Raw genomic sequence first — 141796 nt, forward strand, 5'->3', positions numbered from 1 at the left:
GGCCTCCTGTAGAAACATCGTCATGTTCCAGGTCATCACAGCAATTGTGATTGTTGCCTCACTATCTTTCATTGAACATGTAAAGTGCTGTTTTAAACTTCACTTCATAAGAAACACATGGAATAAAATCAAACTGTTTTTCTAAAGACACGTTTGGCCAACTGGTGTTCACTGAGGTGGAATCTGTACGTCACACAGGCCAAGTTCTTTCATTCAGTTTTGTACTTTATGCACAAATTATTCTTGCCCCAGTGGCTACATTGTATGACGAGGACAAACACTTTTTATGTCATGATTTTTGGCACTGATGATGGAAGCAGGGACTTTCAAATAGAGCGTTGTAATCCAGGTCGTAATGATGCGACATAAAATCACATTTAAAGCATTTTTTACACAACCAACACCCAAGAACACATTTACTACACCATGAAAAATTTGCATAAGTTGTTTTATTCATAGTTATTGTCCTTTTTATATTTCTTTTTTTTAATTGTTTTGTATTTTGTTGAGGTGGACATCCCGTAATGTAAGCCTGAAGCCCTTAGCTGAGTTGTTTGCACATCACGCTCTGAACTGAAAAAGAAAGGGTAAGAGGAGGAGCGGAGTGGGGTGTTTCCTCCTTCTCTCTCTCTCTCTCTCTCTCTCTCTCTCTCTCTCTCGCTCTCTCCTTATCTCACTTACAGCATCCCAACTCAACCTTTATTTTCATTGTTTGAACAAAGAGTGTACCTTACAGTATATTTACACATCATACTGACTGGCTGTTTGACAATTTCAACGTAGATAATGCAAGGAAGATTGAACTTTCAATGTTTGCTTCTTTGTTTTCATATTTTTTTTATTCTACAGTCTTGTTCTCCTTTGATCCACTTTTTCCTCTCATGCTAACTTTGTAGTGAGATTTTTCTCGTCGTCATTGTAATCATCATCACCATCATCATCATCAAAATCCTCATCTTTTTCACAACATTATAATCATCATTATTATATTGATAGAACTCTTTTCAATAGATTCCTCTCTGACAACTGTACACTCGTACACAGTGTTTGACTTTATATATATTTTTGGGAATATATTATTTAAACCTAAGAAAAGAGGAACATAATCCCAAAGAAAATATATATTAGTATCCCAAAGTAACAAAATCATGCATGTTTTAACGTATTTGTCCATAAAAACAAACAAAAAAAAAATAACATGAAGGATGGGATCTGGTGTTATTTACAAATTGATCTTGGCACTGTTTTTTGTCGTCTCTTGGTGGAAACTGGAATGATCATAAAGAATACTTTCATATTTAAGGAGCACAACACTCTCCGGGTATTAGAAGTCAGTGACCTGCTATAAAATGCAGGTTTGAGAGACGTATTCTTTTTTTAAAGCACAAAAAGATAAAGTAAAGAAGGGAAAAAGAACAATATTAGAGTCGACTTGGGGGAGGGGCAAAAACAGAAATAGTGTGTAGAAAATGTATTTCACATCAGCTTTACACTGTGGCAGTTTCCTCTTTTTAGGCAGAAACCCTGTGACATCATGTCTTCTTACTTTTTTTTCCTCCTCAGAAATACAGGCTCTCTCCTTGTTTTAACAGGCGCGCTCACTTGGTTACCATTGTTAAGGTGAAAATCCGAAAAGAGAACATTGATTCTGTCAAAATTCTTCTTGTAAAGCAGCATTAATTGACTCTGGCAAATCAAATAAAGTAGACAAACATAACAGAAAACCACCAGTACAGGCCTATGCCCTCAGGTTTGGCAGGCAGGTAGGGGTAGCTGTCTACTATTCCAGTGTTGCCTTGTCACACAAGTGCTTGACTGTTGATCCAAAGACCTAGTATGTGAGCAAACATAAAGATGTGTGTGTAGGTGTGTGTGTGTAGGTGTGTGTTTGTGTGTTTGGGTGTCTCTGCATACTCAAATTCAGTGCAAACACATTGGGCAAAAATCCCATGTTGACCATGGCCCATCTGCTCTGTTGTTTCTATTGAAACAATGTAATCTACAGTATTGTCCATCCCCGGCCGTCGCACTACCTCACTCGCTCTGCAGTTCTCTGTTGCACCTCTTCAAAGTGATAAACCACCAGGCAGACTGACATGCCTTTTTGTTTATACAGCCTGATGGCTGGGACTGCTGCTGCCTTACCCACCCTTGCCCACTTTCCCCATACCACCCCCCACCCAGCCTCAGGTCCTAGCACAGCCCAATGTACTTGAGATTGTTCTGGATGATCACGTCCGTGACAGCGTCGAACACAAACTGGATGTTGCTGGTGTCGGTGGCACAGGTGAAGTGCGAATAGATTTCCTTGGTCTCCTTGTTGCGGTTGAGGTCCTCAAACTGCCGCTGGACATACACAGCTGCCTCCTCATAGGTGTTCTGCCCTTTGTAGTCAGGGAAGCACACTGTCAGAGGAATGCGTTTGATCTTCTCCGCCAACAGGTCCTTCTTGTTGAGGAAGAGAATAAGCGATGTGTTGGTGAACCAGTTGTTGTTGCAGATGGAGTCAAACAGACGCAAGCTCTCGGCCATACGGCTCTGTGTGGATGTGGAAAGAGAGGAAAATTCAAATTCAAAGTCAGACCATGCAGAAAAATGTACACTTTATTTTGAAGCAACAGCCCATATTGGCCCAATCAGACCTCATTCACTGGAGAGGATTGTGTGACTAGGCAAAAAAAGAGAAATAATTACTATTTGAGGGTGGTGCAAGATTTATGAATGAAAATGAAGGCAACATAAGAGAAATCTAAAGTCTTAAGTCATCCAGCACAAGTCTCATACAGTATATCCAGTTCACTGACCAAAGGTACGCTGTCTTTGTTATGGCAACAGACTTCAGCCTCAGAAAGATGAGGGCCCTGAGTTTGAACTCTATTAAAACACTGACTACTTCTTTTATCACCTCTCTCTTTCTACAAGTCCAAACTGTGAAAGGACCAGTTCAAATAGATGTGTGTCGGTCTTAATTTACCCCATTACAAAATCACCTGCTTTTGTGAGTGGGACTATATGTACATTTGAATGGATAACGTCAAAACAGGGGCAACGACTGGTTTCCACTTAGCCCCACACGCTTAAAACTACTCATCCAAGACTCACCACTGAGACCTGTCCACACACCATAAGTTATTTGGTTTTGTGATCTTTCATTTTCTTTCCAGCCTTCTGCTTTCCAATAAATTACAATAGAGGTCATTGTTAACATTTGTTGCCAATTGGTCCACATTATGTGTCCCATATTTTTGTCCCATATTCGGTTGGAGAAAGAGGTGAAAACTAGCAGGGCATTCAAAGGATATACTTAAAAATATTTCCAAACCTAGCGGAAACATGTCAAAAGACGTTTTATTATCAAAGCTGTGCATTTGATTGTCTATTTCTAAATTGTCAATACATCACAGACGTACTGTACATTTGTAAAACGCTAAGAAAGTTGTTGTAAATCAAATCTTTAATGCTTGGACTTTAATAACATATCACAAATATGAGAACTTTAAAAAACAATTGTTACTGGGCCTAGTGGTTTTGTTATGCGCCCTGTGTACAGAGGCTGTAGTCCCCATCTCAGTGGGTTGGAATCCTACCTCACCCATTCTGACATGTCACCTCCCGCTCTCTCCTCCTTACATTTGTGCTATAATTTAGACATCCGTGTTTCAATTTAGTCAATAGAACTGCTAGTTCCTGAGTTATTTTCATACACGGTCCAAAATGTCATTAGTCCTTCTGTCCTTACTCCACACCCACATAAGGCTCTCTTTCACCAAGTTTCAGAAAAACAAGGACAGTAATAAATCTGATAAACCCCACCAGAGCCCACCCACCTACCCTGTGGAGCAAATCACAGATTCATTCCACAACTTTGTAATGGTAATCATTAATGTCTACTCTACGCAGCACATACATAGGGCAAGGTAAGACACATTTATATACATTCATATGATACAAAAACAGGTAGTTATACTGGATCACGAGGAACATCATTGTCAGACCATTTACATCTCCAACCTCCATATGCTTTTTAATGTCATGTAACTCTTGATTAATTTAATTTGTAGAATGTTAAAGCATTTTGCTTTTTGTAGAGGAAAATTTGAGCCTGTGCAACTGAGTGTGTTTGTGTGTGTGTGTGTGTGTGTGTGTGTGTGTGTGTGTGTGTGTGTGTGTGTGTGTGTGTGTTCAGGAATGTCGTACAGTTTGTGCCCATGTGACGTTGAATGTATAAGGATAAAGACATGAAAAAAAGTGGATCTGTTTATGGCAGCTGGCGGCATGTGGCCACTGGCCAGCAGCTTGTGACTGGAAGGCTGGTAGAACGAAGGCTGCTGTTTAAAAGGTTACAGAAACATCATGATGCTCTGAGCAAATCACAAGATCTGCTCAGCATGAAGAAAGGTATTGAGGGGAATAGCCAAGGATTAGACTTTTGTAGAGCCGCTTTGAAGTAAACCCTGATAATTTAGTAAGGGCACTATTCTAGGAAAATGACAAGTCCACCTTGAATTAAACAAGCATGTTACCCTGAGGTAGTCCCATTTTTTTTTATAGCATGAAATTGACATGCGGTCAAAGACATTAAGATTTTTGTCCAGAAGAGCAGCCTCCATACAACTTAATACAAACCATTGACAAATGTAAATGTTTTAACTTAAAAAAAAAGGGCTTTAAAACTTCGGGTAGGCAAATCTGATATATTTTATACAAAGAGAAGTATGCTAGTTTTTGAAAGCATCCACCCTAAAAAAAATGTAAAAACTTTATGAGTTATAGAGTACATTCAGCCAGCACATGCATAGCCAGCTAGCTTTAGCTTTAGACTCTGCTCATTTGTAACACAGGCAAACCAATTGTTTATTTTGGTCTACTAACTAAAAATACATTTGAGTCACAAGCACAGCAAAATAGCAACTGGGTACTGGAAAATAAATCGTACACACCTATTGTCATACTAATAAATGAGCTAATTGTTTATTCAACTAACAATACCCATTATTGGAACTAAAACAGAGCTTCTGCTTATTACAAATGACATAAGAGGGTGTTGGGGTTGCTTTTCCTTTTTACAAATATCTTCCAATGTGCTTCCATTCTCACATATTTTGTTTAGTCCTCTCTTTATAAGTATGTGTCCTCTGGGACTAAGACTGGCCCCTGAACACTGAACAGTAAACAGAGTCATGTCATGCTGTTTGACCTCCATCCTCCTCTTTCCAGGGTGTCACAATAAGAGCCCAGCTGTTTCGAGAGAGTGACAGAAGACAGCCAGCTGAGCTCAGGGAGTCTTCACCTGGCCACTACAGTGCTCGTACGGTAGGAGTTTCTTAATGGGGATCGGGTGGGGGGTGGTGGAGGAGAGCACCATTCAGAGCAGTAAACACCCACTGATTCACATATACCTACCCTGTAACACTGCTTTACATCTGGCTGCCTCCTGTTGGAGTAGTCCAAAGGCAATGGCCTTAATTAATCTTGATTATTAATCAAGAAGTTCAACCCAGTCATACCTTTGTTTCCCATAAAAAAAAAAAAAAGAGTGCAGAACTTTTTTAATGTCACTGCCTGACAAGAAGGGCTCCTAATGACTTATCTACCCAGATCATTTTCTCTGTCATCATGTTTTGTCTTCTCTACCTGAAAAGGGCCATTTTTAGCCAGCTCCTTTTCTGTTTCCTCTTTCACTTTAATTACTAGTGTCTCTGTTTCTGCGGGGTATGGATTTAACAACAAACAAACACATTCAAATTATACATAATTATATTATTTTGCTCCAGTCTCTGCAAAACAAGCTAACCGTATTTAAACAAGTGCCAATTTTGATTTATATTGATCATATTTTTCTAATGGAATTGAGAATGATATAGAAAAATTCATTTACAGTTCCTGCATCTAATCAGCCCATACTACAATGATGACCCGGATGATGTAACAAGGAAAGCTGTGTGCAGCACTAACCATAGAGTGGAGGTCACAATAGATTATTGTAATAACATTTGAGACAAATTAAATCTGGAAAGCTTACAATAAATAACCATTTGCCATTATAGTTGAGTAATGGAATAGCTACATAGAATGAGATCCAAACGTACATGAGCAGCTGGGTAAAGACAATATTGACATCATTTTTTCACTGTGTATTTCAACTATCTTATTCCATTTCCTGGGGAGCTCTTTTTCAAAACACAATTATATCATATGAAGCGGTTCAATTACATGATAGTAAAGCCTTTGATAACCCATTAGGTGGTTAAAATGCTGCAGCTGAGTGACGGAGAATACTCCTGAATACATTTGAGACTCAGTGCTGACACCTGCCACTTTGTTTCTGAAGATTCAAAGCTGTGGTTTTACATTCAGATAATTGTGTAGGTCCTCTTTGCTGGGGCTTAACATGAAAAGTGAACATTACAAACTTTGACATCAAAACATGGATAACAGGTTATTCATTTCCAGATTTCTTTCATGTGACAGGCAATAGTCTCTAGAAACAGAGCTAGCTCTGCCATCAGGCTCTGCCTAAATGTTAAGCTTAAACAAGTACTATATCACATCTTGGCTTTCTTTCTCCCCTCACATACACACTGGATCCACTGCTCAGACTCAGCCATTACATATAAACCTGTAGTAATGCATATTCGTAATGATGCACCCACACACACTCGTGCAGGCACACAATGCATGCATGCATGTATACACCTCATCTATTCTCTCTCTCCAGCGCTGTTGTTTGTTGTACAACTCCCCCCCCCCCCCCCCCCTTTCCCTTCCCCCCTCCCCTTCTCATCCTCTCTTCCCTAGTCACAGCTCACTGTCAACAGCACAGGATTAGGAGCGTTTGACCGGCCTGTTGCTAAGCAACAGTAACCATGGGAACCGATTCATTATGAAGACAGGGATGGGACAGGGAAAAATGCATCAGGGAATGGGTTGATGGGTAAATGTTGTACTGTAATTATTCTGGCATATTTTTGATCCTGTATGAGCGTTGAGAGAGTTGAAACTGAGCTGTGGTTATCTGCTCTGATAAAGTTTTTTTCTGTTGGTTGTTTAGATTACTAAGCTAATCACTGCCATCATAAAAAACAACTCTTCTTTTCTTCTAATGAGGACCTACAAAGCAACAGAAACTGTAAAGGTTTTCATTATGTATACAACCACTTAAACAGACCATCTTAAGATTCTTAAAAGCATTTGTATGACTGCCTGAATTTTTCAACTTTCCATTCTCATAATAACTCCTATTGTGTTGTTTTATAAAACATGAAACACATTCATGGAACTGCTATTCAAACATCCAGTGAGCATAATGCTCTTTTTGTTCAAAAAATGTCTGTGTTTGTGATGTAAACGATAAAAAAAAGACCAATCACAGTAACACTTGAACTAAAACTGATGAGTCATGACACATTTTCAGCCTCACCCTATTTGCAAAATACTTCACACAGGGCCTGATTCATTAAGAATGGGTTGCAGACGCTAATAGCTCCATAAATTGTGCATCATTTGCTTACGTTGTTACAAACATGTTACAAAATTTCAACTTTTGAGGTGGATATCGGAAAGACTATATGACAATATGCTAGCTTTGCTAACAGGCTGCTTACAAGCTAACAGGATATTTCCTTACATTGATTTGCCGACGTTGATTATCATCTGGTTTTTTTCAGAGAAAATTAAGAGCTTAAACATTAGCAGATCAGTCAAACAAAACAAGAAAAAAACTGTTGACTCAGCAGGACAACAAATAATGTTTTTTTATGATAGGAAATACAATCATGCAAAGTCTGATTAACATGGTTGGATTTAAATTAAAAAAAAAAAAAGTTTTATCCTGGAATACTGTCTGCAATATTACCGATTATGGGGATATATAATTATTGTGTGAGAGATTTAGACTTAGTTTCCACACTTTACTCATTTACACAATCAATAGGTGCAAGTGATGTGTGAAGAATGTGTGAAACAGCGACCATGTCTCTGTGCACTCTGGGCTAATGGGCTTCTTATATCTCTGTAACATTTATTTAAACTATAAACCACACTGATGATAAATCGATACTGAAATGTATTAATAAAAACTGTTGGCGTTATGGTTTTTGTGTTAGTCTACTTTGGCTCTCTACATCAGTGATTATATTATGTATATATATTTTCCAATACAAGCATATTGAAAGTAACTTATGGAACGTTTGCATGTTAAGGTTCCAGTCTCTCTCCACTTCAAATTTTTAGAAGAGCGACAAGAAGAGCTCCACCACAGGAGTCAGGTTTGCTCTTTGCGCGCAACAGTGGAGGACAATTTTGGAGAAAGAGGTTAATGCAATAGTGAAAAACTGTTAAAGCTGCTTTATACATTGTAGGTTCTGTATTTTATCCGTATGTGTTATGTATAGTTTTTTCTATCACAGGGATAATATTTTGTTTGTTTATTTGCTGTTGCTATATCTCCGTTAGATTGTGGTTAGATTATTTTCTTCAGCAGCTTGTCAGTGAGGTTTTTCTCGCTTGTCAGGGTCATCTTAATGACCCAGTTATTCACCATCAAATTGCACTGACCTTCATTCTATGGAGTGCCTAACCTTAATCGTAACCTATTCTTAACCCAACCTAGCAGAAACCAAATCTGACTTCCCTTCTGTTCATATTTTCCATTAGCTGTAATGTGATGTTAATATGTAACAAGAGACACATAGATTACAGATGTGTCTATGGTTACATATTTTCTCTTTCTCATATTACACATGTATTGAACATAAAGAAGCTAGACTGCGGGTTAGGTAACAGCTGTTCAGCAGCATTGTGTCAGCTGACTGTGGTTATGAAAACAGACGGCTCCAAGATGCAGGAATTCACTGTAAAGATTTCCTTCTGTAGATGTTGGAGGAGATACTGCAACATACCAACATCAATCCTCTAACTATGAGGTTATATGTACAGTGAATGTTACAATAAGAACTTCTGCCCATCAGTCATTTAGATTTATGAGGGTGTGGCCTGCTGTATGGCCAGCTTTCACTATGTGCTCTGGGTGCTAGTACAGCTTGTCTTTAACATCATCATGTATCATCATTTATATTTTCAGCGTAAGGTTGTTTCTTTTCTGACAGTGACAGTTTTTTTTCTAATAAATTATGATGCTGAAGAAGAGTGGTGTGCAGGATTTTCACCTTTTAAGAATTTTAACTCCCACATTAGTGACTTAAATGGAGCTCTTCTAACAATTCAAAGTGGAGAGAGACTGGTACCTAAACAAAAAACCTAAAGTTCATTAGCTGAAGGCTATGTTACTGTGCAACTTTAGTTGTCAGTGGCTGATATTAAGCAAGATGCACAAGGCTATGCACAAGTTATCATAACGAAGAGTAACTCTTAGAATGGGTGCTGAGCACAACATTTCAGCAGGAGCAGCAACATAAAAAGCAGTGACTATCTAAAATACATCTGAATGTAAAATGTACAAGATGTTCTGTACAGGTAGGTCCATTCAGTTGATGTCTGATGAGGCTGTGTGAAATTTCAGGTTATACTGAGCTTAGAGTTTCTCTTGTATCAGATGAGGCAGCACGTCACATTCTGGCTACAGAAAATCTTGTTCAGTAATAATGTCTACATGGCTTGATGCTTTAATACACATCCAAAGTGTATGGAAATGGATTTTTCCACCACAAACCATCCAGTCGAATGTTAGATTTAGCAGAAATGTTATTCCTTGCAGCAGGCTTCTCAGAAGCATGGCAGCTCTATTTTCAAGATGTGTAGCTTTCTTTTTTCTCTCTTAATAATAAAAGTTGTTTTTTTTCTAGCACCTGCAAACTCCCATTGCTACACGGTGCCTTCACAATCTGCTAATTCTCACAGGTACAGCCTCACACTTCATTCTGTGAACTCAATTAACACCAAACTGCTTTCTTCTCCTTACACTTTATTTTTAACCTATAGAACTAATTGATTTCATGTTCTAACTTGGCACAGTGAACACCCTGTTTTTATCCGGGAAACCCATGAATTCTCAGGCCAACTCAGTAACAGGAATGACAAAGTTTCCTTTGTGCACAAGATATTTCTTGTTAAGACCTATATACAGAGGAGGAAGCCATCATGGATACTTTAAACCCAGTAGGAAAGAATGTGGTGATTCCAGTAAAAGAAACAGGAAAAAGCTGACCCTTCCTAGTAAGTCTAGACTCAACGTAGAAAATTATCTATTGTTGACCTTACTTTATCAAAAAGGCAGTTAAACAAGCAATAACTACTCATCCATTCCAAAACACTCAGATAACAGGATGGGGATGCTATTGAGAGCAAATCGTTGAAATTCCACAACCATGAAGACGATATGACAAACCCCGGCCACTCTCTTGATTCAGACAGATTTAAAATAGCTACACTACCACATTAAGGCAGACTGAATGCATTTCATGCCATTTTTACAAAATCAGTCCATTATGCCTGCAGCCAAAAAACTTAGGATAACGATCATAACATTGGGATACGGCTTTCAAAAAATATTTATATCAACCTGACAAAAATGAATGAACTGTAGTCTTTCAAGTATGTAGTATTATTATTAAGGAGGATGAATGGGTCCGTACATTGATCCTCAATGCCTTGTGGAGATTTTAAAACTGAAATAGAAATAGTTACAGCACAGTTGTTATTTTATAGACAGGGATGTACAGAGAGGTAATGGCAAAACAGCAGAAAAGGCCTGTGTTCTGTTCACTTAACTGAGCTGTTCAAACTTTTCTATGCAACTATGATGTGTTTGATCTTGATAGTCACTGCATTTTACCTTAATTCACCACATGAAAAACAACTGACCCAGTGAATCAAAAAAGTTAATATGTCTTAATTTATTAATGCACCCCAGCAGTAAATCATCATTCTGTACCCATATGGATCCCAATCTACAAAACAAAATAAATGGTGGGAAATAATGGTTGCTCCTTTCTTCATGCGTAGTGTAAAATCTCAACACTAACTTCACTGACATCTCCCCCGTGCCTCCTCAGATTGCTTCTGTAATTTCAATGGTTGTATGCGAGCATGACTTTTCCATACGTGTGTAAATGCATATATTTTCTGAGTGATATGTGGGTCTATAAAATAGGTTTTTCATACCGTCTGGTTGTCCTCGTAGAGTTTGAGGTCATAGCCACTTAGCTCGACACAGAAAATGATTGCAGTCACGCCCTCAAAGCAGTGGATCCACTTCTTTCTCTCTGAGCGCTGTCCACCCACATCCACCATCTTGAAGGTGAGCTCCTTGAAGGTGAACTTGTTCTCCACAATGCCAGTGGTCATATCACGGGATCGAAGGATGTCCTCTACAGTGGGGATGTACTCAGACGCAGAGATGCGGTCCAGATCATTCAGATAGTAGGCAGTGTTGTCCTCTAAGTGGTACTCATTGGATCGTTGAAAGCACTCCTGGACCCCTGAGTCGGCCCACAGACGTTTCATGACCCCCAGCAACTCTGGAGTGATCTCCCCCTTGCTCTCAGCCGGCCCTGTGAGGGCAAAAAGCTGCACAGCATCATAGGCGCGATCAGGATTGTGAAATTCGATCTTGAGGGTGGTGAGGGCGCGAATGATGCGGGTGAGTGAGTCGATGGCATTGTACAGGATTAGGGGCTTGTACTCCTTGCACGCCTCCAGGTTGAAACCTCCACTATGGATGATCTTCATCTGCTTGACAATGGTGCTCTTGCCTGAGTTGCTGGTGCCCAGCAACAAGAGCTTGATTTCGCGCCGCTGCCGTTGACTCTCCGAGCGCAAGTGGCGGTCAATTCGCCGCGAGCGCCGAGCCGCTTCCTTCTCCTCCGAGCTCTGACGGCATCCCATGGTCCTCCACCACGTGGTGAGCACAAAGGAACTCGTGCTGCTGCTTGATGGGAAAGCAAATTATAATGAAGTGGTGATCGAAAAGGAATTGTTGGAGGAGTTGCAAAGGGTCCTCCGTAAAGGTAGAAACTTGCTGGGGAGCAGCAGATAAAGCTTCACAACAGACCGGTGTAACAGGAAACAGGAAAGCCACTTCGCAGAGGAGTGACTCAGGAGGATTTCATTCTCTGCGTTTAGGAGCGGTCTAAGTCCTGTGTGGGCAGAACCCAGACTTGTGGGACGCCCACACAGCGCCTGGCACTGAGGTTTGACTGCCTGCTGAAGCCAAGGGAGCTGGGGTTCATAGCAGGGGCTCCCCTGAGGAAGGATCTGGAGCAGCTCTGGGAATCGTCAGTGTATGTCAGTAGAGAAATCGTTCGGGCTTGTTGCGTACGATCAGCAAAACCCCCTCACTCTCCTCCCACATGGCTCTTGTGGTGTGTTGCCCTTGTACAGCTTCTGCAACTCGTCCACCTTGAGTCTTTATTTGGTGTGTTTTGCCTGATCTTTTAAAATATATCTCTTTCTTCTGTGGTGTGATATCTCCCTGGCAACTGAAGGTCTCTTGATCTGTAAAAACACACACAAAAAAAAAAAAAACATGTGAATAACAGTTGAAAAGAAAAGACACATTTCTATTGTTTCAACAGATTAACCAACCAAGATGTGTCGGTAAGATTTAGAGCTGCTGGTTAGTGTTTTTTACAGTTTGAAAGTGGAGCTCAAGGTAAGTCCAAATATAAACCAATTTAAAAAGTGATATAAAGTTAGGACTTCATAGACGTATGGTGTACTCTTTTCACTCCTTTGATATTTTACCTTCATTTACACTTTATTTCTTCCTTTTTTGCAAAATAAATTAATTTCAATTTAATACTTGGAGGGAGCGTGGGTTGCTGCTTGGAGCTGCTTCAAGTTTTAAGGCTAGTTATCATCTAAATCTGATAGCACAGATGAGAAGGAATTATATTCATATTCATTCTGGAATATCACCTTGATAAAAGTGGCCATACAATGTATAGTAATGTATTAAATGGAATAACTAATTGTTACTTAAAGGATCACCATCCATGCAACCTGCACTCTTACCAGTCAACCATTACTATACCAGCCTTATTCTGTGTCCACTACTGATACAGATTTCTGCTCCTAACAGTAACACACCCCTACTATCTATGTCTGCAATCCTGTGTTACTATACTCTCTGAGCCAAAGTAGATCTCAGCAGACCACACCCACCCATTCAGCAAAGCAAACACATACACTGATTATATACACAATCAAGGTCGAACATACGCATAGAGACAGAACAAAAAAAAAAACTCTACCTTTTGAAAGGAAACTGAAGCAGAATAACCCAATTCATGTGATTCCTTGTGACTAGTGCCATCTTCTACTATTAACACTAAGACACAGAGCCTCTGACCATCCTCTATCATAATGCTGTAAAGCCCCTTTGACATACCCTGACATCTAGGGCTTAATCCTTAAAAATCTTAACTGATCAGAAAAAGAGTAAAAAAAAATATTTCTGTTAATATTTGGTTTCCTTCTAGTCTTTCTCTGAGACCAACACAGCTTTCTTAAAACATATACTGCATTCTGACAAGTTTGGGGACATGAAGTACTGTCTCTTTTGAATGTAAGAAAATTGAAGCAAACCCACATCTTCACAGTTAAAGCTTGTTCGATTCTGTGATACATAGATGCACATTGGAGCAGGCTGAATTCTTTGGCTGAGTAACAATTGTGAAATCATACTGTGGCCTAGTTTTTCTGGTGTAACTTTACAGACCTGTCACATAGACAGAGAGAAAGCATTTCTCAGAGCTGAATGAGTGAAGTCCAGTCTTCAAATGACTGAGAGGACAAACAGAGCAGAACAAAACCATAACAAAGCATCACAACACAAACAGAGTGGAGAGCATTGTTTCCTGGCTCCAGGCACCTGACCCTCTCCAAATGGCATAGCCAGCCAAACCGGTTAATGCACATCACTGATTTTGAGAGCCTATGAAACACATTAAAGCTTTGTGTGAAGTCTTTTCAAATGGCTTATTCACAAATATGCAGCACTTGCATTTTCATGCTTTTTGAAGTCTTACCACTTTAGATAATTGCTAAGGAAGTGGTGTGCTGGCAGTGCAAAATCAATGCATATTGTAATCACATTAAATTGGTATTAATAATATTTCCCATGCTATCATACTACTTATAAGAAATTGTTGTCTGTTGCCAACCTAAACGCTTATAACTAGAGCATAACGCAGCAGGATGTAATGTAGAAAAAAGGTTGAATTTTTTTTTTACTAAAATTAATTAAGATACCGCCTACAGCTTGAAAAGATGCTTACACTGTGTAACAAATTACACAGCCTGCTTTAAAGTTAAAATAGCTCAGAACACAAGCAACAACAACTACAAACAATATACCCTCTTTAAAGCTGGTTTCCATATGATGCCTTGTATATAATAAGGATACATTTCCATCCCCTACCTCCTCTGGTAACTCAAATCTACCATCATTTATGTCCAACTATCTCCCAAAAACGTTCTTTGAGGATGCTGGTGCTATTACACAGTTAGTTCTAGTACAAAGATGAGGCTTGTCACTTTAAGAGTAAGTGAGTGGAGGTAGAGCCATGGGGGCCACAGAGAGAGGCCAGTGTCTTGGTGTATCATGAGGGCCAGGGTAATGTGATAGCCAAGATGAGACCAAGTACAGTCACTCTTCTGCCTTCCCTTTATGTCTCCCACTGCACTTGGCCCATTCGCTCTCTCCTCATCACTCTTCCTGGTTTACCTCCAATTATTAATTTACCATGCAAATACTGACAATCACACCTTTTATCAGAGATTAATTATTGTAGTCACAGTGTTTCTGTTGCATAACAGTTTCATACATCCTGCTGTGACCGTTGAGTCCACAAAAAGTGCTTTAAAAATAAGGTCAATCACATTAGATTTAGTGGTGATTTTAATCCATCACAGGCTCGGTGTTGTTGCTCAGACACACTATCTGATTAAAGAAAAATGCATTACATGATATCTGTACGCACCATGACAGTTACACAACAACATACATTTATAATGTTAAGGTCCAGCATGTGGATCAAACACAACAATTGGCAAGAGTGTAGTCCAGATTTGTTGACATTTAAAACCTTAGAAGATAATGAAACCGTTCCTGGCAGTCAATTCCCAGATAGCATCATGACCGTGTAAAAGTACAGCTGGAAGGTTGGATTCATTGCTGAGTATATTGGCTAGAAATATTGATTTTACAGTATTACATATTCATTTTAAATAAATTTTGGGTTTGGATTGTTGATTTGCAGAAACTTAAATAGTCTTCTTTCCTTTCTGGACTATTTCATAGGGTTTTACTCATATGATAGATCTGAATACATCCTCTAAATCTGTTTAATTGGATCCCATTGCAGCTATATTTTCTAACGAGCTACACAAGCGTGTTGATTTCATTATGTGTTGGTGTGAAATCAATCTCGCTTTGCTGCTGTCTGCGACACGTGATAAAATGTAATTCAGTTACATGGTATATGGATGCAGGTGATGTTCCGGTGCAGTGGGATAATGCATTGAAGATAATTGACAAAAGTAGAACATTTGGCGCTAAGCTGTGTCAGACTCAGGAACATAATGCAAAAATATTTTATATTATATTAATGAAAAAAAATCTGATTCTTGTGAATGGAAAGCTAAAGTGTGTGATGTAAGAAGAAAGGGGGAAATGCACAGTTGCACTTTCAGTCACCTTGTAATGGTTAATGAATGAGTTGTGCAGGTGGGTTTTTGTGCTGTGGTCAGCAGGCTTTTATTTCTAGATGAAGTGCATGAGAGGTTTTGGTGAAAATATACCTGCTGGGAAAAACAGTGCACTTCACTTCATCTATCTGTCGTAAATAACTGTTGTCTAAAACATGGAACGAGCAAGAAATGTTTCCCATTCATGAACCACTTAGCCAGTACCCGTTTACATCAACACTAACTACAGCAAGAAAATAGCTCATCACATCTAAGCAGGCCAAGGTCTTTTGCTAAGCAACTCAGGGACTTGCACACGTGTTTGGAAAGTAAAAAAATAAATTGTTGCTGTTGCATTCAGTATTCTTATTAGGATAATACATGAAGACACATGTAGAGCCCATACAGCCGTGATTATTCAGAAATGTACGATGCTACGGAAAATGTGACTCTTCGATGGGTATACGGTAAATCGTATCCATATGCCCCATGTGTAAGCAGACCTACGGACAGGTCTTAAGACACAGCAGGCCTTGCATTGTGTCGTAAATAGATATATATTGTTATACACTAACAAAATGCCTAATTTTCTCTGTCTTTGCCTCTGACTCTGTCTTAATATGGAAAGTATTACACAGAGAAGAATTAGAGAACCACCAGTAAAATAACATGAAATATAGAGAAAAGCAAAATAGCTAACATTCCTTACAATCAATTCGCAGTGCTCATGCTCGTTGCTGTCTAGCTTTCTCATGGCTGCCAGGCAAACAGTGGTTATAGTAAGACTCAGGGCTGTCTGGTCAGTGTCCATATAGAGTGTCAGAGTTTTCCTGGAATCTAGCTGATTCACTTTTACAATAATTCTCCAAAGCTCAGACATGCGACAGTATCTTAGGCACAAATCTGTACTTACTTCTGCTGTAAGATTAAGCAATTAGAGTAAATGTGTGATGAAAACTTTGGGTCATGTTGGATACTTTTGGGTTTCGAAATGACTGTCCACACCAACCAATAATATAACGTATAAATCGTGTTTCTTGATTAAGTCTGTGTTTTTTATTGTATGATTGTAGCTCTTTATTTGAAGTGTGAGCTGTGTTGTCTTGGAGACACATTAATGATGATGATTGTGATCCTACAGAGGCTTTAAACCTAAGCAGTAGGTAGGAAATCTGAGGTCATCAACAGCATCATTTCTTCAACTACTTTTGTGTTAAACAGCTCATATAGTCACAGGGTTTCAAAAGAAAGAAATATGACTAAGAAGGTGACGGTTGAGTTGACTGGACAAAACAGGAATACATGGAAAGCTTAATTCCCAAATGAAGGCATACATAACAGAAAATCTGGTAAACGGATGTCAGGGCTAACTAATCCTCTTACAGATAGACATGATTGTTGGCCTTTTTTTCCACACTAGGCCACTATATGAAAATGCACCACAGTGGATCAGACTGACAACTTTAAAAGAAACATCATATCTATTGCTTTCATTATGATGAAATGATAATCTCACACTGAGGTTGGTGTGACCCTGAAGATCAGGGTGACATTGAGGGGCTCTTTTAGAGCTGTGTTGATGTTGTTGAGCTACATCAGAGCATCAGCACACAACACCTGCTGCCAGAGGTTTGGTGAAATGTCCACCAACATAACCATTTCTTTGAAAAGGAAGAGAAATTTGGAGAGTGCCGGCAGGGTCTGAAATGAACACCCACCCTGCACCAATTGCGGGTAGTTTTTCCGTTTGGTGAGTAAATTTCATAGGGCTACCTGCCACATGGCGGGGGAATGTTTGTACCCAGTCATGTATAAGAATTATGCGTAACTGCAGCTTCCTTTCCTGCTCCTCTGCTCTGTGAAACAACCTTAACCGCTAAGTGATTTGTCTGCTTACGTTAAGTGTTCCACTTCATCTAAACTATTTTTTTTTTAAATTGTAAATTAAAGCAAATGAATTATTCACAGATTTTGTGTTTGTAATGTTGTTATGCAGGTGCAGTTTCAGAAGGTGGCCTGGGCACTATTAGCCTTTTTTTTTTTTTTTTTAAAGGTGGGCAAATATATTTTTTACCATTTCCAAATTTCCTGATCCTTGACTTGAATCTGTGATCCTTCCAATGGAACTTAATGAAAATAATAATATAACATATTTTCCTGAAATGGGCCACTCTGCATAGGAAACTAATTTTGTTATAAAACATATAGTGTTATCCTTTTGATTAATGCATGGTTATTTCTGTATGGTGGTATTACTACCTATACTAATACTTTATGTTTATCAAAACAAAATCTTAAAACATGCATACTACAAATACAAAATTTTCTTCTGGGGGAAATCCCCCATTCCCACCTACTACTACCCACCTTTGTATTTTGTCTGCTTTTAAACTTCTCCAGAGTTTGTATGACTCAGGAACATTTCTGCTAGGTGATAGCTAGATGATATCTAAAGGCATACAATGTATGTGATTGTAGGCGGCCTTTTCAACAAACCTTAATCTGAAAGCAGCCACAGTAAGCACATATGGGTTGCCCCAGAACTGGTGCCTGCATTAATGGAAAAATGTATTTTATTTCATAGATTGTAAAACCTTTTAAAGCTACGATAGCAAGTGTGGAGAGCTCCTCTGTAACTTGTTTTGGACCTTGAGAAATTTCTGTCAAAGGATTTTTTTCTGCTTGAATCCCTGAATCTGTCAGTTAGGATGTTGACAGTCAAAATAAACACTATCTGAATATCATCCACAGCTGCAGAAACAGTAAACAATGAACAGCCCTTCTTCTGAAAGTTCTGACTGAAGTTTCTTTTTAATGTGCTGCTAAAATGATATTTGTGTGAGGCTAAAGGATTCACCATTGGTACACAGTATATTTTCACTGCTTGGTTGGTCATTGACAAAGCAATCACAGTCTGGAAGCTGTAATCGCTGGAGGTTTTTAAATATTTAATCAGGAGCAGACATGTTCTTGCAGCTCTTTCCTTTTCAATCAAATGCTGTTACTGTAAATATTCCCATGACTTCAATTTATCAATTTGCATAATTTAAAAGTATGTGTTCTTATTGCTTCTGTGATGGATTACTGAATCAACAAATGAAACCAATTTAAGATTTTTCCAGCTTGAAATACAAGGCAGACAGAATAAGGAGCTAAAATGTCGGGAGGGCGATAATCCTGAAATGAAAAAAAGATTGAGTTTATAGCACTTAGAGCAAAGTAAGAGATTAAAACCTTGTTTGAACAAATGGAGAAGGGCAGGCTCTTTATTAAAGAGATACCTTGCAATTCAAGTTTATCCTTAAAAAAGAATTCAACTGTAGATTGGAGACATGAGATTTGATTTTTTTTGCAATTCTATACTAAACACCATGGGCGGCAGCCTCGTAGTGTTTGATGTGCTACACATGACTCCAATCAAGTCTTTAACATCCAAACTCACTTAAAGCTCATCTGTCTTGAGAATCCTCTGACATTTTCGAGCAAAGAAGACAGAAGATTCTGTTTTTTTTACGGCATCTGTAAATAGAGCAAAGCTAGCAATTTTTTTAGTAATTTGCAAAACATCCAACTGTACAACACCTTTTGCATGAGTATACGTTTGACTCATGCATACATACTGTACATTTTGTGCTTTAATGTGTCCAAACTCCAATCTATTTTTCCCATCATACGGCCTCCGAGTTAAGCTGGGACCACTGGAAAAAAGAACTGGAGATGTAAGCCTGGGCAGGTTTCCTAGAACTCCTTCATACGGCAGCACAATACTGAGCAATTTAAGAGTTTCTGACAAGATGTGGGAGGTTACTTGTGATGATTTTAATCTTTAGCTGTGAAAATGCATTTGCCACACTAAACTTGGGGGCAATAAATATCTAAAAAAAAGGGGGATTTTGTTCCTAAATTCTCTAATATCTGTAATAATCTTTTATGACACCATATTCACTGTACTAAATGTATTAATGGTATTTCGAACCGATTGGTAAGAGCATAGTGGTTGACCCAGTTTTCAAAGAGACAGAAACTGAGATAGATTTAAATTGGCAGATGACACTTTATTATTCTCAGAGTTAAATGACTAAAAAGTAAAGGTGTATATGAAAGAACGTACAGAAGGCAAGAAGGGAGCTGTAAATGAAAGCCATGTGATCAGCAACACATTACTTTGTATTTACTGCTGCTATAATATTGTGGAATCTGGGACAGGCAGCAGACAGTCAATTTCATGCTATAGCAGCAGAAGGATGGATCAATGTTACCCGAATGCCTGATCCTGTAGATAACACTGTCATGTGATTGATGCCTTCGGAAATCGACCGTGTCCCGTTGCTCATAAATTTTGTGTTTTCTGTGAATTTCTCAGTGGCATGTAATAGTTTTCCAACTGAGAAGGCCTGCGTCTGTGTGATGAGTCATCCTACGTCAGACTCATATGAGATATAGGTCGCAGCGAGCAGTGTGATCCTCAGCATCATCCAACAATTTGCACTACCTTATGCAAGAAAAGAGATGCTTCTGGACGAGCCTTAATTTTTCTGTTTAATCCAGTCCATTTAGTGGAAATAACTTCAGTCTCTTTGTATGACATGTTTTTGATAATAGGTTTGTCTAGAGGAATAATTGAACAAGCAGCAGACCTTTTTCATTGAAGCTGTACAACAATGCCCAGTCCCTCACATGTATGCAGTGTGAATACACATTTACATGGGCTGCCAAAGAGTCTAAAACTGTGCCTGTCAGCAACGGTGTCTAGGATTACTCTACAAGAAGTCTCCTGGGGAGAGATGTCTGAAAGCCTCTAATGCCACATAGCACCTATGCTCCAAAAGACCTGTCCAAACACATTGAGTCTAATGGATCACTCAGGATTCCTGTCAAAATTAAAATTATATACAGTCATCATTCAGACGCCAGTAGAAGATTCTCTTTTGTCTGGAGGAAAGCTGTTGAACTGAACATGTCCCAGGATCAGTTTGGTGTATCGACAGAAAACATATTTTAACATGCATTCTTCAATGCTTTTCAATCAATCCATCAATCAATTCCTGTTGGTATAGCACCAAATCAATACTAAAGTTATCGCTGGACTCTTTACAAATAAAGAGTGAGGTCTAGACCTTACTCTTTGTAACATTATTTAGAAACCCAACATTGGTTCATTGTAAGGAAGCAATTGGCAACACTGGCAGGGAACAACCTTCATTCAACAGGAAAAACCTCAAGCACAATCAGACATGTTGGTGAACTGCAATTTGCCAGGAAGAGAATAGTCATTAATCAAAAGAGCATTTTAAAAGATAACATTTTTTTCCCGATTCACCAACTTGTTGAGCATCTCTTTAAAAAAAAAGAATTCTGACTCAAGCATATTCTCTTCTCTTATAAGCACCCGTTGGTGGACCTTTCCCAGCAACAACAAAAATAAAAAAAGTAGAAAATGTAGTGACCTGCTGGAAAAGTACAAAATCTGTCAAAGCTAAATTGGTGAAGACCAGAACAGAGCTACAAAAAAAAACTAAATTTGAGATTTCAGTTCTGCAGGAGACTAAGGCCTATTCTTTAAATAAAAGAAAATGTTGATCTGTGTCTTCCCATGTTTCAGTACAATACCGTTTGCCAACCATAAACAACTACTATGGAGCAACTAATGCAGCTTCAAGAGACCTTATATGCTATTTTCTTAGATAATATATAACATCTGTGAAAGCATCACACAGTGGCTTTTTTCCAGTGACAAGGCTGATATTGCATCAAGCATCAATCACTTTTTGGAATGTGCTAGTCTGGTCTCAGAATTTCTTTGTATCAGAATAGGAAAGTTGGAGCTTAATATCACCTTGGTAAAGACATATCGACTGGGTCATATTTTACCTGCCCTGGCTGATTTCTGGCCCTGCTCGAGTTTAGAACCATTTTCATCCAACCTGAAACAGTTCTGGACGAATTGCATCTGGATGGAGCAGGTTTGTGAGAGACTGGGGAGACCCTAACTGTCCCTGGATGTGGGTCAAGCATTTTGACCAACAAAACCCCCCATAAATAACTGCTTTAGGAAGTATAATGTTCGTTTAAAATACTTAATTTTACTCTCCCAATAGTTTGTTCAACATTTCGTGTTATCTCTTCCTGACATGCTGTGCTGAATGCGGAGAAAGATGCCTGAATGCTGCACACTACTGGAGAGGACACTACTCATTCATTATGGAAAACAATGATGGGCTGTGTTCTCCTCTCTGCTCCCCCAAAACAGTGGGGCTGTTTAAAGGGTCGGGATGGGGTGGTTGGAGGGGGATGAAGTCTCAGTATGTTTGATGCTGTTTTGTGATAATGCTCTGTTTAGTGCTCCTAATCTGAATGGCTGTGTTCCCCCTTCTCCAATCCGCTGGGTCACACTGAGTCACAAGGCCAGCCTGCGATGACAATGGCATGTTTGTGCACAGGCTGAGTTATTGCTAGGCTGTCTGTTGTGAAGGGAGAGGATGGTACAAGGTGGACACTGGGATCTCCTGGGTATGTCTGCACTGGTGTACACACCAACATAAGTACAGATATCTTTGAGCCTTCAAATCTCTGTGTTTTATATTTTTTTGCAGGTGCATAAAGACATTTCATGCGTTCATAGACAAAATAGACTGAAATAACATTCAAACCTCATTGATTTCAATATCATATAAGATATACCTTGTCTGCAATAGAGGGAAGTTGTGGGTGATGGGCAATTTCAGATTTCCAAAGACACTATCTGCAGTTTGTAATTTGAGAAGGGGAAAAGTAAGGAATAAAATATTGCAGCAAATGTAACAATAAAAAAGCCATTAACCTACTTAGGCAGCACTATAAAATTCAAACCAAAAAGACAGTGTTGGGTGGAGTAGATGCTATCCTTCATGTTTACCCCGGCAGAGAGTTTACTAGATTTACACCAAATGATGACCACATTTCCCAAAACAGCCAAATATATATATACATTATTTAAACCATATATTATCTGCTCTAAAGCCCCACTACATGCCAGCAAACAATACCAGCTCAATGAAATGTCGTTATTGTCTTTTTGAGTGGGGAGGGGAGAAATATGAGAACATGTTGCTTTTTCAAACAGGCAAATGCACTTTTACCGTATGTGAAACGGGGAAAACCAAACTGATCCTTTAGAAGACCTCAGCACCAGAGTTAATGTTTTCTATGATTTTTTTTTTTTTTGTAAAGAATTGTGTGAACATTTAAAGTAGAGAGTGTAGAAGCTTTGGGTCATACAAGTTACTGGCATACCAACACTTTGGACATGCCAGTCTTTATCAAAACAAGCTAATTTCAGGGCTTTCAAATTCTGATTTTGGGTTAAGTCTGTAATGATATTACAAAATATAATAAACGCAGACAAAAAGGCAGACACGCTACTTTCATTTCTTTCAGTACAAACTAACATGCCTCATCAGTGTGTAGTAGGCCCTACACTCCCTCATCCTCCCCCTCCTCCCTCTTGTCCACCTCCTTGTTGTCATATGACTTCTGTTATGTGTGTGCAATGGAATACAAAGTTGCTCTGTTAGTCCCCCTCTGCTCTGCCCTCTTAGATTTGAGTGCTGGAAGTAAGGCCCTCTCACTCGCCAGCTTCGGGAAAACAGACAGGCCCCTGTATGAGACAACAAGCACAGATTAGAAAGGAGGGCAAAGCGAAAGAGAGGGATGGATTGAGCTGATGTTATTTCATGTAGCACCAACTTAATCCTTTCTCATTCACTGAGCCCCGCCCTAAGATTTTGTCTGATTCAACTTTTAGCTTTTTCTCACTAATGCTCCGCCGTTAGGTATAGACCTCTCTCTCTCTCTACATCAGCGCCTGTCTGAAAGAAGCTGTCTTACAGCCGTGTGTGCAGCGATGACACTTTGTCCTAGTACCTGGCAAGGATTAGAGACCCAAAACAAACACGAGCGCTGAGCCAGCTGAATGAGAGCAATGCCCTGACTGCACATAACGCTTCATACAGATCTGAACTTTGGAGAAACACATTTCCTTGTCTTGCTCTAGGAAGTTCACCATGCATTGTATAAAAAACGTATTCACATAACTACAAATAAATGTATAGATTATGCCGTAATACTGTTCCACCCTCACCAAGAGATAAATCTTGTATTAGATTAATCATACTCTTAAGCAGGCTGCACGGGGGACTATGCTCCCCTCCCTTGGTACTAAAATGTAATAGAGCTGAATGTAATTGTCCGAGTTGGTGGCACGCTCACCTACTAGTTTAAAGACGACCCAAAGTGCACTGGATGGTGACATTGGCCTCCTCTGTGCCAGAGCTTTCCCCCCCAGCAGCCTCTGTCACTTTAAACCCCCTCTGTCCCTGCTGTCCCTTGCCATTATGTCACCCTGTGAAGTGGATGTAGCAAGTAACAGAGGAGGTGGAAGGAGGTCAGCTCAGCATAGGTTTCATTTAAATTCCAGTGCTCTTGTTTTTATATGCATAAAGGTCACATGAGGGGCCCGTATACCATTTAAACGACAAGAAAACAAAAATATAAACACTGAAGAACCTTTTTAAATGAATTGATGTGAGGATTTTCACAGGTGTTTAAGAATGAACGTTAATGCTTTTGTTTTTTTGTCTTAGAGAAACACCAAAACATAATGAGAATATTCCAATGTCTTCCATTTCTCTCTTTATTCAACAGTCTGTAATAAGGATGTGATGACATTTTCCAGTGTGTTTGTATGTGAAACTTGATGTAGACCCATATGTATGAAAGTGATTAACCTTTTCAGTATTCCAATATTTCACACCGCACATGATCATCCATCATCTTAAAGCCAAGGTCATCAGTGACCTCTGACATTTGTTGTCAGGTTGCTGAGGAGGGCTGAACTTTTTACAGCCACAATGAATAGATTTATTTGATATTAATTCAGCTTTTAGGGTTGATAAGAGTTTTTGTTAGATTGAATATGACCTTGGTTTGCTTTTTGGTGGTTAACTGGCTCAGACATTTTCAGAGGGTAAAGCAATTTCGAACTGGGCAAAATCAGCAAAGACACAGAATCAAAACAAACATCTTAAAAAATAAGTCTGTATGCAAAACCCTCACTTTTGTGCGTTTTTTTTTTTTTTTTTGAGTGTTTGTGATGCTTAAGGCCACCGTTTATTTGTTCAAACAAAATCAAACACCAAACATTCTGACTGTCAATGAACCGTTTGGATTTTTCATGTTTAAATATCAAACATTTCCCAGTAAAAGGACATTTGATATAAGTCTGTGCTGCTTTTTGTCATATTGGTAATGACAAGTGTGTGATTTTGAATTGTTAGTTGGAAAAAAGGTGGTATTATATTAATATTAATATTTGATAATATTATTGAGCATTTTGAACAACTTTATGACATTTTATAACTTTTTGACTGCTCAATTTATTGTAGAAATACTCTGCAGATTACTAAGTTACAAAGAAATAATCGTTAGTTGGAGCACTTCAACCAGCATTGCTTTCCCACTCCTTTAATGATGTGTTCGAAATTGAGAAGTTTGTGAGTTACACATGCTTGGAAAAGATTACTTGTGTGTTGCAAAAGCTACCTTGTCAATTCCTTAATAACAGCCTTTTATCTGAGAAACAGCATTAACTTAATATCCATAAAGGCTTAGTTCAGTCTTTCAGCATTACACTAAGACTGTGATCAATATTCTAGATTTTACAATTTCAGACACAGCGAAAGTAAGGCAACATCACTTGGGTTCAGTAAAGTATCACCCTAATATTCCTTGTCCATTTCTGTATCTGCTGTGTTCACAAGATAAAGGCATGGAGGAATTCATCCTCCATCTTTGCCTCAATTCACAGATGTCTAAGGGCCTTGATGTAAGCTGCTGCTGGTGGAACTATCACAGACACATCCAGCCTTTTCCTGTGTCACATGCTCAGAAAAGACATTAAATTATCACCCCTCTTTCATCCACTCTGTTACAAATCTTCTCATTTCTTATTTCTCTCTCTCTCTCTCTCTCTCTCTAGCCTCTCTGCTGCATCAACCTCCGCCCCTCTGCCCCATCTGCCTCCCTACTGTTAAACCCCCCACCCCCTCGACCCCTCCCTGCACTGGCTCTCTCTCTCACACACGTACACTACACATAAATACACATGCTCTCCTGATGCTACGAAACCATTCCCAACCCCCATTGAAAAAAAAAAAAAAAAAACAGCAACGCTCTGTTGAAGAAATAAAATTGTTGAGACAGAAATGTCACAAATCATCCTGTTTTGCCTGCCTGCCTGACTAACAAACACACCCTTCTCGACCACTTTCACCGATAACATTTACATTCAAAACCACACAGAAAAAAAAAACCAAACCCCAGCTTGAAATAATTATTAATGAATGCCGATGAGAACAGCAGACAGCAGGCTCTTCTGGCAAATCCTACAGTGCTTCTGTGCTGCTGTCAGGCCACAATTTGCCCGCTTATTCCAGTGCCCGCGGAGTCAAATTCCACAGGATTTACACACCTCCTACTGCAAATTCACATCCAACATCTAGTAAAGCCAGCTCTAAGTACTGAACACCTGATCATGTGTGATGGTGCGTTTACTCTCATTTCCTCCCCTATTCCATTTCACAGCTTATCCTGGGCAGAGCACAGAGACATGCGCGCAAACATACACACACATCTTCAATGCATCCTTCGCTTGTCCTACATAGTTAATACATAATTGCATGAACTAAACACTGCGCTCAGATAAAAGCAGTCTTTAAGAATGGAGGATGCTCTTGGGAGATGATGAGTCAAATTGCAAGCACAAGATAGCAGCGTCCGCTGGCACACAGCTAGCAGGGTGGAGGAGGGGACTGGACAGCCTGTATGCCATCTCTGAACATCACCTTCCCCATTTCCCTGTTTGTTTTCCCATCAGGAAAACAAACTCGTCCTCCTCACAATGGCTGCGGTGAAACAAACAGCATCTTGCTCTGTGCTAAAAGCAGGCCAGTTGCAGTGATAACCAAAAAGGCTGTCTGTTTTTTGAGAGACTTACCGTGCTCACAAGGCAGCATCCATTTACAAAGGATACTGCAGACAAGCCCTGGAGAGAAAGGCTGTGTGCAATCCACCTTTAGTCCTGTCGCTTCATCTTCACATCTTCCTCATTTTCACAGGAAAACACACACGTACATCTCGCCTTCTTTCTCTCTCTTATTAACGTCTGTATTCTGTATCCTCTCTTGTTTGCTCCAAGGCAGTTGAGACACTGCAGCGATGGGGGTGGAGGGCGTGTATATATGTGTGCGTGTGTGTGCGAGTGTGTCAGAGACAGAGGCAGAGAGAGGGAGTGCAGGACAGAAACAGAGGGAGGAGTCAGCAGGGAAAGAGAGAGATAGAGAGAGAGAGAGAGAGGGGGGGGAAATAGTCAGGATTAAATCATGAGAGTAACAGAGAGGGTGAGTAAAAAAAATGGTTTTGATGGGGTTGAATCTGCAGTAGTATATCTTTATTTTATATTACAAATGATCAAATATACATCAGCCATTAAGGAATCAGAACAGAGGAAAGATTCTGAGTAGTTTTATTTTGAGGTATTATATTCTTGCTGACAGGCCAGCAGCAGGATCGGTTGTGATTTCATTGATGGCTATAAAGACATAGAAGACAGGGAGAGAGGAAGGAGGAGGAGGGGACTGGAGAGGAGAGGAAGGCAGAGGAAGGGAGGGGAAGGGAGGGGAGGGATGACGGCAAAGGAATGGGAGGGGGATTGGACGATGGTGTAATGTGCTGTTTCCGTGCCAACTGTTTCTGTGACAGTGGGTCCACTTCCTTTATTGCTATTGGATATAAGGAGAAATTGATAGAAGCTTGGGCAAATGAGGCTGCCTGCCACTGGGTGTGAATGGGTGGCTCATTTTTTACATGTTTCTTCGGCTTCTTCGTAATCTATGGGAAATTTTTTTTTAAATTAGGGTGTTTTGCTTTACTGCAACACAGGGATCAAAGTGCCAGAGCATGATGTGAATTATCGCTTTGTCATTATGGATGCCACCAGTGTGTAAAATGACTCTCCCCCCCCCCCATGACACAGACACACATACACAAACACAAAGACACACTGTCCAGCAGCAAAAAAATCCCCAGATCAGGTTGCTCAGGGTGTGGAGTGTAATGTAATTGCCTGGACACCAACCCCGGAGTCATGAACTATGAGATAATTAATCTGCTAAAGGCCAGAGAAAGTGCACATCTGGTGGAGGTGAAAACTTTGCCTCTCCCTGACCTTTCATCCAGTCCTTTTAATCCGGCCTGGCAGGCAGGAGGTGTATTGTCCCCATTCTTTCTCTTGGTCACTTTCCTGTGTCTCTCTATTCCTTTAACTCCACCAAAACTACATCGTTAATTACTTAAAAAAACACCCACTCAGTCATTGTATGCAATCCCTTAGCTGTTGTTTAATACACAGAAATGAGGCGTCCAATGATTTCACTGTTAGTCCACAGCACACGTCTCAAAAATGAAACCTCAGACAATAAGTAAAATCGCACTCTAGTAACTGTATATCAGCACATGTATATTTGAAGGTAATCACATCCTAGCTGATATTCAGTACAAACGCACATCCTTGAGTGGGATATTGCTTTCATACAACAATTGTACAACTGACAACTAAAGTACGATTTGTTTTAATTTAGTCTTTGTTATTGCTCCACCAACAGAACTTGTTCCACAACATTATTTGTAACGGACAAGACATAAACATTATCCTGCTCACTTTATACCTAATGAGTTATTCAGAATTTCGATATATCAGCTCCTATGGTGACGTGCGTGATTCTGAGGTTCCAGCTGGATCAATCAGGACCCTGCCGAAAAAAATGAAAACTATTCAGAACACCTGGGATATACACAGATGAAAGTCCCTGTGTTGTTGTACTCTATATCTGCACTCATCTGACATTTTTGACCACCTACAAAAGGCAAAGCTGTGATGATCTACCTAACCTATTTAAATAAAATACTTTCAGTCTCTGAATACTCCAGCAGACCTGGGTTGGTAGGTCTTCCCTGTCACAGTTGTCAAGAAGAAGAATCGGAATATCTGAAATGGTAAACATGGCCAAAACTTCCTCTTCCAATGGCACATTATCAACCACACAGTTTGCAACTGAGGTTACTCAAATTAAGCTGAGGGATTGTCTTTTAATGCACTCCAAAAGCTTTAGAAGAGCCTGTTCAAAGTGTTCATTTTGGGTATGTCCTTTTGTTTTACTTACTGACTTATTTATTTTCTAAATCACTTTAATGACTTATTCTATGTTCTTTTCCTCAAGATGTTCTCTGCCAGTGCCCTTTAACCCCTCGGTCTCCTTGAACATGTTTCCATCCCTTTCACTCTCCATAAAACTCACTATCCCTTTTTTTTTTTGTCTTTCCCAGATTGTCTCTGTGCCTCTCCCAGTTTCCTGTCTCCCTAATCCTTAATCCTGTGGAAATCGGTCAGGCAGAATGAGCCAGCTTTGATCAGGCTCTCATATCAGGCGTGCTAACAGTGTCAGCACACCCGGATCCCACAGAACCCAGGAGCCCAGGGGGGGAGAGCTTCAAACAGGCACTCACCCCAGACTCTGCTTGAGAGGAAGGGGGAATCGAGGCTAGAGACTCTACAAAATAAATAAAAAAGTAACACTGATGTCAACATTTGCATCATAATTAAGCACCTTTTATCTGTGATGGTACCTCTCCTTTTGGCTTTTTTACGCATGAACTCAACTTTCTGAGGGAAAAGGAGCACATCAGTTAGAACATTGTGAAGAGATGGCAAGGTTACTTTCAGCACTATTCTTCACAGCAAACAAGACATTTATGTCACTGGTATTTTGGTGTTGTGATCTAAGGTCACCGATGATACCTGGCTGAGAGGGAGGCATGTAACAAAGCACCTGCCTGTCTTTGTGGCACCAATGCATTATGAAGGAAGCTGCAGATATTCTACTAGGGAGGAAATATAGTTGTATTAGCACAATGTTAAAATTGTATTTCACAGAGTCAACCACCTTGTTGGACCAACAGATGTGGTACATGAAAGTTGTTCTCACAATCACATGATCTGGAGGTCGGATCTAAAACAATACTGACAGTGTAGTTAGTCTTCCATCTTCATGGTTTCAGAAGTGTAGTAATCAGAGAATGAAGCATCCAGCAGTCTGTGTGCATGATGAGCAACATCTCATATGTGAGCACTCGGCACAATGTTCTCAGCTCTCTTGAAGAAGGTAAACCGCAAACTTTTTGCCTATATTACAATGTTTAATATATTACAATTACATCAAAGTTACTGATGTGATGACTTTATCTTTTTATACTCAAAATAATTGTGTATAAATTGTACATTAGAACATGTTAAGATGCTTGATTAACTATTAAAGAGCATAAATACTTTTTGATACTCTTACACTGAAAGTCTATCTGTAGTTCACGTCTCTCCCTGTGCGGCAAGTCATCCTTTCTTCAAGTTAAGGCTGACACTTAGTGGCCAAGCATGTGTACTACATGGCTTAGAGGAAACTATTTGAACAAGTGTTTAATTTTACTCAATAAATTGATTTAGTAAGCTTTTTATGTGTTATGTTCTGCAATTTTAACATTAATTTGATGACTTTATTGACGGTTTGCGCAATGGATTCATGTGTTATGCAAACTAAGTAGAATTCAGAAGTGATTGACTTATTTCTGATTCTTCATTATGTAACATTGCAGTAAGTAATTTGTGCAAAGTCTATTTTAAAGCTGAAATCAACCACATACTTACAAAATGAATGCTACAACCTATTTGTGCACAAATAACAGTGGGCTAGTCATTATTTACACTTACATTACAAGCAGCGTCTGTGAGTGGGCCTTAAAAGTCTAACATCAAAATGAGCTGAGTGCATACTTGAGTTCTTAAAATTACATCAATCAGTTAAAGTCTATAATAAAAAAAACACAATCAATGCATATTAAACAATCTCTACATCAGCACTTACATTTAATGTGTCAACTCATCTAAACCTAGTTGGTGTCCATAATAGTTCAACTACAAGCCTTCAGTATTAGGTTAAGACTATAAGCTTATGTTTAAACTATTATACCATATAAAGTTGTGACTAATATGGATGAAGATAAAGATTTTTTGAAATAGAGCAAAGTGTTCTTTTCATGTATACTTACATACATAAGGGGGTTCTGTGATATCTTAAATACGTTTGAAATGAATTACATAGTTATTCAGTAGGTAGGGAAAACCCCTCTTTATATCCACAGAAAAATCAGCTGTTGTTTGGCTTTATTTTTTAATACAAACAGTGGGCTGTGGGTTAGCCAGGATTATGCCTAGGTCAGCAAAGAAGTATGGAAACTAATTAAAACTCATGGAGCTCTAGTTATGTGTCACAGGACAGCTGAGTGGAGGTTAATGGAAGCTTCAGAAGACCCTCATATGCCTTTGAATGAATAAGACCTTCGGTTAAAGCTGTCCCTGTATCCAGTGAATATGTGGTCCTGCTGCTGGGAACAGATTGTACATAATCTGTAAGAAAAGCAGCTCGTTGCAGACTTTGGTAATCCCCCTCACTCTTTAGCTTGAGGGAATCCCGTTGACCCCTTTCTAAACCCCTAATGCTGTCTTTATCTGCAGGAAGACAATGTCTCGTCTGGCACAACCAGCCAAGCTGTAATAGGAATGGTTCTATTGTCAGGCAAAAATATTTGTTTCACCGACCGTAAATCAGTTTAAAACTTGATTCAGATCAATACACATATTTAACAGTGGAGGGTAGAAACACAGAACAAGCATTTCTGCACTTTGCCTTGTGATTTAGACTTAATCGGGATAAGAGAATAAAAGCTCTGCAGTGTTACAGCTATAGTCATATTAGTGCAAGACAAGAAATAAATGTTTATAAAAATGTGTCATAAGTGTCATCATCACTTTTTAGTCAGAATAAAAGAATCACACATGATGTTTAGCCACCTCATGAGTGTGCATGGATAGTTTAACAGCCAATGTGTATGTATTGTTTTGTGAACATTAGTAAACAACAGAGAGATGAAGTAAGCCCTGTCTGCACCACCTATAGCTTAAGAAATCAAGACATTTAGATTTGGATTTTTGTCAAACTTATGAGCCATATAATATGTGTGTTCCTATAAAAGATTGATAGATAGATACTTTATTGATCCAGAGGGAAATTCAAGTAATATAGTACCAAAACTCACAACATTCTTATCTTACACGTTACAGCTAGATCAAGTGTATGACAAAAATGATCAATAAAAAATATATTAATATGTGTGATATTGATATTAATCATAATTGAAGCAGTGGGAGTCAAGCAGTCTGCTGCAACAATGATCAGCAAGAAGCTGTGAGACTAGGCAGCACAAAACTCAACTAAAGATATGAAGTTAGTGACATCCATTAATGGGAAATAATTGCAAAAACATGGAAAAGGAGAGGTGACAAGAGCTTGGTGCGATAAGCCTCCCTGCAGTATAGTTTTATAGTACAAAACCAGGGGTTTGTCAGCCCTCACTTGAGACTTTTATAGAAGTTTAAGCTTCCTCTTGAAAGTGGTCGAAGTGTCTGCCACCTAAACTGGTAGATGATTCTCAAAGTGTGGGGGCTGTTAACCGACAGCTCTGCCACCAATACTACTTTTGGAGACCTATAAGGTACCACAAGCAGGCCTGCTTGAGAGTACAATGTGTTGGAAATGTTATGATGATGCCATTAAAAGCGTGTTAGGTGAGAAAAAGGATTTTGAAAGAAATTCTCAAACAATGCAGAAAACTCAAAGACACATTTGCATATCTCCCTATTTTATGTTTAAATATGCATTTCATTTTACATCACATGGTCACCTCTGGGTGCACTGTACACTCACAAATGTCTAGTCAGAACGGGTTCTGACCTCCTTTCCATTTGGGACTCAGTGGTGGCTTTTAATGTCTGGTCTTTGCCACATCAACTGACATTTTGACCAGCATCATCCTTAACGCCACACACATTACAGGCTCACACTCCAGTACAGTGAAGCACATGTTTCTGTGACATTAGGCCTTTTTTTTAAAAAAATATTACGTCACAGAGTAAGTTGCTTTTGAATGGGCAGAGTAGAACAGAGCTGGTGTGTGGGCTGACAACAGGCCTGCATGTTGAATACATCCTCTTAAAAAATGTTACTCTTTTAAAGATATGTTGTTCTTCATAAAGCCCATACATTTATGTGTCCATCTGAGCAGCAGTGAAGTCATTTCAATATTATCAGTTTACCCAGAAATGTTATATGAACACTAACAGCCTGAAGTGAAAGATTCTCCTTGATTTCTATTGACTCCTGTGACTTTTTCTACAGCCCATTATGTCAAACATCCCTTTGACAATGTATTTCAGAAACATGAATCCCAAGAGATCTGCTGCTTATATTTCGGGTCCTAATGTATTTGGTTATCACTTGATTGCAATTGTTTTTTTTTAATTTTATACATAATTTTCAAATACCTGAATGAGCTATATTCAACAAAGGGGAATGAGAGCCAGTTTTGGATTGAGTAGAAATACACTGATTGGCCTAGTGGGGCGCTACAACAAAGTTGGGCCGAAAATAATTCCAATGTTTTTTTATAAAAATTAGTTTATTTAAAAAATAAATAAAACCATTGTGGTTAGTTTTAGTTTGCTGTCTTGGTGTTTGTATTTTTGTGTGTAATGCAGCATTGTCCATCTGTCACTTGCATTCATACCCTGGAGCAAGAGCTCAGTTTAAATACCCTGTTACAGTCTTTATGTTTGTGTTGTTGTTGTTTTTTTTTTTTTAAACCAACCAATTGTTCAAAACTTAGTAAACTGTTACTGTGACAGTGGTCACTTGGCCACATATTTGCAAATACTCATTTGTATCACAAGATGAGACTTTGCAGACCTAAATTATTTTTGGACCAGTTTATCCATGACCTATGTATGCATTAATATCTTTTTTTTTGACAAAATGTTTCTTCTCAACCCGTTGAAAATGTGGAATATTAAATAAAATGATCTAATGTGGGAGGAAAAAGTCTGTCGGGGATTTTGTCCGTCTCATGTATAAAGTCACGTTCCTCGACTAATAACAATGCGAATTAATAAGATAATGTCTAACAATTACATTTATTATTATTATTTTTTAAAAGCGACGTCATGGCTCACGGCTGTAGTCTGGAGGTGTATATATGATAGACTGCATTGCTCTCCAGCTGAAGGGAAACCATTGAAAACCATTCTCAGCGCACAGAAGCGTTTCAGTGCACGTCCTACTTGTGAAGCTCTACAGCAGGGCGATTTTTTTTTTTTGCGCGTCCCCGTGACTCTCGCCATAGAAAACAAAGCTGTGAACGTCTTCCATAACTGCTAGGGGGTGCAGACTTGAGGAATATACGAATTTTTTTTTTTAAATCCTTGGGACACATCGCGCTGGATATGGATTTACAGTGGGTGTAGCATCGTTGAAGACCGAGCCTTCTTGGGCTGGGGGGTGACAGCGGGACATTTTAGTAGCGAGACCGACGAAAATAACATCAGTGTGTTTTTTTCTTTTCTTCTTGTTCTTCTTCTTCTCGGGGTGCTTTGTCTTGTCCACCTAACTAACGATAGCAAACCATCACCCCCCCCTCCCCTCCACCCCCATTTCAATTTGCAAGATATCCAGCTAGTGATTGCTAGCTGCTGCCGGGATGTATCACCATGTTGTCACCTAAAAACTGACCGCTAAGGACGTCGGATTGTGAAGGATAAGCTGAAAACATCGCCGGGTTGTCACCGGGACCTGAATCGGTGTTAGCCACAGTCGCGGAACCCACTGTTTTCGGCGATATGGCGGAGCAAGGCTACTCATCTTGGTGAGTGCGCACAGGCAACAGCGCTACCGATTAGTCGTAAGCTACCTTGCGTTAGCTGCTGCTACACTGCTCCCCCCCAAAAAACCTGCACGATATAAGGGTCACTGAACCAATGAATAACACCCCCTGACGATTCACAACCACACTCGGCTCTTAACCCCGACACGTCAAGATGCTTTTACTACAATTTAGACTGCAAAAAAGAAAAGAAAAAAAGCCACACATTCATGTATATCTTCTGCAGCTAATCAGCTCCAACCAGCTGATGCCGTGCTAACGATATGCAGCTTCGCTTAGCTCCAGCAGCTAGCTGACGACTTGCTAGGCTCATTTGGTGAATGAATCTATCGTTGGTATCGTCTGTTCTCGCGTCCAGAGACGTGAAACTTTCACACAATGAGCGTTTAATAACCACGTCAGTGAGATTAGTGGACATAACTGTGTCGACAAAACGAGTGCTGGCTGATTATAAGGCTAGCATTCGTCGTCGAGCCGCTGCACACAATAACAAAAGGTTCTGCCGTAAAGGGCTAAAAGCTAGCTGTCTGACATCGCAGTCATACCCCCCCCACCCCCCCAAAAAAAAAGCCAGTTAAAGGATAAAGCCTGGCCTTGTGAAAACACCACAAGTTATCAATACGTTCAGTCACAGAATTTGGGCTGTGTAAGTGACATTATGACGTTATGATGATAACTAGGATTGTCGAGAAAAGAGATAAAGGGGAGGCAGATGATGTGAACACTGAAATGCGTTGTCCTCATGAATGAGAATGAAAATGAATCGACTTCTGCAAAGGCCTTGTTGTTAATATGAGCTATACAATTCTATTTTGACCCCAGCAACAGAGGAAGAGTGTTTTCAATGGTCATTATTGGAACAGCATCCTCTTGCATATGGAGAGTCCCAATAACTGTGACAGAGCAGGCTGGATACATTAAAAGGTGCACAGAGCAGGCTGGATACATTAAAAGGTGCACAGAGCAGGCTGGATACATTAAAAGGTGCACAGAGCAGGCTGGATACATTAAAAGGTGCACAGAGCAGGCTGGGTTTCACTGGATCTCATGTAATGGGATCTTTTTTTTTTGTCAGTTTTGTTATGGAAATCTTAGTGAATATGGTGTTTTGATATCAGTTGCATGGGTTTTTTTTTTTTAGTGTGAGATCAGGTCGATAAAGTTGGACCTGCATTTGAGATATTTACAAACAAAATAGATTATGAAGTGAGTCCCTCTGCACCTTTAAGAAAAAGCTAAAGACCCAGCTCTTTCATGAATACCTACTTAACTTACTGATGATGGTCTCCATATTATTGATGATGATGATGGTAGTGACGATGGTTATTTGTTTGATAATGGCGACTTATAAGATGGTTTCTATACTGATCAGAGCTCTCAAGAACTGCCGTCAATGTTGTGATTTGCGTCTGGTCACTTCCTGTCAGCACCTGTGTGTCCAATCAGACTCAAAGCTGATCGTTTGCTCTGACTGACATTGTTCCCCTTTTTTTTCTAGATCCTTGCTTGTGTTGTACTTACTCTCTGATGTACGTCGCTTTGGATAAAAGCGTCTGCTAAGTGAATTGTAGAATTGAAGTGTTGTTATTTTAAGCACTTTGTATCATTGTACTTTTGATTCTGTCTAGAAAAGCGACTAAGTTGGGGAACTTGCTAACAGAAGACATACACCAAAACATACTGCAGGGTTTTTTTTTAATCATAGATTTCAGGGTGCCAATGCCTTTGAATATATGTGGCTCATTTTATCATCTGTTACGTGATGTTGATGGGTTGCAGTAATTGAGAGGTCCAGTAAACAGTTATAGCCAGGTTTTATTGTGCATATTAGTTTTCAGGGTCCCAGGTCATGTGGAGCAACGGTTGGTCGTCATTCCTTTTTCAGTCGCCTTTTTTTGTGAGTGTAGACTTGCTTGCTATTGCTACTTCTTGTGCTGGTGTGACATTTGGATCCAAGTGGGTTCTGTGTGCATTTACACCTGTTGTTAGCAGGTTTTTGTGTTAACTTATCTAGCGAGTAAGCCTTCATTAAAGCCAGTCAAAAGAAACCAGGCTGGTAAAGTAATTGTTGTGACCTTTGCCATTTCATTTGAAAGAATTTTGAAGAACGATTCACAGACAGCGCTATCTGAAATCTATCAGAAGAGTGAAATCGCAAACGATTAGGATCAGGGTATTTGTTTATCCTGGCTGAATGCACCACTCTAGACGAGGAGATAATGGGTATTTTCTAGATCATATTAGGTCCCAAGATAAGAGTACTTCTGTTTGGAGCAGGGTTTAAGACTTTAGGTGCTGTAAAACAAAGTGGCTGGTTAAAACTTACAGAATAGATCATTATCACTTCTATCTCTTCCCATCATCTATCTGGAGTTAATGACACAGTTGAATCCTTTGGCATTGCTGTGTAGTTGTGGCAGTCCTGATGTTTCATTGCCAGCTAACTGCATATGTTCATTTACATTACCTGGTCAGCAGGCTGCGTCTTCGCATCATGCCAACACCATTGTGGTTTGGGAAATTAAAACTTAAATGCTCTAATATACTTTTTTGTATTCAAGTAAAAAGATATAAGATTGAATTAAGAATAATATTAATATAAAATAGGCTAGCTTCAGTAAATCAGTCATTAGGAAATGTTTATTTGCCAGTATGTTTGTTACTGTCTCTGACACTAACAGACTAACCATGTAATGCATAGTTATCTGCTGTGCAACAGATCACATGACTGGTTGCTTTTAATGCGCGTCCTTTCATTTTAATGGTGATTATTTTCATTCAAAGCCCGATTTATTTAGTTTTTGAATTAAGAATGTCCAACACCACAAATGAAGAAGGCTCAGCAAAACTGTCATTAAGACGCATTTATTTGACAGTTTTTATTACTTTGTCTCTGACACTGTCCCACTAACCCCAGACACATCACATCTTGAACCTCTCAACACAGTACCTCACAAGCAGAAAAACAAATGCCCACAGGGCTTTGACATACTTTGACAATAGTAAGGTACAGCTCAGCTTGACAACATTATCCAGTTTGAACTATTTCCTTTTTCATCCACAGTAATAAACAATACAAAGATTCGCATTAGTACCATTTTATTGCAGCAGGTCTCAGCAGACACAGACTCCTGATGACGACAGAGAATGCAGTCTTCAGCAGTATTTGCACATTCTGTTTTGTACGATTAGTTTCATCGCTACTTTAATGGTGCCTGGACAAACTGGTGAACTCATCTGGTTTTATAGTTGAAAAGTTGTAGGATTTTCATCAGCCTCTACAGCAGGTAGCATTCCAGCTTGGCTGACCTCTGACAATCGGTTGGTGGATTTTAGTTACCATCACACTGTTACATCAGTGTAGCGAGGAAGATTGTTTTCCTACTTTCTCTTCCTCATGTTACGGTTCTGCAGATAATCCAATTGCCTGAAGTGCAAGCCAGAACCTTTCAACTAGCACAACTTTATTTGAAACTGTATAAGTGATGCTTCCAATAGTGCAAACAGGGCTGGACTGGTAAAATGGCATACAGAGCATTTCCCTGGTGGGCAGACGCATTATGAGGCTGGTATGATTTTATCTAAATAAAATAAGAAAAATAAAAAAATACCAATCAATGTACCACTTTCCAGGCAATAGCGGCTCATTGGCTGTTTCCTTTACAATGACAGTTGGCTTGACCAATTGTGTGACCTCAAGGAATCTTTTTCAGTCATAATTTGTCTACAGTCTCATTTTGTGAAATGAATTGTATCGTGAACCCCGTATTGTGAATCGTATCATGAGTTGCGTGAATCGTTACATCCCTACTGTATGTTAACATTATATCAGAAACATTATTAGGCTGAGGGTTGTTTTGTGACGATGTATGAAAAAAGCTGCTTGAGGTGAAACCTGTAGCTCTTGGCTCGATGTTATGCAGGGATGGTTGTAAAAGTACTTTGACCATACTGAGAAAGTCCTGCATTCAAATCTTGGTTATAGAAGTAAGTCAGTATTTTCATCAGTATGAACTTTGAGTTCTTAAAGTAGTGATAGTACAGTCAAATATTTCCTGTGAGTGTTTTACTGCTAACAGCAATGCTTTAGTCGTTAATGTTTTGCATGTGATTATCAGTTTAGAAAACAGCTTGTCCTCAAAGTTCTTACCTCTCAGATGAAATTGAGTAGAAATGTAGGGCCCGACCGTTGTGGGATTTTAGGGGCCTTTACGATATCCACATCGGGAAAAAAATCAGATAACGATATATAGGCCGATGTCTTTCTTAGATCTATGTTGGATCGGTAGAGATACTGATATACACATTCATTGCGTTGAACCCTCTCATGCAGTTGTCAAACACTTGTCGAAAAGATATGCAGTATAACGTAGACATCTTGAAAGTAGCTTCGCATGTTTGTTCATCACTGCTTGACACTCTCTATATAACACACTCTGCTGGTTAAAGAGAACTGCTGGGTTAATACAATGAAACTCAAATGAAATGCTATTTGACTGTTGAATAAATCTACTAATATTGGCACATATCTGCGATAAAATAAGCCACTGGATATGCTAATATCAGCATATTATCGGTTGGGCTCTACTTAAGTACCATAAAGTGTAATTATAAGAAGAGTAGTTATTTCTGATATATTTAAATGTGTAATGAGCAACTTTATTTTAGTAAATGTACATAATTACATGGGACAGTGAATGTGTATTATGTGTATTTTTGTTGAAATTATGATGAATTAGAACAGATTTTTTGGGAATCTTTACTGTCTTTTTTTTGGTGTCTCCTCCATAGTGTCACCTTTGACCACAAAGTAGTCACTCTAGTCAGAGCTCGTACACTGTTAAAAGTGTCTATGGCACTGGCTCCTCATCTGTGGAATGGTTTTGGGATAATGTGGAAAAGTTGACCTATTATAGTGAGACACAGGGATGGTGTACAGTTATTTTGTGTTGGACAGTTTTTAAAAGGCTGATTTGAGCCAAAAACACCAGGGCCAAATGTTTCTGTGTTGGCGCATATCTGATATACAGGAGCATAGAAATATTAGCTCAGAGCAACCCGACACAGTCATGTAGTATTTCATTTTATTCATAAACATTTTTTTTCTCACTGCCCTTGTGCTGTCTAGTGAAAGCTTTTAATCTGATTATTAGGCATCAAGAAAGCTTCCTCTTTAATTACTCACAGATATTTGTGCCACTACATGCCATCACAGTGACACCCAATATAGATATTTCAAGATATTGATCCTCATTTTTTATCATTTTCAGTCATACTTTTTTTTGCCTTAGCCAGTATGTTAACCTGATTTTCATGTCTATTGCCAATTTGTCATAGCATCCCAGAACAACCAAAAGTTCCAGTTGATGTCATCTTCAAGGCTGGTTAAGACCAGCCTTAAGACCACACAAGTTATTCCCAGTAAGTTTAAAAGTATATCTAAAAGAGAAAAGATTACTCTGATTTGAAGAGAGAGGGAAATATTGTATTTTCCTGAGTGGGGCATTAGTGTTGTAATGTGTGAGATCATGTACACTTAAAATTCCAATTTATCCAAATCCATGTGCTAGGTATGCAAGTCTGCCTGCTTACCCGTTATGACTAAAATAACACCCTGCTAATTCTTACAGCCACATAAATACAGAGGATATCGACAAGTAGCTGTCAACACTTGTGCATCACCTCGCTTCACAACCAAGTTGTCATTGTTAGTTTAATTGCATAAAAATGAGACCACAACGAGAGAAGGGTTTTAGAGTTTATCCTCTTTTCCCAGACTGTCAGCCATGTTGAACCTCCTGTTTGAACTCTGCATCAACCACATCTATCAATCTGAAAGTCTCAAAGACTAACCAGAAAAACCACACAAAGAGTAGTTGGACAAAATACGAAACTGTGCTGTAATGCCACAGTGGTTGTACTTGACACATACTGTATATGTGATGCATCTTCTACCAATTGCTGAATTGATTGTTTTAGTTCTTAGGTTGGACAGATAATTCTATGGATTGTCTGGAGGATGATTCTTAAGTGTTGCAATGAATGTGAAGTCAAAATCAATTGGTATTTATCAGTGACTCAAGCAGAAGGTGAACAGATTGACATCTTAACCTTATCATTTACTAGATTTTTAATCAGCTGATACACCATCATTCTCATTACCTCTGATTACATACATCTTTGAAGCCTTTTGTTATATTTTAACCAAAGGTTTATGATACCAGTGAAGGATATCGACCCAAGTATTTTATTCCGCCTATGTAACAGATAAAATATGTCATTCATAGTTCAAAGGTCTCTTTACCGTTCCTTTTCTCTTTTACCTTGAAATAAAATTTGTGGGAAAAAAACAAACCATCCTCCTCAGGAGATAAGATCTAATCCCTTTATTCCGGCTCTTCACAGTACTATCTAATTGAAGCTTAGCCTTTCTGGACACTGACTAATCAACTTGTCATTCACACAACGCACAAAGTAACATTTCAAACTAGGGCTTCACAGTATAGTGGCCTGGCTTTGGTAGAAATATTCTAAATGATCTCAAACGTCATGTCACCACTTTTTGTCGCTTTAAACACAATTAAAACATTCTTGTGTTCCTTGGCTGACATACCTGTAATGTCTGTCTGAGGCAACCCTCCACCAGAGCACATAGTGAACTGACTGCTGTGCGTGCGGAGTCTGTGTTTTACAGGTTTTTAAAAGTTTAGGCAGTGTAGCTGTTGTCTCAGATAATGTTGCCTAGATGCTCAAAGTAGGCATCTGGTAACGCAACATTATCAGCAGTACCTAGGCCCATTAGAGTTAAACTCAGTTACACTTAACATGTATAATAAGTACATCCACATGTAGTACTGTATATATGTAGCTGTTGAAAAATAAAACCCAATTAATAAAAATAAAAAAACATTGTTTAGAAGAAGAAGAAGGATGGGTTTTTAGATTCACTAAAAGCAAATGGACTTCATGTAAGGAAATGTAAGTGCAAGTCGTGTTTTATGACAGAAAATCTCATCCTGCTTTTATTTTCATTGTCAAATAATTCACTCGCTGTGAATCTTTGGCCTGGAAATGATTAACTGACTTAATTGCCTTGTCTAAGATGGACCCATTGACATCTGTGAAAGGCTTTCAAAATACGATGTAGAAATAATCTGCGCTCTCGCTGATGATCTGGTTTGTTTTTGTAGTTCATATAATGGCATCAGTATTATTTCTGGACTCTGTGCATGACATACCCTGAGTGCAACAGGTGACATTTCCTGTATTTTCTCTTTGTGGCGAAAACAAAGATATTGAAAAGTGTGTTGTTGTTGTTTTTTTTTTTTGTTTTTTTTTTACAGATATCTGATACCTTTGTTTAAACGTTGATCCCTGCACATTCATGATGAGCAGATGAACCTAAATAACAGTAAATATCTGGTGTTAAGAAGCCTTTGCAGTCTTTCGTAATGAGAATCTCTGGCACTTCAAATATCAGAAATTGCAGGAAGGCAGCTTCTCGCTCTTCGGTTTAGGTTATACACAGTATTTCGACACAACCAATGATGCTGTTTTCTCACTTTCGAAACCCATTGACCTTTTTGAATATGACAGAGACCTCAACTGTTGCTTACATTACTACTTGTCTTCAGGATTTAAAGCCTACATAGCTTAATTTGAGATTGGAGAGACGGTCATCTAATGCATTGTGAATTTTGAGGCTTTGATTCTTCCCATTCATGTGCATTCGTTCATGTGCTGTAAAAAAAAAAAAAAAGACCTCAGTCTTGATAAGTATGACCAGCAGCTGCTTTAGATTTCTTTTCCTGAAAGTCTTACAAAAACATTGTGCTGCAGGGCGTTCTGGTGACTCTTACTGTGTTGATCTAACATCACACAGAAAAGAAAAAAAACCCTCACATGCCCTCTGTGTTTATCACTTCCACCCATTATTACTTCGATCTCTTATCAACAGCCATTATAACAAAGGGAAAATGCCACAGCTGGGTGTAAACACTCATAGTTGCAGATCACAAATTACATTCTTCTTCCTGAATGATGTAACCATCACATTCATAATTGGATGAGAAAGTGGAGGCAGATTTATGATAATTCCAGGTCGAGCAGCAACTTTATGTAGTAGCTTCTTTAAGCTGATGAACATTTAAGTGGAGTGAATATGCTCAGAGCTCACAGTGTTTCTTTTTTTTTTTTCCAGTTTGAGATACTTGAGACATGAGTTTGATATTTTTGTGAGGTCAATCTGAAATATCCACGCCGCACAAGGGCAGCGTTTGCAAAAAAGTGGCCATTGTGGCCCGTTGAACTGGCCCTTAGTGGTCAAGTCATGCATGCAACTGGCTTGACGGTGGACGGTATTGGAATTGTGTTATTGAAAACCTAGTCTGTCAGCGAACAAGGACGTCTTATGGCACTTTGGGCCGCCGTCCAGCCCTCAACAGTCCGGGATTGTATTTTGTTTTTAAATGTTCCATTCATCTATCTCACCCATGTTCTACAGGCTTTCTGTGCGCAGAATTCAGACGAAGTAGTTCGATGCTAGAATATGAATTAGGTCTGTGGTGGATGAAACTATAGCTGTGTATCTGCTTGCTGTGTTGACAGAGAGGCAGTGACATCATTAGCATCTGTGTGCAAGAGAACAAGGTCACTTTCTTTATCACTTTCTTAATGCTCCAGGCCAAGTAGTTGTAGAACTTTTAGCCCATTTAAGACAACGTTTGCCTTAATAGGGTGTCATATTTGGGTGGGCTTTATTGTTTGCCGTAATCAACGACCTACATCTTGAGTCAGGTATACTTCTTTGTACTGTGACCAATCTGCAAAGACGATGCCTGCTGAGTGTGTTTTTTTTCAGTCATTAAGCAAAGGCCTGTTTTAAACCAATGTTCCCTGGTCAACATGATGCAGTATTGTCCTGGTGTCCTGTTTTCACACTGAACTACATGTTACCCCTCCCCTCTCCCAGACACCCTGTAGTCGATTCTGTGCCGCTCAATGAATGAAAGAGGCGGGGGACAGTCTCCCCCCCCCCCCCACCTCCCCAGCATCATAATGAAAACTGTGAATTCCTGTGTGACATGCGCACCAGAATGAAAAATGATTCAGAGCGCCGAATCTTATTTATTCATGGGCTGTTGTCTCTGTCGGTGTTTGGAAGAACGGAAACAGTGTTCACTGCATGCCAGCAGAGAAAGGCTGATTTTGGCTGCAGAGTCTAATAATTCTGCAAATGAGGAATAGCACCTTAACTGTGTTAGCAAGTTAACTGACTTTTTCTGAACTAACCAAAATACTTGATTTTTTCTGATTGATACTGTTAAAACATGCCTGTCAGCTGTTTATCAGTCTGGCTCTTTTTTTATTCTTTAGTTTCAGAACACTGTTTGCTGATGAAGATAGTGCAGAGGGCAATAGTAGAAACTTTTATGGCTGTTGAATCGGCTCAATGGTTTTGGTTTTTAGTTATGTATTCTTGAGTGTCAGTCACTGTGTGTTAAGGATCATGTTATCATGACTTTCCGTATGTGGTTTTCCTGTGTGCGGTATCTGTGTTTCTGCCCTTTTGAAGCCTCTGTGTACAAAAGCTGTGTCTTTCCTTCTCTCATGTTCTATTCTCACCATAACAACCACTCAATAATTTACTCTATAGAGCGGTAAATTCAGCAATATCACATTGGACAATACAGTCCAACCAAAGTCCTATTTTTAGGCTGTGATGAGATTCCCCTAAATGAGATAAGAACAGTGCAGTTGTATGTTTTTTTTTTTGTAGTTAAAAAAGGACTTAGTGGGGGGCCAGTAGCCTAGCGGTTAGTGCACGTCCCATGTACGGAGACTTCAGTCCTCCAAACAGGCGGCCTGGTTTCGAATCTGACCTCCGGCTCCTTTCCCGCATGTTATTCCTCTCTCTCTCCCTTATATCTGACTCTATCCACTATCCTATCTCTTAAAAGATAAACTTAAATAAACTTAGTGTTGTACTTTGGTAAAACTTTGGAATGACACATTTTTTTTTTACTGTCTTGTTGTGATTTTCTTGTTGCTGTTTGACAGACATCCAAAGATGCTGATCAATCTGACAGTGCAACACATCAAACTGTTAACACCATGACTACAAGTGTTGAAACATCAGCCCCACAATACTGGAAACTGAGTGCTGAAATGCAAACAAAACTTCTGTAACTTGCTAAAAGCAATATATCAGTATTTTAAAGGATCATTTCTATTCCTATATTGGAGTAAGTATTATTCTTTAAAATGACAAGTTAAATATTGATATCGAAAACCAAATCACTTTTCAAAATCATAATTAAAACCAAGACAGATCAAAACCAGGTCTTTCTTAGCTGAGCTTCAATCTCTTAAAAGTTTATTTACTCAGGACTCCATTGTTGTTGTAGTCCACTTCCTCTACATGGCTATTGACTCGAACGTTTCAGAGAAGTTTTCAGAGAAACATCCTTTTCCCAGTTTACAAAGCGACTGAAATGTTGTTGATTTGATAAGTTGAATGAAATAATTGGCATGTAAACAGGGCCTTACTTGCCCTGTGTGAATATCATAGACACCCCCCCTTCCCAGGAACATTACTTTGATTCATAAAAAAATTCAAAATGTTATGAAATAAACAAAATGAACCGATCTGATGCAAAAGTAATTGATTCAAAACCGTTTATGATTCAATGAGTTCTTCTCACACTTCATATACCGTTACCTGAGCAACACTGCCTTGTCTTTCCTGTAGGGATTTACTGATGCTTTGGTTTAAAAATGGTATCAGCTGGTATTGGCCCTGTTAAGAGACATGAACCGATGTTTATTTGGTTGTGCAAAGGAAATGTAATGTTGGCATCTAGTACACCTAACTACTGATTCAGAGATTCAAGAGTTTTTTTAATTGGGTAGATGAAGTAATCTGTTGAACCAACTCTGACTTGTTTCATTGTCAAACATGAGAGAAAATGGTGGCATTGTGGGAGTGATAAAACAAACATAGATATATCATAGGTAGTAGGGGTGCAGAAATGCAAAATTTTCTCTAATCGATTACTCTTCCCATTGTTAAAGCGAGTACTCGAGTAATCTTTTTGTAGTTCTTTTTTTTTTCTGTGATTCTTTTATGACGCGATGCCGACTGTATCTGTTGATTAATTTGAATCTTCAGGATTGTAATAATTGTTAGTAAGATGCCTTTGTATTAACATTCAAATATGACATTTCTTACTTCAACAGACAGGAAGCCTCAAATAACAATTCACACAGACGTGTTATGACCGTTTTAACACTTCATTATAATTAGAGCAGTGAGTGTGGCGAGCGGATGTGCAGACATCAATTCGCACTCATCACATGTTGAAGCTGTTTTGACAGCGACATTCTGTTAACAAAGACTACAGTCTGCAGTGTAGAGCACACTTTACTCTGGTGAATGAAGTTACAATAGAACAGGTGAACAATTTAAGTGTCTGTCTGTTTCATCTTTCTCCTCTGTGCGTCATGACACACTCGCTCAATCTCGCTCGTCTGTCCGCTATGAGCTATTTCTCCCTATAAGGTTGTTGAATTTTGTAGTTATTAAAAGAATAATCATCTAAAAATTCAAAAAGTCCTTCTTTTTCTGTGGACTAAAAAGACAATTTGAACTGAACTTTCGTAGATCATATTGCATATTTCGATTGTTTGGGACTTTTTTATCATTGTGAATTCATAAAGGGGGAAATTAAAGGGGTAGTTTTGTTAGAGTAGCAGCTTAAGGATCATCAACGGATGCGTTTCAGCACAGTGCCTTTATCAGCGCTTTGTTTGTCATCTATTTTCTTTTTGCGCTCGTGCTCCTTTTTTTTTCTGTTTTGAATTAGGCCGATCCGAGAACCTACAATGCAACAAGAAACATTTACAAAAATGTGGCCTACAAAACGATTATCGATTACATTTTTTTTGTAACCGATTATTATTTAATGAATAACCCCTAATAGGTAGAATTGGCAATCAGCGTAGTTGTTATTTCAAACATCGGTATCAGCCCTGATTTCCCAATCGGTGCTACTTCTCTGTACTCATCTGACTTGTCTGCAGATGTCAGCATTGATTGGTAGATATGGCTAAAGACTCTTCAGTCTGCATCGAGTTCCAGCCAACTCCAGCAGTCTCGCCAGTGTGGCGGGAACGTTCTCTCTCTTCTGTTTTTACATTGTTTCACTCAACCTAAAAGAACCAAACATTGAACCATACTAGTTTATGAGTGAAAACCTGCACTACAATCTGTGTGTGAGTCTACAATCTTGCTGTAGTAAGCGAGCTCGCGGGAGGGACAGTTGAAAGGCAGCCGCCTACAACTTCACTTCTATGACACGTGCGTTTATGAAACGGTGATGCTGTAGATGTAATATTCAAGATGATCTCACGAGAATCACTGACAAATCACTGGTAACACAAGAAAATGATGAATTCTGCGTCACTGTTATTTTTTTAATCAAGGGCAGTATTTTAACAGACCTGAGCTGGCCAGTAGGACATGCAATCAGCTGGTGCGGAGTCTTTTAATTGTGTGTCCAGGCCATTTGTAATGTCAAACCCTGCTTTGCATTGTGGGATTATTAGGCTGCCAAACTACTGTGACATGCCATGGAAACTGATTCTGTAGATTCCGTTCTTGAGGTTCTTCTGGTAATGTATAATGGTCAGTGTAGTGCACTAGATGGCAAAATAGAGTTGTAGCAGTGACACAGTATCAGACAGTGTTATTGTCTTCCTTTGGTTGAATTTATCTGGGTTTAAGGATGCTGGTAGCTGATGGATGTTCGTAGATGTTTTGGTGCCTTTTAAGACACTGATGACTCTTGGTGTTGCTATAATGCAGACTAAGTACCATTTCAATGCCTCTTCATGGATGGAGCAGTGACAAATGTGAACCTTCTTGCAGTCACTGTTAATGTTTTCATTTGTAACAGCGTCTGTGTCGCTGAGAGTTTGACAGGAGACAGGACAGGTCAGGATTCGGGTCAAATGTGAACCACCAAACTAAAAGCAGACTCTCCACAATGCCAGCCTTGTCTTCGTTCTAGAAAAGGGAAAACCGGCATTATTAGGTTGCATGTTAAGGCTTAACTGTGTCAAGGCCAAAACTCATTCACATCGGAGCCAGCATCAGTCTTCATGCGTCTGGATGTCTTTCTGCAGATGTTTTAGGACACCTGTGGCTTATAATCATAGATCTTTGTTTCATTAGAGGCCAGACAATATATTTGTTTAATGTATTAATGGATTACAAAGAAGCTTGATAAGGAGTTTATCCATTTTGATCTGCAGTCTGAAGTTAACAGCACTCTGAGCTGAAGATGTGCATTATGATAACCTATGATAATAATATTCCTTACCTCCTCTTTATTGTGTCCAGTCAGGATGTAGGTCAAGATGCATTAAGAGTGGAACAGTGAAAATTCAATTATCCCTTTGTGCCATGTTACTCTAGTGAATTTATATTTAAAGATATCTGCAGCTATCCCTTCATGCTAATGTGTCATATTTGGTTGTGCTTATTTGCTGTATCAGTTAGGAAAGAAAAGACGGTACCAGTTATGCTTCAGAACAGTTTTCATTACATATTTAGCCTTTTAATGTGCTTTAATACACAACTATTACAATGTCGTAGTGTTTGATAGAGAATATTTAAAGTATTTTATGGTGTCTGGGAATAAGATGTACAACTTAAAAAGCTTAAAGACTAGGAAAAGTTTAACCAATGAACCAAAAAAAAATTTAACCAAAAAAAAAAGTGTTATCCACGTGTTCTGCTCAAATTATAAGTTTTTTAACCTATAACTGCTTGCTTCTTATTTCCTGAACTGCAGGTGAGTCATAGGCTCTTAAATAACATCATCAGGTCTGATCAAAATGTTAAAGACCTTTCCAGTGTTGTTAGCCGAGACCTCTGTCGACCTCTGCTGACAGTTTCCAATGCGCCTTGAACTGAATGGATCACATTTGCGTTATTGAATTTTCAAAAATCGATCGCCTGCTTCTCGCCCCCCCACCCCCACCAGTTCTTTTTTTTTTTTTTTTTTTTTTTTTTTAAATGCAACACAATTTGCAATTCTTATTTTACTATCGAATTGTTTGACTTTCATTTCTTGGCTGCTTTTGTTGTGTGTAATTATGAAGCCCACTGATCCCCGGGGAGCAGAATACATTCAGCTCCGTGATAACAGCAGCATTTTCTTCTTGCTCCTCGCAAGCAGGCTCCGTGTGTTGTGTGGTGATTGGAAAATGTGTTAAGTTCATGTAGGATGTTGTTTGTGTTTTTGCTTTCTTTATGCCACTGGAAATAAAAAGAAATTTATCTGAAACTTTAGACTACAATGATATTAGTATCAAAAGTTAAAGTTACCTTTATGTGGCAGATTCCCCTTAGATCTGTTCATTATCAATGGGTGCTATATGCATCTATAGTTCCTGACATTACAGAGGAATGCTTGTTTTTTCACAAATGTGTGGTTTATGTACAGATAGGTTGTGAAACATTGCAAGAATATATGAAAGTGAGATAGAAATATTTCCTTTGCGATTAAAGATGATGGGAGCCTGTAACGCAGTGTGCGAATCCCTTTTTGAATTCTTGCCTTCAGTTTAAATTTTATGATCCAGGACCTGTGAACGTTTTCTTTGAATGTGCATACCCTACACCTTGTTTTGTTCAGTGAAAACTGTGCAGCCATCAGGGCTGGAAATTACCTTTTTTTTTTTTTTTTTTTTTACTACCTTTTACTGTGGCTGGTAAATTCCAAAATCTACCAGCCACTTTATTTTAACCAGCAGCATGATGTAATGGTGTATAACAGTATAATCAAGGCTTATAGTCTTCAAGTAAGAGGCTATTTTGTGATGGGAAATGTTTCAACTATTAAAGAAAATACTGACATGCTCTTTGCCTCACTCATAAACAGTTTAAATAGTATTTCTGTGATTTTTAGTTTATTATTTTGAGGCTGGTAAGAGTCTCAATTACAGCTTTGTCCTCAAAGGCTGATTAAGCTGCAACTGGACCTCAACTGAGAGGCAAGATAATCAGTTGACTGTTTTAAAAGTACATGAGCGTTTTAGAAGAAGAGTGATCACAATCATAAAAGTTTCTGCTGGAAACGGTCGGCTCCGAGCGCGCATCATCACATGTCCTAGTTTTCAGGAGTGCAGTGTGTTAACCGGGTTAAACCTAGAAACCTATTAGAAAAAAATAGTAATATGTTCACTTATCTGCGTTGTTCGGCATATTTTTTCTCGATACTTTAAGTGTTGGTAATTACTCAGTGCAGTGATATTAATAAGCTGTATACTTCACTGTGTTTAAAGACCACCATTGGCTTCTGCAAACGCTGCTGATGTTGTACGTGCATGTTCATGTTGACATAGAATTGAACTGCCTCGATGTGCCCTATCATAATCCAATCCATGTATCTGAGTTGTTTTCAGAAACATATTCAGCATTAGTATTAGATAAAAACATCTCTTTTCTGATGTTGACCCCATAATAACTCCTTAATTTTAGCGGCATATATTCTGATAAGACTTATTGCTGGTGTTCCTAAGCAGACATGTAGGTGCTGATTTAGAAATAAGAGATGTAACCTCCTCATTCCGCTTTGAAATGCATCATGCAGAGTGAGATCGCTGAGGGGTGGTTTTTTTCTCTTTTAAAACGGTTCAGAGAAGCTTATCCAACATTAAATTACACATTGAAATTTAACTGATCAGCTGGACAACAGGAAGTCTTAGGAAGCACATCAGGCCGGGATTGAATTCACACAACAAATGTGTTTCATCTTAGCTTGTCATGAATCAGCAGTGTGGTCTAAAATAAGTCTTTTGGGGGTAAAATATGTCAGATCAAAGTTAGCTGACTGGAACACTTTAAGATGTTCAGAGCTGAAAAATGAGGAAACGTCCGTCCAGTAAGCAGTTAAAGTCCTCTTAGAATTATTAAAGTATTCAAGGGGGGATTTAGTGTCTTGCTTCTTGATGTTTAAAGTAGTTCTAACCTCGGTTTTAGTGGAAAAGTAAACAGTAAACCACTTCAAGCTAATGAGTGTGATGTCAGTATGAAGATAGTTGTTATGGAAACTGTTTTCGGTCTAACAGCAGAAACACTGTGCTTTGTCTCAAATGTTACAGCAAAGATGAAAATAGTTTTTTTTAACTGGATTAATTACAGAGTCTCTCTCTCTCGATTACAGGGCGTACTCCCTAGTTGACTCCAGCCAGGTGTCCACCTTCCTCATCTCCATCCTCCTCATTGTCTACGGCAGCTTCAGGTGAGTACTGAAAGATGTGGTTGTGTTTTATAAAGATAAAGAGTTGGGTATAAGATTATACCTTTTAATAGTTGTTTTAACAATGTGTGAAATGACAATATTGAGTATGTCACTCATTTTGCGAGAGATTCCACACACATTCACTGTGTATCATCAAGCCAAGTAGGACAGACTAATGCACATGCACAAAGAGAACACATGCAAGTGTCCAAGCATCGCAACAAGCTAAGCTAGTGTAGCTGCCTGAATGGCTGAAGGTAAAAATGAGTAAACGGCACCAGAAGAAGATTCACAAAAACCACCAATCAACATTGTTAGATTTAGATGCTAGATGTAGATCCTCCTCAGTCTCATGGAGGTGGTTTGGCTTCTTAAAGACGCATGTTACCTAAAAGACTTTGTCGGAAAGCGGTTGCCGTTAAAGACAGCCATCAGACAGCTCAACAACTAACGTCTTTGATCATCAGCAAATTAATTAACGAATGAATTAACCACAGAATATGAAGGAAGAGGGCGTGAGAAGCTCGGGTACCTGCGAAATATATATTTTTTTAAACTCTGCAAACTTTGGCAGAGTCATTCAACAAGAAAGGCAACAGTTGTCAAAAAAATGACAAACACATTCACAATTAACATTGCAAAGATGAGGTGTCAATTCAAGTGGTCGGGAGAAATGGTTTCATACAACTTTTTACTTCTCTGGACCCAAGTTGCACCCTATTAAAGCTTGGTTTAAAATGCTTTAATATTTATCAGCAAAATCCCTCAAAATATCAAGATATTTGTTTGTGTCCCTACGTGTGGGCTTATTGGTCGTTTTCTGATGTAATGACCCAGTTTATGGTTTCCATCTTGTACAAAAAAATTGACTTATTTAGATAAATGTGATGAAAACACTTGTTGCAGCAGTTTTAGGCTCTTTCACTGTCCAAGTGGGCCGAGGGAGCAGATGGTGTAATGTGATTTTGTTGCATTTTGTGCATCAGAAGAATCTCCAGCTAATGATGTTTGGATGGTCTTAGCTGCATTAGGATATTGACCAAAACAAACATGTTTTAGAGGACTCCTATGATCCAGTAAATGGAATCATAGAGTTTGAGTCTGTGGCTGAAAAGACAGGCCTGTTATGTTTTACCCATCAATCAGTTATTGGATTAAGATGCAGAAGCAATCAGGTGTCTCTATGATACATTTTGTCTGTATGAATATGTGGGCAACCAGTTTTAAGATTTTTTTTAAATTATTATTAGAGTTGTTGAGATAAACAATACTAGTGACAGTAATTTCCTCTGATACAGCCCAAAGTCTAGACAAGCACCCTGGTCCATGCTGTGATCCAATGACATCATATCTTCCCGAATAACATTTTTCCTCTTCATTCAGAAACAGTAGACTAAATGATATTTATGGTTTTCACAAGTACCTACCTTATCTAAGCAGTCTCATAGCATCCATATAGCTTTAAATGCAACGGATAGCAAAGACAGGCCATGCCCTTTAACCATGACATACAGTACAAGGCATGTAGCTCATAGACCTTTTAACACCATCCTCATTGGGTCCAGACTCAGTGGTTTAACTGAACTATGGTTTGTTTTGTTTCTTCATTTTTGGAATGCTTCAGTCTTAGGACCAATTACACAAAGTTTAAGCCGACTGTCAGAACGAAACAGGAAAAGAAATGTCTAAACAACAAGAACCAAACATGGTTAGAGACAGAGACCAAATATAGAATCTGGATTAGGTTCAAAGACTTGACAAGAGACGGTTTAATATTCAATTAATTCACAAAAATTAAAAAATGTCTATTAGTTTAAAGTGGATGAGGAAGAGTCACTGATATCAAACCAGTGCCCGTCTACAAACCATTCAATTACAGGTCAAGGGAGAGGCAGCTAACATTTGTATATAATATATTTATAATAACTACACAAAGTAGGTTGTTTCATGTTTATTAGATAGGGTACTCGAATGTGACAGCAGACTGAATCAAATGTATACAGTAGGGATGGAACTAGCAGCTAATTTACAAAACTGGTTAAATAAAAAGTTGAATCCTAAAAGTTGTGCAGAATGTATTAAACAAAGGTAAACTGAGGATCACAGCGTCAGCAGGATCATACATGTGGTTATGCATTGCTTTAGTTCAGTGATCATATCTCAGTATAACCTGACACAGCAGTTAATCTCCATTTACTAGGTGGTGTAGAGCAGTATGACAGAGTAGCTCTTAATTGGAGCTACAGCCCCGGCTAGTGGCAGCATTATAGTTTAGACATAGCATTCGACAGGCATAGCAAGGATTGATACAAATATTCATCATTAGTTTAACCGACTTAAATCAGGCACCCTCGCCAGTGAGTGCCTGGTTTATTAGTTTAACCCACTAACCCACCACATCCCTAGTACACAGGGAAACTTAACACAACGTATGTTCAGAATTTAGAGGGTTAAATTATAATATACAGGAAGGGCACTTCTACGAGGAGGAAGTTGCTGCAAATTTAGATAAGCCAAACAACTGCATCAACAACACACATGCTGCAAATTCGTACGTAGTCAAAAAACGCAGAAAACAACTGCAAAAAAACAAAACGCTGCATGATAGATTCTCCATGATGCATCATTATGTCACTTTCTCAAGCATGTATTTGCAGGGCGTTTGCTATCAACACAGCTGTTTCAACTTTTGGCAGCATGTTCTTTCACTTACAGCAGGTTTCAGTGGGTGCGTTTGTTTTTGGCTCTTGCATTTGTTTTTGTTTTTATTTGCAACATTTGCAGCCTTTTTCCCCTAGAAGAAATCAGTTGGGGGGGGATGCAGCATGATTGTCCTGACGGCCCCCTTAGATCCCTTAAACATCATTTAAGTTTTTTTGATCATTGTCAGCCCCCTCTTCTTCTCCAGTGGTTTTAGAGCCCCCAACTGGTGAAGAAGTGTCCCAAACTGTTTTAATATCAATGTGACAAACCCCCAATACTAACACAGAAGTCCTGGAAGGAGAAATATTTTCTGGGAATGTTGTTCAAATGTTTACAACATTTACATGCAAATGTGATCACAGTGATGTTTCTATTCTTTCCACTCTAAATAAGTTGTTTCCAGTCATATGTTTTTTTTAGCAGCAGACATTTTGACTTGTAATTTCAGGGAAAAGCACAATAATGACGGCCTTTATTCAGGTTTCCTAGTAAGTAATAACGTTGTGATCATGCAGAGATATTTTATACATAAAAACACCACTTATCAGGAGGAGTCATGGTCTATAATTCATCTGATGTAGAGTGAGGCTGGCGCTCTATCCTTCTCCTCGTAGCAACAGTTTGCAGGCTCTTTAGGTTTTGTTACGGATTTCTGAATTTCTTCTCTCTCTCTCTTCCTCCTGCAGGTCATTGAACATGGACTGTGAGAACCAGGAGAAGGATAAAGACGGGAACCCGACAGCAACAGGGGCTTTTAATAACAGTAACACAAACAACAGTTAGTGTTGTATCCATACCTTAAAATGCGGAAAAAAGATTCCACTCATTTTGTGTTTATATACATCTCACTTTGTGGTTTGTCTCATTCTGCAGGTATTCAGACTATAGACTCCACACAGGCCCTGTTCCTGCCCATAGGAGCCTCCGTGTCTCTGCTAGTCATGTTCTTCTTCTTTGACTCTGTACAAGTGGTCTTCACAATCTGCACTGCAGGTAGGTGAACACAACAACCCTTCAGTTGTACATGTAGTAAGGTGTTATCATTTCTGGTCAGTAGTTACACACACACACACACACACACACACACACACACACACACACACACAAGGGAATGCCTCCTATCTGCTTTAATTACAGAAGCTGCCACCATTAAGCTGACAGGATAAGCTGGGACATTATGTCTAGGTGTTTCAGGACTTCTCTTTCAGGAGTTCTAAATTCTGTGTGTTTTTTTTTTTTTTTTTCTTTCTCCTCAGTTCTTGCAACAATTGCATTTGCATTCCTGTTGTTGCCAATGTGCCAGTATTTGACCAGACCCTGCTCCCCACAGAACAAGTAAGGAAACCATGTGGATTCTTTGTGTCTTTAAATAGTGAGAGTTGTTGCTCAAGCTGCTTCTTATGTCGTTTACAAATATCTATAAAGCTCTGTGACTCAGCATATTTTCATGAATCCACTTTTCCTAGAGTTAAAACGGAATACGTCTGCCAGGCTTGAAACGGCTCAGAGTAAAAGCGAAAGATTTTCTGTTTTCTGGATAAACTCTTTTTTTTTTTTTACTTAGTTTTTTTTTTTTTTTTACTCTTCAATTTGAATAGCAACTAGGCTCCTGTTTCAGTGTTAAAGAACACAAGATCACCAACAACATAACCCACCTACTCAATAACCAATATAAAGCCCTCCTCTGTAGAACGGCTGCATGATTAATCATAAAAGAAAAATAACGATCTTGACTCACATACATGCGATCCCGTTTCTGCCTGACAGCGATTCACTTGCTCCCATTTCCCTCTGCATTCAGAACAAGCTGCACTCTGTGTTTCCCACACATAGAGGGTACTCGTGCGGGCTGCCCAGATATATTTACGGCTGCCCAAGTAGCCCATATTTCCTACTTTTTTTTTTATTCATAAAATTGCCGGCTGCATGAGAGAGAGAGAGAGAGAGCGGGCGGGCGAGAGAGAGAGGTCAGCTGTCCGCAAGTCCCTCCAGTTAAAGCATCGATGGAGGTGCAGCGCTCCTGTACCTGTCATAACTGAAGCTTCTCATGCCTCGGTTTCAACATTTTCTGCAGCTTGCTTGCTGCCGATGTGATTCAGCTCTCTCTTGGTTTTGCTGTGTCTTGATAACAAGCCTTCACACGAGGCTCACCTGTCGTGATAATGGAGAGGCAAGAGGAACTTTTTAAACGGGAGTTAATGTTGTGTTGCACGGAGCCCCCGAAGGCTCAGCAAAGAAAGATTTAAAAAGCTGTTTGCAAATTTGTAACCACGCTTTACAAGTCCGTAGTACAGATTAGCAAACTGTTGACACGGTTTCAGAAATTGTTTGCAAAATCTGTGGACTTTTTTCCATGCAGCGCAGCATATCGTCTCTCTCTCTTTATTTTAGGCAGATATGAGTGAGTCTGTTTTCTGCCCCGACGCCTCTTAAAAAAAGACAAAAACGGGAACCCTGTAAAATAGTAAAAAAAAGAAAGATCAGATCAGATCCTCCCTGAATGATTATTGTCCCAGAAATGAATCAAATTCTGGATTATGCCTAATTTTGCCGTCATGCCATTCTTACACCTGCTTAAACAAAACAAAATAATGTCATACTAAGTTACATGTCAGCTAAACATACAGTAGGTGACTTGTTTAAAGCTTCAAAAATTCCTGCGGTTAGTTCTTTATCTTCACAGCTAAAGTTGCTTATGCTTTATTTTGCGTATTTATTTATGCGTCTACAATCCCCTTTTCACATTCAAAATAGGATTTTAAACAGCCTGTTAAAGTGTAATCACTAGAAAGTGTCTAAGCTGGCCAGATCTCATTGTATTCAGCCCAGACCCCTTTTGGTTTTCTTGGGTTACATTCAAACCGAGGTCACTGCTTCTTTAGTCCTGCCGGAGGTGGAAAAGCATGTAAAGAGACCAAAAGAAGCTCAAGAAGGGAATAATTTGTTGTGTTTCCACTGAAAATCAATCTCTTCCCTACAGAATGACGCTAACTCACCCCATAGCCAATGCTGCATTTATGCCCCTAATGTATGGCATGATCTTCTACTGCGTGATTCAGGATTAACAGTGTGGTTTGTTATTGGTTTTTTTGCAGGATTTCTTTCGGCTGCTGTGGGCGTTTCACTCTGGCTGAGCTCCTGTCCTTCTCCCTCTCCGTCATGTTAGTGCTCATCTGGGTACTGACTGGACACTGGCTTCTCATGGACGGTAAGAGGAGGACGATGAAGACGACCTGTAATGACTCTGGTGTCACTGTGTTTGCGACAAGTTTTCCAGATCTTTCCAGAATGAACAGTTAATAGTTCAGCGGAAGGTCGTGTACCGTGAGGATCCAGGAGGATGTGTTTTGTTTTTCTTGTTCACAATGACGATGACACAGGTACAGCAGGTTCGAAATATCAGCACTTTATGCCCTCTTAGCTATTAGAGGAAGAGTGAACCTGGTTTGTAGCGCTGTTCGCATAGTGGTTAACGTGGAATGCTCCCAATCTTCACTAAAGTCAGGAAATAAAATGCTGAAGAAGAGACTTGACATGACTCACACAATCTGACGCATTTAGCAACATTATTTTCATCCTTTTTAATGCGCTTGTGTGCTTCATGCAAAATGTAGGAAAAATTAGTCAACGGCAGTATAAACACAACTTGATTTTAAGCTAACTGATCTTTTGTGTTTTAGAAAATCTCTGAAAATGCAGAGACGAGTGTGTGGGTGTGTGCCCTTCTTTTATTTGACCCAGTTGACTTCAATCATGGAAAGATTTCACCAGAGACCTTTTTCTCAGTTTGGTTGAACAAAGCAGCGCTGTGACAAATAGCAACATCTCATCATCAAAAATACAAACCACATGCACAGATAAAACTGTTTGAAATAGAAAACAATTCCAAGAATAAAACGCTGCCTGACATCTTATTGTGCACAGTTTACACTCTACTTTAAACATCTGGATGCAGCTGTTGTATTGAACATCAAGTTGTATTAACACTTCCAACGCATTAGGGATAGCATCTTGTGTCGTGCTGGTTTTCCTCTCGTGCACACTGAATTAGGATGTAAGCAAAGAGATTTAATCAGAAAAGTTTGGATAATTAATTAGGCCTTGTTGCACATTAATTAATGTTTCTTAATTAATCAGTTCAGATGCTTCTATTTCAGCTCATTTCTGCTGAAAGTTGGGAGATGTGTTGTTAAGTGTCTATGCTTCTTTTCTTTTTTGCCCTGCCTGCAGCTTTAGCCATGGGCTTGTGTGTCGCCATGATAGCCTTCGTGCGGCTTCCCAGTTTGAAGGTGTCCTGCCTGCTGCTGTCCGGACTGCTCATTTATGACGTGTTCTGGGTAAGATTCACTCCCATCCAAAAAAAAAAAAAAAAAAAAACAATCTGCAAATGTTGTTCAGCAAAATGTTCCTGCTATGTATACACAATTTCATAATTCATTTCCAGCAGGATTATTACCTACGCAGGAAGTGTAGCATATTATGTTCTCCAGCAACAAGTCTGTCTTGTTAGCATTGTGGTGCTGAGAGCTACCTACAAAAATGAAACCTTCATAAACAAAAATGAACCAGATAAATCAAGGCGAGCACGCTGGGAAGGACAGCCAGTGACTCCCTGGGCCAAACAAGGATGAACATCACAATTTCCCCCGAGAAATTAAAGAAGTCTCGATGTTGTTCCTGGAGCTGGTAGATTCAGATGTGGTCTGTAAGACCTTGTCCCTGTTCTGGATCAGCGCCTGCTCTGAGCACAAAACACAAAGTGTCCCCCAAAGTCCAAAGAACCAATATCTCATGACTGATGATTTTAACATGAGGGCATGTTTCACTTATTTATTTAGTGGAATTGGTGGTAAATACCTACTTAATCTATTGAACTGCAGGGTGTCTTTTCCTTCATTTAATTATGTTTATGAAAAATGGCTTACAACAGAAACTGTCTTGGTTCCTCTCTGGGATTTTTGCGGGGGGTAAAGTATAGTTTAGTATATAGTGCTGTATCCCATTGACATTGCAAATGAATGTTCACAATCATTGTATGGATGAAAATGAGATTAATTGTTATAAAACAAAGTCGTTCATAAGTTTGCCTGCTTGAGAAGTTCTTGTTTTTTTGAAGCAGTAAACTACAGGTGATTTAAGCAGCAGAACGTCAGGAGATATTTAATCAAGAACTGAAGCAGTAAATAGGAAATACATTGATCTGCAACTTCTCAAAAGCAGAGAATAATCTTTCAGGTCATGATTTGATCCCCTGCAGGTGTTCTTCTCAGCCTACATCTTCAACAGTAATGTGATGGTCAAAGTCGCCACCCAACCTGCTGAAAATCCCATAGACGTCCTGTCCAGGAAGCTTCACCTGGGGCCTGGGATGGGCCGTGACGTCCCCCGCCTCTCCTTACCTGGAAAATTGGTCTTTCCTAGGTGAGACTGATTTTAAACATGCGGATACCTCAGTGTGCTTTTTTTTTTCTATCTGAAAAGTGGCTGTAAGACGGACAGTTTTTGTTAGGTGGGGGGTTGTTTCTGTTGTATAAATCCAATGAAGAAATCGTGAAACAGACTGTAGATTATAACACCATTTAAAAGTTCACCAAACACGCATGCTTACAAATTGCTGACTGACAAAGTAACAGTGTTCACAGAGCTGCTTTTATTCTGTTAAAAGGTGCAACCCACAAATTCCTTTCCATTTGGGTACATCACTATAAAACAATAAAGATGACATGACACTGATTTGTATACGTAACAGATGTAGACTCTTTGTCGAGCAAACAGTTGTTGACAACATATAGTTGGCTCTTACACAAATAAAGATCTGCTACTATTTAGGTGTTTCACCCATATAAGTTTACAGCTTCAGACACCCAAAAGTAGGAGTGCTAACAGTTGGTAGACAGACTTAAATAATACGTTTCACAAAGTTACCAAGATGAATGAACAGTTTTGGTCTGCAGACATTGAAGCTTTTAATTTGCTGGTGCAGAAAGGTTTCAGGTTTTCCCACATTAACGCATTTCCAATTATTTCCCCTTCCCTGCAGCTCCACAGGAAGTCACTTCTCCATGCTGGGAATAGGAGACATCGTGATGCCGGGGCTACTGTTATGCTTCGTCCTGCGTTATGACAACTACAAAAAGCAAGCCAATGGGGAAGTCCCAGGACCCGTGTCCGGGCGCATGCAGCGAGTCTCCTATTTCCACTGCACTCTCATCGGATACTTTGTGGGTAAGCGATCGATCGATCAGTGGACAGTCGTATGGAAAAGGAGAAGGGTTTGTTTCTGTGTTATGCATGTTTCAGGTGTTCTTTGAAGGCTGTTGGGTGGTTCAGTTAAATCTTTCAGAAATGTGTGTGTGTATCTCAGGTGTCAAAGTGTTTCAGGGTGTCTGAGAATCCTTATTAGATAAAAAAATAATAATAATAATAATTCTGTGTCATTAGGTCTGCTTACTGCCACTGTGGCCTCCAGGATCCATCGCGCTGCTCAGCCCGCTCTGCTCTACCTGGTGCCCTTCACCCTGCTGCCTCTGCTCACTATGGCCTACCTGAAGGTATGCTGCAGGGGCCAACACTCACAAGCTACAGATTAAAAAAAAAAAAAAGTTACACCATGGTGTTTTGGCTAAAGTCACCTATTTTCTTTCATTTTAAAATTGTAATGAGAAATGTAACGCTTGTAAAGAAGGACTCACAGCGGACTTCTTTGCTGTTCTTTGAAGGGAAAGGCGATGTATACTGCATCTCAGTGACACTAACTTGGTCTTCAGTCTTATTCAAAAATGCAGCGTGCCTATTGAAGTAACGTTATCAAAATGTTCTGTCTATGACGGTAAGTTAGGCACTTTCTGAAAAACACACCACTGCCACAACTATTCTATGTAAGGCAACAGAAAGTGACTCACATTAATACTGATTGCATAATTTAGCCTTTTCTAATTTTTAGACGAGCCAGTTGACTCGTAAGAGATTACATTTAGACAACCATTAATTAATGACCTAAGAGTTAATCATTATTCAGAGTTTAAGCTTTTAACTTAGAAAAAGAGTTTCATCCACAGGTTAAAAAAAAAAAAAAAAAAGGTAGATAGCTTGTTGGTTTTCTTACCCCTAAAAAGTGGAACTTGGCTAAAGCTGTATATAGAAAAGATTGACTCCACTGTCATGACTCGTGTCCAAACGGATGTCTGTGGTCCACAGGGGGATTTGCGGCGCATGTGGTCCGAGCCCTTCCACACCAAGACCAGCAGCTCTCGCTTCCTTGAGGTATGATGCACCCTGGGATACACAAGGAGCAGCGCGGGGAGGACTACGGATCCTTTACCTTAATTTGAGGGAAGGAGAGAGGGCGCACTCACAGTGAGGCCGTGTTGTCATCACTTGTTCATGCTTTCCGCCAATCTTCTGTGAAAAAAAAAAATCCCTCAGAAGGACACCAGAGTGTGGATCACAACGCCCCAAAACACGACTCATCTTTGGTCTCTACATCCCCCCCCCCCCCTTTTTTCGTCTCTGTTTCCTCTTTTCTGTTTATTTCCTCTTCATTACAGCACATCCTGCCTTTGTTGTTTTTGTTCTGTCTCTCCTCCCTCTCTTTTTTTCCGTTTTCCTCTCCTCTATAGTCCGTCTCATTCGCGACTTTCCTCCTTCGTCAGCGCTCTTAACCTCTTCCTTCTTTCTCCGCGTCTTTTTCATTTCGCTGCATCTCCGCTTGTCACCGACTCAGATGAACTTGAGGGCCAGGCCTCCCACCATTTTGTGGACTTAGGGTTGTGAGACGTGGCTGGGGTTTATATATATTTTTTTAGCATTGTCATGGTCATTATTATCATTAATATTATTATTATGGAATGATTGAAAACAAAAGGAGAAGAGGTGGAGCGTTGCGGCGGCACAGGACAGTGCTCGGTAGCAGCGACAGGAAAAGAGAAGAGTCTTCCCCCTCATCTGTCTCTCCCCCCTTTACCCCCCCCCCCCCCCCCCCCTTGCTTTCTTCATCATCCCTCCACCACAGCTCCTCCCTAGCGCTCCCACCCTCCTCCTCTTCCTTTGCTCATCTGCTGTCCCCATCTCCGACCCTCACAGATAACTATGTATTTTATTTAGAAAAGTTTTATTCTTGGCATATACAGAAATGATGCATTATAAATTGTTAAGCCACCCCCTGCGTTTGAGGGGATGCTTCTATTTGTATATATGTGTATTTGCGGTATCTTGAGTTTATATTTGTGTTCGGGAGCATGATGAACAGGGTGGGAGACTAACGTCAGCCAACAGCTGAATTCTGGTGAAGTTTGGGCTGTTTCAAATTGACTGGCGAGCAAACATCATTACGAGATTTCTTTTCTAAAGTTTGTTAACTTTGTGTAATTGAAAAGTAGCTGATGGATTTTTTTTTTTGATTTTTTTTTTGTGGGCGGAAAAAAAACCCATCTGCATCGGTGGCTGATGGAAGAAAAAGTTAGTTTCCTGTCCTCGTGATACAGTGTGTGAATGTGTGTACATGTGTGTTTGGGAGAGCCGATGAGTGAACGGTTTGTTTTACTTGGTTTTAATTTGAAATGAACATGGTAAAAACAGTAGCAATAGTCAGGTTTCCCTTGAGCTGGATATGTTTTCTGTCTAAATTTACAACAACATAAAAAACAGACAGGAGTCACTTATCAGTTTTCTACAGACAAGTGGAGATGTAAACAGTTTTTTTGTTTTTGTTTCCAAATAAATGAATGTTTATGAATTGATTTTAAGGTATTCCATGTTACTTCACATCCTGAATTCACATCAAACATGCTGCATTTAGGAACTGAGCTTCTCTCGTACCAATCCTCAATTTAAAAGTATTTTCAGCCTTGAAACACTGCAAATATCTTACTTCAGCTTTAACTAGTGATGCCAGGCATTAAGATACCTGTTGTTGTTGTTGTTGTTGTTGTTTTGTTTCTTTGACAAAGTCAGCCGAGCAGCACAAAAGCACATCTCATCTGATCTTTGTAAATGTCAGCGTTTCACCTCAGCTGATGGAGACCTGACTATTGTGTGAAACTATTGTGTGGAAGCCTGCAGATGGACATGTGATGTGGTTAGATTCATGTTACTGAGAAGGTTTTCACTGGTTGGGCGGTTGGGGGTGCGTGTGTGTGTGTCAGTGTGTGCGTGTGTGTGTGTGTGTGTGTGTGTGTGTGTGTGCTTGCCTGATGAAACAACATCATAAAGTCTGTTTGGACCTAAGGGAGAGGAGCGAATCAGTTACGCCCTTCAGGAATGGAAATTAGAAAATGAAAGCTTACCTATAGGATGTTCTTGCTTTCACCGTTTGGTCCCTGACAGTCTGTTTTGTTTTTTTCTTGTCCTACCACTTTTTCATGGTGCTCGTCAGTTAATATCTTATGTATACTGGAAAACTGTGTGGATGAGTCAGAGAGACGTACTGACAATGAAGTTTGCTGGCTTTTTTGTTTTTTGTTTCTTTTCCTCTTTTTTTTTTTTACTTCTTTTTTTATGCTATCTGGCCGTGCATGTTAAGTGTACAGTGTATCATTTCTCAGACTGAATCAACAGGGCTACTGCAGGTTTTGAATCCCTGCGGGCCGACACTAAGGCACTGGACCTAAGAGCTCCCCTTACACAACGCAGCATCAGTGGGCGGGACAAAGGCTGCAGGTCAGAGAGACTGCGATTGGTCAGCTCTGACTGACATTAGGACCTGGAAGCTTCCAGGCCGCTCAGTGCAGTTGTCTGAATTCAGACATCATGGAACCAGGACCCCCTCCCCCTACCCCCTCCTCATCTCCTCATGGACATGACAAAAAAATATATAGATTTATATACATATATATACATATATGTGTGTATATATACATACATAGTAAATCATTGATGACGATCATGGTGATAACAGAAATGTTTCTTTTTTATAGAAATGGATTTCTTTTTACCCCCGTTGTTTCTTTCGTGCTTTAGGTTTTTTTTAGGTTTTTTTTTTTTTGTCTTTCCACCTTTTCTCCCCTCCAGCAGAGGATTCCAGTTCTGTTGGTGCATCAATATTACCGCTGAATGGATTCTGTATAGAAAAATGGTGAATAAATAAATTAAGAACTGTGTAGTGAAACATGGATCCTGAAGCGCTTGATCTAAAAACACTTTGTCTCCTTTTAATCCCCTTCCTCTGCCCTCTCCCCTTCTTTACCTCCTCGTTCAGGATTCTGCTGTAAATAAACATGACTCTAACTGTACCGCCAGTGTGTCCTCTTCTTTGAGTCGCTTCTCCGCTAAATAATTGGAGGTTTTCAGAACGACCCAGGAACTGCTGAAGAAGGAAACTTCTTGAAGTTGTTGCTATGTGTAGTTTAAGGTAAATTTGGGTTATTTGAATCTGGGCCCTATCTTCACATGACTTTGGATGAAGATGAACAATAAATACAAGTACTGCTTACATTCTCTCAACAGTGACAGATACCATGTTAGGTGCAAACATTTTGAGTGGCTGAAGGAGGCAGAGGTTACCAGCAGTTCTTGTCCTCTTCAAGGTGGAATTCTGTTGTAGTCAATGGAGTCTGGAGGCCTTATAAAATTAAATGTTATTAATATAAAGCCTCTTAAAGTAAAATATAAATGAATTCTTATAATAATAATCTGAGCCCTCTTGGGAGGGCATCAACTGAACGGACCCAGTTCTCTAACTTCTGTGCTTGATCAAATAAATCTGTTCAAATAGGTCCACTGTTTCAAAATGTTCAGATTTCCCTGTCAGCTCGTAGGCTTCTTCACTGGTACACCTTCATTTATAAAGCAATTACTGGACTACTCCCTTCATATCTCTGCACCTACCTCACTTTTAAATCAAATCCATCATACAGTTTGCGCTCTCTGGACTTTCTATCTACGTCAGTCCCCAGAACTCGTACTGAGTTTGGGAAGAGGGCCTTCATGTACTCTGCTCCCTCCGCATGGAGCAGTCTTCAAAAAACACTCAAATTGCAGGGACTCATCACTATTAATGATTTTAAAACTCGGCTCATAAGTTTTTTAAAGGCTAATTTTGGAGTGTGTAAATGTTTCACTGCATAGTATTTTATCATCATCACATAATTGTTCTTTTAGTGTGTTTTGTTTTTGTTTAACATGATCTTGTCCTGCTTCTCCTCCTCCTCCTCCTCCTCCTCCTTCTGGACTGTATTTGTCTCTTTTTCTCGTGTCTGTACTTTCTTTTTGGGTTTGTCTTGCATTTCTTTTTTGCTGTTGCCATTTTGGCCAGGCCTTGCTCGAAAAAGAGGTCATTTGATATCAAGCAATTCTGCCTGGCAAAATAAAGGTAGAATAAAAATAAAATTTCCCTCTTAAGTAACTTCAAAACAGGATGGACAAAAAGCTTTAAGTTGGACTTAAAAGAAAGGAAAATCCAGATGCCATATTATTAATTTATCTTTTCAACTTCTTAATCTTTGAACAGTGTTTTTATGTCACACTCAACTTTTCAACTCTCAAAGAATCTAAAAGGGGAAAAACAGAAGATTTAATTCTGTTCATTGTGAAAGATTAAAGCATCTGACCCAAACCCAAATCTACTGTGCAGTCATGCACCAAACAAGAGACTCGTCTGTATCGAGAATACAACATCTGCAGCAGCTGCCTGTGTGGGGTATTTTTTGTCATACACACCAATGACTGCAGAAAACATGAACCACACATAACAGTGTTAAAGAAGAATTCATCATCACCTCTTATGTTTCCAAGAGGCTTTGATCATTCTCAATTAGCTGCGCTGACAGAATGAAGCCCAGATTAGATTTCCTTTATCAAAGTTAATATGTGTAATATCCATTTAGCTCCTTTGAAACTGTGGAAAAAGGCTTTTTTTTCTCACATTCTGACATCGTGTTATTAATAAGAACAGCCACGAGATATAAAATGTAAAGTCAGGGTCTGCTGGTTTGCCTTCGTTTGACTTTTGTCCTTAATAAAAATGATATATATTTTTTAAAGTTTTCAGTAGTTCATTTTATTATGAGAGAATACCCGTTTTGGATCAGTTTTCAACTCTTTCAGTGACATTAGATAGTTAGCCTATTAAATCTAATGCCGGCAGAAATAGTTTCCAAAGACTTGTGAAACTTACGGGAGGGATAGAAATGCAAGTTTTCAAGTCCATTAATTGGCAAATTACAGAAATGTGGCAAGTCCAACTCTGTCCAGCAGATGGCGACACAGTACAAATATCTGAAAACAGCTCAGCGTGTCAGAAACAGGCATGGCCTTTTGCATTTCTTGACTCGAACAAGAAATGCCTGTTAAAATAAGAGAACCGGGACCTCTTTTAACTCGTTTTATTTCCAGGCTAACCACCAGTGAGTCACACTGCGGAGTCTTTACAAATAAAAAAAGACTGCAACACAAATGCATTAAACCCGAAGCACATGTGCCCAAGCTCATATTTTACGTCCACACTTCTTGAGAAGTCCCAGAATCGCATTATTAAAAGAAAAAACACATCTTTTCCTCTTTTGGCGGTAAGTGGAATGAAAAGCCTGCTCTCATCAGAGGAAAGGTAATTGGTTCCTGCAGGGGGGGAGATCTCGTGAAGCCTTCCATGGGAAAATGGCTGCCTCAATGACGGAGGCGCAAAGATGCTGAGTCAAGAGTTTATGGATAGGCTGCTGTAGTAAGCTGATTTCTTCTTCTGCTTCTTCTCTCTTCAGGTATCTGCGCTGGATATGACGACTCTTTTGTTTCTGAATGTCTTTTACCTGCTGGGTGATAAAAGGTCTGCGTAGCAAGGTGTAATGATAAGAATGTAAAATCCGGCCCATGGTTCAAACCATGAACCTTTACAAGGCTACTCAATTTCCCTCATTGAGCCAAGTCCATATATGGGTTTCATGATATTAATGTCACCAATGCTGATTTTTTTTTTTTTTTGTTCTTTTAGCCTACTATTACTTAGTTCAGCTGAGGTTAAAAGGTTTCAAAATCAATTTTTTTTTGTTACATTTAATTGCTGGAAAAGTAGGATATTTATTACAGGCGGAAATCCTGGCTGAGGTCTACTGCTCCTCTGGATCGGTATCATGGATGTGATGGATATTGATGAAGAAGACGGAGGGTGGAGGGTGGGGGGGATGGAGCGCAGGACACCGGGAGGGGGGTGGGGTTGGGTGTGGGGGTGGGTGTGGGGGTGGGGATGGGTAAGGTTGGAGGGGTCAAGGCAGGCAGGGTCCTCCCCTCTTCACCTATTGGTCGGAGCGGCCGACAAGTCCCGCAGCTTTGAAGTCCTGGAGTGGAAAAGATTCCAGCACGGCCATGGGGATTGTAGCAGGTCGTTTGTAAAACATTTTGGCGAGATGGTCCTAAAAGTGGAGAGGCTAGGAATGCAGAGTTTTGTCCTCAGAGGCGGTCGGTCCCTCTTTTATTGATCCTGAAATTACAGACAGGCAAGGTGATAGGAAGCCTCAATTGGCAAGAATGTGTGACACAAAATAAGCTTCAGCGTTTTATCAAAAGGGACAATTTTGACATGAATTGACAAAATGGTAAGCTTTTAATTCATAAGCTTCAAAATAATGTCACATTTGAAATAGGTACATTCACAAGCTGCTTTTCCCCTTGAAACCCAAAACCTTCCTTGTGGGTCAGCCATTTCAAACAAGTGCTCTTCAGCCAAAGATTGTTCAAACACAAGGAAACTTTATTTAAAATTTAAGTAGAGGCTTAAAAGTTGCTGAAGGTACCACAATTGTTTGCATAATTGTTCAAATGTGGATCAAAACAAATTAAAGTTTGCTTCCATGTTTTGTTTTGTTTTTTACTCATCCTGTTAAGCCAGACATTATTCAGACACCAAAAAATCTAATTTTTTAATTATATAAAATGTCCCACATTTGCTAAAAGTTCCACAAATGTATGTTGAATTAGTTAACGTGGCAGAAATGTAGAAAATAAATATAATGACAGTGACATGTTTCACATTTTACAACAAGGAAAACGTGTTTGAAATCAACATGTACAAAGAAAGTCTGCATAAAGGATAACATGTATGAAAATACTTTAATTTCAAGAACTTTGTGTTATTTTCACCGTTTGTAATAAACTCATTGTGGGCTGCTACACATTTTCCAATCAAAAAATGTACATTTTGTGTATTAGACTTTATTTAAACAATACTTAATTGTAACTCCAGTGAAGGTCTCAGAATTGCTTAACATATAAACATTTCCACAATAGGGCTGAGATGTTGCTGAGATTTAAATACATACATATATACATCTTTCTCTTTCTATAATATAAACTCATCCTGTGCATGTGTCTGTGGTTCAAACAACCCCAAAAAGTTTTAATTCTAGAGAAGGTCCCAACGTTTCTAAATGTAGGACTAATGTCTTCAGAACGGCTGTAATTTCAAGAGGTGTATCCAAATATTTCAATTTAATGAGAAGGGGCAGCCATAAAAAAGCACTCTCATCATAAAGCTGCAACAGTTCACTATAGAATATATTTATACAAGCAGACACAGTACAATAATGTGAAAAGGGGGAAATTGTACATTTAAGGTGTTGATCCCACTTAAAGAATCTATAATCCATTAAACACAAAGAGTGCTTTCTGCTATCACAGCAGCAGACATATACATCCAGTCTAATGTGTTTTATATAAGCCAGGAGAAAGCTCAGTAGCAGATGATGCAGCGAGCACAGGTAGTTAAAAAAGGTATTTATTGTTTATGTCGTCGTCTTCTTCTTGTGCTTCCAGCAGGCATTCCAGGCTTGTTTAAATAAGGCCTTCATGCCTGCCTGCTTGCCTGGGCGAGGGTGGATTCCCCTCTGGCCCTTTGACCTTTGCCCTAAAGTGCATTCGGTATGTAAAGTGAGGAATTCCTCTGAAGTTCAGTTAATGGGGCTGAGTTTTTTCATCCTTTGGACTCTGCTCGTGCTCTAACCTACTGGAAGTGGAAAAACAAGCTCTGTGTGCAAATGTGAGTTATGGATGAGGTGTGTTGTTTATCGGTGGCGGTTAAAGATCAATACACACCCACCCAACCCCCTCCTTCTTTAAAAGTAGTGTATTAATCCTGTGGGGTCATGACTAATTGATTTAGTGGAGGATACTGTGGAGTGTTTGAGGAAGTGCAGTTTGCTGTCTTCTTTCAACACATTTGATGAAGGATTTTGATCTGAATGATGACTGAACGCACTCAGAGGGTCTTTAAGTTGTTTTTGTTTATCCACATGAGGGTTGAAGGATAGATTTCATAGTTTGGAGTTCATTTAGACAAGTCTATTACTTGTGATATTGAGGCTTTATTAACATAAATACATTTTACTTCACATTTGATCGTGTTAAAAAAAATCCACTTTTTCAATTCTGCCATTTAATAATCCACTCACTACTCTCACTACATTTATAACACTGAATGTACATTTTCTTTTCAATTGCTGGTCCAAAGCTCAACTTTGATAGTCAGAGGGAAAGTTGTTTTTGCAATCCATTAAAACATTTTAATTTTAAATATTGCTATTACACCAAATATAAGAAAATGTTTTGTGTGTTTTAGGCTATGCATAACCAAATATGTATTCCTCTTGTTTTCCAAAAAACTTCACCAACATCCTAGAGATGTAACTAATTATGGTTTATCTTGTCCTGCAGAAGAGTTTTTTTATTGGACTTATTGAATATTTATGAATAGCACCAATACTTATCGAAGAATAAGAGCAGTTTTACAATGTGTTTCGGAAAAAGCAATAATTTCTGTGTTATTAAAGATGGTCTGGATTCTCCTGAGTTAAAGGCAGACGGAAAATAAATGTGTAGCGACTTGTTGTTTTATACATTGAGCTCTATACATTGAACATCGATTGACCCAGGTTCAAATCAGATGTAATACGGAGCCAGTCTCCCGGGTGAAGCCATGTATGTGAGGATGGATGCTGGGTGGAGGTTCTTCTGCTGTTGTGCTGAACCCTGTGTACTGTTGGAGAAGCTGTAAAAAAGGCTGTGCCACCCACACAGCTGGAATGTCATGCATGCAGTCCATAGAGTCTGTTTCAAGTGGGGGGAGGAGAGGCGGGGAGGAGGGGTGCACAGGGGCTCCATGCTTGAGGTGGGGTCTTCTACTACTACTACTACTACTACTACTTCAGGAAAAAAACAAGCATTAAACTCCCTTCCCAACCCCCAAAAACCTTCTCCATTAAGCTTTTTTTTTTTTTTTTTTTTGGTGGGAAATGATCAATGAATATCCTTTAGGATTGTTTGGCCGAGAGAGGAGAGGGGAAATGTGAGGGGGGGCAGGGGGGGAGAGGAGGAGGACGTGAGATGGAGGAATGGGGGTTGGGGGTTGGGAGAGGTTAAAGGGCAGAGGAAGAAAGGAGGTACATTTTCAGAGGATGGGAGGTTGGAAAAAAGCTGAGGGAACAATAACTCCCATGTTTAAAAGGCTTTTCTCGGCCCCCATGACACCTCACACAGGCAGCAGTTTGCAGTCAGGCCGAGCAGTGAGCTGCTCTGTGGCCTCTTTCCCCCTCAGGCTTGTTTTAAGCAGAAACTTTTTCTTCCAAAACATCAAACTCATTTTTTTCCTCTTCTCTTTGCACCCTTTTATCTGATTCTCACACGGTAGATTTCTCAATACTTTTACACCTTTATTTACCTGTGAAATAAACCTGATCAGAAACTGAGTTTTTTAGTTTGTGATTAGAAGTTAAGTCACAATCCTTTTTTTGAATGTAAAACATTTTGTAAATTTAAAAAAATCCAGTGAAGAACAATTGATTGAATAAATTAATGATTAAAAATCCAATGTTTTGAGCTCATTTACATAGATTACTTCTGTTCTTTATACATCAATATGTATAAATGATGCCCTAAAGAGACAAAAACATATATCAGAAGTAGTTTTACTTCTTTCATTAATTATTGTTTTAATTGTAGACCTAATTTAGACACAAGTGGTCTTTAGAAAATAAACATAAAAACACTTTTCAATTCTAATTCATGACTAGTTTGATTTTTTAAATGTAACCGCTGTGAAGAATCAAAGCATGTAATTATTAGCCAAATAAAAACAAACACAACTGACGCTTCATAAAGAAGAAATAGGAGTTTGCTTAAAAATGAATACTTAAATTTTAATGTGTTTCTGTGTTGAAATTGTTGTTGTTTTTTTAATTAATGTTTGATTTTGCTATCACATTCATTCCAAATGTATTTTCCTTAAAAAATATTTATATTTCTTTAGTTTCAGTTTGATTTTTGTTTTAAAAGTAAGAAAAAAGACATTAAAGTTGAAACAAGCAATTGAGAACTGAGTTTGAAATAGGCTATGCTTAAACTATTGATTAAAGTTGTTTAAAAATGATCTGTTAACTTCAAGGGGAAAGTGTCCCATGGACACTTTATCTCCTTTAATTGGATGATGTTTTATTAAAAAATGAAAATACAGAATTCTTTTGAGAAAATAATCACACTAAACCAGTTTACATTGTTGTAGTATATCTCTAAATAAATTCACTTTCCTCACCACACAAACTAAGATTTGAATAAACTTTTATTCAGTTTTAACACTTTTAAAACTACAAAAACATTTTACAATGAGACATTTCAACAAATCATTGAGTCATATCTATTAGCAATGATCTTTGTTTTTGTCCTTTTCTGTACTGGAATCATTTTACACACAAGAGCTGGAGGGGAAAAGCAACTAAACTTCTGTGATCTTTGAAATACTTTCTAATCACTTTTGAAACATAATGGGGGGTTAAGACGAAATGTGGATTTATTCAGGAGTAGAGAATCATTCATTCATATGATCTGTGAAATTTACTTTTGAATAATTTAATCAACAAAGAAACATCAAGTAGATAAAATTGATTTTTACATAGTTCAATCTAAAAAAATGTTTTTCTTTGGCAACACAAGAAGCTGCAGTCCTTCTGTTTGACATCATTTAGATGTAACCTCTATCGTATTACTCTCAGAGTTCTAACAGCTCATCCTGCTTTTTCCTCTCTTTAAATAATCAGTTTAAAATGATCATGTTTCCTTAAAAAGTCCATGATTCGTGTAAAAGATTCGTTTAGCTAATGTTCAATGAGGCGATACAGATTTCACTCATGTCGGTTTTTATTATTTCAAGGAGGGAAGGAGGGAAGGAAAACGGATCTAGGTTTAACAATAATTATGAAAACAGAGGACATAATTAGATTTTTCAACATGTCTTGTCAAAAAGTCACTACTTTTAGAAGTTAGCCTTCTACTTTTCTCTAGTGTCCCACACTTTGACAGCAACATTTTCAAGTCCAGCCTGAGCGGAGTCATCGGGAGAGAGTGCGCATCCCCGCTCCGAACCTGCACCGGATCTGTCCTGCCCCGCCTTCCATCAAACATTTTTCTGCCGACTGGCTGCACAATCAGATCTTTTCTGAGTGGGATTCTGTCTGATGGGTGTGAGGGGAGTGAAGAGTGGGCCCTCTCCCACTTGGATAATGCCATTATTTCAGCTCCTCTGGCCAGGAATGCCAAATTTCACAGCCCGCTACTCCTCTCTGTGCGTCAATCAAAGCGTCGCGAGGGGCCGAGGCGCCCACCGGGTCCGCCTCCAACACTAACCCGATCCTAGCATTGATCCCCCACGAACAGGATCATACAGGCAAAAAATGTAGTGCTATCAATTCGCTTTTACATATATTGTTCAGGAAGTTTACATAAAACACCAAATGACACAAGTCAGAATATGTGGCCTCTAAATGTCTGTAGACTATTTGTATTTAAAAACGATTATTTTTAATTCAATCAATATTCTGGGACTGATCCCTGCTGTGTATGAAGGAAGATAATCCGGGTTAAGTCTGTAGTTATTGGAGCTAATTTACAGCATTACTGTCCCCCCCAGAGGCCAATTATGGGCTAATTATAATCCGATTTGTAATTTCACAAAAGGCTTTAGCGCAAAAAAGTAAATAAAATAATTAGTGATCAAGTTTCCAGATACAGTGAGGGGGGGGGGGAGGGGGTGATGAGGAAATTTGTGAATGGGACACAGTTAATCAGGTATTCGTTGTACACTGTGACGCTGCCCAGCACGCAGCCAATCGTGCGCGCGCTGGAAATGTTGAACACGCCGAAAGCGGACCAATGGCACGTGCCCTAGCAAAGACTAGCGCAGGAAGCGCCCAATGAGCGCGAGGCATGCAAACGAGGAATTTGCTCCGGCAGGCTCTGAATGTCAAGTAGTCAAAGATGGAGTCCGGATCTGCGAGGCCGTGTGCTCGTGCCGGGAAGACTTGCGATTTTTTTTTTTTTTTTTTTTTTTTTTCACCTCGCCTCCTTTAGCTGCACCACATTTTTGTGCTCTCCGGTCGCTTCCGGTCTTTGAAGGGACGACAGCGCGAGCTCTACGCAGCGGCGTGTAGTGTGCTGCTTTGAGAGGGTTGCTTTTCTTTGTTTTATGGACAACTTTTTTTTTTTCCTTCTCTTTTTTTTTTTTTCTAGCCTGTAACGGATTGTCCCTCCCTTGGCTAGATACTATTCATGCTTTTTGGAGGAGGAGGTTGTGCAGAGAGGAGGAGGAGGAGGAGAAGGAGGAAGAGGAGGTGAAAAAGGAGGGGAGGGGGGGAGGAGGTTGTCCACTGTGAGTTGTTGCCGATTTTTTTTCGCGTAGATTGTCAGCGCAAACTTGGAAGTTGCAAAGGTCGAGAAGCGGAGATTGTGTGTTTTTATTTAGGCGACTTGGAGGAAGAAGGAGGAGAGCGAGTTGAGTGAATCGCGCGCTGCGCATCTGGAAGCTCGCTTCAAAAACTTGATCAGGACGCGATTTGACGCCTGGTGGGCTAATAAACGTGTCCTGCACCTTATTGGGCTGTTATCGCACTGTGATGGCTCTCTGAGGGGGGATATGTGTGTATGTGGTGTGTGTGTGTGTGTGTGTATGTGTATGTGTGTGTGTGTGTGTGTGTTGAGTCCATAGGCTGTTGTGCAATCTAACAAGTCGCCAGTATTGTACCGTGGGCTCGTGAGCTGGCAGGAATGGCTTGCAGGGCAGACCCACAGCCTTCAGGAGGCGTATAGGCCGCTCACAGATGTATGGCGGAGAAAACGTAAAGCTTTCAAGAACAGGTAAAAAATTCAACCAAAAATAGCGTACACCTTGATGTGTTTACAGGAATAATCAGAAGTATCCAACTAAATGAAGCCTGATAGTGTTCTGGAGAATTCCAGCCTTCTTTTCTCCTTAATGCTATAGATAGTGTATGTTGTGTAACAAGGCGTTGATTGTGCAAACTTGCAGGGACCACTTTTTCTTCTTTTAGGCCTTGTTGCAGTTTATTTTGAAGTAGGCCTAATTTCACTGTTATGAATCAAAGCAACTACCTGTGAAGTTTTTTTTGGTCGATCATAATTACTGATTTTATGATTACATTGTGCCAGTGAATCTAAAAGCACGGAGAGGAAGACTGATCCTTTACTTATAGATTCAGAATTAATTATGTGTTATAGTTTGAGGTGATTAGGGTATCAGTTTAGTTCTGTGAAGGTTTGGGAGTGGAATAACCCCCCCCCCCCCCCCTCCCCACCACCACCTATACCACCACCACTACCAGCAGTAGAAACCCCCCCATTTCTCCCCCAAAATTAGAACGCATGTCATTCACTGCAGAGAATAGTATGGGCCCACATGCTGGGAAATTCCCATTCTCCCAGGGTGAGAGTAACCAATGCTGTTTAATTTAGGAAGTTCATTTAACTCCTACACTGACGAGTTGTATTGTTGCTCTGTAGTATTCTGACTTTTGTCACCATACTACATCGTTTTGAGGCATAGTTAAAGCTCTGAAAAGTTCAGTGTAAAAAGTTAAGTGCTGTTGAGATAACAATGACAAAACGTTTGCATACTTAAAATATCCGTTTTTTCTATCTTCTAAGTTGAGTTTAAATGTTTTTTTCGTCTTTCAAAATAAAAGTAGGCCTTAGAAAGAGCAGTTTTTTGATGTCCACTGAGCAGTGGCATTAAAGTTATGTATTCATTTTATTGCTATAAAAAGGTGGGTTGTTAAGTCAGCATGTGCAGAGGAGTCTGATGGTATCCATGTTGTTGTCCACTGCCCTTTTTCTGTTGCACTACTGTACATTGAGATGAGCAGTGCAATATTAAAAGGGCATTGGCTGATGAAACAGAGGCCCACACCTCTCATGCATTAACTTTTAACCTGCACATGGACTCAAGTGAGTGTCCTAAAATATGATTTAAAGTTTCCATTTTATCAACTGTTCTTTATTTTGTAGGAGTAAAAATGTTGCTGAATTTATATATCCTTACTTTAATTCTTACTAGGCAACATAACTTCAAAAGTAAATAGGTTAAATAAAGAAATCAGTACAATTTGAGCATTTAAGTTCCTGTAATTCTCTTCTTTACCACCCATCACACAGCATTGTTTCTTATTAAAATGTAGTGTGAGTTCGGCAGAAAGGAATGGCTGTCCCCATGTCCACGTGCTGACACATGCTGAGGTCAGCTGCTTTGACAATGTTGCACTACTGTACCATCCATTCTAGCAGTGCAATAGTATTGTCATAGCATTTGGCCTCAGCTCACACTAAACGGCTGCCAAAGGAGCTCATTTTTTAAACGGGTTTGTGGAGAAGTGGAGAAGCTGATGACTGATAGCAGGTGGCAGTTCGTTCACAGCAAAGCTTCCTAAACTGTTTACCCAGCAGTGTGTTTACAGATGAGTGTACACACGTTTGTAGGCTGACAGGAGCCCCTTTGACCTGAATTTAAAGCACTTTAAGTATGTTTCAAAATAGACCTTCAAACAGAAAGAAAATAAACTTTAGAAAGCATTTTCCAAAATCTAAAATATTTTTCTCTTTTTGTATTCTGTACTCTTTCTGCGCATTGGTTGGAAGTTGTTTATTGAAAAGCTCCTTAAAAATGTTGCTCATTATTTAAAGAGAACTGTAAAAAAAACAGGGAAAATATAAGTTTAAACAAAAACAAATATATTCACAAATGCAAAAAAAACAACAACAAATATCTTAAATATTTCCAACTGTCTGGAAGTTTTGAAAAAGCAATTAAACCTCATAAAAATGTGAATCATTTAATTAAAGGGAATTGTCAAATCAAATGCAAATTAAAAGGTGTAGGAAATGTTCAATTAGGCCGAATAAGTCCTCAAAATGCATTGAAAAAACTTCAATCTATCAGCGTATCTTAACTGGAATTTCAAGTTTTTGAAAACCAGATTTCTCTCAAATTGACAGTTTTTCCTTTGGAGTTTGGTCCCCTTTTTTTCCCCTTTACCTGTTTTGTCATCACACCAAACACAGTGTAATTGTGCTGATGGTAAAATAAGCAGATGAAGAAAAAAAGGGGAGGAAGGGGGGAGGTTGATGTGTGTTTTTGAGCATCCTCGGTGGCAGCAGCAGCAGGTCTATGGGGGGAGGGGACGTTTGGGAGGAATGTAGGGAGCAAAGGCCCTCTCTTTCTCCCCCCTCTCTCTTTGCATTTTCTCTTCTCCTCTTTTCTTCTTTTCTTTCTTTTCTTTTCCTTGTAGAGATTAGGTGTCACTGCTCCCGTGTGCGTGCCTTATGTTGTAAGCATGAAGTAACAGAGTAAAGCGGTTTGTTTGTTTTGATGGCTGTCAGCGGGTGGAAATGTTTAACCACAGTCCAGTTGCTGCTACAATCCACAGCACATGGAAACGAGTAATTATTAAAAACAGAGAGGAAACTTGTTTTTGGTCACTGATTACCCTGATTCAGTGAAAAGTTTCAGGTAAAAGAATGATATTGGTAAGTGTAAAAAAAGAAATCCCTTTTTAAGGTCTCAGAAAATCAATTTTTTAGTGTGAAGTGAATTTTTGTGAGTGCACCAAAAAAAGAAGGCAAAAGATGCCCTCGGTCACTCCACTGTGTGAAATTCTCCCTGAGTAAAGAACGTGACTTGTTTAGGCTTGCTTGCAATGCTTGCTGGGAAATCCTGGAATGTGTGGAATGGGGACGGTGGTGCTTCTGCAGTTATCTGACTGCATGGAGCTGCAAAGGATCCTGTAATGAAAGCCAACATGTCAACAGTGCCTTCATGTGCAGATTAAACCGCAGAGAATACGGCTAATGAGATAATGATGTCTGCATTTCATTAAGAAAACACAACAAAGTGCTGAGCTTGAATCAAACACTTCAGTCTCCCTTTGTAATGTGTCTGTTTTCTCTTTACACTGGAGCTAACGAAGCATTTTTAAAAGCATGAACAGTACAGTTAAGAGTTTGTGTTCTTTTGACAAGTGAGAATTTGTGGAGAATAAGAACAGTCCTAAAAGCATGTTTGGTTTGAATGAGCCTGTGTATCTGTTGTGGTTCATAAATGATTTCCTGTAATTTTCTGTGTAATCTTCTAAATAAAGTTACTTATATTAATGTTTTCAATTACTCAGTTTTATTTTCTTGAAAGGAAAAAAAATCAAAATGCACAATTTGATGTGTTAAGGTGTTATGTGTGACCTTTATGTCTTGAAGAAACTGAAAACAATGAACTAAAGACTGAAAAGCAGAAACTTAACTCCTGCATGAAAACCTCTGTTAAGTGAGATAATGATATTATGACTGACTGCATGGTTGCTTAGAAAAAGAATTTAAAAAATACACAAATCTGGAAAGCTTTTCTTAGAGTTCATCTCTAATGTTCATAGTTCTTTTTAATTCAGCACAAATAATTTATATCAACCGCTGGGTCTTTCCCCCCTTTATACATTAATGGACTCTGACGACAGCAGACATAAAGATTGATGTGGCAAAAAGAAAATAGTATTTAAGATATATCTGTTTGATGTAATGGTACAGCTTAAAGGAAATCAATAAAAAGTTAGTGTAAGTAGTTGTTGAGTGTGAAGTTAACAGAAACGTGCCGTCACACCACAAAAGAAAGTTTTTCTGAAATCAGGAAAATCAGAAGTTGGAAAGGTCCGATAAGTTTAATATCGTGTGCCTCCTGTGAAAGTGAAAAGGTTTTTTTTTATTTCAATAGTGCACATTATTGTAAAACAAAATGCTTGAAGATGCGCTTTAATTGTACAAATAAGACGACCATCAATTACTCATTCATGTTTTAGAGATAGAGCACCCAGTTTCTCTGTAATGCACACTCTAAAGATCCCCATAATGTAGAAAGCTGTAGAAATGTCTTGGTGTGTATCATGTATCTGATATGAAAGGTGAATATTCTTACTTTATGAAGGTGAACGGAGATTTCTGCACAGTAACATGTGAGTGCAACTCTAAACAGCAGCAGAGAGAAAGTGACACTGTTCACACCTCTGCAGCACAGGTACACTCGATGTGAGGAGACAGCTCTTATATCACACAGCGGCACATTGTCTCCACCAAAGGGAGTGTGTATGTGTGTGTGTGTGTGTGTGTGCGTGCGTGTGTGCGTGCGTGTGTGTGTGAATGTCAGGACACAAACAGTCAATTTGAGTTCTTCTAGCTATATTTGTTTTGGGGAAAAATGTTGTCTGGCTATTTCTTTTCAGCAGAATGAAGACTTTGTGGTTTGTGGTTGTGGGAGAAGTTTGTGGTCTAAATATCAAAAGCAGAGGAGTTTGTATATGTAAATAATTTCTAACAGTGATACACAACAATGAGGTTTTCTTGGAGATAGATATAAAGCATTGATACAGATATCATAACTGCTGCCTCTCCTCACACAGGAACAACATTCAGAGCTGAAGCCAAAGCCACCCAAAGTGTGCAGAATCAGAAATCTGGATAGTGGAAACACTTGGATGACATGAACTGGTTATTATTCACTTAATGAGTTATTTGAAAACTGATACAAATCAATTTGAAAGAAAGCTCACTGCTCCATCTGTTTCAGGAGGTTTGATGTCAAACCTTCAGTTTGTAAACTGATGAAACATAGTTCAAGAGTGATTCGAGAATACAATTCAAATGAAATCATGAACCATAGAGAGCAGAGAGTTTGTGAAGGTCAGAAAATAAAACAAGTCAGATTGAATCAAATAAGAAAGAAGACCACAATTAATCCAGGTGACAAGCAGACAATGACCGAGGAAATCCGAACAAACAGAAATAGCTGTGATAGAGGAAATCAAATCATTGAGGAAATGTGTGTTACTGTGTGTGTTATTGTTAGGTGAGTGTATTTTATGAAGGAGGTGCCATTGAAGGCATAATGTGGACCTGTCTGATAGTTCAATTCAGAAGACCTAAACAATGAAGCAGCAGGAGGGTCATGAACTGACATAAAAACAGGACACTTTCATGAACCCTGTTGAGATTTTTATTGATAATCTTTATGGAGAGCGTCCCTGGATCTTAACGATAGCATTATGTTTGAGTTCTATTTTCCATCCCATGAATTTAAGCCAAAGTCTCAGGTGTTTCCTTGCATTAGGTTATTACAACAAAGATGAGAATATAATGACTTTTAGATAGTCAGATAGACGCTCCATTAATAATCTATCCCCCTATATGGAAGCACAGAACACTTTACGAACACATCATTATATCCCCTGAAAAAAATGCACGTACACGAGTTGTTAGGATATCAAACAGTGAGCGAGAGAGAGAGAGAGAGAGAGAGAGAACACACATTCCTGTCTGCTCTCTCTGATGTGTGACAGAGCTCGGAGGAAAACGTTCAGCTCTATCCTGAAAACTTTTGTGAGAGCAAAACCGTTTTGTTCCTTAAGTTGATTTAAAATCCTTAATTCTTCTCTTCCATCACGCTTTATTTTAAAGCTTTAGTCCGCCAAGATTTAGATCATCCACACAGAATATAAATGAGTCTGCAAATAAATTCTGTGATGCTAAGGATTAAGTTGACTATTTGAATCAGTATTACAATTTGCGACACATTTACCATCAGCAAAACGTTGATGACCCAGGGTTCTCCTGAAATAAGCCATTTTGCTTGATGAATCTTATGACTGAACACTTACACTACTATACTAAGTAAGGTAGTATAATAGTGTACATGGTAGGTTTTGAATTGAGGATATTAACCTTACACAAAGTGTTTTCTAAATGTCATATCTCTACTTTTGAGGAGATGAAATGTAGAGGAGGAGACATGTCTCTTTGTTAGTGCATTTTGTGTGTAATGCCTGTACAAATATCATTTTGCCTATCATCATTTTCTTTATGAATGGTGATACTCTTGATGTTAACATTGATATGTTTCTCTTCAGAGATTTACACAAATATTGATTGATCAATCCTTTCAGCCAATAGATCAGCAGTTGTTTTTATATCTTTAAACACTTTTGACGGTGTTCAAAGTAAACAGTTACTTAAGATGCAAAGAACAGGAATAGATCATTGTTGTTGTTTTTTTTTCAGACAAAGCAATAATAATAATAAAAGTCTGAATTAAAGTCTGATTTCATTCAGCTTTTTTTTCAAAACACACTGAGCAATCTCTCTTGCAGAGGAGATTTACTGCCACCCAGTGGACAAACGTTGTAGTACAAGCGGAGAAACCTGAAGGGATGGTTTGGTTTATAATAATACATAGAAATGGAATACTGTGCTACGAGTGTGCTACAAACTGCAGGTTAGTCTGAATCATCACCAAACTTCACTGTAAGATATCTTAATAGTAAATAAAAAAGAGTCTATACATGTATGATATCACAAAAACTACAAAGACATTAGCAAATAATGTTAGCATGAGCTTTTACATCAGCTAATGTCCTCTAACAGACATATTTAGAGTAATATATTTTCCTCCACAAATAAAAATACAAAAAAATCAAATAATATAAACTCTTTATTGAAATGATACAACAGAAGTAGCACAAACCACAAACAAAAAATTTAAAAAGCTTTACATTTAAAAACCTGACATCAAACGTGCATATTTACCACTAAATGTATCAACAGATAAAGACCACTTTCTTTTCATATATACATTAACCCCGGGTCTGTTTATACTTTAAATCCTTTAAATGTCTGTATGATCAATCTATGTTCAGTAAGTAAACATTACACTGCATAGCAGTTCAACTCCACTAGAGGGATCAATAAATTAGTTTTTAGTAAAAGACGCACATTATGGCTGCGCACCTACAAGCACAGAGGCAAAAGTGCAAAGCATCATAACTTCTTCTTTTAAGACATCTCAGCCAGCTGCAGGAGAAGGACACGTTTAGAAGAAAATATTTAAAGAATTCAGTAAATTTCAAATCAAATTTGAATAATGCATTACACCTGTAATCACCTCAGCTTGTGGTAATCTTGACAATCTCAGAAAGCTCTGATGAAACTAATCCAGCTGCTGGTTGAGACACAGATTCATGTGGCATCTGAAAGAGTTTGAGAGGGAGAGGGAAAGAGATGAAAATAGCTGCTATGATAAAACAATGACATTTTCAAGTGCGTCATAGAGGCAGGAAGTGAACGGACCAGCACTGGGGGGGCCATGAAGAGATAATTTAAGGGGTATTTCAGCAGGTTGATGCAGGTAGATGAGTATAGGTCGGCGTAACGCACAAGCTGGCTGGCAAACAGTGTCTGTCTGGCTCCGCTGCGGAGGAGGCTGCCCATCTGTCCGTAGGACATGTCCATCCTGTGGGTCAACACCTGCAAACACCAACACCAACCACATCAGCAAAAGAGCCCAAACAGCTCATAACGAAATAAGAACAAGCTCAATCATAACTGCTCTGGGTCATAGCAAACATTCTGTTTTCAGTTTCTGTTGCATAAAGCAATATTTGTCTAGAATTAATCTGGTCTTTATAAGAAAACTTAAGAAGCCTACGCACTGTCTTTAGCTTGAACTCGTGATTATTAGGGAGTAACACACAGGAGGGGGTGCTGATACACTAAATGTCAGCATGGCTTTGATTTGTCTATAGGCAAAAGAAAATCACAGTGTGGTGATATTTGGTACGACAGCACCATATCAATCATGATATAGCTTTTATTTAACAGTTCTAAAAGCAACATTTCACAGCAGAAATGAATAAGCAACCACTGATTATTCTGCTTTTAAATCTGTCCTCTGGCTCTGCATAACAACTAGTTGTCCAATTTTACTGGAACTCGATTGTTGCCAGCATCAGTCTTTGAATAATGAAAAGTTGTGATTTTGTTTTTAGTTCACCCAAGGCAGAGAGATTCATTATGTACAAAATGACAGGGCTGTTATACATTTGATCAGCACTCACTGAATAGTCCATTAACTTTGTCTTGACTGCTATGTGGTTATAATATATTATATACCTCTATACATGATGTTAGTTGAATTGATGTATGATATCCCCCCCCCTCCCCTTGTGAATGTACTACTTTGATTTTGTCAAGAGATGGCTTAAAAGTAATGCATTTCCCCTGATTTTGTGTGTTGTAGATGATCTAATTAATCATTATAAGTTTAATTGTTTTGCACTCATTTTTGTGGACAGAAAAGTCAAATTATCCGCGCAACAAGAAGAAAGAAAGAAAAGTATTTTCTGTAGTGATGTGATACATGTGGAGTTAAAATGTGCTGAACTCACTTTAATTCTCGTCTGGATGGCGCTGATGTCAGGACACTCTTTGCTGCCACTGTCCAGATGCCTTCAGTTTCCAAACACATAAAACAAGAACGCTTAATCCCTTCTTGTAACGTCATAATTATTCTTATAGAAGGGAAATAAAATGTTTCAGTAAAGGTATGGTAGAGATGATTTGTCAAAGCTAAATAAAGGCGTGCAAAACATCAGAAAACATTAGAGCTTTGCTGGGACATGTCCACTGTTTCTGAACATGACTGGTTTAATGATTAGAGATGGGCACAGACTCACTTATAAGTCTCAGCTAAGAAGGTGTCAAGAAGTTTCAGTTCCTCAAACAGATCTGGAAACAAAACAAGAAAGTCATCAAGGTAGGAAACTACTGAAAATGATCTTAAAAATTCAAACACCCGATGTTGAATATTTGTTCTTACTTTTTCTTTCCTCCCACACCTGAAGCTCCTTAGCGAGCTCTGGTACGACCAGGAAGGTTTTCCAGCCCTGACGCTTCTTAGATTTGAGGATATCACCAAAGATGTGGTCTCCAACGTAAAGGATGTCTTTACCTTTGACATGTAGCAGATCACAAACGATGTCCGAAGATCCTGCGAACAAAGATTTATTCAAAACGTCTCAAATAACGTGGAAGAAGCCATCCTGTGTTTGTCACTGTTTCAGCCTCTATTACAGTTTTTTTTTTTTAAATGACACAATAAAGAACAAATGCGAACCAATATGAATCTCACCTCCAGAGTAAACAGTCCCATGTTGGAGGTCACCTGTGTACGTCCCGATCCGAAGCTTCCCTGTGTTCTGTAACACCAACATATATCACTGAAACCTGCCACCAACATCAACATGTCCATCTTCAAGTGTCATGGACTTTTTCCTACCGTGTCCACTTGTCTCAGCACAGTCCCCTCTGCAAAGAACAACGGCTTCCTGGTGTCCACGACAACGAGGTCAAAGTAGGAATGCCACAACCTTTTAGGACTTCCAGACTAAGTGAAGAACAATGGTTTATTAAATTCAATTGAGTGAGCATTAAAAGAATATTCCTACAACTGTAAGAGTGCGCTTACCTTTACATTAGTTTCAAGCAGGTATTTCATAATGGCCTTAAAGATGGAAGAAATAGTTATTGGAAAAATGTGCACTTTGATTTCATTTTGAAGGTTCAGGCTTTGTTTTTATGTAAATAGTTGTTACAAGTGTTAGCTTGAATATTTAGAAAATCACCTCTGTGTAGTTGTAATCACTGTTGGTGGCAAGAAAGACCTTTGCCACTTTTTTAATCCGGGTCAGAAGTACAGAGAGATTTGGCTGCAAAGAACACATTTTCTTCCTTAATATTTCAAACATTTTTTGTCATAAAACTCATAGCAATTTGGTGCTTGATCGTGTCTTACATCTTTGACAACATATTTCTCCAAATTCTTGATGGTTCTATCCTTCAGAGCTCCCTGCACAACGAACAGACAAACAAACGACACACAGTTTAACAGTTACTATACAGTCCAATAGGGACATGTAATGGTTTCCATCGCTAACATTTCTTTACATTTTAAACAGAGATTTATGAATTTACCGTATTGTGAATAAAGTCCATTGCATCTCTAACATCCTGAAACATACTTCTGAAGGACATAAACAAGTCTCCATGCTGGTAACCCTTCTCCAGGCTGGAAGAAATTAAACAAGATTAAAAGAATGTGGTAGAGGGATAAATATTATGCAAAAGAGGAGCTTTTTAAAAACCATAGGGGGGAATCATTTCCACTCACTTTGTGTATCTGGTGCATCTGGTGAAAAAGTCCACAAGGCAGGTGTAGAGATATGTCTCTGCACGGTGCATGCAAACAGTTCAGTTAGCAGAAACAGGTCACTTGTTGATGTTGAATCAACATTTATGAACTTTTATTCAGAATGAGTTTTAAATTCGGACAAAGTTATATTTCTATTCTTCACCACATAATATCTTAATTTAACAAACCCCACACTGATATTCAAAACAGGTGAATGTAATACCTGACAGATTGAAGACAGTGTTGAGAATGTAGAAACGGTCGGTGTCATCTCTTTGAATGAACTTGTTGGGGTAGTAGTAAGCGATGTTTTCTCTGTGGAAACAAACATACTCTGGTAGATGGACTTGAGCTTATATAGCGCTTTTCTAGTGTTCAAACTACTCAAAGCGCTTTTACACCTACCCATTCACACGCTGATGGCAGTGTGATGTAGTGAGACCATCAGAAGTAACTAATTCAGATGCATTCATACGCCGCTGACGAAGCAGCAGGAGTAATTCAGGGTTAAGTGTCTTGCCTAAGGGCACAGCGGACATGTTGCTGCAGGAGCTGGGGGATCAAACCCTCGACCTTCTGGTTGAGAGACGACAACTCTACCAACTGAGCCGCAGCCGCCCTCTGGTAAGCACTAAAAACTGACTTAAACAATAGAAAACTATATGCACCAATTTACATTCTGGGGCAATTGAAACTCTTTTTATTATCTATTAGGAACAAAGCTAATGAGACATATTAGTGTTTATCTGCTGCTTTGTAGTCACAGTTAAAACAAGTAAAGCCACATTGATGCTGCAGTCATTATCAGCTGTTTGTTTCCTATTGTCTTTAATAACCAGAGGTAATATCAGAACGAACAAAAACATAGAGGTGGTTTAATGATTTAATTCTGTACATAAGATGTATCTCATTGTTATTTAAACATTAAATTATATTACCTACTATAAAATGAGGACACATATTCATTGCCATTTAGAGTAACATTTGTGATGAACTGACCTCAGACAGAGTCGATGTTACGGACAAGATGCTGAAAAGGAAACCTGTCGATAAGTGTGACAGCCTTATTCAAGCTAACTTTTAGTCACCTTTGATAACTCTTTTATTTACTTTAAATTTTAAAGAATTGATTGAATTTTTCAGTGATGCTTTTTTTGTTAATTTATGTGCCTGCATTTGTCTCTGGAGCTCCTCATGCTAAGATGGCAAATGTAAAAAACAAAAAAACATTTCATCAGAGCATTGCCAACTTTACCCTTTGAGGAAGCGGAAGCCGTGACTGCAGATTAAAATATTCCCGTTTGAATCCACCTTCAAGAGGTTCCCATATTTGGTGTCAATCACCAAACCGCTGAGGATGAAGAGAAAAAAGAAACAGGAGGTGTGATCATGGTTTCCAAGACCTGACATGAGCTAAGAGGTAAAGCAGATATAAAGCATGTAACTCAAAACAGTTAACTGTTTTAAGGGATTTATGCTCAAATTTAGAAACAAATAGACAGCTGTGGTAAAAGTCATGGTTTTTCAGTGAAAGGAGCAGATATTAACCCTACCGTGTGGGGAAGCTAGGATCGTACGTGTAGCGTAGAATCTCATGAGGATACCCAATAGACACCATTTTGTCTCTGATCATCTCAAAGCCCATGCTCTCATAGTCTGGGGATGTGTAAACTACAAACACAAACACAGTAGAACCATTTAAAACCAGTGTGTCTTTTCTAACCAGTAGACGTCAGAGAGAAAGATTTCAAGTTCATTAGCTCTTCAAGATGACACTACTGTTTATTTCCAAACAAAGATCTGGCTTGACTTACTTGCCATGGTGTAGTCCATGTCAAATCCATAGCATCTGATGTTTTCCAGTGTCAGATTCCTGTTGACAAACACCCTGAAATCAAACAGAACAAACAGAACGGTCATCTGCAGTCACATGACCAGTCAGTGGCTTCCTTTAAATCTAGATTAAATTTTCAAATCTCTATGAAGCTCTATTTGGTAAGGCACCATCACATCTTACAGAGCTCATAGATCCATATTAGCCATCTAGAGGATTCGCCTGCTTGTGGTACGTTAAGTCTCCTAATAGTCTGTGAGGTAGAGCTCACTCTACTTTTGTTAAAGCACCGCTCTCTGTCTTGGCCAGGGCACTCTTGTCAATTCAGATTTTAAATCCCAATACATTTTTCCTGGTTAAATCACTGGTTAAATAACTTTTAAGGGTAGACTTCATTAAAACTTTGTTTTTCGATAAAACACAGTCAGTAAGTTAGGACTGACACAGGTTTAGGACCAACCCTATGATGCTATAGGCTTAGACTGCAGTACCTCTCTCACTCCATCTGTACGTATTCATGTTCCACGCACGTCTGCAGGGCACATGTCTACAGGAAAAGACACTACACTTTCCCCAGCCAGTAGGCAGACAGCTCTCCGCAAGGATTCTGGTTCTGTTCAAGGATTCTGCCTCTTAAAGAATGTTTTTTTTTTGCCACTGTTCATATTTGGTCTCTGTTCATGAAATTTAAAAATAGTATAGCCCAAAGATCTATACCTGCCCTTTATGTAAAGTGTCATTCAAATAAGTGTTTGTTGTGAATTGGAGCATTATGAATCAAAATTGATGAGTGATAAATGAACAAGGTTAAGGATGAGAACTTGAATGTTACATACATTCAGACTATTCCACAACTGATCAGGTATTTACTTGTCAGCTTGTTTGCATTAATGTTCATGAAGGCCATCTGAGGTGAAGAGACCTTTTCTCTTTAAAGTCAAGATTTGCGGCTTTTTTCTGTCATGATATTAATTACCCTTTGAGGTTGCTCTTTTTCATCAAAGGAACATCTATGTCAACATTGGTTACTTTGTTTAGTTCCTACTCCCTCCTTAAGCCATCGTGGGGGTGGAGCAGGGTGGAGGGTAGAGATGTTATCATCACCCTCAACTATCCCCACCACTGTTTAAAATACCCACCACTGTTTAAAATGCCCACCACTCTTTTAAAATGCCCAGAGCAAACAGAATAAAATGAAAACAGAGGAGCTGTGATGTGTTTGTAGCTGCTCACTGGTGTAAGTCTACATGGTGTCCTGTGTCATTTGCTACCAGACGCTCGTGTTTATCAGTGACACCCTGACAGAGGCAGAGAAGCCTATCTGCAGCCCCTCCAGTCTCAACCCCCCTCAGAGTTCATACTAACAGGGCCGCTTTAAATAATTTACCTGGAAACTCTTTAGTTTATAAGTGTGCTACTGCTGAGCAATGTGGATCTTTGAGATCAGCCCTGCAAATAAAAGCTGTCAGGAAGTGATGTTTCTGAAGTGGGCAGATGCTGGATTCAGTGTCTGCTGATTTAAATATTTAGTGACAGAGAAAGAAGAATCAGGTAAGGTATAAGCAGGTGTGAGGAAAGCGATTGAATCTTTTAGGAAACCAGTACAATTTTTTTTAGTGTTGCCTGATTCTTACACGAAAAAACTGTAAGAAAATGTAAAAAAATATACATAAAGATAATTAAAAAGTCACCTGATCTGAGGTTATAAACATTGAAATACGTTAATGATAGAATGTAAACTACTTTTTTCTTTAAAAATATAAATCTCTTAACTTATTCTGAAATTTGACCATGTAACAGGAATGAAAGGAATCATTATTGCTTTATAAGACCTATTTCAAAATATATTTTTGAGTGTTATAAGTAATGACCATAAATGGACTCACTTTTGATGTAATCCTCTGTGCGGCTTTGGCTCCGCAGAGGAGATGCTGGCATCCGGGTCCGTTATGTCCATTATCTACGCAAAACTTGCTGCTGTCCAACTTCTGAGAGTTTACATGCACATGGCACTTTGCGCCGTGGGAGGAATTTAAATGCCCAAATGCACACACACTTTGCAGGCGTGAACCTGTTTGTCTTATTTACGCAGGGTTCAACTCCTCCCTGCGTATTTTTGCTTTTTGGTGACGTTTTTTTCTGTCATGAATTCCTCCTGTGAGACGTCGTGTAGCGTTGAGAGTGTAGATAGTGTTATCAGAGGAACACACGGGCTGCACGCCTGCGTAATTGAAAGGAGTTCCCTCATGACACAGAAGTCCCGCTGTGACCCGAAAAGATTAACTTTGATCATCATCAAGTTATTTTGAATGCTTGAATCGTGAATGTGCCAGGGAAGTATTGCCAGCAACATGTGGCGTAACAAAGAATTTAAAAACATAGATAAATACATCAGAGACTAGAAAAGCTCTATAAGCTCAAGTCCATTTACCACTTACCATCAGCTACCAGGTCTATATATTTATCATATTCACCTTTTACTTTTTACCTTTAAGAGAATGCTGAAGAAGTTACATGTAAAATGCATAGCTTCATATGTACATGCATACTGTATATTCAACCACACTTCAATACAATGTATTAGACTGCTTTGTCAGAAACAAAGACTCCTGTTAGTGTTAAATGATGGCTTAAAGTGATTGTGAAATAACTAATGCATCAGTATTAATTTAATTGTTACAAGTGGTCAAGATGAAAATACTCTTAACTAAGTTGAACTCTTTTTCCAAAGCTTTTTTTAAATCAAACATCTGAAAGATGAAATTAGGCTAAATTAACATCTTTCAAATATGACACTGAAGCTGAGTAAAATATCGCTTTCTAAGGAAACTGTCAAATTATTGTTTGACAATGTTTGAGGTTAAATTGTGTTTCTAAAATGTGTCCTACTCAGAACACAAGAACACATCTGTGATAAACACAATATGCAAATGTCACACCCTCACCACCCACCCATACGCACACATGCACACACTTCAGGCCATTTGTCCTACTTGCAGCATGACATTTATGCAAGTGGACACTGGATGTCCTGAGGTCTATCTCTTTTGGCAGAGCATGCATGCCTAACTGATAACCTCCCGGGCCAAACCATTGTTTGAAGCTACAAGAAAAACACAAACACAAAATAAACAAAGTTGTATGTCTTGATGGAAGCCTTGAGATTGTTTCATTTAAAAAAAATAAAAATAAAAGCACTAACCTTAAAAACAATACATTCACTTTTATTCATGACTTACTGAATTGTACACAAATCAAAATGAATTGCACTTCTCCTTGAGGTACAATAAACAATTTGAATATTTACAGTGTGATTAAAAAAAGTAATACTTTCAAGTTGACTATTTTCTTCATGACCTCAGAGTTTGGTGTTGTTGATTGAGGTTCCATTGAGGTTCTGTTCAGTGAATTTACTCCTCTGTGAGTTTTCAGATTTGCAGTGCATCCTCTGAAACTCTGCAGCTATCTCCAGCACAGTCAGGTTCTTGGTCTCAGGGACATTGAACCTCACAAACAGCCCACAGATGGCGCAAAAAAAAAGGAATATGAGGAAACAAAAGTATTCCAGTTTCTCCTGAAATGGAAGCATATTGTAGGACATTTGTAAATATGTGTAAGTGATGTATTTAATTTCATTTCACATTAATAATGTCTACTATGTATGGTTAGAAAAATACCTAACATTGCAATGACAGTAAAGTTCTTACCACTAAGATAGGGAAAAGCATTCCAAGCACAAACAGGCCTGACCAGTTAAGAGTGCAGGCGATGGTGTATCCAGCAGACTTATATGACTGAGTTAATATTTCCCCTGGAAGAGTAGCTGATACTCCAGCTGAGGGTCAACAAAAAAAACTGTGTGTGCACATGTACTTGTTGTTGATTAAAGAGGAAATACTTCAAATGAAATAGTTCAAAATAGCAAAGATCTTGACATATGCATACCTGGTCCACTGGCGAAAAAGAAAATGAAGATGAAAATGAGAACCATGCTGAAGTATGGCATCCAGGAAATATGAGTCTGTAGAGAAAAGAAGAAGACTCTGTAGGATATCTAGAGTTTATGAGTTTGTGAAATGCAACTCTAAGAATCCAAATATGTGTTCTTTTTGTTTTGACTCACTTGCAGGTACAGAGTGATTGTGAGGAGGATCAGCGTTGCAGCCATTCCCATATATCCTCTTGACAGAAGGACCTTTTTGCCCATATTCTCTATTACCATAAACTGTAACATCGAAGCACATTTCCAGCAGTGAACCACAAGGGGGAGCCATAACTATACACAGAGGTTTCACAGATCACAATCGGCTTTATTGGCCAGGTATGCTTAACAAGAAAATAGTGCAATCGAGATAGTGCAGAGGGTGCTGAAATGAACATGCTAATAAGTGATGTAGTATTGTGACACATGGGTTAATTTTCAAGCGGTAGATCGTTTTTACAGAATTAACATTAAAGCAGTGTGCATTGATTGAGGAGCATTTTGAGGCCAGCTGGGACAGCAGAAGAAAAGCTTAAATAAATCAAAAGGCCCAAAACCTATAAGAAGAAGAAAAGAAAAGAAGCAAACAGTAGCCTATGTCAGGATGAAATTATGTATGGGCCATGAGAAAGATATAAAATGAGTGTTTGTGACTTACACAGGCAATAGACGTACATAGCTCACAAAGCCCAGTTCCCAAGGCTGCGTAACGTAAATGCTGTGGTTGGATTCCTGCAGCACGAAACACTTCAAAAGAATAAAAGTACACCTGGAGAGAAGTAAAGACAAGAACCAAATTGCATCAAAAATATATTTTTTAATTATCAGATACATAAGCAATATCTGTTTTGCGCTACATGCATGCTTGGTAGGTTGAAGTGTATTCTTGTGCAGAAAGGAGTGGATGATAGATTAGTCTTAACATTCTGTTTTTACTTCTTTTTTTCTTTAGTTCAATATTATTTCATTTTACAGTCTGTTTTGTTTTGTGAAAAATGGGCTTTTGGGAAAATGGAGAATAAATGCCAAAGCCACTGGATTTAGCTTTGTTGTATGTTTGAAGACTTTAAAGAGCACAGAAGTTTTTCTAAGAGCATCTTAAGGGGGCTATAGGGGTTGTGGGAACTTGAAGGGAAATGGAACAAAAATAAAAATCAACTATTAAAATGATTTGTGACTATAAAATGTTAACATATTTACAGTTTAGATGTTATTTATCACTGCATATTGAAATGTTTGTATTCCTTTTCTAAGCCAGTCTTTGAAATAAATAAATAAATAAATAACACACACCTTTCTAGCCAATCGGAATTGAGCACTGATGACTGATGAGTGACAATAATGGAAGCTGCTGTAAGTCTGAAACGCTACCGACTTAATGAGAAAAAGTATGACACATTTTTTTATCTATCTGTATGTTCAAAGAATAAACAGAATTTTTCAAGAGGCGGTCCTCACTAGAGGCTAATACTCTATGGGGTCAGTCATTGTCATTTTTACAATAGTCTTTTATAATTTCTGACAATTAGAAATGTTTGTAAGCAGATTGCTCAGAGCAGCTATACTATAAGCACATAAGCATAACTTGCTCTTGGCTAAACCCAGGAGCATGTTAGCTGAACACAACATGGTCACAACAATCAGTCCTGTTTGTGTCTTCACTGAACCTTTGGACTTCAACTCTGCCTGTTAACACTTCTAATATATTAACCCAACAACCTTAAACCTGGTTAGCACTTAAACAACACATGTAATCTTCATCATGTTGGGGGCATATACAGGCCTAATGCTAATCATTTACCCTACGCCCAACATAGTTTCAAAATGAAGTTCTATCCTAATGAATGCACTCTATCCTAAAGTACAGTTAACATTTTACTTGTGCTAAAGGGTGTTTAATGTATCACTCACAGCATTGATGCCACAGAGCTGCAGTGTAGTGAAAGTAACAAAGATGGTGATGAGCTGCCAGCGAAGTGTTTTGTCTCGAATCAGCTCCAGCACTGAGTGGTTACGAACAGTCTGCAGGGCCGCTTTCTCCTGCAACATCTCCTCCACCTTCATGCTGTGGTCCTGGTTACCCCATAGCCTCCTTAGAGCTATGGCAATGCAAGTAATCAGCTGATTAAGGCCATGATAACAAGGATTCATCTGTCTACAGTTCCTCTGAGGTATTAAGAGGTCTGTCACACCTTTCTCACAGGCCTGGCGGTCTCCTCTATCCAGCAGCAGGAAGCTGGGAGACTCTGGCAGAAAAGGCAGGGTGGAAAGCTGGACTAACGCTGTGAAACCATTAAAACCAAGCAGCCATGGCCACCTCTCATGTGTGCCAAGTAACTCACTGCAAGAGAAACATCATTTTTAGTATCATACCACACTGGAACTCATCTATATATAAACTGAGTGTTAAGACTATCTAAAAACTTCAGCTCATTCAAAATGCTGCTGCCAGAATTCTAACAAGAACAGAAATAATTTAGCAGAGGAATCCTCTTTCAAAAACTTTACAATGGCCTTTAGTTTCTTTTAAAGTACTGCTGCTAGTTTATGAATTACTCATGTATCTTGGGGAATGTAAACCGGTCGTTAGACCCTTTAAATTCTGTAAGCTTTGAGTTCCTCGAGGAAGGACCAACAAGTTTAAGCTGCTTTTAGCTATTTGCTGCAGATGTGGAACAACCTTACACTTCTTTAATTTTCTTTGTAGGACATTCAGCACATAACCTGCATTGGGGCTGTATTTTACTTGTTTTATCTTATTATTAACAAGTCATTTCATTCTATCGTAACTGATTTTGTATCGTGTGGCTGGGAACCAGAAGGTCACAAGTCCCAGTACCACCAAAGTATGTTGGTATCTGAAAGGCAGAAATGGCATTGGATTATTTCGATTTTCAAGTTTTTTTTTGTAAATGTCACATTGTTGTTATGGTTTTTATTCCTAATTGTTTTTTTAGAATGTCTATAGGTTTTCTTTTCAATTCCTTGTCCATGTAAAGCAATTTAAATTGATTCCGTGTTTGAAATGTGCTTTATAGATAAAACTATCATGCCTTTCACAATATTAACACAGCCTCATGATGTGTAAAATTCCATATCCATACTGAAAGGACACCTTGGGTCTCAGTGTTCTGACCTCATGTGTGCTGTTATTTGAACCCACCACCACTTGTCCCCTCATTTGACCCTTCAAGTGTCCAAGACTCCGCCCACCTCACCTGATCCCGAGCAACTGACCACCAAACTTTCCCAAGGAGATGAAGGTACCAACTGTGACACCCACCATCCCTCGTAGCCTCTTGGGGGCGCACTCAACCAAATACAAGGAGTGAGCAGAGAGACCGACTCCTTGAGGCACACACAGGGAAATCATACATTTCAAGAAGAGTCAATACTAATCAATAACTGTGTGAAAAATGGCCAAAAGAGCTATTCTAGTGATAAGTATAGAAATTGACTGGTGTTGGGTGTTGGGTGAAATGTGGAGCCAAGAATGATGGAGCAGCCATATTTGAAGAAATTACAGGAAAGAAAAAAAGAGATGTGGTTTTTTTTTTGGTTTTTTTTGTAGGTTCACCTGAATTGATTCCACAGAGAAATCGTCCCACCATGATCATCTCAAAGGACATGGCTGTTTGGCTACAGATCATCAACACAGCTCCTATTATCGCCACAATATTGTTCAATAGAAGGCAACGCTTTCTGTGAGACAGTAATACAGAGACTATTGTGTTAAAGCCTGAAGGCATCATTGGAAAACAGGAAACAAATGCTAAAAGTATAATTTTGTTTGTTTTAAACAGTAGACATTTATTGATTGTATGCCTTCTATGTTCGATGATTACTAACCTCCCAAATTTTGAGAGTAGAGAACCAGCCATGAACCCCCCAAATAAACCCCCGATGCAGTAAATGGACACCATGAAGGACCAGATGAGAGAAAGCTGCCACTGCTCCAAAGAGACATTATATCTCTGCACACATGTTGCGTTCACCAGCTCCTTTATAAACTGCAATCATCACATGCAGAGTCAGAATCCTTTTCATAAAGTACGGATATCACAATAATTGCACGTTTTCCTTCATAAAAGTATCACACAGTTGCTGATGTGGAAAGTGTTGCGACAAAATGTACTTGTTAGTAACTATATTTCTCTTAATTTAACCAAGATTTCTTTGCAGATCTACTTACAGCAGACGGGGAGGTCATCACAGATATACTAAATCCATATTGAAATGTTCCCCCAATGCCAGCAGCAAAAATGGCAGCTATTACAACCGGACAGTCAAGCTGCAGAAATGAAGCATGTGAACAGTTATTTAGTCAAACTTCAGTACATCTTTATGAAAGGAAAACAAATGATGAGGTTTAAACACCAAATAAATATTCGCATTACCTACCAGGAGTGTTAAGTACTGTGGCATGGCTGGAGTCTGGTCGTTGTTATGTCTGCAGTCTTCCGTAAAAATCAGACATTTAACTGTTGAGACATATGTAACTCGGCTCTGAAATCATTAACTTTTTATTCAGGTCAAAGAAGAAATTTAAAGTTGGGCAATACATTAGGCACCGTTTTGTGTATGTGCAATGAAAATATTTTTTTCATCTTTCAATCAATTTTAAAGCTATTGAAATTTGAGTAAAAAACAAATCATGATTGAAATATGATCCTGGAGCTGAATTCTTTGAGGATATTTTAATTCAGTCAGATTGTAAGAAGACGTGAATTGCCCACATTTTAAATAATAAAGGTTGCAGGAATTCTTGACAAACCTAAAAGAGAAACCTTAACGTCCTGAAACAATGATTACACATTATGCAAAGCAGTCATGAGCAAAAGCAGATCTCAAATATTCATCAGCAGTTTCTAAGAAGAATGGCCCTCTGACCCTCTCTTAAAGTCTAACAGCCCTGTTACTTGTTAAGTGATATCACTTTGGTATTCAGTGTAGAGTGGGGAATTGTACCACATGAACTAATTATTGTCATTTCACAGAGCCTCCGAGGATTACACACAAAAAGTACATCAGGCACAAGTTAACAGAGTAGAAGTTTAATACCACTTCCAAATCTGTACAAATGTTCTATTTGCAAATGGTTAACTTGATCAAGTTAAGACTGGAGACAGTGTATGGTATAAAAGGCAACATATTGCATAAGTACCAAACTATGTCTTGTTTGGGAGTAGGAATTTTCTTCAGTTTTGTTGTAAATATGAGGTTTCCTGTAAACTTGCAGAGACTCCAGGAATGTTCTTTTAACTGACCAAGAATAAGCCATCATGTCATATTTTCGCTTTGTTTCTACTTTATATGAATCTAATGAACACGTACTGACTGGTGAGCTTAAGATGTGCTGCTCTGTATAACAACAAGACAGACTCCGCTCAGTCTTTATGCTAAGCTACACTAACAAACTGCTAGCAATGAGGTTGATACCAAATGTTTCATTAATTGTCAACTATTCCTACAAAATCCACACTGTGGTAACCCTGCAGATAACAGGACTAGCTAGAGACTATTGGTTGATTTGTCCGTGTAAGAAAAGGATTCAATAAGGCACTTCTTTGGTGAGTGTCCAAACTTTATTCTAATGACTCCTGTGTGACTTTAAAACAGAAACCTTGTGGGGTATCACTCTGTGTCAGGCAAACTGTCTTGCAAGGTGTCAGACAGCTGACCTCCAGGAAGGAGCTGCTGATGGCTGTCCTGCATCGTCTCTGGGAGGTGGCAGACTCTGTTGACAAGACAGACAGACAGACAGACCATCGAGAGACAGAAACTTCTAGAGAGCTATCAGGTGGACTATTTCCTGGAGAGGATAGAAGAACTTACATTAGTCAAAAAAAATAAAAAATAAATACAGGTTGACATACCAAAAAAAAGAGCATTATTAGGGATTTTAAAATTTCTCTGTATAAATATATGTAAAAAATGAATTCATATGCAAATGAAAATAGCTGATTGCGCACAAATGCTCCTGCACTGTGCAAAGGCATGGGCATAATGAGTAACTGTACGGACACAGTCACAGATGTATCATTGATTATCTCTTCTGGCCTATACTATGATTGATTCTTGTATAGGTTAAATGAAAAGAAAGTAGGAGTCTATAGCCACACCAGTTGCTCTGTGATTCCAATCTTAAGGCTTTTAATCGTACAAAAATTGATACCCCTCTAATATCTGGAGAAAATGAACTAAGAAACAAAAATGTAAACCTAGTAGGTAACTACAAAAGACAATATGATTTGGATCAAACATCTAGAAACAGTGATTGTTTTTTTTAAAAACATTTGTATTTATCAATCATATATAGATGTTACATACAGTATATATATGTAACATTTGATTTGTTTGTGGTACAAAGAGTTGTTGGGATTCATCTTCTGGGCACCCTGAATGTCTTAGAATTTAGTTATTGAGATATGTTTGTGTTCTGAATACCCACAATTTATATGGAATCAATTTCCTTCTTACAGCTGATGTCTACAGCGTAAATCTGTTGTCTTTCATATTGAATCATTTTCTTAAGGAGTCATCATTATTGACACACACACAAAGAAGCTCTGTGTATTGTCTTTTACTTTGAAAATTCACAAATTTTCAGTCAATTAAAATCTAGACTTACTCACTGTGTAAACTACTGGTGTGCCAAAAGTGCTTAGTTGGTTGAATTCCCTCAGGCATCTTATAAGGAACCAGAAAAGACAGCCTGATTAACGAGCTAAAAAGTGCCACCTTGGTACTTCAGAGCCAGAATGTAAGAAACAACAGAGAAAGAGGAGAAGAAATTAGGGCACTGAGATCAGAGAGAGAAATACCATGCTGCGCTTCATTGTGTTTGAGGAGGGGAAAGTGTGACCAGATACTGAGTATAAATGAGAACTGGTGGATGTGCTGCACCTGACAAAGGCAGAGGAGCAGGATGACTGGTTTTATTGCTGCTGAGAACAAAGAGAGGAAATGGAAAAGCCTGAAATTGGATCACAAAAAACGATGTAAATCCTCAGTTGTAAAACTGTTACAACATATAAAACCCTCGATACCACAAATTGTTCTACATGATAAAAAAAGAAAAAATATAAAAATAAAGAGAAGCTGTTCCTGGGTTAGACAATGTTTATTAGTAGTTGCGTAATGCAGGTCAAAATGAAACATTACACATTTCCACAGGTCTGAATCTGTTATCAACTACTTACGCGAAAGGCAAGCTGCTCAGCTGTGAGGGAGTTGAAAACTTTAATGTTGGATGAAGTTATTTTATGCATCTGTGAGTCTATTTGTTGGATCACCCACTGTGAAAAATAGCACAGAGATGTGTGCTCTCTCCTCTTTGCAACTCTTTGAACCAGTAACTGTAGCATCAGCTGGGCTGAAGACAGTGTAGATCGATGCCTTTGAAGCTAAGTTTTTAAGAGGAGATACACGTCAGGTGAAAAATGTGTTTCACAAACAGTCAAAATCATTGCATATACAGACTTCTTTTGTGTGGATGGAGCGCACAATTATTATGTCTTATGTTTGCTAAGGTTAGCAATCTGTAGATTGCAGTGTGGCTGGCATTATTGGGTCAATTACTGTACTGACTTTGTGACTGTACTCTCTTTTTGCTGCTGTTTACTTTCTGTTCTTTATTAATGGAGTAGATACTCAAACAGAGCTGAGATCTAACCAACTTTTTTGTGCAAATTGTTTTGCATGCTAATATATGGTCCATATTAAATGTGGAAATTAGTGATTAGTGAAAACACCTTTAAAGAAATCAGCATACTACATTTTATCATCACTTTTTCCAAGGGGCTGACAAGACAAATACTTACAAGACAAAAAAAAAATGTGTGCATACTTAATTTATGCAAGTGATTAGGAACAATTGTAGTCTTAACAGTTAATGTCCCCAAGAAAAGTGTCATCTTTTTGTCTTTTATCCTTTTGTAGCATAGAAAAAGCACATTTTAAAATGTCATATATTAACATATGATGATATGACTTGTAAGGTATGGTTTAGATATTATCCTTAGTGCATAAACAAGCCCCCAAATTATTATGTGACTAACCAGTGAAACATGTTATCAGTCCCGCTTGCCAAAACAGCATCCTCCAACTGTCACTTTCTTAGTGTCTTAAATATTGACTTCAAATTTGCCATGAGGTGGCAGTAGCACCATTAATATTCTTAGCATGAGTCCCTGAACAACCACAGAATATCTCTGCATCTAAACTCTTTTTCAGTAGTCAGTCAGAGAAACACTTGGCAGCAGAAACAAAAACGCTCAAGGAGTCGTGCCAAACTCGTAGGGTCCTCCCAAGTAGACAGAGAGTCATGGCAACGCTTGATCACAATAAATAATAAATGGCTCACAGGTTCACTTTACAAGGAGCTTTTCAGGTTCAGACACACACTCACTATATTCTCATTATCCGAGTGTGAACTGCAGTCCAGCTGGGGTGACTGCTGAATATTTTCACAAACAGTCAGAGGGCCCTGCTGGACACAAAATCAAGACCTATCTCATGTAGTTAGGCTAGGCCAAAATATAGTGATTTCATCAGCTTGTTTATTACACTTGTGAAAGACAGGGAACTCAGACTGAGAAAAAACATCCACAAACACTTCGAAAACTCAATAACTTACATTTTGATACCACAAGATGCTTATTCTCTGAATTTCTCGGTCCAATAATATATTCCACAAAATATTGTGGTCCTTCAGATTTCTGTTATTAGTGAAATGATAACAATTTGTTATATTACTACCTTTTTACAACTAGCAAACATGCTACTGAGCCGTGTGACAATATAATGGCCGCTGTGAAAATATGGTTAACGGGTGCAGATTCTGAGACTTCTTGTCTACTGTAAGCTCAAAACCTCAAAGTAGCCACTAAAGAAGACTAGCCTGATAAGCATTAATTCAACATTCTGGTATTTATCTGTCTCAGACAGATGTAGGGACTCTCTGCTCTTATTTTACTGAACAGAGATGAGCTGCAAGAGTCTGCTGAAGTGACATTTCTTCATCTGTGGTTGGATGGTTGGATGGGATAATGGGTTACAGACCGGAGGACATTAAAGAGCAAGAAAGTGGAAAGATGTAGTGGATGTCAGACTTTAGGATTAACCCCAACATGCGCCGTGCTTGAAGCAGTTTAATAATATTTAGTGTCTGACTAGTGTTCTGTGTGTGTAACCAAATTGTCAGGTAGGTCTATGTCTTTATCAGACATGCACATACAGTTGCGCACACTATAAAGTCAAAGATAAAACATGCTGACATGGTCAAATTCGTCCTCAAAGCGCCTGTCATGATGGATCCATTCTCTATTCTCCAGTGAAAAGAAACAGATTGGTACAGCTGAACACAGAACACGTAAACCAAATACAATTGCAAGTATTTTTGTTATAATCATAGTCATCACAACATTCAGATTTGTAGTTTTTTTTTTTTTTTTTTTTTTAATTATCCGGCTAATCTTTTCTTTGCAAAGTTGTCAGAGCAGTACCAGTCGGCTGCTCACTCTGTGTAAGACCTTAACTCTCAGTCTGTCAGAGTTTCACCGCTATAAAAAATAAAGTGTGTATGAAAAAACAAGAAAGACGGACCAATTCAGCAGTGAATTCCTGCCCTCTTTTGCAGGCTTCCCTTTTCTTTCCTACAAAGGACAACGATTAAAAAACAAACCATCAGATAAATTATATATCTCTTTACTCATGGAAATAAACATATAACCTGGCAGTCAAAATCCCATTTAGTAAATTGGGCCATCATGGCCTTGAGTGTGGCACTCCAACCAGATTGCCTGTAAATCTTGAGCTCAACGCAAATGGCTCTTCTGTCAGGGGTGACTCGTCTAAAAGCTCTCTGGATTCAGGTATCAGGGACACCAGAGTGAAAACAGGTGCAGAACGTTTCTCACTCAAGTCAGGTATCCAGTGTCCATATGACTCAAGAAGAATGACCATGTTCACTTCATTTACTGCACAGTGGAGGCAGGTGACATCGGATGTTTAGTCAAACAAGAGGAAAAGTGTGTCTGAAGATGTGTCTCAAAATTACATTTTAAATTCTTTGGGATATTTTTCTTTTTTTTGAACAAATATATTTTCCTCTCCATTGCTGTCGTTGTTTATGCTTATTTGTGTGACTTTGTTCTTCCTCAGTCATTTTCCTTTTGAATCATTTGTTTGTTTATATGCTGAGCGTGAAGAAGGTTATGGTTTCCTTGCAAAAACAACGGATGTGTGGCAGCTTCTAGTAAGGAACTCTACAAAAAGAGACTCATTTCCTGGACAAGCTCTCTTTGGTATACTACTATTACCAATGTGACAAAAGTTTGTATTTATTTTAATTATTGTTCAGCTTAATTAGTTTGAAGCATACTTTGTAGGTTGTATGTTATTTCATCAATGTATAACACTTCTTATCTCAAATTATGATGAGGGTTAAGGTTTGGAGTACATGATAGATCAAAGTATAATTTATTTAAGCATGGATAAAGCATGGTTTTGTTTTCAGACAGCACACTCTTTGTAGTTTTTTCTCAAGGTGATTTGCTCGTTTACGTTTCGCATTTATTTTAATTAATATAAAATGTTGTAAATGTACACAAGTGGACAAATGATGTGCATTGGTAGAGTGCACACATGCAATCTACTGACATTTACAGGGATTTCATTATTTCTCACATTTCAGGGAATGCCATGGATTGTCTAATTGTTTAAGCAATACAATTGAAAACAACACTGACTTTGAGTTCCTGACTCGATGTAGAATCCTGACTGAACGCTCAAATCACCTGCTTTCCTCTCTTACACAACAGCATCAGTTTGCATTTAGCACCATTAACAAACAGTCTGGATCTCAAACATTGCTTTTATTTGTCTCACCTGTGATGCCAAAGTCATCTAAGGACTGAGAGTGAAGTTTATGAAAAATCTTGCAATCAAAAAAGAAAGCTGTATGTATAACAAAAACACATAAAAGGCAATCTATCACTTTACCACATGGGAATTTAAAAGCAATCAATGCTCTTTGAACAACCCACGTTTCTCATAATAATAAATGGAGAGGAATTTGTCATGCTGACATTAGTGCAAAGACATATCGACGACTTTCTCAGCTGAAACACCCCCGAGGCACAGGTGTATGGCTCGCTAAGATATAGTATAGAAAGAGTGAACTATACTGTAGTTACATAAGACCCCTAAAAAGACAATATTTAACAGCTGTGAATATCCAAGAAATACGATTAACGTGTATTATCTACAAGAAACCATGTGAAGCTGCACTTTACCAGATTACTTGTAAAGTTTCCAATATTTAATACAATTGGGATTTGAGGGAGTTTGTAGTTATTTCACAACATGTTTGAAAGTGAAAAGGAATTATGTACTAAAGTCTTTGACAAATTCAAGAAATTATTTAAAAATACAACAATATTATAGACTATATGAACTATAGCCTCTGAATAGAAAACTGTAAAACACTAAGTAAAATTAAAAACTAGACCTCTGTTACATACGAAATATAAACCACTGTTTGCAACAGAAACATACATCAAGATAATGCAAAATAGATAATAGTCAAAGCTATTATGCTGTTATGTTGTTAAGGTTGACATTACAACCCTGATATATATTTAAAAACCATCAGAAGTAACTAATCCCATTCATAGACCGCAGATGAAGCAGCAGGAGCAATTCGGGGTTAAGTGTCTTGCCCACGGACACATCGGACATGTTGCTATAGGAGCTGGGGATCGAACCCTCTGTTGAGAGACAAAGACTCTTCCAACTGAGCCACAGCCGCCCCATTTGGCAAAAGTACTTATGTACAGGTGTCCCTGTTGTGAAAAAAAACATCTGAAAAGTGTTTTTCCTAGCGATGAATCGCTGGGAAAAGGAGGATAAAGAACGGCCGTAACTCTCAGCAAGAACATATTGAGGTCAAGTCTCTATGTAATGGACCTTCACCCAGAGGAATCCAGCAAATGACAGCTGAGCTTCTGAGTGGCTGTTTCTTTCAACCTAAGCAGGCCACTCACTCTTGCTTCTCGTCTCTCTCCACATTTTTCTACACGCCTGTCAGGATGATCAAAACACAGTCCGGTAGGTAAACACATGGAGCTTTGGAGTGAGGTGGTGCTGACTCTGCGATTGTTTGAGGCAGTGTTGTATTTTCCTTTCAACATGCATTAGAAAAAAAAGAGAGAGAGGGTGCCAAGCAGGAGAGGGCTCACAACTTGGTTGCAAACATTTTACTCATGGAGCTTACATGACCTTAATGACATTTAAATTGAATAGAAATAACTATTGATTCAACCAACTCTGTTTCCTAAAACAGGATGATTTTGAAAACACTGAAAGCTCATATCTTACTGAAAATGGCAAAAATACAACACATGTTCAAACTGATGACTTTATTCCTGGAAAATGATATGTTCATTCTGAAATTGATGCCAGCAAAACATCTGAAAACAGCTTGGACAGGGTGATTTTTAATCTCAATGAGACTTTTTCCTGGTTCAATAAAAAAAAAATCAGAAATCAGTCCATTTGAAATGAGCCTAGACCCAGAGAAGGTGTCAGTGTTTCTGGATATGGTTATATACAGTTTCCTCTTTGCATGGCAGAGTTTCAGCTAGCATTTGTAAAACCAGCATTAAACTGTTTTCACTGACAATGGTGTTTGAAAGTGTTCATGAGCCCAGGCAGTGATGCCCACTGCCCACTGTAGGGTCGTCTGAGGGGCAGAAGATCATGGCCCCCCCAATATTGTTCTTTGGCCTTGTCCCTCTGCGTACAGAGATTTCTTCAGATTCTCTGAATATTTTAATGATATTGTGAGAAAGCCTCCGTAAAGTGAACGGGTGAAGAGTTATCGAGCTCAGACTTCGTGATTGGAAACAGCCACACAGTAAAAGGTTGTAGGCCGCACAACTCACCACAACACTTGCATGTTTTTATTTGCAGCCATTTAATAGAATAGCACAGGCGATTTGTTTAATTTCGCATTTGTTTATTAGAACTTTTGATTTAAGAACACACAGTGGATTTATTTAGTCATTGTTGGTTTACCAAGGAAAGTTATATTAATGAATTTCTCTTTTCTTTTGAGTTACCTGGATGACGTGCTCTCCTTCCTGGTTTGGACAAAGGGTGAGTCTGAGGGTGGAGTTTGGCTTTGTGGTAGAGGGCCATACCAAGTGCTCGGACAGCATGGGGGGGGGATCTGGGTTCCTATGGTGTTAACTTTTAGTTATTTTGTATGTAGTCCTCCCCTGTGTGTTGGGTTTGGTTTGGTCAGCCAGCTTAAATAGCCCCTCAGTTGTCGCTCTGTAAGGTGTGTTAGTTGAGTTTGTGTCCTGTTCAGTTAGCACACATCTTCAGTAGAGTTATGTTATTTTGACCTCTTTTAACAAATCATCTACTTGAATATTTTGATTCAGTTACTTTTTGCTTTTGTTAAAAATCATTTTTGAATAAAGAAACATGTTTTTTTTTTACTTTTAACCCGCGTTCTCTTGCCTTGACTGCTTGGTCCATGACAGACTTTATAAAGCTCAAGGTCTCCATGCAGCAGAGCAGCAACAGGAGCAGCCTGGACAGAAGAGTATGTTTCAGCTACATGTGTATTCTTTCTTTCCTTTCTTCAGAACCACACACACATACACACACAGTTATGTAGATAGATACTCGCTCACAACTACAGGAAACAACGAATGCCTGCATCAAACGAGCCTATGTATGTCTGCCTATCTGTCACAGAATTAAAAACCCCTGAGCTGTGAATCCAGCCCTTTGTCACCAATGTACCAGCTCTTGTAACATGTTGTTTGCATCAAATTTAATTAGTCATATCATTTTCCAAAAACAATACAATTACTGTTTCAACAATTGACATGTTGCCACTGTGCTACTTCCTGTTGTTATGTACATGTACACAGTGTCCGCACTTTTTGGATATGGGGTTGTAAAAGAGACAGATGGGTGACATCTTTAGATATTTGATAGGAAACAGGAAAAAGAGTAAACATAAATCAATGTTAGTGTGTGTATCATTTTTTTCTATCTAAAATGAGGAACACATTACATGAATGCCTTTGCCAGTCATCAAATGAGGGAATTGTTTATTGTCTTGTGTGAATGAGTTATAAAGTTATAACATTTGTCAACTGTTTTTCTGCTCTGTAATTTCTGCTCTTTGAAACCGTATTTCATTTGTATATTGTTTCTAGAATAGGACTTGTGTATCTTAAAGGTATTTCTTGGTTATGACTTTTAATTTAAGTGATCTGAAACACCTTTAAATTTGAAATTTTGTTTTATCCAGAAAAAAAGGAAAACGTATAGCAAATAAGTCAATTTGTACAATTGTATTTTTGGGGGGTCTGTATATGATGATTCAGCACCTACCTAGATTATTTTCTCCTCACGTACACCTTTATATCTGTTCATTAATATGGCATGTCAGTCTGAAGTCATTTTAACCACTAGGGGGAGCATCAATCAGTTCCACTGACAATACATGAGTGTACATGAATGAATAATATGTTCATGACTAATATTAATGCAAAGCTAATTATAGCGCCTTTATCATAAATCTCTAACTGAATGATTAAGCGACCTGTAGGACTCTCATGGGGTTTCATGAACAACTTAAAGGTTCATCACAGATCTAACCACAAGCTAATCTTGTGTATAAATAAGTAATGCATATTGATTTTTATTTGATGTGTTTCCTTTTAATGTAATATTTACCTTACTGCTTTAAAAATATTGGGATGTGTATAGGTGTTGTTTTATATTCTATAATGTATTTTCTCCCTTTCTTTTTTGTTTCATACTTCCATCGTCATAAATGATAGGATAAGAGGAACTTCAATACCCCCTTTAAAGAGACGTGGACAGGGTCCGAGACCTCACTGGTAGGAAACTTCCACTGGATATAACTTACTCCAATGAGAGCACTCAATGAGTTAGAAATGAGAACTTAGTATTTTAGTTAATAAGTTAGAGATTATAGACAGATAGATAGATACATTGTTACCCACCCTGTTCCCGATATAAAGATTAAATTCATGCAGACTGTCTTCATTCACTAGATTCCACACACAGACACACTCACAGGGAAAAAAAATAAAAAGCTTCCGCCTCCTGAAGGTGGGAGGTGTCACATGGCAGCTTCAGCCAATCAGGAGTAAGTGCGCATTGCGATCCTGTGCAGAAGGATTGTTTTATTAAAGGGTTGGTAGTGATCAATGAGCGAGTGGAGCTATCCGCTGTGCTGAAAGTTAGCACATGATGGAGTGACTTTAAGCACCGCGGACAGCTCCGTCTCCATGATTCATTATAAAAATAGAAAAACTGAGCGTTTATGCAGCATGTCATACATTTTTTAAACTTAGAAGTCATACATTCTGACTTTGCTTGGATTCCTTATTTTGTATTGCGAGATGTTCAGGTGAAGGTGAGGGAAACAGAGACAACTTCGTGACTCCAAGCAACAGAAGCAAAGAAATCAAGTGTGCATCCCTGACTTAAATCCCTCCACAAATACAAAGCATAACTTCAATGTAGCCCAACAGCCCAAAGACTAAATTTGTTGCTGCTTCGACGCCAGGACGTGTGGATGATTGGGTTTCAGCCCATGCTGTATGCCTTCACTGCTGCTCAATCTCGGCCAGTAATTCCTCAGGGTGATATAAGTCTTCTACTCCATTAATAACGCAGCTACCAGCGGTCACATCAATCTGTGGCTGCAGACACGAGCCTACGGACATATAGGTGCTTACAGGCCTCGCGCATTCACGTGGTCAGCCGCTGAATGAGCTGAATGGAAGCAGCAGCAGCAGCAGCTTGTAAATCGGCGGTGACAGCGAGCTATGTGTGTTTCCTATGAAGTCAATAAATGGGCAATCAGTCAAAAATTTATGAATAAGATCTGGAAGGTGGGGTGTTCTGTGTAAAAAAAAAATTAGATCAGTGAGAAGGAGTGTATCTCACAGTGCAGGGGTGTATCGATAAAGTGACATTTAACATGAGTTAAAAGGAGAAATAACTTATTTTATATGGGTTTTATGTATACTTTTGAAACTCTCTTTTCTGGCTGCAGTTTCATAAATAAGTCTTATAAGCTCAGCTAAAGTCTTTGTAAAGGTAAAAGTGCAATAGGAATTCGAACACTTAAAAAAAAGTGAGAATTATGCTTAGTTTCTTGTTGATCCCAATGAATTAAGGCTGGACTTCAAAGCCCCCTAGTTGCAACCTTTTCATGACGTCGAGCCAGTTGTTTTGGTCCCCTCTGCCCAATCGGAGGCTCCGCTCACATTCTACCGGAGCCGAAATGGGTCTATTCATGCCGCGGCTCCGTCCTCCCGTAAGTACCACAACGCCCTTTGTCGGGGGGCTCTGTGGTACCCGACTGCTGCTTTAAACAGCAGCACTGACATGGAAAGCCCATTGCAGCTGCACAACGATTTCTTCCCAGAGCAGCAGCAGCAGCAGCAGCAGCTCCAGCACTGTAAGTACCAGCACTACTGCGGGCGCGAGGATCGGCTCGGCAAGCAGCAGCAGCAGCAGCAGCAGTACGAGCACTGCTGCACCTGCAATAACTGCACCTGTGAGGCGAGGAAAAGCCTCGTCTTTCGTGGGACGTCGCCGACCACTGTGGGAACTTTAAGGACACCTTCGGAAACGTCTTCGAGGCAAGGCTGCCAGTACAGCGTTTGTGAGTTCACACCCTCTAGTCATGGTAGTTCATCCAGGAATCATCATCATCCTCACCATCAGCAGCAGTGCCGCGGTCGGCAGCGGGGCAGCCTGGGCAGCAGCCACAAAGACAGTAACTCCTACAATGAAATAGCCATGAGCAGCTGCAGATACAACGGCGGCGTAATGCGGCCGCTGAGCAACTTGAGCTCGTCCCGCAGAAATATACACGAGTTTGATTCTGAGTCCCAGCCTTTGCAGCCAATCTCCGCCGCAGATGCGTCGGACACTTTAGTATCAAAGCCGGAGAACAATTCAACCACCCTGATGCCTTACGCATCGGGGGACGTAGGGGGAGGCTGCGGCCACAGCGGCGGCAAATCGGGGAAAAAGAAGAACCAGAACATTGGGGAAAAGCTCGGGCACAGGAGGGCCTTGTTTGAGAAGAGGAAACGGCTCAGCGACTATGCTTTAATCTTTGGGATGTTTGGGATCGTTGTTATGGTTATAGAGACTGAACTCTCGTGGGGAGCCTATGGAAAGGTGCGTATCTTCTTTAAACCCATGCTGCCAGGAGTTGCTTTAGTAGCAAGAAATCACTTGAAATAGACAAAACTTCTGCTAAAAAAAAAAAAAAAAGTGTATAAGCAAAGAAGAAGTTGTGGCACCCTGCAAGGTGTCCCATGTAGTCACATTGTCACATGCAGGCCAAAAGGCCCACTGCTGTCCAGCCATGAAGGGGAACCACTCAAACAAGAAGATAGTACATGACAGTTTGTTAGCTTAAATATAACTCACAAATATTCTATCTTGATTTTGCTACATGTGTTTCAATTGCTTCTTTTTTTGTGAGAATGTGTTTTTTTGCCATGCTGTTGTGTGTTGCTGGGCTTTAGTGTTGTTGCTCTTTTCCAGGAGTCCCTGTATTCATTAGCTCTAAAATGCCTGATAAGCCTTTCTACAATCATTCTCCTGGGGCTGATTATCATATACCATGCGAGAGAGATACAGGTAATGTACAAACTCCTTTGTTACTCTTTAACTGTTGGTGCTCAGCAGTCTGATCTTCATCTCACTCTCTCCTCACATGTAAAATACGTACATTCATCTCTACATGTTTAGATGCCGGACGATGTCCTAAAACATTTGGTGTCAATTAATATTCACAACATTTACAGAAGTCAAAGAAAAGAGTTTGTTTTATTTCAGCTTTTCAACAGAAAGTGTAATTTACGACTAATTTTAACTTCCAGCATAAATAGTTTTGGAACTTCTTTATCTTTCAATTATCTTTTCCAAATCTTTACACACTTGTAGTTTCAGAAAGGACCGTAGAGGCTATTAGATGTCATAATTGGACTGCTCCACATCTGTTTAACCCCACATTAACAGTTCATCACATTCTGATTCAATTTAGTTACTCCTCGCAATGTTCAGTGGGTGAATATAGATCGTAAGGCTCCCCTGAGACGTTCCAACACTCGGACAGTTTTATGACCTTGCCTCAGAGCATTGTTACATTACCTTTCAGTTCTTTCTGCTCTTCAGCACTTGTGTTTTTGTGGAGCAGACACTGAATTAATGGTCTCTACTGAATGCGATGCATGTGGCCAGAAAGCTTCATGCATCAGATGCCTTCTTTTCCTTTTTTTTTAAAAATGAAATCAACTTAAAAGGAAAACTTTGATGTAAAGAAGCCTGAGCAAGCAGTAAAATGTGGAATGACAGCATGTTTAATCATGGTAATGGATTTCGTTTTAAACAAAATGCTGATTTTTTTTAAGATGCCTTCAGCTAAATTGTGTGAGCTGATCCTTTAATTCTCAGGGTTTTTTTTAAATCAAAATGTAGAAAAAATGCTGTGTTACAAAAAGGACCTATATAACATTTGACAAAACCTTATACGTTATGCATTAGCTACAGCATTTCCATCAGCCTTGTTGGTATTTTTAGTGCTCCCAGGTCTCAGGGGAGTATCAGTCATTGAAATAGCCCGACAATAAAATGTGTCGCCCCCTTCAGATGTCTCATTGTAAACCTTTCTTTATGAGGGATGCTAGAAATGCACACACATCATTACATATTTCAACGCATAACACAAGTGTTTTCATTTCCCCTGCAGACACGTCCCAGGTAGCTGTTTGTATATTGCAAGTTTGCATGAGAGTATCACATTCATCCTTCCCCTCGCTCGGCCTCCTCGCCTCCTCTTCTAATCCTGTGTGAATTATTTAATTCATAAACAGAGACTTTTTAACCCCCTGTTTGTCTAAACTTTTTCCTTCATGCTAAATAATAAAGCGATTTAGTTGTGACTAATGTGCTTTGCGGAGGTGCATTTTTCATCACAGCAGGTTTCTACTTACAGAGTCTTGTAACAGATTGAGTAATTTTGGTAATCAAGCCAAAGATTTATGTATACGGTCCTTGTTTGCAATAAAACCCCTTTAATGCTTAAGCACTGAATTGTACCAAATACTTTCAATGACTGTTTTTCTAATATTATGTGATATAGCAGCACATCTGTGTTGCTGAATATGGTGATGATGGCACTTTCCAAGAGCCTGAATCCATTACTTTAAACATGAAAAACAACTGCGAGGCAATATTCTTTCATTCATTACAGTCAAACTGAAGTATTTTTAATTTAAGCTCCAAAACAAGCTTTTCCTTTCATTCCTTTAATTGTCAGTAGCTGCACATTTACCAAACAGGAGGGCTGTTTCAAACCTCTTTGATCCAAACTCCTCTGACAGTCATGTCGATACCCAAAACATTTTTCACCTTGGATAGCTCTCACTACACAATAAAGACATTTCCTCTTTTGCTGACCTAGAAAACTTTATTAAGGCAATTGTTTTCCTCAAAGTTGATTACTGCGATGCACTTTTTCGCCACATAGTCCGTTGTCACACTGATTTATATAAAGTTTATTCAAAGCCTGAAGCCTTTAAATGAATAAGAAACACCGCGTCACTGCAGTCTTACTCACCGCCTGCTACTTTGTGCGAGTTGATTTTGAGGTCTGTTTGCTAATTCATCAAGTCCCCTTTGGAACAAACTATCAGCAGCTTCCTGTAAAGTGACTCTGTCTGACTATTTAAATGCAGTTCCTAGTGTTTATACTTCAACTTCCACCGCACCAGCTGCTCCTTTCCTTCCCCGCCTGAGGGGCTTTTGTGCCTGTCGTTGCTAGTCTGTCATTACTGGGTTCCTGCAGACTGACATATGTGCTTGCACTCATACATTCACACACTCACACACTCACACATGTAGACAAATTAATTCTACATCTATCAAGCTAATGACACCACATGTACACACAAAGGCTCTGTATGTGTGTGTTTCATTTTCCTCTCTCTCTGCTGCTTTTGTCATTTGTGTCTACTAATGATGTTATTTGGTTATTTTTGTTGTACATTTAAAGACACCATTCTCAACATTTCCATATTCTTTAAATAGAATAATCCCAGATGTATTTTTTATACGTCGCCTACATTAACCATACTGCAACACCTCTAGTTTGGACAGAGATCAGACAGTGTTGTGCTTTCAGAGGCTAATGTAGCCTCCAGCTGCTAGCTTCTAGCAGAGATGAGCAGCAGGCTTTAGAGGACTGGAAAGCTTGCCTCTCGCTAAAGACACATTTACAGATTCTGAAAAAAAAGTGTTGTCCCCTGCTCAAACTGGTGCTGACTCATGTGACGTCACCTGAGGCAGTTTATATGTCATAGCTCTGCTCTCTCTGGAGCCACAAGAAGGTCCGTAGAATGTTTTTCAAATATAATGTAGCTCTTCCTTAAAACTTTAACAGATTTCATCCTGTTAAATAGGTGGTGCTTATGATTATAATCGGCACTCTGGTAGCAAATTTCAGTTAATTTCTCTGAACTCGTTCAACTGTTTGCTTTAGGTTGTGCTGCTCTTGTAATAAATATACCTTGAAAAGTTTTTCTTCTGCTGTCTGATGAAGTATTTGACCGTCCCTTCCTGGTTTGTACCCCAACTTAATATTTTTTATGGTTGTACATTTTAGACCGTAGTGTTCTGTAATTGGTAAAGTGCTATTTGTGCGAAAGTGCACTTTTCCATGTGTAAAAAAAAAAAAAGACTCCTGCAGAGAAATAGATTAAGCATTCACATCCATGTGTACTCACAGAGGCCTGTCAGATGTAGAGCATAAGTCAGGATGATGAAATATTTTCCAACCACTTCTCGCCCCTTAAAACTGATTTACTTGTCAGACTCGGTAAGGACTTTGCCCTCTCGTTTTTATTGGATGTAACAACAGAAACTTTTGACAACTGAAACTCCAAAGGTCAGGTCAGACAGGATGGATGTTGGACACCAGCTGTCATTGAGTGTTTAGGGATACATCTGCTGTGATGTTTGACCTACTGAGCCAAGTGCATTAACAGCAAGAGACATGTACTTCTGAATGTCCTCCGATTTGTCCCAACAAACCTCCAATTAAGAGGAACACTTTTGTCTAATGTCTAATCCTCCTTTGGATATATAGCATGATGCTGTTTCACTTTATAGTTCTCCTTGAAGTGTTATCGGCCTGATTCAGTCCCAATGATGTCTTTTGTTGACAGCTGGCTGTATGCCCGAGTAATTTTTAGACTTTTTAGTTGGGTTGAGCTTGCTGTGTTGGCAGGAAGCTACTTACCGTACAGTACGAAAGGAAAAAGAGAGGTTAGAGTGTGTAGCTGCTTCATGACTTTGATTTGTCATTGTCAAAGACAAGCTGCAACATCTTTCTGTTCTCACTACTCAAGATGGTTGATGAGTTCACCTTTTTCCAAAACAGACAGAAACTGACATTTATTTGAAAAGTTTTCTCTTTCTCTCACATCAAAGGCTTGTTGCCGAGGGGCATTTGTGTTCAGGCCATTGCTGTGTCGTACCTTGTGATGACAGTTCTGCTGAGTTTTCTTTAACTAATACAAAATGCTTTGGGGGGGGCCTTCCTGTCTTTGATGTGTACTTTTTTGTGATAAAAGTCTGCACTGATGTGTCACAGTCACGCAGTGTTACATTTTTTAATCTACAGAAAAGATAAAATAACAACACATCGGCCAAACTAAGCCAGCGAAATCCTGCCAAAGTCAAAGTTGGCCCGCGCTTGTCAGGCCGCCCCTGGGTGGTGCGTATGCTTCAGAGATATGGTGTAACTGCAGGAGACACTCTGCATTTCTCACAGTGAAATCTGCCCTCTACCTGAGACTCCAGACGAGAGTCAGATAACCAGTGCTGGCTGGTGACCTCGATGTTTTCACTGAACGTAGATACTTTCAAGGGCAGAGGCAGCCAGCCTCCCAAAGAGCTGTGAATCCTAAAAATGATTTATTCATGGTTTCAGTCAATTGTGCTCTGCATGTTACTTTAAACATGCAGATGGTTAGAGACTGTATTCTGTGCAACTTGGCTCCAGCAGCAACACTTAAAGAAAGAAACATTTATACAAGCTTTTACTTTAGTGGAGAGAGGATTTACTTTGCTTGAACAGTAGAATTAAAATGCAAATGTGAGACTTAATTTCAAAAACAAAAGCAAACTGAAACTGCAATGGCTTCAGATTTACTCAGCAAAGTGGCCTCTTAGTGGCTCGCTTTGATATCATAAATAAAGCATTGCATTAATGTCTAATTGGGCTAAACCTCTCAACCTAATTCACTAATGAGATCGAGCGATTTAATTCTCACTGACAAGATATATGTTCCCATCTCCACATTACACAGATTAAATATTGAGCTGGACTCCATTAGTTATATTGAACATAGTGAAACCAGTAACCAACCCAGCTTGCACCACAGGTGAGCCCCTCTGGGACTAATGCAGGACAGGGAATGATCAAAGGACTGTGCTGTTATCTCTAAACCTGACGTGAATGAAATTCCCCATAATGAAATTGTGGGTTCAGTCTTTGTGTTTGGAAAGCCCATTGAAAAACAAGCTGAATGTCTTGAGAGAGGCCAGGCTGGATTTGTTCTCATTTTGATGGTCATCTTATATTTTGTATTTATGGTGTAATAATAACTATTTGGGATGTTATCTATCCTTTCGGGATAGATATTCTGATTCCCCAGGTTGTCCTGAAAAAATAGACGTATATAACATGGTTCTTCATTCCTCTGGTGAGAATATACATGCGTTTTTATAAATAAGACAAGGTGTTAAAAACATTGTGGAAAAAGCCTGAAACCTCAGTGTGGTTAATACTCTAGATTGAGTTTGCATATGCAAACTCTAGTGGTTAGCTTTAGCGAGGGGCCATTTAATACAAGTTGTCAGAGATGGCGGTCCACAAGTTGTATGGTGGAGCAAGCTGCTGGCGTTATATCGAATAGTGCTAGCCATAGAGATGTGATTGCGGCTGTGTGTTGTACAGGGAGCATTATTTGATGGGGGGGCGATTCCTCTATCGAGAAATATTCTTGCTCGAAATATTAAAAAGAGATAAAGAGTAAAGGAGTATCGAAAACATGCTTTCCTTACAGTGATAATGCAGGGAGTAGTGGTGTTTTTAAGTGATTCTGTACTGGAAGCATTGTTTGATATGGGATAAATGTCCATCGAGATATGCTTCCCCTGAAATCTTACACAAGAGATTACCAAAAGTTGTTCGCTAAACCCTAACAATGCATATGGAGAGAGGAATTATTTTTTAATTCTGGTAGCATTATTTGATTGGCGATACGGATAGCCTCTTCTATCATTTTGTTCTATGGTAAGTTCTTTTGACAAGGCTAGCACATCTCGGCCAAACACCTGCTAGCGCAAAGCGTCAGCTAATTGAGAAGCCAGCTAACACAAGCGAACAGATACCGCAAGCAGATGGCTAATGCAAGCAATTGGCTAGCTCAAAAGTTTACACAAGTGCTGTGCTGGGCTAACACTAGTGGTTGGCCAATGCCAATGATAGATTAGTGAGCCTAATCGGGATGCTTATGATTATAATAATTTAGCATGTTTTATCAATGAACTTCTTAGAGTGTCCTTTGCTTCAACAGAAGGCTAATATTCAGGTTCCATGTGTTTATAATGCATTTCTGTGAAAATAAAAATAAAACAATGGTTCTAAGAAAAATGTCCTTTTCCACCATATATAAGTATTGGGATATTTTCTCCACTTGGAACCTCAATTGTTTGTTTCATGTTGTTAAAACTCTGCGGTGTTGTACAGCTGAGTGTTGTGCAGAGCCCAATTTTAACCTTCGCTAACAGGTTTTTACTGCGCTTATGTTCCTTTAAATTGGAAATTTCTTTCACCAGCCGAGTTTGAATTATTTGTCAGGCTCCTGTAACTAATTTAAAAGTGTCTTGTCTCATCAGATGTCCGTTTTTATTTTTGACTCTTGGTGTCTTCCCCTTCATTATATTTTGATGTGATTTAAAAAGCAGAGTTTGTGTTTCTTCCAATGCTGATGTTGTTTCCTCCACCTCTCAGTCATAACTGTCTGTTTTGCTGCTAGCATGGAATATTTGATGCTCAGAGGTAAAGGGCCCTTGAGTATTGTATTTCAGGTCATCCATTACCATAATTGCTTTTACCAAGCAAGTAGGCTTTCCTTATGCAACCTGCGTGTAAATCTTTAATTACATTGTTTTGAGGCAACAAACTTTGTAACTGCTTTTGACAGGCCGGGTTTGTTGTTTAAAATGTAAAATAAAACGCTTCTTGTTCTGTGTGCAAACAATAGATTTAGCTGCATTCAGAGGCCTCATTCTGTAAGTAAGACGCTGCGGCGGAGTGGAGTCACAGCTTGTGTTTCCTAGTCTACATTACACTCTGTTGGAAAGGCCGAACAAGGCGAGCTGTGGTTAGAGTTACACACTTCTCTGACAGATGTCCGTTTGTTAAAGGAGCTCGGTGTCACTCATTTGATATGAACAACTGCCTCTGAAAATTTAATTCATGTGTTTTCTGTGTTTGGAGGGAACTTTGATTGTAGCTTTTAAATAAATATGAATGAGCTGCAGAGGCATTGTCGCACGGTTGTAGCATTTGTTCAGGGACATGTGTTGGTTGTAGCTCTTTGTTTTTTTTGCTGGAATTTTTGTCCGCTTACACTTTTTATTCAGCAGCTTTTGGGTGTATAATTAACTGAGAAGCTATAATTAGCACGTGTTTACTGTTGTGGGTTCAGTGTGTCAAAATTAAGCTAGCGGCGGTGGTTTCAAAGTGCCTTCAAAGCTGTCAAGCTGTACGAGAAGCACTCATGTATGTCTGTGAGAAAAGCATCAGTGCACGGTCCTATTGATTTTTCTAAGCGTCTTCTTTGTCCTTGAACATCATGAAAAGGGGCCTTTCTCTCGATGTGAGAAATATGACTGTTTCAGCAATTTAATTTTATGTTAGGTATCACTGCTAAATTTACAATCAAGGTCGCTGATCCCATTAGCCCTCCAAGATTGGGACGCTTTTTTTTTACTTCTTTAATGAGAAATTCCAAATCAAGCTAAATGGGGAAGGGTTGGCAATGTGCCGAGTCGTGATGTGGGCCTCCAGTGTGCGGTGAATACTGTGAAAGTTTTATTTCTCATAAATGTAAACCTGCTGTTTTCACTGATTGATTAATACATCCAGTAAATTTCAGATTTACAGGGATTGTTACTTTGACATTGAGAAAACTGCAACAACTCCATCATTTCTCAAATCAAATTATATTTGTAATAATCCATTATATAATAAGAGTAAGGTCTTCTACCTGCTTTTTGCAAAGTGTCTCAAGATAACGTTTGTCATTTGTTGTTCAAGATTGATTGATTGATTGATTGATTGATTGATGATTGAATTTGTCTAAGCTTTCGAACTGCAACTGAGAGCCAATAAATTCACTTTTATTGAATAAGCAAACAGGGGTACAAGCAGCAGCTCTAAGGGGTCTCAGGGCTGACAATCTTAACTTCTCCCATTATTCAAAAAAAGTCTGATAAAGAGACTTAATTTTGTGTTCTGCATAATTTGAAATGTAGATTTAAAATCCAAAGAACACACAGAAACTCCATAAAGTTGTAGATGTTACTCTGAATCTCTTTTTGTTTGTTTGTTTGCAATAATTCTTTCAAAAACCTATGACATTAAATATAAATACGAGCCATGAAAGAATGAAGGACCACTTTCCTCAAAGCAAAAAGAAAAAAAAAATCCATAACCCTTATCCTTTTCTGACCCCACCTCCCCCTTTAATATTCCCTTTTCTGCACTTCAACGTGAAATATTTATTAAATTCTTCTTCATGCCTTCAGGTAGCTGTGAAATAGGACTAAAGTCACGACAAAAATCTAAACTGCAGACTTTAAACATTAAAGCTGAGCTGAGAGATGAACCAATCTGTGCACAGTCTGCTACACTGTAAGCACAAACATTCATCTGTGTGCAAAGTACATTTAAAATCCAGAGAAGTCACTGGACACTGTATTATTCAATGCTAAGCATATAACAGAGGGTTTCCCCCACAAAATGTAATCATGTGCAGTTTTTCTTTTCCCTGCAGTGGTGGTGGTGGTGGTGGGGGTGGGGGTGCTTCTGCTCTTGTGGCAAAAAATCAGCCGCCGGGAAACCTTGCTTGAAATTGCTGACGGCAACATTTTGTGAGATATCTACTCTGGGTTGTGACGGCTCGTACACAGATGGAGACAGACCTTGGGGTTATTGAGTGTTTATAGCAGGAGCAGCTGTGGAGGAGTATCAGTGTGGCGTGTCAAAAAGAGGAATCATTTGACGAATACCGGGAGCTAATACAGTTTGATAGTGTTTAATCCTCGACCTGTAGCAGCAATTCTAAAACCCTGTGAGGGGAGGAAGATGGAGATAGTGAATCCAGGACTATGAGCATGATCAGGGATCACAGTGGCAGGGTGGAGATGGCGGTCATGGGCTGAGCCGTTAGTTCAGGGTGAATACACAGAGCAGTGAATCTTCTGATAGCTTCAGATTGGAGTGAAAGGGATGAAGAGGAAGGAGGGGATGAACATGAGGTGGCCACGTGAGGAAGCGGCTCTTTATGATATAGTACGGGATGGAGAAGAGTGATGAGAGGTGCAGAAATCCGCCCACACTGTAGTCCCCAGTGGGACGGCCTGCCTTCTGGCTGGGGTGACCAGGCGACCAGAACTTAATGCTAATGTGAAGGCGGCAGATGTTCCTATCAGCATAATGCTTTGAAGTTGAAAATGCTTACTGCATGATGCTAATGTAACACTTATTTTGTTAATTTTTTGTAGGCTATCTGAGAGCAGTGAGGGAAACAAAATCTGGGGGGGGGAGATTTGTCGCAGTATTGAGTCCTGGTGCACTATAGTCACATATACAGTAAACGGTCTTTCCCAAAAATCACAAACCTACCATTTCTTGATATTAAATGGAGCATTTTGATCCCACAGCTCGAGATAATAGCTTGAGAAAGCAATTTCAATTTTATTCATAAGGAACATTTAATTAATGGCTCAATGTGCTTTACATTTGTGGTAAAACAGGAATACAAGAATTAGCAACTGCTTCCATAATCATGAATAAGATAAAGCAATCAAATCAATAATGCAAGCACCCAACATACACACAACACAGCAATCAAACACCTAAAAGCATAAAGAAAATCACATACAAAAGAAATAGAAAAAAAAAACAGCTGCATATACAGACAACCACACCCGTGATCACAAACACACACAGAGCGACTTTTTGTTCACTCTGGAGTTTAAGTTTAAAAGTAGAGACAGTGATGAAGGACCTCGGGCCAGTAGGCAGGTGGTGTGTTTTCCAATGTCTAGTTTTATTCATGACTCAAGTACCCAAAGATAATCATTTGTATTCCATGTGCCACGTATCTTTCAAAGAGCATCTTCAAATGTTATGATTTCAGAAGTTGGCATATAAAGTCTGCCACTTTTCCTCATTTTTTATTCAAAAATAGTTAGACCATTATTTTTTTCTGCCAGTCAGTTAATTTAAAATGTGTTTAACACTCATTTTGAGTTCATTCCTACCTTCCTTTCGCAACAATTTTTCTTTCATTTCATTTTATTTTAGTCAAAGTTTAGTCTGTTGGAAATGGTCCATAAAAACTGCTCAAGTCAAAATGTGACTCAAAAATGTGATTTAATGACTGGAGGCTTTTTGTGACTTGTTGTTAATGAGCTTTAAAGATTTCCTGTAGCATGCTGTGTCACTATGATGAAAATGTTAGATGCCTTTCACCCTCACGCGGCCTCACCGTGCCCTTTCCTTGCAGTTATTTATGGTGGACAATGCGGCTGATGACTGGAGGATAGCAATGACATATGAGCGCATCTTCTTCATCTGCCTGGAGATCCTGGTGTGTGCGATCCACCCCATCCCAGGGAACTACACCTTCACCTGGACGGCACGCCTGGCCTACTCCTACGTGCCATCCAAGACGGATGCGGACGTGGACATCATCCTGTCCATTCCCATGTTCCTGCGGCTGTACCTCATCGCTCGTGTCATGCTGCTGCACAGCAAGCTCTTCACGGACGCCTCGTCCCGCAGCATTGGGGCGCTCAACAAGATTAACTTCAACACGCGCTTTGTGATGAAGACCCTCATGACCATCTGTCCCGGCACTGTGCTGCTGGTGTTCACCATCTCGCTGTGGATCATCGCCGCATGGACTGTCAGAGCCTGCGAGAGGTGCCAGGATCACTTTCTCATGCTATGCTGCTCTGCTCAGCATGAAACATAGATAAGGCGTAAAAATAGATAATGTACACTCATCTACACTCACTCTGTGTCTGAGCATTAAAGTAGAAAGATTTACTAGATTAAACCCCTGCAGTAACCTGACAAATATTCAGTTATACGCACAGAACTACATTCAGTTTCCTTCTTTTTTTTCAGAATGAGATAAAATAAGGTGATGCTTGGGTGCATGAGTTTTGTCAGGTACCTCAAAGCCTTCAACCTATTGCATCTATTATTTATTACAGGTATCATGACAACCAGGACATAACCAGCAACTTTCTAGGAGCCATGTGGTTGATCTCAATCACGTTTCTTACCATTGGATATGGGGATATGGTCCCAAACACATACTGTGGGAAAGGAGTCTGCCTCCTGACTGGCATCATGGTGAGAAAAGCTGTTCTTAAGACAGTGTTACTGCTTTGAAAGATAGTTAGAAAATATGCCACCAGTGTGCTAACAGTTGTCATCTAAATGACATAAATCGATCAGTCAACTTTTATTCATGGAGAGATTATTTCAGGACACCACATTTACAATAGCATTGAGTCGACTACATCGAAATCTAGACAAACAAAAATGTCATCCAAGAACCAGAGAACGGATCCTCAAATAGAGTGCCATTTATTCAATGGTAAAATAAAGTAAAGGTATGTTTGAAAAAGCCTTTTAATAGGATAGAAAAAAGGAACTAATTTAAACATTTACAACTACGTTTTTTGGACGTTAAAACAAGTTTCTTAAATATCCTAAGATTAAATGTGTGTATTGATTTTAATGAGGTTCTCTTTGGTGTTTCAGGAGTCAGTTGTACTATTATTATAAGCAGAAAAAAAATCCACATTGTTAATCTGTTCCTGTCCCTTCATTGACAGGGTGCTGGCTGCACTGCCTTGGTGGTGGCTGTGGTAGCAAAGAAACTGGAATTAACCAAAGCTGAAAAACATGTTCACAATTTTATGATGGACACCCAGCTAACAAAAAGAGTGAGTGGAAGCGACTTTATGGTTGTTGATTTTTGGTTTACAGATATTCTAATTTCCCGCCGTCTTTTCTCAAATGTGTCCCTTCTTTTGAACATTAGGTGAAAAACACAGCTGCGAATGTTCTCAGGGAGACGTGGCTCATCTACAAGAACACCAAACTGGTGAGGAAGATGGACCACGCCAGAGTCAGGAAGCACCAGAGGAAATTTCTCCAAGCCATTCACCAGTAGGTAGCTCTTGCTGTTAAGCCTGACTCACCTATGTCCGTCTAATCCCTTGTATCCAGCAGTGTGTTTACTTGACCTGCTGCAACCTGAAATCTGAATTGTTTGACACCTGTAGCAAAAAACATATGCTGATGATTATTGTACATCACAACCTCGTTTCACCTGACTTTACTAGCTTTACAATTTCCAATGTGATAGTGGTTTGGCATGTTGATATTGCATCTGAAAGACTGGCCAAAATATGCAAGGGGACCCTTTATCCAACAATTTCTCACTCATTTATTAAATACAGAGAAATGGGTGCCATTGGGAAACTTGCATGTCTTATCCATATTAAACATTTATGTCCCTGAAATCACAATGGAATTATCTTGAAATACCTTGAAAATATTTTGAGTTACTGAATCCAAAACAGTGTGATATTGATCGCTGACCCTGTCATGCATGGGACATAAGTTGATGTTTATACTCTCAGTGATGCAATAGAGTTTATTGTGATTTCATTTGTATTAAAAAAAAAAAAAAATTGTCTTCATTAGGCTGCATATTTAAAATGTGTAAAATGCTAATTTTTCAAGTCAGAAAAATGTCCCTTAGGTTTGAATAAGTTGTTGGAAAAGTCAGTGCTTCAGCAGCCTTAGTTTTACAGAAATATTTATGCACAAAATTAAAGGTTTCCTCCAAATAATCTCAGTTTACAAGTTCCACAGCAGTGTGATATTGATCCCTCTCTCTCTCTTGCTCACCGTTATTTGTCAGATTGACCCGCGTGTCTCTCCTGTGTGCATGCTGACCTCATGGCTGACACATCTGGGTGTACTTTTCTAGCTGGTGGGACACTCACCACTCACCTGTCAGCCAGTCTTTTAGTGGGTCCCCAAGGACTCCCAGAGTGCTAGCTACCTCCAAAACAGTATCGATCCTAGCCTCACCTCGTGCTTGTTTTTCTGCAACTTACAGTGCTTACAGGCACATTCAGTCTGTGTTTTTTTTTTTTTTTTTGCATTCAAATCAGTGGTTTATAAAAAAAGAAACAAGATATGTAATGATTGTGTTATTATGTAGCTTTATGCTCAATTGAATTGCCCACCTTTTGTATGTTTATGTGCTTTCTGTGGTTTATGTATGTACATGTGGTCTCCTGTGCTCAACTTTGATTTGCTCATGAATCTTTTGAACATGCATTTATGTTTAAAATGCATTAGGATCTTTGATTATGAGGAAGACAAGAACAAAATCTGTCTGCTGCTGCTGCTGCTGCTGCAACCTGCATCCAGATTTGTGTCGTTTAATAGCCTTTTGTCATGGTTGCTTAGTCGAGTCATTACGTCCCCCGCTGTCGCATTCAGGCGATTTGCAGCAGCGATGACAGCGACTCATGTCTCCTGTTCTTTAGGACAGCCTAATAATGGAAATCCCCTCTGAGCTAAATCTATAAAAAAGCAGATTCAGTAGGGAAAAAGTCACGTTCAGCTCTGTGTGCAAGGACAACTGCTCAGCATGGTGTCAACATCCTCCCGTCACACCTTTATCTTATAAAGGTTCTGTTTTGTGGTGTGTTCACAGGCCTTAGCTTAAGGTTTTTTTTTTTTTACTTTTGCCTGTAGCCAGTTTACAGGCTGTGATGCATCAAGTCTGGATTGAGATGAAAACAGGACAGGAAGCGAGAAATTCACTCAAGTGGAGGGATGGAAAAGGCCTACAGCTATCCTTGACCTGTCACGAGGCGATAGTAAACATCAAATCAGATATCCCTGTGTCTGTTCCTCGGGGTCAAAGCTGCTTGAAAAACTTTCTCTGAGGTCTGAATCAGTCACCAGGAAGGACGCAAGGCGCAAATTGTTGTTAAATGGAGCCATAGGCTTCTGTGAGGCGCTGCCTGTGTGGGTGAATGTTTTCCCAAGTTAGCAGGAAGGTTGTTTTGATTTACTCGACTTCTGATAAACAGGACTAGAGTGGGGGGAAAAAGGGATTAAAGTGCAGGCAGAGCTTCAGCAGCTAACACAAGATGATAACACACCACAGGTTGCAGGGAAGAAAAGTTAAGAATAAAATAGTTGCTGCTGCTCAGAGGTGAGCTGTCAGAGCAGAGATGAGGGTTACAGCAGCCAGACGTCAGCAAACACATTGTGCCATCTGAATATATGTTAATCTGATATTGTAATAATTCATTTGTCTACTTCATGTTTCCTTTTTTTCCTACTTGTGTCGACACTATGCAATAGAGCTCGAAAGTAAGTCTTCGCCTCACATGTAGATACAGACCTGTTGTGTGCATGCTAATGAGAGCTTGTCCTTCGACCCAATAATGTGACTTAAAAAAAATTACACTCCCTCATTTGATAAGTGAAATTCATGCCATGAAAAAATGACTGACAAAAAGATATGACCATAATTCTGATATATGATTTCATTTAAGATGCTGCACGTGTTTTTAATAGACATCTGTTTCAATAAAATATGCATTAGTCTCACATTATCACCTAGATGTTCAGCATTTGTGTTTCAAACATCTTTAAATATCCAGCACAAACAGCTTTACGTCTTATTATTGACACATGCTGCACACACCCACGGTTGCATTCAAAGTGAATTTCAATTATCGGTGATGGAGGGTGTTTTTCTTTCCATTTCTGCATGGATGTGATGAGGATTTGATCTTTAATCAGAAAGCCACTGATTAAACTCCAACCAACTGTGCTTTCACGTACCGAAGGATGATGACTAGAGCCTCTCCAGGACACAGACCTGCAGTAGCACAAGTATTTAATCTTTAATATCCCTCAAGTCATGTTCTACAACTCAGCAGTCATGCTTATTCAGATCAGGGCTCGGGGTCATCTTTCGGCGTGTGGAACCATTGTTACGCCTGTTGCTACATTTGCAGCCACATTTCCTCGATTTTTCTCTGTTGGATGACACAGAAGCAGAGACGATGATCCGCTTGCTATCATGGCTGGTTAGCAGCATAATAACACTAACGTACAGAGGTCATGCATTAGTGCATTAGCAGGGTGAGCATTCTGCACACCCTGTGTCACTCACTTGCTGAATTTTACCACTACATAGGCGCTGTGTTGCAGTATGTAGCAGATGTTAAGTCAGGTGTATCAGCACAGTCAGACCGGCCCCTTTGGGAATGGTGTCCCTTTACATCCACAAGGTTGAAGTTGGAAACATGACAAGACGTGAGTGCTTGTTAGCTCAGAGATCAGTGGATTGAAGAAACGGGAAAGTGACCTCAGAGGAAGGTCAGAGTAAACACCCCCAGAGAAATTCCGCTTGAGCCAGAGAGGCTTCACATGTGACCGACAGTTTGTAGCCTTCAACGGGGACAGAAAGTAGAAAAAGAAAGAGGTAGCAAAATGTCCATTTAACTTAACACATTTTTTGTAAAATTAGGCAAATGTATAGGACATCAGAAGGAAGTCCAGAGGGTGAAAAATAGAGCGGAGCACTAACCGAGATTGCCCTCTCTGATTTAGTGTGGTATTGAAAAGCTTAGCATGGCCGTTTTTTTCACCTCCTGATGAATAGCAAGCAGATTTAGAGTGCCCATTCAAAAGGAGAACTGCCCGTGAGGAGTGATTTAGGGAGATACAGAGACACGTGGACCAATAAACGCAGGGCAAGCATAGGCCTCTTCATCATGAACTTGAGCTGCCCTGTTCTTTGACCCCCATGAGACGGCTATTGGTCATCCAACTGTGAAATGTCGAATTAAAACAGGTCTTACATCAACTACTGACTCAACATCGAATATATATGTTTTCTTTCACCTTTTTAGTTAGTCTATCTCCTATTTTTCTTTTGTTAAAGACTTAAAGAGTGCAAATGCTGTTTTGCAAAAGTATTCTGTACCTGTTTATGGGTTCTGCTCTGTATGAGGCGTTTGGGTCCTGTCAGGGCATCTTGGTTTCCTTTAGAGATTCCTGTGGCACCCTCTGTTGGTCTAACCTGTCATCTTCGCTCCACATCTGCCTGTCTTCGGGACACAGACAAACGATCCTGCATTGCATGAGAATGGGTGCATCTGAGCCAATTAGCAGACTCCCAAAGGTCCCCTTTAAATCCCTCCTCTATCGTCATTAGTTGGTCTTCGATTCACGTTCAACCTAATGATCACCTCACATTCATCCATGTCTCGGTTATCATGTGTATTTTAAAATCAAAACCTGAACCTGACATCCTGTTATCATTCTGTGTTTTGCACACAGTTTAATTAACAAAGCATGCGTGGGTGATTCAGAAAAAAATAATTTAATATCTTCAAACCGCGTGAGGTCGACACTCCACAATACTGCACCGTTGCTGTTTTTGAGCCCCCGAGAGGAGGAGTAAAAACAGGCTTTGGAAGCCCAATTAAACAGGAGATGTGAATTATTTAAGCGTGTCGTATGGAGTAGGTTTGATATTTCTTGCAGAGCTTACGAGCAAGCATTGGTTGCTGACAAAGTGGGCCATATAGAAGGTTATTTTATCTGGCAAGTCTCCTGTCAATGGAAAAACAAAGCCCCTTTTCTACAATGCAATATTTAAAGGATTTCTTCAGACATTTTTTAGGCATTTTCTCAATTCTGATGCCCATTTTTTTAAACATTTGTACTGTCTAAAATGAGGGTATAGTCGACATACAGCAGCTGCTATGCAAAGGTTAAACTTTAGTCACTGTGTTTATATGGATTAATGTTTGATATCTGTGGCTTTTGACCAACTAAATTATTCATGAAGAGAGAAAAGGTTTAGTTTAACCGGAAAGAGGAATTCAAAGGTACAAAAATGACCTTTTTTTCCGTTGTAATCTTTTTTTGTAATCTTTTCCTCGACTTCATTTTGGGTAGAAGTAGACCTAAATGATGTTAACGCTGCATATTTAGGTGCTCTGGTACTGTATGAGTCTTCCACGTGCCTTTTAGCCTGGTTGTACAGTATGAACAGGTTGAATAAGATATAGAGCTGGTTTTTTCCCCCCTTTGTGGTCTCCTTTCCACTTGCATGCAGCTCAACCAAACAGACTGCCCCCTGCATTTTCTACACACATCCTGTGCATGTCCTTTAGGAGTGTCCTCCGTGTGTATGCCTCTGTGTGTGCACAAATTTCAATGATACAGCCATTCTTATAGCGTTCATTCATTGGGTTCTGAATGGTCTTGTGTTCAGATTGAGAAGTGTTAAAATGGAGCAACGCAAGCTGAATGACCAAGCAAACTCACTAGTGGACCTTGCTAAGGTAAGCTAGACTAACAGTCTACTGCTGCATTGTACTTTAGGATAGATCCTGATAAGTTTCTTTCCTCTTTGTGATTTAATTCAATGCTTTATATGGGTTTTTTTTCTCAAAGTCTACAGGTGTCAAATAAACAGACAGGCTGTTCAAAAGGTGGTTAAAACACAATATGTGTGATGCTTCTGGTTATCTGGATTCACCTGAGTTTCTGAAATAATGACTTTATTTTATTTCACAGTGTAAATTACTCGCCCCAGGACATGTCTGTGAGAAATTTTCTGAATGAGAGTAACAAGAACCCCCTTTGAGGCTGCATCGCTTTTCACCTTACGTATCCTCTGATGTTTGTCTCCAGATGCACTAAACAGTAGTTGACGAACCTTAGGGAAAGACCAGGCAGCACGCCAGCCTGACACAGCAGAAACACTAACCTGGAAAGGGAGACACAGTGTGATCTGATGATTCAGCCAGAAGTAGAAAGGCAGAGAGAAAAAAGAAGGAGAGAAAGGCTTTGACATTCAAAAGTACACCACAGTCAAACTGGATTCAGGCCAGTGTGTCATGAAAAGTATCAATTAATATTGCCCGGCTGCTTCATGCTGTAAAGCAGCAGTGCGAGCTGGGATGTGACATTGGAAAACGGTGGCCTGCTCCCAGTGCAGCTCGAATGGACTTTCTAATGTTGCTATGTGAGTCTGTTGCCATAGGAGGGCAGTGTAGCATCGGTACCCTCAGTTTCACAGAGGAAAAATTAGAGCTGAATGTATCATTGGCAGCTGCACTGCCACTGCAGTGCAATGTGAAATTCCTCTGATTCCAGTGTATTCCCTAAACATATTGTCTCCTTTAGAGTATATTAGTAATAAAACATCTTTATCATTAGCATCAATATTATTATTAATGTGACATGTGTGATGTATTGCTTGGATGAATGCTGTTTCAGGCTGGATTACTTGTCTCAGAAGTGCTGTTTAATACAATCTTCTCTCTGATTTTTTTTAATTCTCCCATACTCTTGTCCAGAAAATAATCAAAATTTACTAATCATATATACAGAATATATATGTACTTGCTCCATTGACGTCATCATCATACCTGCCCTCCTCATTGTCTACCAGACATGTCTAATTTGTCTATGACATTTCAAGCCCTCAGTATTCAATGTTTTCATGTTTTTCAGATGGGGACTGGACTTGGGTTATTTCAGTCCAAATATGAAACTCTATATCTGAAAGTCATTTATTTCTTTGACAGAGGTAGAAAAATTAATTCAAGCAAGATGATTTGTCCATACACTAAATACTTGGGTTATCTAATCAATATCAAGTGAGAGGGAATGCTGTTCTGCTTAATAGAAGCACAGCTGCTTACAGTCATCTGTCTGTTTCTATTTACATGCAACCAGTATAAAAAAATAATATGTTGGCAGTTGCTATGGTGATCTGTATGTTGATTGATCTAGACAAAGATCATGTTCTGAAATAGGAATCATCCAATTAAATATGTATGGTCATTTCGAACACCTAAGGAGATACTTGAAGTGAAATGTCCCAGGGGCGTTATACTCTATATCATCACTTATGGACTGACTCTAGTCTTTAACAAAGGGTCGGGAACTACATGTTTTTTGTTATGACATGAAGTTGCCTATGTATATGTTGAATTGCATTTGTGATCCTCTCTAAAACAAGGAGAAGATTAGTGTGTTTTTTAAAGTGAACTCCTTGCCTCCACTAGCTGCCAGGTCGAGCAATATCAGTGCTACTTTAGTTCTCACTGATTCACATAAACAACCTATCCCATTATTGCCACCTCGAATCAGAACAGGACAAGGTAGGTGATGGATGGTGTTGCCTCTAGGCTGCCAGGGATTATTAGTCCTCTGCTGAATAAACCTCAGAATCCGCCCTCCAGCAGCATCACTCCCACATCCCAAATGTGGCACAGATTTCTTCTTGTGTCTGTTTTTGAAGACTGAACCACACGACTTTAAAAAGCAGCGTTTGGAGATTATTTTTATACATCTTTGAAGTGTTGGTTGATGCATCTAAAGAGCAGAAAACATCATTGTAACATCATCACACTCCTTTCATGTCTCTCTCCTCAAGGTCATGATGTAATGTACTATGCAAGAAACATCAAATATTGTAAACTGTTCATATGAAACACAACCTTTTCTGTCAGAAGAGTGCTGGTTCCCAAGGTCGAAAGTGTATCGCATTCAAATAACTTAAACTGATGATCTCCTTCATTTTTCATATCTTGAATCTACTTTTCTGCTTTCAGCATCTGCTCCCCGAAGATAGGAAAGGTTGCTTTGAAATATCAGCAAACCAAATTGATTATATTGACTTTACAGCTGTAGCGACATGAAACCTTTACCTTGACTTGTAAAAGTTGATTTGTCATTTCAGCAGAGTTTTCATGCTAACTACTGATGTTTTCACGAATCAGATATCCCTTTCAATATATTTCCCATGCTAAGATTAAAGGACAGATCCACATATCAGGCCCCAGTTTTAATATCTTGAAACAATACCCACATACATTATGATGAGCTAACCATTGTCGGTATTACTCCTGTTCTCTACGAGTTCTCCTGTTAAACAGATTTTATTCCCTGTGGTTTCTCTATTTTTAGAACAAAATTCCCCCTTTGTTTTTTGCCCCTTCAACATTGAAATACGAACACATTTCTCTGATTTATACTGCTGCATTTGCATATGTGACATTCAGAAAATGATCCCTTTCCCCTCAGTACAGAGAGAAGGAATAATTGCAACAACTGATGCCTTTATTGTACATACGGATATGGAAGAATTGTTTTCAAACAGACTTGAACAAATTTAGTTATCTTTTAATTGTTTTTGTGTCAAAATTGAAAAGCTGGCAAAGCTGTTCTATATATAAGTGTTTTTTGGTCTGTAGTCTGAACAGATAGTGTTGAGAAACTGAGTTTCATAATATGAAGCTCTTCTATTTCCTTTCCCCTGCTTCTCAAAATGAACATTTTTAACTGCTTTTTTATTAAAGTGTTGAAGAAGCCTGTGTTCTTTTCTGCATTCCGTTGTGTTAATAATTGGGCACATGAAGCATTATTCATCAAACATTGCCCGCATTTGTAAAGGACTGATATTAAGTGTATTTCCTGTCCCCTGTTCCAGACTCAGAACATCATGTATGACATGATATCAGACTTGAACGAGCGAGGCGAGGACATGGAGAAGAGGATCGCCCTGTTGGAGACAAAGCTGGAGACTCTTCTGAGTAACTTGCAGGCTCTGCCAGGACTCATCAGCCAGGTGATCAGCCAGCAGCACAGGGACTTCCTGGAGGTGCAACTCCAGCCTTATGACAAACACAGCCCTGAGCGCTCGCAGTCTGTGTCGAGACGGAGGTCGTCCTCCACAGCACCGCCCACATCCTCCGAGAGCAGCTAGAGTCCAAGGGGAACGCCTCCACGGAAGACTTTTGCCATCATATGGCCAAGTTGCATTTATCGTAAAGCCTTATGGTTTCAATAAGTATTATCCAAAATTCTGATGACAGAATCCTAGATACTGGGGACAATGCATTTTAATGGATAACTTCATGCTATTGTTTGTTTTTTATTACCTCAAAAGGTGTTGTTATCCTTGCTCTGGTGACATGACCACAAATAATGGCGCTTCCCTCAGTACAAACTAAAAGGCTTATTGATAGGGGTACGACCTGAGCTCTACTCCATCTCTATGCAGAGATAGCCAGTTTTAGATGGCGAGATGTGAAACTATTGCACTAAAATAGTGCTTCTCACAGGCTTTGTGTTTCTGTAGGCTGGGTTCAGTTTCCTGAAAGCAAACTGAGAAACCACTGAGTAAGTCAGGGAGCATGACTGTGACGTTGAGAAAAAGTGCTGGGTTTGATGGACTGGAGTGAACTGACACTGGAGGACAGATGAAAATTGCTCCTACACACAGTCACTTCAAAAGCTTGAAATGAGGAAAAAAAGCATATATCTTTTAGGTTAGAAACAGCATCAACTATAGCGGTTTCCTTTTGCAGAGTGCCCCTGTAGAATGACTATTTTTAGGGGGGCACTCTGCAAATAATTTAATCCTCTAGTCAAAATGAATGCATCAAAGTCTGTACTTGCACTTACTTTTTAATCAATGCACTTCAATGCTGACTGACGTATGATATAAAGATGCGTTGCTCATTAAAAGAAGAACATTTAAGATGTTTGGGCATGGGTTTATTATCGTCAATTTTCAAGTTGTGGCTAGTGTTGATGAACAAAGTTAAAGCCCTTTTTTTCCCTGTGTTTCGAAAAGAAGCATCAACAAAAACCTGTAGCGATCTACAGAATTATACTGAGTGATCACAAACTCAGTATTGACCTCATGTCTTGCTGTGTCTCAGCTCCTGTCCATCCTCCCTGTGCTATTTATGCTTGCTGTCACCTCAGCTGGGCAACAACAAAATGCTGAACAACAACTCGCTGAAACCGTATCTACCTTTTAAAAAGAAAAAGCCTATTTTTGTATACTTTGATGAGGACAAGCACACCTCCAACTAAACAAAGAGGATGTATGAAGTGACAGATTCAGCATATCTAGCATATGGTTTCATATTTCTTGGGCCGGAGTTAAGGTACACAAATTAAGTTGTTTATTTTGTTCTTTCCTGAACTTGATGACGGACTATTTAAATAATTGCATTATCCTACAGATTGCATTTATTTTTTACAGCAAATACTTTAGATGAAGCTGTTGGCTGAGCTGGAAGAGCAATATTCAAGCGCAGAACTGATAAACCTACCTACAGTGGCTGGCATTTATTAGATTTTAGATCAAATGGCAAAAATGAAATAAAGATATTTAAATTTGATTGAAATATCCTGTCAACAGTCTAACTCCATATCAACTGTGTGTAAAGCCCTGATGTGGCCAATATACCCTCTAGACGTTACTCACTATATAAACATAGTTGTTAATGCAACCTTTAGCATAGCATGGGTCAGAAAACATCTGGTCAACTCAGCAGCACTGATCTTGTTCAACCAGCCCACCCTCTAACCAATAGGTCAATCAGATGGTCAACAAAACGACAGATGTTCAGTCCACAAACTTTGGCAAACCAATGAGAGATTATACTGTATGCGACTTAAACAATAAACAACTAAACAATAAAAATATATAAAGTGAGAGGCCTGTGTCCATCTTCATTGTGCTGAAAAATACATTTTAATATGTGATTATTCACATGTATATCAACTGCATTAATAGATGCGGGCTATATTGTCGGTGGCACCAGAGACGCTGCTTGTCAACAGGCAAGGCAGGCAACTGCTTGGGGCCCCAGACCAGTAGGGGGCCCTTGAGAGTTGAACATTTTAAATCAAAGCAGTGGCACAAAAGGTGAAAATCTTGCAGGACAGCAGAAAACCTCCATTAGGGGTCCCCATCTGACAGCACTCACTCTTGTTGCCCTGCTAAGCGTTGCATATTATAGATGAGAAAACCAAAGTTTGACAATGAAAGTCACCAAAGAAACATGAAGAAGAATTAGCCGTCTATAGGAGAGGGAAAAAAACAGGAAAAAAGGAAGCGAAGTAAGCGTTGGCTGGCAGACGTAATATACTGGTTGGAGGGTCCCCTAATTGATTTTTGATTAGGGCCCCAACAGGCTCTAGAATCGCCACTGGGTGGCACTCGTGTATGATTTATTATAAATCCAACTCTCTTTTGCAAGAGAGTTTCATTGTGTGTGCTTCTATGTGTGTTTCTGTGTGTATAAGACAGTCACAGGCTGTTCCCTGTTCTTTACTAAGGCTAGAGTGACTTAAATCCCACTTTTTAAAGAATTAAAGCGAATGTAAGTATCAAATGTGGAAGAATGCAGTTAAATTGAGTGACTGAGTAAATAATACCTCTAAAAGTAGTGTATAATTATCAATAAGCAATAACAGCACAAGTAACCTGCTAACATAATGCTCAAGTGATAAACACAGGTAAAGAAACTCAGGAATATAAAAGTGTTGGACACATAAGATTCTCAAATGTAAAATGACTTGTCGGTTTAATGAAATACAATTCAACTTAACCATGTAATATATATGATGCATGCACTATAAAAAAAACTGAATAAAGTACAGTCTACTGTTAAGTCCTTTCAGTCTACGTCAACCCACAGCGCTCCCACATACCATGTCTCGCGAGATTTCCCGCGATGAATCCCGCAGCGGCAGTAGTTGCGTGGTGTAGCCGGCGTGCTTGCTAAAACAACACATGAGTTTGCCAACTTCAATGTAAAGTAATTCTAACTGCCTTCGGTAACTTTGGTTGGGTAAAGGAGTCACAATGAGTATACTGGCGAAAATAGCAGAGATCGAAAATGAGGTAAGTTCTGATCACACAGCTGGCTAACCCAATGAAGTAGTCACGTTTTAGCTAACCGCTAGCAGCTAGTAGCCTAGCTCAAACAGCTGGGCCTCGTACTACACTTCAATAAATCTTTACAGATAACATTGTGTATTTAAAATGTAATTTGAAACCGTATGTATGTGTCCGTTTGGCCGTTTAGCTTATAATTGTGTTTTGAAGTATTGTTTTTTAATTTGGAGGACGTCGCTTTCACCTGGATCGGTCACAGTTAGCATAGCAACGGTGGTGACGTCAGATTTGGTTTGATGTGTTGTCAGTTAAATAAACAACCAGGTGTTTGTTTGATGCTGCTGGAAATCTAACATTCACATAGTAGTAGTACAATAGTCTGTTAATGTAGCCCCCAAAGGTGCCAAGGTCAGCCATTAATAAGAAAACCATAATAATTTAACATAAGTTACATGAGAATTCATTTACTTTGTGTAGTAAAGTCAGGGTATAATTTCAGCCATAAGAATCTGTAAAGGACATATTATGCAACTTATTGTCATTCAAAGTTGAGGATAGGTGTTTTTTTTTAGGTATTTTATTTTTAAAAAGCTCAGCCCAGCATGCTGTGGCACGTACCATCAGACAAAACACTGAAAACAATACATACAAGTGTGAAATGTATGCTTGATTTGTTATTGTTCATTGTAGATGGCCAGGACGCAGAGGAACAAGGCCACAGCTCACCACTTGGGTCTGCTCAAAGCCCGTCTTGCAAAACTGAGGAGGGAACTCATCACACCAAAAGGAGGCAGCGGTGGAGCAGCTGGAGAAGGTGCAATCCAAGTTTTTAATTACTTAGTATAGGTTCTACTCTTATTTAGGTTTTGTGACAAAACGCTGTTATACCTTTCTGGAATTTAAAGCTTTTTAGTAGGCGTTTGGCTGATTCAAGTATCTGATCCTGTCTTTGTTTTTTTAGGTTTTGATGTTGCAAAAACAGGCGATGCTCGCATCGGCTTTGTTGGTTTTCCTTCTGTCGGAAAGTCTACACTGCTAAGTAACCTTGCAGGTGTGTACTCTGAGGTGGCAGCCTACGAGTTCACTACCCTCACAACAGTTCCTGGAGTCATTCGCTACAAAGGTGCAAAAATCCAGGTACAAGAAATTTGGATTATTTCGGACCTACAAATATCTTATGCGTTCCCCCCCCCCCCCCCCCAATGTGTTGCTTATGTCTTGCTTCTTCCTTTAAAGCTTCTGGATCTCCCAGGAATCATTGAAGGGGCCAAGGATGGCAAGGGTAGAGGAAGACAGGTCATCGCAGGTAAAAGATGTGACCGTTGACTGAAACAACCATTAAAAAAAGGATACTACAGTATACCTAAGTCGTTCAATATGGGCGTCAGTGCCAAGGGGAATGATTTCATTACTTCTTTTCCCTTTCTTCTCTTTATTTTGTATAACTATGTCTCATTATGTGCTTATAATGTCAGCAATAACACAATTTTGAGCTCAGTAGATAGTAAAGGGGAGTTTTATGTCTGATACTGTATATAGGCAGAAAGATGTAAAAGCCTGCTTTAACAACATTTTGAGGTCCTGTAGGCTTATTTTGCAAACAAAGTGCAGTGTGACAAACCCATTTTCCTTCCATATAGAGATTTGCACTTATGTATGTCGTTGCAGAAAAAAATGTAAATTCCATGATCCACTCTTCTCGAACCAATGTCAACTTCTCCCTCCTCCCTCTGTTTTAGTGGCTCGAACTTGCAACTTAATCCTGATAGTGCTGGATGTATTGAAGCCTCTTGGTCATAAGAAGCTGATAGAACACGAGTTGGAGGGCTTTGGCATCCGACTTAACAAGCAACCACCCAACATTGGCTTCAAGAGGAAGGACAAAGGAGGCATCAACTTCACAGCTACAGTATGTCTTGCACTGAGGGACTGCTGTTTAAAACCAGAAATAAAAGCATGTCACAATTTTCCCTTTAGATGACTAACTGAAACAAACTATGTAATGCTGATAGGGTTTTTAGTTTGCTGTACTGACTGAATGTGTTCCACACAGTGATAAATGTAGGTGTGATGAGCTGGAAAAATTTGATAATCATTAGAACCATAGTTAAATAAAAGGATGGCCCTTAATGCTGTGATTATTCTGCCATGCAGGATCTCAGTTGTTAGGGATATTTGTTCTTGATGGTCAGTTTATTTTGACGTTAGGACATTTTCTAGCACCCAATTAGTTTGAGCAAACATTTGAAAGGATCTAATAACCACCATGGGTATCCAGATGTCCTATAAGTGTTTGAACTCATTTGCTGAATCAAATGCAGAACATGTTTTTTTTCCCCTCTGATTGCCCTTCACCTTGGTAACATGTACTTTAAACTGCCCTCTGGTGGAGGCATATGGCAACACTCATCTTAAACGCTTAGACATACCATATCTATTCTCTTAGCCTTCAACAGAATACGTTTTCTATTTCATAGATACAAAAAATACCCTTCGCTCTGTTCATTATACTGCCCTTCAGGCGTGATGAAAATTACAATGTATAACTCTATACATTAATGGATACTGTTAAACATGTATTAGGAGTGTTTCTGTCTTGATTGATGTCATACCTGTCCCCCCCCTCTCTCTCCCTCTCTCCTCATCTCTCTTTAGTGTGCACAAAGTGAGCTGGATGGCGATACAGTTAAGAGTATCTTAGCAGAGTACAAGATCCACAACGCCGACATCACTCTGCGCAGCGACTCCACAGCTGATGACCTCATTGATGTGGTGGAGGGAAATCGGTAAGCTGCTGAAGTGCCAGAATTGGCCTTCCTTAGTCGTCCGAAGTGGGTGTGGCCTGATATCCAACTACACCAATGCAGATAAAATAAAAAATGCTGTGTATGTATCAGACAGGGTTTCAACCATGCAGGCATTTTCAGACGGCTTACCATTTGATTCAAGTATGTTTTCAATTCATGATGTGAAGTTAAGCAATGTTGTGTGTTTAAAACATTGGAGATTTCCATTTCACACCGTTACCAAAAAAAATCCATCATTATTTAGGATATAGGTTATTTTTGGATGAAATGTGCTGTTAGTCTTACTCCGCTCTGCGTTGTAAATTGAACCTCTGTTTGATTGCACAGCAGCAGACGTAACAACAGCATATCCTCCCTGCAACTGTAAGGGAATAAAGAATTCAGAGTCTCTCTTGCATAAATGCTCTTTGCCTTACCAGGGAAGCAGCCGAGTGAGCACTGAACGAACACTAGCAGAATAAAATACATGAAGGAAAATGAATTTTTATCAATATATGTTATTCTGTGAAATATATCAATATGTATGAACCCAAAACCTGCAATTGTATAGAAATGAATCATTCACAGTATCTCTTTTACACAAATATCCTGTCCGTCTGCTCTCTGCCTGTGTAATACCATGAACAATCACAAATGCTCAAAAACATTGTCACATCTCCCCAGCCTTGCAAGGTACTCTCCTTGTGCCATTAAAACGTTTTCTTCTTAATTAATTTAGCACTGAAAAAGGTTTTACACATCACTTCATTCACTCTTCAGTGTGCACTTAAAAGAAACATAGCCTCTATAATGTAGCAGAAATCTATGAAAGAAAAGAGTGCTGAACATTTCAAGGGGGGATTATTAGTCCTATTCATACCTCTGTTTCAAGGTACACTAGTGACATCCCGGTGACATTTCGCCTTTGCAGAGGTGTAATGGGAGGGACGAAGTGATCCCCCTTCTGTACTGGTTTTGAAGGTAGTAGCAGAGGCATTATAGGGGTGAAATGGGTTGGGCGGAGCCAGCAGGGGGAGTGCAGGGCTGTATGTGTGTGTGTGTGTGTCTATGTGGATCTCCCCATGTCTGCTCTCTCGTGCTTCAGCAGCAGCCGTAACGCAATGTGAATTCACAGACTGTCGTTGCAGAATCAATATGAATGTCTTAATGTGTAATGACAGCTTTACTTTGTTTGTTGCATAATTGCTCTATGAAAAGGGATATTTAGAAGGATAAAAGGAGGCAATGCCAATCTAAAGTACAACACAAAGTTTAAAACATTCCTCCAAGTATAAAGTATTTGAATTCTACATGAAAACATTACGCCAATGAAAGTTAATATTTATACAAGTTTGAGAAGCATTCATAAATAGAAAGAGTAAACGTTAAATAAATTGACAGGCTACCGCAGGAATTTATAAAGGTCCTTTTCAATATTAAACATGTTACCCCAGATCCCTGAACTGGACAGTCTTCTCAATCTCGTTCCCAGTTTTTCCAGCTATGTGTATATTCCAGCAGCAAATCTCAAAAAGCCCCTGTAGGAACCTGATCTCAATTTTCCCTCTCTCGCATAACCTGTTAAAAATGATGTTCTCCACCTCTGAATTAAGATCCTTTGGCTTAATTATTGTCCTGTTTGGTCAAAATCAGCCTCTGTACCTTGTATCTTTATCCCTGGCAACACCACTGAACATGCCAAAAGTTCCTCTTAGTTCGATCTTTAGGAGCATATTCTGTGAACTGTTTACATAGCTTTGTTAGAAATAGAATAAGAGCTATTTCAAGCTACTACAATAAGTCTTTTACATTGTGGATCTTATTCTCAAATTCTAATCCAGAATTAATTCAGCAGGTTATTTGTTGACTGTCCTCTTCAACAGATTTGAATGCCTTTACAGACATTTTATACACCTTAGAAAATGGGCTTGCTAGATGAAAAAAAGCTCATTTATATATTTGTTTAAACTGTTTGGACATGACACTGCTTACATAACTGACATGGCCATTCGGTGAATGCAGTAAAAGGTTGAAAACAAACTTAAGCTGCTTTTTTTTTTTTTTTTTATATGTTTTTTTTTTTCTCTGCTCAATACGTAAAAACAGAAAACAACATGTTGATGGCTACTGCAGCTGTTTCATTGACAGCACTCACTCTCTCTTGTCACAACAGAGTCTACATCCCTTGCATTTATGTGCTCAACAAAATCGATCAGATCTCCATCGAAGAGCTGGACATCATCTACAAGGTGCCTCACTGTGTACCCATCTCCGCCCACCATCGTTGGAACTTTGACGACCTGCTGGAAAGGATGTGGGACTACCTGCAGCTCGTGCGCATGTAAATAAAGTTTATACAGTCACTAATGACCTGAGGTGAAATGCTGTGTGGGATTGAAATGGTGCAGAACAAGGAGTAAATATGTGATTTAAGATGTTTATTAAGACTGCAGTGTTGGGACTGTTGACTGAGCTCACGTGTTCATGTGTTTATTTGCAGCTATACCAAACCCAAAGGCCAGCTTCCTGATTACACTTCTCCAGTCGTACTCCCTGACGAGCATACTTCTGTCGAGGATTTCTGCTTAAAGATCCACAAAAACCTCCTCAAAGAATTGAAGTAGTGAGTACTGTTAACTTCATTTTCAACAGGGATTTTGTCACTTAGCCTAAAATTGTTTGATCTTATCGCAATCGCTTCTCTTTTACTTACATTTAAACCCCCTTCATTGATGTTTTAAGTCTTTATCTAAACAGGTGACGAGATTATTTAGTATTTCAGAATAGTACGTTTCAATTTCTCAGAGGAAAAGCCAGTCTTCCATAGACAACAAAATTAAGAAACCAAATCACTTTCATACATGTTAAATGAAAACAGATATTATCAGTCCTGTTTAAAACAACAATTTGAATGTAACCTCATTTGTAGTTTATATAGACAGAAACATTTATTTGTGTTGTTAGCAAGAGATTTAGTCCTGTAACAATAATTACCTCTGCTGCTGTTAATTCTGTCTGTTTTCAGGAGGATGAGGTTTAAGACACCAGATTGAGAAGTGTTCATTACATTTTTTAAAACAACAGAGTGCTTCAATCACAGCCTTTAGCCTCTTTGTGCCGATGTACACTAGATAAGCATTCATCTAAGAGTCTGGATAAGGATCTGAGATGTGTTGCACCACCATCTCTAAATTGGAGAGCTACGATCATCAATCAGTCGATATATTAGTGCAGCTGAGCATTAGCCCTCCTCCAGGGAATTAATGGCTCCAACAGTGACACCAGTGATTAGAAAGCCTTTGTTAAAGGGTGTCATTGCACCCTGTTGGTTACTTAAGAGTGAAGAACAGTTGTAGCAAAAGGAGAGGTTATATTGTCTGTATGAATAATTTTATGTTGTAATTGAAGTGTGGATTAATTGGGTCTTTTTTGTAGTGCAGCGTTAAAATGAAACTTGTATCTTGGTCACTTAAGGGAAGGATTTAACTACAGTAATTGATGTGATTTTTAAATTCTTGCTTTTTCAGTGCACTCGTGTGGGGATCATCCGTGAAACACACCCCTCAGAAGGTGGGGAAGGACCATGTGTTGGAGGATGAAGATGTTATCCAGTTGGTGAAAAAATAAAAATAAGTCTTGGTGCAGTGCATGGCTCGTGTATCACAAAATGTTCTGTAGAGTTGCTCAATAATCACCCAACATATCTGTGAGAGCATTTTGAATTGAAAAACAAAATGAGATTACATGTAAGTGTCAAAATGAAACAACCTAAAATTCTTAACACCATGAATAGTTCATATTGAATATTTGTTAAGGCTTGCATTAAAATCTTAAAAAATCTGTACAATAAAGAAATGGGAATATTGTTGCATTTGTTGTTCTTTGTTGTTTCTTATACAAACTATAGTTTTTATTGTCCTTGAACTTAATGGTGTTTATTTCAACCTTCTAAAGGGGATTTTAGCTTGAAGGTGGCAAATATAACCGTGGACCCTTTTGTCTCTAAATCAAGACTGTTCACTTTACTACTTGTGGTCCGGTTAAAGAAATGTTGCATTATGCATCCAGTGCGCAATCAAACATGGTCCTCCTCAGAAACACACTAGCAAGATAGAGCGACACTACAACCAGTGCAGTGTGGCTCAGAAGAAAAAAGTCTCATTTGAAAGGCCTGTCCAGCTAAGTGATTTATGTGACATTGATGATGAAGGCAGTTATTCAGGCTGGTGGCCCACCCCTTCTTTCTGGTAGGGACCGCCACTCAGGTTAATCAGTTCATTCACTCAGATGCAGTCTGGGGACAGCATACGCCAGCTGTTCACAACTAACAAGACTCCTTGGAGCAAAATAAAGAACATTTCATCAGAGCTGGGAGCTCTGCTGGAAGCTCCCATTATCTGATATCGATATGTTGCAAGTGGAATTAAGTGTTGCGGCCATTTTGTGTCTGAGCACCAGATGTTAGCTAGTGAATGCAGTGAACGGTGCCAGTGCACATGCAAGGATTTAGACTAGAGATTATGATATTGATACGGTGAGACTGGAAATTAGAAGAAAAGTGACTCTACACTTCATTTAAATTAAACAAAAAGGAAATATGACTCACATTTCATTTTCAAAGACACTGGGTTGCCGTGCACTATGAAGGTGTATTTCAAGTGCTGCAAAGTTGCCGCACTGTCTTATGATTTGAGCTTTGGCAGGTTAAGAAAACGATTCTTACATCTTATAAACATTTAATGCATCACACAGCAAAGGGTTTGCTTTTCAAAATGCTCGAAAATATGAAACTAATATTTCATTCAGTTCCAGAAAATGTTACACATTTTTGCTCGGCTACTTTACTGCTGAGAATATTAAAACATAAAATACAAAAGATAGAGATTCTATGTTTTACTCCCTGATGAAATACACCCTTTCTCCCGGTGGTTGTTACAAAGAACTCCTATCGAAAGACCCCAAAATCATTTATTCTCCGCTCTTTTAATTGTCACAAGAGCCATCACTATTTTCAGTTGATTATTGGTTAGAGTGTCTTATTCTAAAAACGTGAGTCCTCACTGTTAGATAAGCAGGAAGGTTGAAGTTTACACATAATATAAAAAGCCAACCTGCAGGAGAGACTACACTTAGTGGTGTAGTGTGTAATGGTCACTGAAGATGCTATCCGTTGTAGTTGGTGTTAAACAACACAATTCTTACTGCGAGAAAAGACACTTTTTTAATAAAAGCTGCAGTGGTCGAGGGTACTGCCTCCCTGTCCCGCAGCAGCAGGATCAACCCTCCTCAGACACCACCCCACCCCCCTTTTACCCTGTAAATTATAGCAGCACTTTAGCTAATGAAAGAGTTGAAGACCGGGCACTAATAAAAGCCATTAAGTGAATAAAGCACTTCCCCCTCAAACAAAATTAAGAATCTCCCCATTTGGAAAGGGGAGGACTCTATATTAATATTTATGAAATGCGGAACCAGAGCCCCCCCCTAAAACTCCCCAACCCACGTCCAAATCCAGCCTGAGCAAGTCCTCCTTGCCAGTGCACCTATCCCAAGAGAACATCAGCAACCCCTCCTAGCTTGAAGGAGGGGCAGGAGTTGGGGACTTGAAGGGTGCTGAGGACGCAGTCAGGACAGTCTGCCTCCAGTAGAGCAAGCTGGAAGACCCCAAGACAGAGCTCAGAGCACCCATTCAAACATCTTCGCCAACCATGAGCCGGCAGCACCCAGCATTGACTTTGAGGCCAGCGGATGGAAAGGAAAGGTGGGTTTGCTGGAAAGACCAGATTGGTTGACTTTTACCGGATGGTAAAATACAGAGTAAGTTATGAACAAATATTGAATCTAGTGTTGTACTTAAAGTTTGTTGGGTTTTTCATTGTGACCCTTAGCGTCAGGTGTATTTGATGTATTTTACTTATTTATGCTTCAAATAAGATATTTTAAATATGAATTATTACGTTTTCTAAACATTCGTAAGTTAAATTTAGAATTAAATTATCAGATTAGAAAAATAATTCAACTCCAGAAAGATCCAAGCCGCGGTGATCCAAGTCAAGTTTTGAAGACAAGAAACAAGGTAAGCTAAAGAACTTTAATTGTGTTTCACAATCATCAATGTTTAAAAACCACCAAAACATCCCATCAACCACCTTGCATCCCTTTGAAACATCCTCATTGTTTAAAAAAAAAACAGAAGTCTGTTGCACCACCACCCACCATTATTCACCCAAAGGACTCTAATTTTTGTGCTATTTGGTCCAAACAAACCTGGGGTATCTCTTTGGTGCATTCATATGCACTGTGGTGTAATTTCATCACACAAAGTGGTTCAGTTGCTCTAAGTCGATTATTGCACCAAGCCTTCTCATTTTATTAAGATGTCCCAGGGGAGCAGAAAAAGCAACACAAGAGTAGGTAACAAGATTGCCAAACCATTTGGAGAAGCTCTCTTAGCTTGATGGTATCACGACTCTTTGACATTGCACTCAGGGTCTGTTAACGTTGTTAGGACTGAAAGGTCAGGAGCGGTTGTGTCTTTACTCTTAGAAGATGAAAAATCTTGCAATATAGTAATAAGTGTCATTCTTGAGTCCATTGGTATCTCTTGAAACCAAGACGTATGTTTTTGTGAGTTATTTACAAACTGGACTGTATGAGATGCTGCTTTCGTAATAAGATCACTTGCAAATTACTTGAAGTCGTTTTCCATTGATCAGTTGAAGAACACCAAATGTACTGATAAAACAAATTAACTTAAGTCCCAGTTCATAAGGCCTGTATCTGGAAAATGTTTTGCATTTTGAATGTTAAATTGTTTTAGAAATGTAAAACCATTTTTTTTATTCGTGTCTAGAAAAGTCGCCCGCAAAGGACGGGAGGGTGGGGTCTGACGCAGTTTGTGCGCAGAAAGGGTGTTGCCCTTTTTTTACCGCAGTAAGAGTGACCTATGACTAATTCTTATTTTTTTGTTCTGCAGATGTTCTTAACTCCAATAATTCTTGTCTAATCATTATGTTTAACCAATGGTGCCATTTTTTTCTGTATTAGCATGGTTCACCTCCCTCAACAACTTTGGACTTTTTCCACTCTTGGACTGCAGATACAAGTCAAGATGTTGGATTTCTCCTTCAAACTAAATAGAATATTTAATAGATAATGTCTTTCTTTGAGAAGTTTTGATACCTCAGCATACTCATCGAATTCGAGTCAGCTGCCTAACACAGAAAGATATGCTTTACCAATTTTCTCCATTTGACTTCCATTCACATGTGAATCAAAGCTTTTGAGTCATAAGGACGCCTTATGTTGAAGAGAATCCTCTGTGATGTGTGTTCATTTTTCCGTCTTTGCCCAAGACTCCATTGTGCTTGATCTAACCATGCAGTGAATCTTCTGTCCATGGTTGTGCCAAGCACCTTGGAAGCTTGAGAGCACTATCTACCATCTCTCAGGTTTCAAAGTCAGGTTGGAATTTGCTTCACTTTTACAGCTGAAAATGTCAATTTAATATGGCCAATAAACTTAAAGATTTGGAACAAATTAAGATACTGGGATACTTACAAGTGCACCAATAATAATAAAGTCATTTTTCTCCTCCTCCTAATTTGTTTCTTATTCTATTCATGTTCAAGTTGGAAGATTGTGAAAAAATAAATTTCATCTAAACATCCTGTGTGTTTCATTTGCAACAATATATTTAAAATGTTAAAGGAAAGGACTTTTTTTTTTTTTTAAAGAGCGAGAGTGGGACTCAAAGGGTTTTTATAGCATTCATATAGATAAAACAGTCATTTGTAAAACCTGGTTGATGTCAGCATGGCAGATTTCTGGAAACGATCAATTACTGTAAGTGCTCAATGGCTTTTAACCGCAGCTAATAATCTCAGCCAGTGGAGGTCATATATTAAAACAATGTGCAAGCTGTTGAGACTGCAGAGACGTCACTGACCTGTAAATCAAACACTGAGACATACAAACCTCACTGTTTTAGACAGTAGGTGCACAGAATGTTCTCTGGTTTTTGATGAATAAAATGTGTTTTGTTTCTAGAAAGATTTTTCGCTTC

At 39.1% G+C, this 141796-nt stretch overlaps 6 protein-coding genes across 9 annotated transcripts; 3 read left to right on the forward strand and 3 right to left on the reverse strand.

Annotated features, from left to right (window-relative positions):
- Window positions 1–431: 431 nt before the first annotated feature.
- On the reverse strand, window positions 432–26958 carry gnaz (guanine nucleotide binding protein (G protein), alpha z polypeptide). The gene is made up of 3 exons (XM_020629798.3): window positions 26681–26958; window positions 11122–12453; window positions 432–2538 (listed from the first exon to the last, which is right to left on the reverse strand). The coding sequence occupies exons 2-3, from the start codon at window positions 11842–11844 to the stop codon at window positions 2194–2196; spliced, it is 1068 nt and encodes a 355-aa protein (XP_020485454.1). The 5' UTR covers window positions 11845–12453; window positions 26681–26958; the 3' UTR covers window positions 432–2193.
- Window positions 26959–33921: 6963 nt separating this feature from the next.
- Window positions 33922–63805, forward strand: sppl3 (signal peptide peptidase 3). Of its 2 annotated transcripts, none has more exons than XM_020629836.3 (11): window positions 33922–34545; window positions 50796–50873; window positions 54263–54354; window positions 54450–54569; window positions 54833–54911; window positions 56672–56784; window positions 57807–57913; window positions 58834–58997; window positions 59617–59801; window positions 60018–60127; window positions 60774–63805. In XM_020629836.3, exons 1-11 carry the CDS (start codon window positions 34520–34522, stop codon window positions 60843–60845), a joined length of 1146 nt encoding a protein of 381 aa, XP_020485492.1. In that variant the 5' UTR covers window positions 33922–34519; the 3' UTR covers window positions 60846–63805. The 2 variants fall into 2 exon arrangements, with proteins under 2 accessions (XP_020485492.1, XP_020485493.1); XM_020629837.3 differs by having other exon boundaries at window positions 54263–54339.
- Window positions 63806–80340: 16535 nt separating this feature from the next.
- Window positions 80341–87855, reverse strand: nt5c2l1 (5'-nucleotidase, cytosolic II, like 1). The gene is made up of 18 exons (XM_020629886.3): window positions 87613–87855; window positions 85707–85780; window positions 85446–85563; window positions 85148–85243; window positions 84116–84207; window positions 83872–83929; window positions 83676–83769; window positions 83497–83550; window positions 83327–83410; window positions 83170–83205; window positions 82981–83088; window positions 82834–82900; window positions 82522–82692; window positions 82379–82430; window positions 82091–82151; window positions 80994–81170; window positions 80809–80893; window positions 80341–80717 (listed from the first exon to the last, which is right to left on the reverse strand). Exons 1-17 carry the CDS (start codon window positions 87681–87683, stop codon window positions 80810–80812), a joined length of 1497 nt encoding a protein of 498 aa, XP_020485542.2. The 5' UTR covers window positions 87684–87855; the 3' UTR covers window positions 80341–80717; window position 80809.
- Window positions 87856–88929: 1074 nt separating this feature from the next.
- On the reverse strand, window positions 88930–94170 carry slc2a11l (solute carrier family 2 member 11, like). The gene is made up of 12 exons (XM_065965649.1): window positions 94110–94170; window positions 93901–93999; window positions 93558–93718; window positions 93286–93410; window positions 92927–93056; window positions 91901–92049; window positions 91620–91807; window positions 90367–90477; window positions 89850–89951; window positions 89672–89747; window positions 89434–89561; window positions 88930–89300 (listed from the first exon to the last, which is right to left on the reverse strand). Exons 1-12 carry the CDS (start codon window positions 94131–94133, stop codon window positions 89085–89087), a joined length of 1509 nt encoding a protein of 502 aa, XP_065821721.1. The 5' UTR covers window positions 94134–94170; the 3' UTR covers window positions 88930–89084.
- Window positions 94171–105980: 11810 nt separating this feature from the next.
- kcnn2 (potassium calcium-activated channel subfamily N member 2) lies at window positions 105981–129757 on the forward strand. 3 transcript variants are annotated; one of them, XM_020629762.3, is made up of 9 exons: window positions 105993–106964; window positions 107337–107432; window positions 117662–118080; window positions 118377–118518; window positions 119007–119117; window positions 119216–119343; window positions 121570–121578; window positions 124505–124574; window positions 127736–129757. In XM_020629762.3, the coding sequence occupies exons 1-9, from the start codon at window positions 106161–106163 to the stop codon at window positions 128009–128011; spliced, it is 2055 nt and encodes a 684-aa protein (XP_020485418.1). In that variant the 5' UTR covers window positions 105993–106160; the 3' UTR covers window positions 128012–129757. The 3 variants fall into 3 exon arrangements, with proteins under 3 accessions (XP_065821933.1, XP_020485418.1, XP_020485422.1); XM_065965861.1 differs by lacking the exons at window positions 121570–121578; window positions 124505–124574 and having other exon boundaries at window positions 105981–106964; window positions 107340–107432; window positions 127736–127904; XM_020629766.2 differs by lacking the exons at window positions 121570–121578; window positions 124505–124574 and having other exon boundaries at window positions 106014–106964; window positions 127736–127904.
- A 1019-nt stretch (window positions 129758–130776) lies between these two features.
- Window positions 130777–137602, forward strand: drg1 (developmentally regulated GTP binding protein 1). Its single transcript, XM_020629768.3, has 9 exons — window positions 130777–130951; window positions 131636–131759; window positions 131907–132082; window positions 132182–132251; window positions 132685–132854; window positions 133601–133731; window positions 135905–136072; window positions 136232–136354; window positions 137259–137602. The coding sequence occupies exons 1-9, from the start codon at window positions 130913–130915 to the stop codon at window positions 137356–137358; spliced, it is 1101 nt and encodes a 366-aa protein (XP_020485424.2). The 5' UTR covers window positions 130777–130912; the 3' UTR covers window positions 137359–137602.
- The last annotated feature ends 4194 nt before the right edge of the window (window positions 137603–141796 follow it).

This window comes from Labrus bergylta, chromosome 17 (genome assembly GCF_963930695.1).
Source record: "Labrus bergylta chromosome 17, fLabBer1.1, whole genome shotgun sequence".
In the NCBI taxonomy this organism is placed as follows: domain Eukaryota; kingdom Metazoa; phylum Chordata; class Actinopteri; order Labriformes; family Labridae; genus Labrus; species Labrus bergylta.

Excerpts from the sequence above, each read along its gene's own strand:
- gnaz (XM_020629798.3), bottom strand. The coding sequence starts at position 11,844 with ATGGGATGCCGTCAGAGCTCGGAGGAGAAGGAAGCGGCTCGGCGCTCG. Across the intron at positions 2,539-11,121 it reads TCTACGAGGACAACCAGACG|AGCCGTATGGCCGAGAGCTT; the intron begins GTATGAAAAACC and ends ACATCCACACAG.
- sppl3 (XM_020629836.3), top strand. The coding sequence starts at position 34,520 with ATGGCGGAGCAAGGCTACTCATCTTG. Across the intron at positions 34,546-50,795 it reads GAGCAAGGCTACTCATCTTG|GGCGTACTCCCTAGTTGACT; the intron begins GTGAGTGCGCAC and ends TCTCGATTACAG. Across the intron at positions 54,912-56,671 it reads CCCTGCTCCCCACAGAACAA|GATTTCTTTCGGCTGCTGTG; the intron begins GTAAGGAAACCA and ends GTTTTTTTGCAG.
- nt5c2l1 (XM_020629886.3), bottom strand. The coding sequence starts at position 87,683 with ATGGACATAACGGACCCGGATGCCAGCATCTCCTCTGCGGAGCCAAAG. Across the intron at positions 83,770-83,871 it reads AGATGCACCAGATACACAAA|CCTGGAGAAGGGTTACCAGC; the intron begins GTGAGTGGAAAT and ends AATTTCTTCCAG. Across the intron at positions 82,693-82,833 it reads TGGGACTGTTTACTCTGGAG|GATCTTCGGACATCGTTTGT; the intron begins GTGAGATTCATA and ends CTTTGTTCGCAG.
- slc2a11l (XM_065965649.1), bottom strand. The coding sequence starts at position 94,133 with ATGCCACAGTACTTAACACTCCTG. Across the intron at positions 93,719-93,900 it reads TGATGACCTCCCCGTCTGCT|TTTATAAAGGAGCTGGTGAA; the intron begins GTAAGTAGATCT and ends TGATGATTGCAG. Across the intron at positions 89,748-89,849 it reads CAATCACTCTGTACCTGCAA|ACTCATATTTCCTGGATGCC; the intron begins GTGAGTCAAAAC and ends TTTTCTCTACAG.
- kcnn2 (XM_020629762.3), top strand. The coding sequence starts at position 106,161 with ATGGAAAGCCCATTGCAGCTGCACAACGATTTCTTCCCAGAGCAGCAG. Across the intron at positions 118,081-118,376 it reads ACTGTCAGAGCCTGCGAGAG|GTATCATGACAACCAGGACA; the intron begins GTGCCAGGATCA and ends TATTTATTACAG. Across the intron at positions 119,118-119,215 it reads ACACCCAGCTAACAAAAAGA|GTGAAAAACACAGCTGCGAA; the intron begins GTGAGTGGAAGC and ends TTTGAACATTAG.
- drg1 (XM_020629768.3), top strand. The coding sequence starts at position 130,913 with ATGAGTATACTGGCGAAAATAGCAGAGATCGAAAATGAG. Across the intron at positions 131,760-131,906 it reads CGGTGGAGCAGCTGGAGAAG|GTTTTGATGTTGCAAAAACA; the intron begins GTGCAATCCAAG and ends TTGTTTTTTTAG. Across the intron at positions 133,732-135,904 it reads GATGTGGTGGAGGGAAATCG|AGTCTACATCCCTTGCATTT; the intron begins GTAAGCTGCTGA and ends TTGTCACAACAG.